Source organism: Aptenodytes patagonicus, chromosome 2 (assembly GCF_965638725.1).
Source record: "Aptenodytes patagonicus chromosome 2, bAptPat1.pri.cur, whole genome shotgun sequence".
NCBI classification, from domain to species: domain Eukaryota; kingdom Metazoa; phylum Chordata; class Aves; order Sphenisciformes; family Spheniscidae; genus Aptenodytes; species Aptenodytes patagonicus.
In genome coordinates this window covers 107397201-107502711 of record NC_134950.1, presented here as the reverse complement: position 1 = coordinate 107502711, position 105511 = coordinate 107397201, and the positions used below count along the sequence as shown (strand labels likewise).

Genomic DNA, 105511 nt, shown 5'->3' with positions numbered 1-105511 from the left:
GTATGGAAAACATTTTTCTTGGATCAAGTCTGCCACCTGCCAGATTTATTTGACACTTATAAGAATTTGTGCTACAAGAAACAATGAATTTTTTACCTATTCATCCATACCATTGCACTCAATTGTATACAGCTCTGTCATTATCTCCTGGAAACCATCCTGTTTCCATTCAGGGAAGTCTTACACTGTTTCCTTACCTTTCTCCAGACGTTTTCTAGTTCCTCTGCATTCTTTGATGGTGTATTTTTAAATTATTTAACCTACTGTTCTTTAGCACTTTAGAGCTTGCTATCATTGTGTCTGCAAAGAAAAGCTTGTCCAGTACTGGAACGCCAAGCAGAGTAACCCGTACACATCTACAGACCACTCTTGCACCAGCGGGTTTTTAGGGATTTCCTAGACTTTAACATGATATCTTCTAACCCTATCTGAAAGACTCAAAATGACCTTTGAGTCATGTCTAGTTTTTCCAAGCATGACATAGCCCAGAGAGGAGTAAACTAGTTGGAGTATTGCCAGCTGCACAATAATTGCTAATTGGTTTGTCTGTACCTTAGAATGAAAGAATGCACTGGAAAGTAGGACATATACCCAAATGCAACACACTGTGGTCCCTCTTCTGACTCCAGAACATCTTGTTGAGATTCTAACTGCACTTCTTCCCTCATTACTTCATTCATCCACATCTTCCCTACCTGAGGTCCCCCTAAGTAACAGAACTTAAGCTGTCAACCACCTCCTGGCCAGCCACCAGGAGGAAGATCAACAAGGGGAATCCCTATTACTGTGGGATCCTGTGCCCACTCCCTCCTTTTTTAATTATGGTTTAGTTGATAATTTTTATTTCATTGGTTACAAGCTTGTAGGATCAAATTGATGCTGAAAGTAAGGTGCATCAATAAAGTAACACCGGATTATACTGTCATTACTTACTGTAATTACCAGATTATACTGTTATTACTATATCTGTTATTACTCCATGAGGAACACCACATATGAAATCAGAATGAATCATTTTGAAGATCAGCATCTCAGTATTGTAGGGCTTGTATTCTGCTTTTTTGGGCCTAAAGACCAAAGGAGTTACTACTAAGTTAGCTCCAAAACTGACTTGTGCTCCTGCACTTGGCCACTGCAAGTATCATTATGTTGCTTTGGACCTTATCAGCAGTGGAAAGGAACAAAAATGGGGGCCTGCTCAGCAAAAAATTTTTACCTTTTATCCTCAGTTAGCCTATCTCACAGATTGATCATCACTGCATTTCATGATAGTGCATTCTTAGGGGCCTATACCAGCCCTGTGCAGAAATGTGAAGAACAGGGCTGAAACCCAGCATGTTCTGAACAGCTGGAGCTACAATGGCCCTTGTGAAGTAATACAGTGGCATAGTGACAGATGACCTTCCAGATGGTCATTCTCCTATTAATGGGATCCAGCTCAGCAAAGGTATCTTTGCTGACCAGAGGGAGAAATAGTATCTTAGGATATTTCTACATTGTTAAATGAAACAGCATCAGAGAAGAATTCCTGGACTAGAGGCAGAATAGCACACAGTGGCTTGGATCCAGGTAGCTGAAATCTTCCTCTTCTCCCTTCACCTTACAAAACAGAGTCAATACTGAGTATTGTTTAGAGAAATCTCCAATTTGGTGACTATATCACACACCTTTGCTCATCCTCACATCTCCTTAGCACATGGTACACACAACTCTCCCTTCAGAGGATGTTCTGTGCATAGTATGTAGACTTGCAGGCAGGCTCTGTGGAAGGGTTACTGACTCTGTGACTGCAGGAGGACTTTGGTTAGCACACACTTACACCACATGCTGCCCACCCTGGTTGTGCTACATCTTAACTTACTAATGATCCTGCTGTGCTCTGTTTGCTGCTTGTGTTCGTGCCAGGCAGACTATGAGTCTTCCCCTGACCAGTCTGCCAGCCTATCGCTTCCTTTGGGAGCAGGAGTTCTGCCAGTCTGCATCATAACAGGTCAGTGGAACTGCTGGAGAACACTAGGTCATGCAAGAGACAGATGCCAAAGAACTAAATGTTTAACAGTGGCCCAAGATGCTGTTTTGACTACCACCCTTGCCAGTCTCTTGACTGTAGGAAAGAGATTTGAGCTTTTAGAGCTCCATCCAGGCACTCACACTGATTAATTTACTCCTGAGTGATTAAAAGTCTACTTCATAGGCCTCTGGAAATCAGGTTTGTATAGCAAACACTTTCTGTGTGGTATGTAAGGAGATGTGAGGGCACAAGGTCTTCTGGAATACTGTTGAGAACTGTGCAAAGAAACAGTCCAGCAACACTGTCATCCACATTGCCGATGGCAGTGGTCCCTGAAGCAAATAATCTCCTAAACTGAACTCAGGTGTTCTCTCAGACAAAGCTAACTGGATTTCTCGTAACAGAATCTCATAATAAAATAAGAATTATGCAGTGGTAATGATCAGGCATTCAGTGCTCTGGTTTATTCCCTAGCCTGGCTTTATGTAACAGAAAGACATACTTTCAGTTATACATAACTAAAAATGAAATTTCTGGGTCATTTTCCCCAATGATCCAATACAGTTTAACTTTAGCTCCCCAGAACCTAGTATGAAATCCTCTATAGTCAGTCATTCTTTTATGATAATGGTTAAGATGGCCTGGGAAGGTTGGTGAGAGTAAATGTTCATGTTTTCTGAAGTAGGTTGTTCAATTCTATGTCTGCATTTGTCTTGTACTTAGATGCTGTCATTTCAGGTGCACTACGTTTTACTGGATGATGGGATTTTTTCATTTGTTCATTTTTTCATTCATTCAATCTATTTAACAGACTAAATAAATATTTTAGAATTTCTCCCTCAGTTTGAGGGTCAAGTGATTCAGTGATTAAATTAATTTCAACAATGAGCCTTAAGACTTACATCTCACTCCCAATTTCATTTAGAATAAAGTCAGTTCCTTGCCTTTTTCAAACAATGAAAGGGGAAATATATAATCTGCCAGTATTAAGGGATTATGTTTTTTTCCCACAGTACCAGTGCATAACTTCAGTGTTGCCTGAGATTTGTTTAGATCTTGCCTCTTTGGCAAGGGTTGGATATTCAGCAGGCATATAAATATACCACCTGAGAATCATATCTGGATCTGTTCCCTTGGATTTCTGATGTTTCAGCTAATCAGTAGTTCTGGGAAGAGAACGTAATAACATCATCTTAAACTCCCTCTGAGTTTAATTCTTCATTATTAAGTGGGCAGTATCAGATTGCACCACAGTCCAAGTGTACCTTTTATAATCGCCAGGGCCTATATTACTCTCAGCTAATTGCATATCATTTTCTCACAGTTTTACTGTGTCTGTTGAGCTATACTTTTGGGAGATCGTGTACCCAAGTTGAGGTACACTATGCTGCTTTCAGAACCTTTACATTAATTTTTTGTCTCTGACTTATTCTGAGATATTCTGAGGTCATATTTTTGAGATTGTTCCTATCAGGGTTCCCAGGGCTGTTCTTGTATATATCTTCATGCAGTTGGCCATCAGAAGAATTCTCTTTGGAAGATTTTGGAAGACTTTTCCTGAAATCTGATGTCCACTAGAGCAGATGAAAGGCACTGTAGAGAAAAGCATAATGACCATGAGATAGTGGAGTTCAGGATCCTGAGAGGAGGGAGCAAGGCAAAAAGCAGGATCACAGCACTGGACTTCAGGAGAGCAGACTGGTTAATATTCAAGGATCACCTCCTGCAAGCTCAAGAGAGTTCCGTCCCAATGAGCAGGAAGTCAGGCAAAAGTGCCAGGAGGCTTGCGTGAATGAACAAGGAGCTCCTGGCAAAATCAAACACAAAAATGAAGCATACAGAAGGTGGAAGCAGAGACAAGTAACTTGGGTGAAATACAGAAACATTGTCTGAGCATGTAGAGACAGGTTTAGGAAAGTCAAAGTCCACCTGGAATTGAACTGGTGAGGGATGTCATAGGCAACAAGAAGAGCTTCTATAAGTTTATAGGTGACAAAAGGAAGACTAGGGAACATGTGGACCCACTGGTGAATGAGGCAGGGGACTTGGTTACACAGGATATGGAAACGACTGAGGTACTGAATGCCTTTTTTGCTTCTCAATAACCCTTGATCATGGCAACTGGGAGAAGTGCCTGAAGATTGCAGGAAAGCAAATGTCACTCCTATCTTCAGAAAGGGCAAGAAGGAGGACTCGGGGAACTACAGGCTGGTCAGCTTCACCTCGATTCATGGGAACGTGATAGAGCAACTAATCTTGGAAACCACTTCAGGCACACGAATGACAAGAAAGTCATCGAGTAGTCTGCATGTATTCACCAAAGGGAAGTCATGCTTGACCCACCTGGTAAACTTGTATGATTAAATGACAGGCCTGGTAGATGAGGGGAGAGCAGTGGCTAGTGTCTACTGGGCCTTCAGTAAGGCCTTTGACACTGTCTCCCATAAGAGCCTCATAGCCCCTCAAGCTGTTGCCATAGGGGCTGGATGAGCAGACAGTGAGGTAGATTGAAAACTGGCTGAATGGCCGGGCCCTGAGGGTGGTGATGAGCGGCGCAAAGTCTAGTTGGAGGCTGGTAACTAGGAGTGTACCCTGAAGGGTGGGGGTCCATACTGGATCTGGTCCTGTTTAACATCTTCATTAGTGATCTGCATGATGGGACAGAGCGTATGCTCAGAAAGCTTTCCAATGACACAAAGTTGGGAGGAGTAGCTGATAGGCCAGAGGATCATGCTGCCATCCAGCACATCAACAGGCTGGAGAAATGGGCTGACAGGAACCTCGGGAAGTTCAGCAAGAAGTGCAAAGTCCCACACCTGGCAAGGAACAACCCCATGCACCAGTATATGCTGGGGGCCACCCAGCTGGAAAGCGGCTTGGCAGAAAAGGGCCGGGGGGTCCTGGTGGACACCACGTTGAACACGAGCCAGTGATGTACCCTTGTAGCAAAGAAGGCTACTGGTATCCTGGGCTGCGCTAGGCAAACTATTGCCAAGCGGGCTGAGGGAGGTGCTCCTTCTTCTCTGCTCAGCACTGGTGAGGCCCCCCCGGAGTACTGTGTCCAATTCTGGGCTCCTCCGTACAAGAGAGACATGGACATACTGGAGTGAGTCCAGTGAAGGGCCAGGAAGATGATTAAGGGACTGGAGCATCTCACGCATGAGGAAAGGCTGAGAGAGCTGGGACTGTTTAGCCTGGAGAAGAGAAGGCTCTGGGGGGATCTCATCGCTGTGTATAAATATCTGATGGGAGGGTGCAAAGAGGGCGGAGCCAGGCTCTTTTCAGTGGTGCCCAGTGACAGGACCAGAGGCAATGGGCACAAACTGAAACATGGGAGGTTCCCTGTGAACATCAGGAAATGCTTTTCACTGTGAGGGTGGCTGAACACTGTCACAGGTTGCCCAGAGTGGTTGTGGAGTCTCCATCCCTGGACATAGTCAAAAGCCACTGTCCTGGGCAACTGGCTCTAGGTGGCCCTGCTTGACCAGATGACCTCCAGAGCTCCCTTCCAACCTCAACCATTCTGTTTTTCTATGATCGTGTGATTCTGCGATTAGTGGAGATCATACAAAAGATAAAGTCCTATTTCTGGGTATGTTTAATACAAGAGCTTAAAGAGGAGGAAACTGCTTTTGCTGTCAACCAAGTAAAACAGTATTTAGCTACATATACCCACAGACAGAAATTTTAGATATTTTATTCTGATTTTCTCATTAGATGTAAATTCTAATGTAGAACTGTACTGAAGAAAACCAGACTGTGTATTTCATGTGTAACATGAAATACAGTTTACATTATTTTCTTACTTTTCCTAAACTAAGTCCAAATAAATTCTTGCTGTAGAACTCAATTCTGCAACTTTTTTTGTAATGCAGACAGACTTGTCTGGCAGTTGGATGTCCCACTGAGCTCTCAGAATAATTAGTAAGGGCTGTGAAAAAGGTATTTTCAGTGAGTCTCCTTTTATTACAGGAACATCCTTGCTAACCTGGGCTCTCAGTGCATATCAGTATTAGAATATTGCAGCAGCTTTGGAGCAAGCCATTCTACCATGTTGTCATTTCCTTTTCTCCTAGTCTATTTCCTGGAGAGGCTATTCTAGCTTTTTCTGCTGTGCTCTTGTATTTTCTTCCCATGTCTAAATAATGATTTGTGTCTGTCTTCCACAGAGAACCAGGCATTATCAGTGAAGATCTGAAGGGAAAATGCCTTAATTTCCTCCTGACCAAAACCTTTTCTGATAGAGCTCAAGGACCTTAGGTAAAAGGAAATCCCTTTAACCATTTGCCAGTTTCTCTAAATCACCTCTAAAGCATCTCACCTTCTCTAAAATCCACCAAAAATCTCAATCTTTTGAGGACCTTGAACTTTGAATATGAGGCTGAGAAGGTTTTCTATCCTTTAATTTAGCCTATTTTTTTCCTTTGGTTTTTAAGCTTTCCCTCTTAATACAAAATAATAACAAGTTCTGTAGTCATGATAGCCTAGTGATAGGTAGCAAGGTGAGGTAATGTCTCTTATTGGACCAGGTAAAATTTACACTGGAGTTTGATGCTGTTCTTTGAGACCTGAAGAGAGGTTTGTGTGCTCACCAGCTTGCCTGTTTTTTTTACCCCTCTGTATGAAGTCAACTAATTGTTAAAAGCTGTTTTCCCTTTATTTTTAGTCAATAGCAATTCTAATGCTTTTTTTTTCTGGCAGAAATCTCCACAGAAAATCCTGTGTAGCAGACTTGCATGCATTGCACACATATATAATGGAATAGAGGTTTAAGAGAACAGTATTTTACAAAACAAGAACAGTATATATTATTCATTATGAAGCTAATACTAGCCAGGCAAGCATTTTTACTTATACATTGGAAAACAGAAAAATGGCCATTGTCTTTTAAAGGATCTTGTAACTTTTCCCTATGTGCCCCTTTTTGCCCAAGTTATCTGCTGATCTCTGCAAGATTGGTGATACTCACTGAGACTTCCATTGAGGACTACTGCACAATCAGACAGATGCAGAAGACCTCTGTATTGCAAAATCTCTACTTTGCAATTTCATTGAAAAAAGAGGGCTGAAGCACACGGTTGTACAATAAATTCTTGCTACTTACCTCAGAAACAAAATCAAATGACAGCTGAGAAGTTTGGACCTTCAACTTTTCTGCTATGCTCCACTATTCATATTCAGCTCAAATTGTTAGCTGCTCATGTCTGAGATTTTGGGAATAGCCTGTATAATCTCCACTGAAGCCTACTGCACCTTCCTCCACAGAATGTGGGTTACCAGCACGTAAACCCTCTTCTGGGAGCATGGCTTCCCCTACTTTAGCAAGCGTGCTGTTGGAGGTGTGGGAGATCTAGTTTATGTGTACCCATGTGTTCCCCACAATCTGCTAATCTGCATGTTGGTAAGAAAACATCCCACAATGTCACATGCATACACACAAGGTGTGAGTCTCTACTTGGTGCATCCTATAGTGTCAGTCCAGATGCAGGTTAATCATGGCATCAGACAGGGAGGAAGCTTAGCAGAGGTCATGCTGTTGGTGGAACAGTTTCTGGCACTGTTAAAACTGGGTTTTAACTGACTGGTCCTTTCTACTCCAAGGTCTAGCCCCGTTATTACAAACCTTCATGATTCTTTTTATACTTCTTTATGAGATGACCCCTTCTTTGGTCCAAAAGTCTCTTGGTAATTCTCTGGTTACTGTTCAATCTGGTTGATGGTTATCTTCCTCTTTAGCCTTATCAGTTTGAGGCTAACAGCCTTTCACCTACAGTCCCATTCACCTACACCATTTCCACCCACATTCCCATCGATCAGCTGTTATTTTGCCAGCGGTGGGCTATGTGACTGCTCAAGCATGTGCAGTATATGATGTCTGTAATATCAGAATAAATATATAATTTTATTATATTTACTTAGCTCTTAATAAGTAAAAGTAGAAAATCTTTGTAATTTTAGAACTTTTTTTTTCCAGAATCTACAATGAAACTGTTAGATTATGAAATAAGTAGTTCATCTTCACACACACAAAGGAGCACAGAGGGACAATGATAGTCAGGAAACCCCTATAACCTAAGTACAGAAACTGGTGCACTCTAATCTGGCTCCTTCCAGGGCTGTCACAGGAGGACAATCAGCTCCATTGTCTGTGTGGTGAAAGCCATCAAGATGAGTCAACTGGATAGGCTCTCTGATCACCTTACAGACCAAGGAGGGTTAGTGCCTATGGGATGCTGGGCAAGAGCATCTTGGGATTCTGCAAGACATTTTATAAGATGTTTTGAAGAGGAACCAAAGACAGGGAAGGGTGGAGATCAAGGTGTTTTGGAGTTGAACAAGTGTAAGAAGATAGAGGGATAAGGGTGTTTAAGGGACTGGTTTTGTGTAAACAGATTGTTGGTCAGTATGCTCTTCTGGCCATGCCCTGCACCTGGTCACTGCAGTCTCTCCTGTCTTCTTATTAAAATCCATTTCTGTTTTCCTGGGTGAAGGGCTCTCTATTCTGTGTAAAAGTGTGTCTATGAATGTCAAAGTGCCAGCAGCTGGAGCCAGACCACAGCTCACAGAGGCCTGTGTGTCAGTGGTGCCAGCAACAGGAGAGACCAGAGTGAGTGCATATGGTGTGAGTGCAGTATGTGACACTGGCAAATATCAGTCTTCCTCTTCAAAGACTGTGATTCTAGGCATAGCTTTGTACAGCACAGCTGTTTTACCCAATAGGTATTTGCCAGTTACTCTTACTTTGTGTATATCCAGCTCAAAGAATCTCTGTACATGAGGTAAAACTTGCCCAAACCAAAGTGACTGAGTAAAGGGCTGTTACAGTGGGGAAAATAAGGGCTGATTATTCCGCTTGTTACTGCAGAAGGTAGAAAGGTAGAGAACAAGCAGCCAATAAACACAGTAGAGCAAGCATTAATGTGCTCATTGTCACCTGTGAGGCAGGGTGATCTACCAGGATCCACGTGGCAAAGAAAGCTCTAGGAATGTGATTATGATAGTAAATGTTTTATCCTCCAATGTTTTAATTCTAATCAAAGTCTATGCCTTTATTTATTTTGGATCTATAGGAAACCCCGAAGGTGGTAATAAATCTTAGGTTAAATATTTGGGATGCAGACCAACAGCACCTGCATTACCACCTTCTCTGAAGTTTACCTTTCCTAAGGAATTCTTGGTTTTCTGTCATAAACCTCAGAAATGTTGAAAATCTCTTTGGCTGGTTTGGCTCAGTATGGACTAAGTCTAGGTTGACCAAACTCTGAAGTAAGAATTGCTAGGGGAAAAAAATTATGCAGGAAAGAAAATTTCTCACTGAAATGAAGGCTAATATCCCAGTCTTAGAACTGAATCATTGTGGCCACTCCTTTGATTGCTTCATCCCAAAACCCACACTTGACTCAGTGAAGCTCACAGGTGCAAGGATGGCTTATATTCCAGGATTGGGATCTAAAGCTGTAATTTGAAAATTTAGTCACTTTTTTGGAGCCAGTGAGCAGGTAAATGTGAGCTCACAGTGAGCTGAAGAAAATTTAATTCTGAAGGAACCTCATATCTGCCTTTTTCAGGAGAACAATGAAAGCGTGGTTCCCATTCTAGCTTCTAATTGGCGTTGACAGTATAAGCTTTCAGAACAAACTGTGTTTCACAACATAGGACCTCCAGCTAGTCTGGTATGGGCAGACTTGTAACTACAGTATGATACGTTTCATGTAAGCAAAAGGTTAGTTACAGAATTTACTCCCACTAGTATTAAGAATTACTACTGTCACTGACAGGCCCAAGCAGAAATCTCATCTTTTTTTAATTCTCCTCCACTGGATAACTTGTTCACTCAAGCAAGGACTAATTAAGCCATTTCCCTGATAGACTGGAACAGAAGAAGGAAAGAGGAACATTGTCATAATTGTTTCTTGTTGAAGTGAGTGGAGTCACCCACCTTCAACACAGTGACTGGAGCTAGCCGGTCAGCTAGAATAAATTACACACAAATTGAGTTTACCACAAAGAAACACTTCTTCAGTTCTTTTTTTCCTCAGAGGAATATGAACTACTCACACTGCCCAATCACTGGGGAATGATATAAACAAACAAACAAAAATCTTTCAGAGAGTCATTAGCTTGAGCCTAAGAAATACGTTCTCATTGCATCAGGTTAAGCAACTCCCTCATATGCAATTCAGTTTTTCTAGATTACCACTATAACTGTAGCTTGGTTTTAACTTTAGCTGATCATCTTCCTGTATCGTTAATGACATACAAACACAACCAACAAATGTGTCTATTCACACATATATACACATTCTCTGTCAGCTTCACGGTAAATGTAAAAATGAATACCAGATGCCTGTACCCCATCCAAACATTTTAAGACCACCATTGTTAGAATATTATTACTTTTAAATGTATCCACATGAAATAATCAAATGCCTGACAGCTGATCATGATCATAGATCTTGATTGTCTCACATTTCTAAGATATTTCCAGAATTTTTTTTTTTTAATGTAGACAGTCTATCTCCCTTCTCCTTATGTTCAGGCAGAAGGAGAAATAGTGTCTTTCTTTGCTTAACATCATTAAAAGAGTGCAACATCCTTCTCCCAGAAAGCCAACCGTAAACGGCATCAGTCCCACACAGCTCTGTGTCCATACACTGTTATTCCTTACAGTTGTTGTTCCTGCAGCTTATTTACTGACAGAAAGTGGAGATCACCCCTTGAGAATGAGAGACATTCTGAAGATTATGACAAGTTCAAGCCATTCCTTCAGCTCCCAGCCTGCATATGGCTGTGAGGTAAAAAAGTCACCACTTTTAACAGAGATCTTAAAATTCCTCCCAAATTTTAGAAAAAAAAAAAATTTAAGCCTTTCAGTAGAAATGAATATATTTCACAAATGAAGACATGAATGGACTATACACTCTTGGTGGTGTGTGGAAAACAGACATTGACTTTGTACACGCTGTTAGCTTGGGTTGCTTCCCTGACTGTCCACACTTCCTGCTTGTTAGGTCAGTCCCAAGGTGCCTTCTGCAACAGGAACAACCAAGTCCTGCACCGAGCTCTCAGGAGAGATTCAGTGGCTACATGCTCCACAGAATACTCCAACAGGCAGTATGGCTGAGACAACTTCAGGCTCTATTCCCTGTCTTGTGATCCAGTTTTCTAGCCTTCTCCCTTCACACACACCCATTCCCATGCTTTTCTGCATGCAGCACACAGACATTGCATCAGGTGAAAATTCTCAGATGGCAGGCTTTAGTGCAGCTGTCTCTCAAAGGAAGACGATGAGAAAAAAATGGTTACATACATTATTGGGGTCTTTTTATGTTTCAAGAATGAAGAAAGCTCCAGAGGAAATGCAAAGTTTAAATGATAGATGGTTTTATGTGGTGAAGACTACTGGAAAGCAGAATTCACTATCGCCTGCAGAGTCTTGGCAACATACAAGACTCTTGCAGAACAGTTACATGATCATGCACTACCAGCACAGCTTCCTGCAGTGCTGTTTAAAGCTAATGAAAATGAAGACTACCTATCTTTAATCCTATGATCACAATCATACTTGTAGCTACCGCCTCTGGGGAATAGAGGAGCACTGTCTTTCATACAGCAAGATAAATCAATGCTTATAGGGAAAAAGGCATGTGTTCAAAATTAATGCCACACACATCAGCATAATAAACACCCTTCTATCATACATTCTGAGGGTTAGTATATGCAGAAGGCTTCATTTGGCTGGTGAAGTGATCCTAGCCCACTCTTTTCTGAGCATACCATACCATGCCACTCTGCAGTCTGGACTCTTGGCTCCTGTGTAAACCTCTAGACACCAGGGATAACAGGCATTGGAATGTTTTCCCGCGGATACCTTGATGGCCTTCTGCCAGGAAGGTAGGTTTCTTTTGGTGAGCTGAGAAAGTAGCCTTGAGAGCTGAAAGTGTGTGTATGAAAAGACGTGAATCCTGCCATTCCCCTATCATTCCAGATTCTAACATGATTTGACTTTGGTTGGTTAGCTCTAAGTTAGTTAGCCCTCAGCTAGCTCCCCAGAGATTGGATTAGATGACCCCAGAAGTCCCTTCCAACTTAACTTCTATGATTCTATGATTCTCTGTCTTATGCAGTATCAGCCAAATGTTCACTCATCCATAGCCCCACAGTTCACAGCCCATTTACACAGATAGAGTCAAATTTGATTTCTTTGAATTACATGTTGGGTGTAATACGGATACTTTCAGGATTCAAGATGAATGCATCAAAATTTCAGAACAGCAAGTAATTAAATGGTAAATGCACAGAGATGAGAAGGATCAGGTTTTGCAAATAACAGAATGCAGTAGCTCTAACAAGAGCAATGTTGGATGGTTATGTGTTCCAGACTGTTCTTGACAGAGGCATTGCAGGCCAACCAACTTGCCTGTAATGTATGGAAGTACAGGTTCTGTGTGGCACATCACCCAGCCAACCAGTGAGAAGGACCTGTTTTGTGAGGCAGAAGTGATACCACTCAGATCCATAACAGTATCAAATGGAATTCACTGAAAGCCTGCTCGCTTCCAGTCTTCCCTTTCCATAACTGTTGAGCATAGTGGGGTGTAATATTGGTAAGGAAACTTGAACCTCCCGTGTGGTTGGGATTTCAGAGTGAATTAGAATATTGAAAACTCCCTGGGCATACACAGTTTTGACTCTAAATAGGCAAAAAGCCATTGTTCACTGAGCTTCACTTTATGTCTTTGTTTGAACATGAAACCCAATTTGTAAAAGCTGAAACAAAAACTTCTCCATCCTCCTGTAAAGCACAATGTCTGGGGTGAAGGTGGGGTTTCCAGTCTTATCTGCTAAAATCATGACACACACAAATAGTGGTAGAAGACTATCTTCTGACATTGGCTATGATAGGTATGATGACATATGATGACTGCAATAGCCATTATCTTGTATTGTAGCAGGAACTGATATGAACTGATACCAGTAGATGAAGATATATCTTTTAAATATAGAGCTCCAATGCTCCAAAAATATAAGCTGAAACAAATGTAATTACCATGAAAAAATACACTCCAAGTTATAAATCAAAGAAAATGGCAAAGAAAACAAAGTGACAGTCAAACAAAATGATGCAAAGCAGCAACTTTATAATAGGTGCTGTGTGCCCCAACACCAAGCTGCTTTGACTTTCTCATAGTTTGAATGTTGTAGCTTCCAAAAACCACTCTCTTCTGTTCAAGTTGAGTCAGATCCAATGTCAAAAGCCAGTGTTTATATGCCACTCCATATTTCTGCTTGTTTTTGCTGAAATTGCTAATAACTAGCATTAAGTATTTCTCTACCTCCAGATCTGTGAGGTACAAAGCTTTGGGATGCCCCTCAGAATGTGAGGAGATCCTGAAGCAGATGTGAAGGGGAAAGAATAGAAAAGCTTTTTGTGGTGTGTTCTGTCCACCAACAATGTTTTAAAAAAATGAAAACACAGCTGGGATTTGAAGCTTAGTTATAATCTCACTGGTTTTATCAGTGATTAGAGCTCATGTGGAGTATTATCTAAAACCTCTTGGACTGTTCACTCTTTACCTTGCTTGGGTCTACTGTGCTGACCACAACTTTGTATTTGTTTGTGTTCCCAAGCAATGAACAGCACTGAATTCTCTTATCATCCATGTGCCGGTTGTGTTGTGCACACCATTTTGCAAAAGCCTGTGATCTGTTTCAGTGTCATGTACTTCTTGGCTCATTAAGAAGCCATCAAATTTGACCTATCAGAATCCTTACAAATAGCTTTCAATGCTGATTTACGAGTTTGATTTTTCCAACAGAAGTGGCTGTTCATGGCTTCTGTATGCTTTGTGTATCAACAAAGGTGAAAAGGGGTGACACTCCCCCCACCATTTATTTAATGAACTACTAGCTAATTAGCAATTGCATGGGCATACCACAAAAACAGTTCTATCTAATTTTGCCATTGCAGCATCTTATTTGCTAGCATAGGGTTCGGTCGTCTGTGCTATCTTTTTAAATCTCTTCAAATCCATACTTAGAAAATAATGTTTATTTAACTCCATTAAACATTAAATTCCATTACACTATAAATAAATTTAGAAGTTATGTTTTCACCCCATGCCTCCTATCTATTGTAGAAAGCAATGTCAGGTATGGAAACATCTTAACAGCAGGATGACAGTAGAAATGGTAATTTTCACTGGGATCACAGAGCTTTCAGGGAAAATTGATTCATCCAATACAAGACAGCTTAGATTAAGTTTCCTTGGTTTCTGTGTAGGAAATCAAGCTGGCTGGCATTAGTGACTACCAAATGTTCAACAAGCATCGCACACTAAAACAAAACGCAAAAAGTTCGCTTGAATCTTTGCATCAAAAGAATGATATTATAATGAGATGCTATATACAATCATATCTGTAAAGTTTAAATTATAGTGTTGTTATAATGACAACCTCTCTATATATATCTTGACAAAATATGGACCCTTCTGTTCTAAGGATGGAAATATTGGCTTATGAAGTCAATGGGAATTCTGTCATTGACTGCAGTGGGGCTAGAACTATACAAAAAGTAGCATAGTTGTCAGAGAGAGACTCAGGAGATCTACAACTTCTGTTGCTGTTTTTAATGATTTGCATTTTATAAATTACATGAATTACCAGCAGCACATTATTTCTCTTTTAAATTTGATTTCGAAGCAGAAATACAAACTTCTCAGAAGTCTTGTATGGAAAGTCTTCCCTAAATGTACTAAATAAAAGATTCTCTAAATCACTTGCCAAAGCAGTGTGATTCCACCAAAGTGATACAATTTATTGCCAAACTTCTCATTATGATATACTATTAAAATGTTTCTATAAAGACACATTAGCAGAACAGCTTGACTTGTTTAAAAATATATGCTGTACATTGACACCTTTTGGAAAGTACACACAAAAATCTCCAAACAGCATTCCAAAGAGTGACAATTTAAGGCACGTGATTATTTTGCAACCTATGTTACATAAATCTTTGGCTAGACCATATATTTGTAAAACATAACTTCATATATTTCAATAACTAGCTTCACAGCTCAGAGAGACAGAACTCATCTGAATGCAGACAACACTTTTTTAATATTGCTAGGTCATAGTGCAGCATAATAAACATTGTTTAAAAGAACCTTATCCATGGAGCAAAATGTATAGAAGAGACATCAAATATTTCTGCATTTCATCTTTTTACAACGAAGTAGGCCATAGTTACTTGTTCAATAAATAGCGACTGTGGAATTCCCAACTTGCCTTTCTTTGACAGAGCATATCACAAAAAAAATTTAGAGACAGAGTTTTCAGCCAGGGAAGCAAGAACTGAACTGGCCTCACCAGGGGTGAACTGATTTACCAACTGATCATTCCAATGTAATTCACACGGTAAAAAAGAAACTGATATATACAGCCAGATCCTCAGCAGCTCTAAATCTACGTTGCTGTAATGGAAATTAGTGGTGCTTGACTGATTAAAGTGTGTTGAAGAAGCAACCAAACACTTGCACCCACAGGACATGTACTGAAATGTGAAAGTACATAGAAAGACTATGAAAAAGAAAAAAGAAAGTGAGACAGGTGATGAACTCTTATAACCTGCTTCTTGTATATACCCTGGTAGGCATTGGGAGCAAGTGCCTTGGGAAAAAAAAAGGAATTATAATCCACTATATTCTAGCTAAGAGTGTGTTCTCGATATAGAAATTGGGGATATGAAGCTTTTTTTTCATCACATTTCAAATTGAGAAACTATGCCAAACAAAACCTTGCTGTAGAGGCAGTTATACTAGAAAACATATTCCAGAGGCATAAGAGCTTCAGAAATTATGCAAGCTATTCCAGGGAAAGTTCTCTTCACTATCAGAATTGTCCATTTTATCCTTCATCTGTTCAACTATGGTGACACAACATATAGACAATGCCTAAGGCCTTTGAAAATAAATGTAGAGTTAAGCCCTTTGTATATAGTGTCTTTCCATTTCTTCTGTTGTTAAAAATGGCATAATGTTCCTCGCTGTTTTGCAAAAACTCCTACAGCCCACAGACCTCTCAAAAGCATACAGGATCCTGGCTGACTTTTCACAGAGACTGCTGTATTTGTAAACACTGTGGTGTCTGTTGATCCTCTCTTGTTTAGCATAAAATCATACAAGAACATTAAAATCTTATCTCCTATGATTTTCAAAATTGCATACTGTTGTGTGTGCAACACTTATCTGGTGAAAACTCCCATCTGCTGATAACAATTTACAAATGTTTGCTTGAGATAGCCTGTACGCAAATAGACTAGGAATGCTCTAGCAAGCATGCAGAAAACACAGTCCACAGTGTGGTTCTTCCGACTGCAACACAGCAATGACATCTGTACAACAGCAATAAGAAATGAAAGTTTTATTTCAAAGCCAACACCTGATGAGCATCTTGCCAACTTTGGTGTTGGTACCTCAGCATTATGCTATGAGACTGGAGGTTAGATGTTGGCACATCACACTTTACCTGTGCTAATATTTGGGATCAGTCATGGTCCTGTTATATATCTATGCCAATGACTAAAATACTTGTTCCAGTTACAATATCTGGAACAGCATTAATATGCTCTACTTCACCAAAATAGTATGTTCATATGCACTCAGTTCACAAAAAAGTTGTATTTACATTATTGAATTATAAAATTAGCATCCCTACTGGTGATAGCCTTATGTCTCATGACCCTCATTAACAAGACTAGCTCTGGGTGATGAAGCTTTCCAATTAGGGACACTGATTTGAATCAGTGCCCAAGACGACTGCAAACAGGCAGCTGCTTGTGGGTTGATATCAAAAGAACCAGTACTCTGAATCTAGTCTCTAAAGGCATATGTTATGTATCTATCTAGGTTTGTACATGACATTTGCCGTCACATCTCTGCAATTTGCACTAGCCTAACAGGCCATTTTAGCAAAAAGGACAAAGGTAGGAAAAAAATGTGGGCACGAATTTTCACACATTGCTCCACTCTTTTTGGGTGTCTGGGTAGATCTGAAATTTGACATCTGACAGAGAATCACCTAGAACCCATTCAAAAACTGGGTAGGTAGAGTGAAACAACCGTTAATTCCTATAGATAAAGTAAAATTTACCAAATAAGCCTCCGTTGGATCCAGTCTTAAGCAATTCAGATACCTCCCTGAAGGTGACTTAACTAATTTACAAATGGTTTACGCTGATATCAAATAGAAATAAGGTACACATTAGGATGACAGAAGCAGCTAAGCACTCATCTTTCACTGATGTCACAGAACCTTTGCAACTTATACCAGTAAAGATTTCAAGCCAAAATTTCAGGACTGGAATGATCCAAGGCAAAATACAGAGAGGCCAGAGAACTATACACTGGCATGTAGTATTATACATCCATGAGGCCTCAGAGTTTTCACTTTTATCTAGTCTTCATCTGAGTTGGCTTTCACTGATGTCTCCAGCTGTCTTCAAGGTGATGTAGATCAGATTAATATGCAATAGGCATCTAGTGCAATCTTAACTACTATCATTTAACAGAAAACTGGGGACAAAAAAATAACACAGACAGGTATATACATACACTGTAGCCAAACTACCTCTGTACAATACTTTGAACCATCAACATCCTGAGTCATTGTGGCACTTAAACCATGTGGCAAAACACAGGATAGCATCTGAGAGACCATTATCCTGATCAGCTATTGAAAGTGATACATAAATTAACAAGATAATCTAACAGAGTGTTTGGAAGCAGTAAAAATGACAAATATTTACACTTCTGTCTGAGTGAGGCTATTTAAAATAGAGCAGCTTAATTAAGAATATGAAATGGGTTGCTTGTGACCACACAAACTAAAATTCTGAGCTAATTCTGAATGTTCTTCCATTCCAGTGCTACTGAGTAGAGGAAATGAAGGTGAAGGAAGGTCTTCCTGGAGTCCTTGATTAAGTTTCAAGATGCCAGGACTTTCCTCTCCCTGGAAAGTTTTCCACCAGAGTCAATATCCCACAATTACTCAGTAACACAAATATTCAAAAGCAGGAAAATATTTTTCTTTAGCTTGCACTTATAAAAGGCACTGATCCATTTCAATCAGAGTAGATTTAGCAGGCAAGAGTCTAACCATTGGCTTCTCCTACATTAATTTCATACATCATAAATATTGAATTCCATTACTGAAGCAGCAAATGTAGCCTATTTCTTTAAATGTATTTATGGCATAATGGCATCATAAATAATTTCCATGTAAAAACCAATAAGGATTTACCATTTGAAAAGATTCTTGGTTTAGCCTTCCAAAAATAATATTGATTTTTTGTAACAGTCTACATGAAAAAATAACAAGGAAGCATATTTCCCCTTCACTATGCACCCTTTCATTATGAACGAGAACTTAAAAATCTAAGTGCAGCAGAAAAGCTCCAGTGTTTCTGATATCATGGGACCCCACTCCCTTTCCATCTGAAACCATTCTAGAGCAGATCCCGTGAACCAATAGGTTGCTCTCTATTTTTACAGAAGCCCTTTGTTTAAGTTATTCTCTCTCATCTTCTTTCAAGTAAGTCCTGGCTCACAACTGTGTTTCCTCTTGTTCCAAAGAATGTGGAGGGACATGGCAAGATGCTGGAAGAGATGCTAGCTTCTGAAGCTTAGGGTGTTGCAGAGGTTTTGGCCTGTGAAAAGAACGTCGGCTTTGCACACGTCTGGCTGCAGCAGATCTGTAATTTCCTTGTACATCAAGCAACATTTTCTTCTCTTGGGGCTCCTTCATATAAGAGTCTTCCAGCCCTTCAAACATAAGTAGAGAATTGTCTTCTTGTGAATTCTCTGACTTGTAGCTAACTTCAGAACCATAACCTGAGTTTACTGTCTCTTTGTTATTCGTATCTGTACCTGCTTCCCAGAAGAGATCAGGTACATTTGGGTCACAAGAAGCTATATACTCAGAGACAGTAGAAAGAGATATATTCCCTCTGTTTTCCAATGAAGAATAGTTTTGTGTCCAAGGCATTTGAAGACAAGATGGGAAGAAGTGGAGGGGAGTCACTGAAACACTTTGGTTTTGGTTTAGTTGGTCATCTGAAGAGTATTCTGTCATTTCAACATCATGGTCCATATCACCTAGAGGGCACAATTAAATAGAAACATTTGTAAGACACACTTTATATACTAGTATGCTGTCTCTTGGGCTTTGCTTTTGGCTATTTTTATGAAAGTCTTATGAAAGTGAACGGTTTAAGATGGCTTTTTTTTGCTGGGGGACTGTACCCTGTCCCAATTCCTATCTTGGACAGCCTAAAGTGAGCTTATTAAACGTCTTATCCTTGCTGAGTATCAGGCAAAACTTAGTTCAGTGTTTGTGATGAACAACTGCCTGTTTCAGATATTTAGGAGATGGAGCCATCATCTGGTCATTAAGGTGTATCTTTACCTGGAAACATTTAGTCCTGATGCTCAGCAAGGAAATCTTTCAGAAACTTTTGAAAGAAATTGTGCTCTTTCAATCAAGTAGCAAAGAGTATTACCAGGGAGTCAATTTCTTATTGACCGGAGCCTATGATCAGTTTTCTGTATACTTTAGACTATGTAAAGAAACTTCACATTTCCACCCTTGGCTTCCAGTTTACATTGTTTTTTAAAATCTTTTATTTGAAATTTCAGTACCATTCTCCTATTAGGAGAATTTTGTTAAGGAGATAATCCAGAGGACTGTTTCAGAGAATAATCAAGATCTAAGCTTATTAGCTTGGGAAATCTAACTTCCCAAAACACTCCTTAAGAAACACAGCAGTCAAAACCCAGTTATTTTGATATCTCAAAGATACCTGCACAAGAGCTTATAAATACCAGTTCCTAATAATAAAGTAATAAATAAGTAATAAGAAAGTAATAAATATAAAAATAAATAAATAAGGAAAAGAACAAAGGTTAGCAAGAAAATGTTCAGCAAGTCATTTGCCAATATTTTATGACAATGTTCTCAGTGGGAAAAAAAAAAAGTGAAGAGAATTTCAATGTAGATAAGCGCCAAGGAAAAGTTTTCCTTTTGGAATGCTGCTCATTGTTCAAGTTTTTAATCAGGATATTGGAATTTAATTCACAGTTCTTTAATTAATCCAGTGTTTATTTTAACACATTGTTTAAAAAATAATCAAAGATGCATTAATAAGGAACTGAGTACTAGAACCAACCACAGACATACAGGCCACTCCAGTAGAGAAAGTGATGTGCTTCCTGTAATTACACTTGAACTAGCACATCTTCTGCAGGGAGAGAAGCCAGAACAGAAGAAAAATGAAACTTCCTTTTCTGTTTCTTTTCAAAAGGTTATGAAGTTCTTCTCAAATCAAAATTACCAGCAATCACTCTTATCCTGAGGTCTTTGTCTGAACAAAGTTTCATCAACTAACTACAGAAGTACTTTCAACTGACCACATTCCTTTATTTGTTGATGCACAGAGGACACTAGGTCATACATTTGTGATCATGGATTCCACAAAAGCGAATTCATGATGAAACTGACTATTGCATTTCATTGCATAATCCCCGCAGTGCCCTATGTTCTATTCAATTATGATGTCTGAACTGTGACCTGACCCACCTCATTTACAGCACTAACTGTGTTCATTGTAGAAGTGAAGGCTGCTTTTTATGGTGTGGAAAATTTCCACAAAGTGAGAATTAAAGGGCAACTGGGATATTCATTTAAACCGAGAGGCAATTTAATTTTAAGCCTCTCATACATTAGAAGCAACAAGTTATTTACTGCATGAGAAGGCTAAGCATTTCTCTGGTTTCAAAATAAGGTATGGATTAAGATAAACTCCCAGTTTAAGGATAAAGCTCTAACCAAAACTGGAATTCTGTTTTTCCACAGTCTGGCTGTTGTGTAATTATCTCTACCTGTGCAAGGGAACTCTGATGCATTCTAGTAAACATGCTTCATTTTCAAACCTTTTCTTAAGTAATTTAATGATGACATCAGCAGTGTCATTGAGTACTTGTATTGTAGTAGTGGGACCATTTTCCCTTCCTGGGCACTGGATAAATAACCTGGACAAATGTTCAGAACTGACTCAAGGCTTCTTAGCAATCGAGTCAAAAATCATATTCTAATCATGCTAAGAATGAGATACTTAGCCCAGATCATTGCTGGTCTAGCCCTGCTGCTCCTATTGTACATCCAAATGCAATAGAGTCCAATGGGTTAAATGAGTCATCTGACCTCTTATGGGCAAACCATATCCTTTGGCATCAGCAACTGGCTTGTCTTTCTGGGGCTTCAGGCTACTTTGCTTGCATCTGCAGACAGTAGTGACTGTTACTTGGAAAGACCAATCACTGTTTAAGGGGGTTGAATCAGAATTACCTGATTCCTGTTAGGGAATTCAGGTACAAATTTTATCATCTAGAACTGACTAACCAAGAAACCTGGAGCCTCTTGAAAATGGGTGCACAATATTCTGGTATTTGGAATACTATTTTCTTGGCATTTAAAGTATTCAAGCCAAAACAAGAGTAGGACCCTTATCTGCTGTAAAAATAGCAAGGCATTGGATCCCAAATAGTTGGACAGCTCTTCTGTAGAAGGAAAATAGAAAGAAGTTTTGTTATTCAAGCTGGAGGAAAATAGATGTTTAGTTGTACAAAGAAATCAGGAAAGACAGACATGCTCTGGGAGAAGAAAAATCAGAAAAGTAAGTTTACTTGTCAATAGTCAGAGTTGATAGAAAGGCTGATTAAAAATAAAGGTGATAATATCTTTTAAAATATTACATATGTGTTGATTCTGGGAGAAAAGATCTGGGTCGGTCCTCTGGGCCGTCTGCTAGCAGGAAGGAATCTATTGATTTATTGCTGAGCCGGAATGGAGTGAGCCGTCTGAAGTTGTTTGGAGAATATGGGATCTGCACTCGGGCCCTTTGTGATGGTACCACAGTATCTTCACTAGATAACCATGGTGAGAACTTCATGTAGATGCTTTGATCATCATCAGCTGAAAATACTGGGTTATCAATTCCTAAAAAAAGTTCACGAGTGACAAATACAATTAATCAAAATAATTTCTCAAACGTAGAATTTGTCATGGAACAGTGAAAAGGCTGTATCCGCATGTCTGCCAAAAGAGTACAGACACAAGTATTTTTCTTCACATGCACCATGTTACATATGAAGCATACGGTGGCATGCTGAAAATTCAAACACAAAAGTGCTAAAGAGAAATACTAAATTTTAAAACTTTATAAATCATATCATTTCATATCATATAATTTCTGTTATATATAGTGATACACTTTCAGTCTGATATTTTTGAGCCTTTCAAGGCTGGAAATCAAGTCCAATGAATGCTCCAGGAATGCTGAAAATCTGCCCTTTTCAGTGACTTCTATGAGCCTGTAAGGATCTGAGGGAGTTGTGAATTTAAGAGGAGAAATCCTGCCTGACAGAAGCAGCATGAAATTTATCACAACAAAGTGCTTCAAATACAAGTAGAAGACGGTTCCAAAGGACTAGTATTGGCTGGTCTTGTGAGGTAGGACAACTCTAAAATAACATTTTCTGTTGCTAGAAATAATTAGTGGGTTTAGGTCTGGTCTAGGTAGTCATGCTCACAACTTCTATCAGTAGCAAATTTGATGCTCTCCATCTGCTCCAAAGATGTCCAAAACTTGTTATCTGTTAACACTAACATTAAGGAAATATATTTTCTAATAGAACACATCAAATCAAACCAAAACAGAAAATACAGGCTAAATCAGCACCATTTCTAGGATTTTTTTTAACATTTGGGGGGAAAAAACCACCTCTGTAGGTAATTAATGTTTTTACCAGTAGGAGTATCTGTGAAATTTTGCTTCGTCACATTAGCCAGGAAATCAACTCCTTTGCCTAGATGCAAAGTTTCATAATCATTATTTTCTTCTGATTCAGAAAACTCCAAATCTGGAAAAAAAAGAAAGTCCAATTTGATTAGAGATCTGTATCAGTTCTGATAGAAAAAGTTATTTCATGCTGGTTTGATGCTGGCATAGTTATCAAAGATACATCTTTAACAAGGATCTAGATAAGGGCAAAATTTAATCAACAGCTGTAGCACTGAAATGCAAATGTGAATGTATATAGAGTTTGCAGCTTAGATACTAATTACATCAAGAAACTCAACACAGGTTTCCGGCTTGCGTTATTATCTGGTGCTATGATAGAGATTTCACACTCTGGCTAAGCTTTTGGCTAACAGAATTGTCTGCTTTCCTGGGACTGAAACAAACCAACCTATGACATGGCACCACTGCCGCAGCTGTGTTTTGTGTCCTAAATGCTCACATGTTGACAAATGTTGTCCCGTTACAATGATCAGTCACTGCATTTTCATCATTTGACAGAGGTCAGCATTACTATCCTGACTGATTTCAGACCTGGTGAGGTCATTGCTACTTCTACCGCAGTAGAATCAGTTTTACAACAGCTGCTAAACCACTTGTTAAGACTGTCTTCCAATGAAACTTTTTTTTTTTAAGTAGAGGATGACATCTATACGCACCATCCTTTAACAAGACAGCATTGAATGACCTACTTATAAGTATTCAGAAAGCTTTTCCCATGGAAAAAGATTCTAGAATATTACACTTATTCAGCCAGCCTGTATTGCCCCTGTCAGTCAAAGAAAAATAATGCTCAGAAAATGATTCAAAGAACATACATAAAGAAAAATATCTTTGCTTGGAGCTATTGAGAAAAGATGAATCCCTCTCTACTTCAATTCTCTTTGAGATCAAGGGGTTGCATGCATAAACAGAGGAAAGAACACAAATAAGAGTTAGTTCAGTGGCTTTTAAACCATGTTTCAGTTTTTAAGTGACACATATTATTTTATAATTACATAACAAACATATTAGTGTCCATCACATCTTGCTATGACTGACATCAATGCCAAAAGATGGCTAAAACATGAAATGAAAGAATTTGGGGCTTTACATGCAAAACCAACTTTTGCTAGGGATGCTCCCTAGGCCAGTCAGCTTCAGATTACACTTTCAAGGCTGACCTGTGTGTTAGATTTGTGCAGGAAGGGTGAATCAGTTCTAAAACTGGCCTCTGACTATGTGTTCCTTTCAAAGCTACACTCTCCTTGAGTTCTAACGTGCTTGCTTAGTCAGCTCTGATTCAGATGCTTCTAAACAAACAGACCTTAACTCAGATCAGAATGTCATCTCAACTACTGAATTTTATATGGCATGGTGTGCTGGGCAGACATATCCTGCTATGATGAAAAAGAAAAATGTTAGCAAAAGTTGCTCTGTGCAGCTTATCCAAAAGGAAGCTGAAAGTTCATCTACGTTGTAGCCGCAGCATTGCTTTTTTTTCAAAATTTAAATCTGATATTTTAAAAACGTGAGCAAAAAGGCCAATTAAAATTTGGTTTGTCATCCAGCTGCCTAGAAAAACAACTCCTAAATCATCGAGACACTGCATTTAACCATGGAGCAGATCCCCACTCTGAGTTCTGAATTATTACTAGAAGTCCTTTTTTAATACCAGCTTCACTGTTGCATATCACAACATTTTTCAGTGATGCTTTACTGACAATGTAGCTGGTAAAATGCAGTTAATGAAACTGGTCTAAGAGTCTTTTTACCTTTTTCCTTCAAAGTAAAATCTTGTACTGGATTTTCTGAAGGTATTTTTCCATTTGGTATAACACTGCTGTTTCGCTGAAAGAAAACAAATGAAGTTACCAAAAACACTACCATCATCAGATAGCAATGGCAATGACATCCTTTCAATGCATGAGTTCAGCTGCATAACCCTGAAATCTGTTGTAATCTTTGCTTGAGACTCAATATGGATGTCATTAGTTTCCCCCTACACTTGTACTCACTACAGGAAAAGAAAGGAACTTTGGCTCTTTGTACGCTGTATGTTCCCTCTTTGTTTCATGCACATTTTGTGGAACACTCTATGGTAGAGTGCTACCCTGCTACATCTACCCTGCAATATCTTCCCACAGTGTTGTAGCATGGCTCAAGGTCTATTGTTTTTCAAGTGATCAAAAATCTCTCACCCAGAAGAAGGGTCTCAAAGCATAGAGAAAAGCAGCATGTTAGAAGATGCCCCTTGAGTTATCTCATAGTTTAATCTCTTCCTGCTTAGGCCCTTTAAGTTCATGAAGTTCTATAGGACAGAGATAAATGCAGGACATAGGACCCTTCAGAGTCCTCCCTGCCCTCCCCACCCCTTAGTTTGTATAACAGGTGGCTACATCTGGGTCCTTGTGAAAGTATTTTACCCTTTTTTGGCCTCGGTCTCGCTTGTGGATTTTATTGAGCTTCTTGGAATGGTTTATTCCTAGTTTGGTACTCTTGAAAGATTCTAAGCGCTTCCTCATTGTCCTATGGAAAATCTCCTTGTCTTGTTTCTCATCTTCACTGTGCATGATCTCATGTCGACTGTACAGGTGTTTGTGCTGTGACCAGGAAGGGAAGACAATACTCATTTATTTAGAAATACAGCTGGAAGCCCTGAATCAATGCATTTAATCAGTGTCATGCAAATGTAAACAACACCATAGAAAAGAATGAAACAAAGACTAGTCTGAAGGCATTAATGAAACTCCTACTTTTCTTTCTCTTTCTTCACCATGAAACAGGTATAAGTCCAGGAATTTTAAGTACGTAATAGTGACTGTCATTCAAAGTAAGCCTCTCCCTATAAGTGTCTGAATCACTTCAGTTGATACACTCCATTTAATCCTGCTTCAGAACCTATATTAGACCCAGTTCTGCATTCCACTGGCTCCAGTGAAATCAAAGCCATTAGTTCTGTTAAAGAGGCATGTTCATAAATGAGAAAGAATATAGACAAAGAGCCTATCTTCCTCAAGGGTGCAGATTTTGCAGATGGGTTCTTTCCTTTTGAGTTTTGCTCCCAAGTTTTGGTTCCTAATGTCTCCTAGTTTTAGATTGGAAAACAGTCCAATGCTAGCCTTCCGCTCTCACCTCTTGCCTGGGTTTATACAGGTACTGTTGTAGGGTGTGATGAGCGACTGTGTCTTCTGTGTCCCGGATACTTTTCCTCCTCTGTTCTAAAGCTTGCATGTCAAGGCAAACTGGTCCAGCTTTTTCTCTCCTGAAGAAGAATACAATATACAAACAGCAGTTTTAAAAATCAGTAATTGCTGAAGAGGAAGAAAAAACAGGAAAATGTGGAACGAGAGGGAGAAATGAAGATGAAGCCTAAAAAAAAAGGAAAGGTCAAAATCAGCTAAATGAAAATGAGTGAGCAAGTATCTGATGGGAGCAGTTGGTGAACAAAAGGCACATGAAACAACTCTAATGTGGATATCTGCTTCACCTTACCAGCCTTTGTTTGTGTGTAAAATGCAACAATATAACTGTATGTATACCCATTTTATGTGGGAGAAAAGATTAACTGAACTTCAAAAAAGTAGTGAACGAAGCCCCTGTAATTTGCATTTTTCAACATTTATAACACTATTTCTATTTCCTCACATATAACGTAAAAAAACCCACAGAAAAAACACACCACAAACACACAATGTTACTTACAGTAAATAAGAGACAGAACTTTCCACAGTACTTGGGCGTGGGGTGCTGAAATCCACATTTACCATGTTGTCTGTACTTGGAGAACGTATAAATGCCAAGGAACCTCTACGTTCTCCCTGACCACAGAAAGAAACAAGACATATTATAGTTGTAAACACCTAGGGCAAAATGTGTATCAGAAAATGCAGATAATTTGTGAGGCTGCTGTATGCAAATGGCACAAGAAGCAGGGGAGAAGTTGTATTTAGGTAATGAATACAAACCATTTTTTTGGTTTTATGGTTTCTTTACATTGAGTGACATTATCCCAATGAACAAAGCTAGGAGAAACACTATTCCACTCTTGTAAATTGATTTTGAGGAGGTGAGTGATTTCTTAGGCCTCAATCTGTTTGCAAATTATATCCTTGCACTTTTGCAGTGTAACTCTTTTCTCTTCACAGACCCTTTCAGGGATGGACCTTTAACTTTGTACTACATTGCAAACCAAGTACATAGGGATATCTATGCAGACTTTTATGACTCAACACATCACTGCACTAACAGTAGTGTTTTCAAAGATACAACACTAACTTTTCTGTTCTCTACCAGTCAGGAAGCAGCAAATGTTAAGTGGTGGTAGAAGTCTACAAGCCTATCTGAAAGAGGTATGGCATGAAGAGATGAGATACTGAAGAGATGACATTTGCTTTCAGTTCTAAAACTAGTGTCACAGAAGTGAATTGCTGGAAAAGCTCAGATTCATGTCTTCACAGTTTTCCCTACTGCTTGCGTAATCTCTTGTTTAGGTGAAGGGTAGCTGTTGAGTGACATCATGGTTACATAGGCTGAACCCATCTATGGTTTTGAATCACAGCAGAGAGAAATCACATAGCAGGTCTCTACATTTCAAACTGTAATAAAGAATAGACCAAGAAAAAACATCTCCCTTGCAGAATATTGAAAGAGATTTAACTACATTTCTCCAACTTTAACTATATTGTGTCCCCTTTACATTTTTATATTCATAGAGCAAATAAAACAAATGTTTTCTTTTACTGTGGTACCCCACATACATGTTACAGTACTTTGTGTTGGATCAGATCAGTGGTATTAAGAAGTACACTCTGGCCTCTGTAGGCAGAAAACTTAAGAGAAAAAAAAGTAAATTCTGGGTCAGCATCATCCCATCCATTTTCTTAAGTGCATCTGACTTTCTTTTCAAATCAAGTTTAATGTTTCATACATACATCATACCATATTATCAGTGGAGGAATTTTAGCCAGAAGAAGTTATGAACTGTAAGTATTTTAAGTTGCGTCTATTCACTTGCTCTGGATTATTTTCATTTTGCCTGGCTTAGGCTCTCCCCTCTCAACTGTAAGGAATTTATTTAGGTTCAGACTGAATTTTCTCAAGCTCTTGTTTATTGTACAGATGCAGCATAACAGCAGAGCTGAAAAAAGAAAAATTTATAAAATAGTTTTTAAACTCCTCAGTTTCTTGCAAGTGAGAAGAGAGTGAGTAGCTGGGGGAGGCAGATCTTTAGTCCTCATCGAAGAAATGGCTTCAATTTCAATGTCAGCTTGTAATTCACAGATATTTAGCTCAAAGATATATTTCAGAAGTCAAGGAAAAGTTGTTAAAGCAGTGTATCACTGAAGCAAATATTAACGTGAGAAAGGGGGAATGACTTTAGGATTCAAAACTCATGACTAATCAGGCATATTAACATAACTAATTTCCACTGGAAGAAACCACATTGCAAATCTTTTGTAGAACCTGGAGAACTTTTAATTTCTTTGTGTATTATTATCAGATCAGTAGACATTTGCCAATAGAATTTATCTGCAAGACACAATATACACAAACTGTATTTGGACTAGGGTAGCAAAAGTCAGTTTCCTTGTGTTATGAAGGATGTTATTTGCAGATGACACCAAGCTGAGTGGTGCGGTCGACACGCCAGAGGGACGGGATGCCATCCAGAGGGACCTGGACAAGCTCGAGAAGTGGGCCTGTGTGAACCTCATGAGGTTCAACAAGGCCAAGTGCAAGGTCCTGCACATGGGCTGGGGCAACCCCCGATATTAATACAGGCTGGGGGATGAAGGGATTGAGAGCAGCCCTGCCGAGAAGGACTTGGGGGTACTGGTGGATGAGAAGCTGGACATGAGCCAGCAATGTGCACTCGCAGCCCAGAAGGCCAACCATATCCTGGGCTGCATCAAAAGAAGCGTGGCCAGCAGGTCGAGGGAGGTGATTCTGCCCCTCTACTCTGCTCTGGGGAGACCCCACCTGGAGTACTGCGTCCAGCTCTGGAGCCCTCAGCATAAGAAAGACATGGACCTGTTGGAGCGGGTCCAGAAGAGGGCCACAATAATGATCAGAAGGATGGAACACCTCTCCTATGAAGAGAGGCTGAGAGAGTTGGGGTTGTTCAGCCTAGAGAAGAGAAGGCTTTGGGGAGACCTTATTGCAGCCTATCAGTACTTAAAGGGGGCTTATAAAAAAGATGGCGGCAAACTTTTGAGCAGGGCCTGTTGCGACAGGACAAGGGGGAATGGCTTTAAACTAAAGGGGGGTAGATATAGACTAGATATAAGGAAGAAATTTTTTATGCTGAGGGTGGTGAAACACTGGCCCAGGTTGCCCAGAGAGGTGGTGGATGCCCCACCCCTGGAAACATTCAGGGTCAGGCTGGACGGGCTCTGAGCAACCTGATCTAGTTGAAAGTGTCCCTGCCCACAGCAGGGGCGTTGGACTAGATGACCTTTAGAGGTCCCTTCCAACCCAAACTATTCTATGATTTGATGATTCTGTGAACGGTACTAAGGTATAATAAAAAAGGTAACTCTCCTAAAAAAAAAAAAAATCTAACTTAATCTAGCATTACTATATGGGATTCAAGACATTATTGGGTAAAGATTCTGGGGCTAAATCTGCATGGCTTAGTGATCTAGAGAGCCATTTGCATCCATTAAAGAGAAAAAATACTGTAATGAATCTACTGAACAGATTCAGCAGTGAATCTGAACATGAGTCTCATGCTCATCAACATCAAAGTCATTGTCTAACTATCTTCCTCTCAGGTGTGACCCAGAAAACACCACAAGAAAGAAAGTTAGTTCTTGAGCTCAAATGGTCTGAAAACCGAATGGGTAATTTGCAAAATCTCAAAAGGAAGTATTTGCTGATCTTGTGAACCACTCCTCATTTTTCACACTAACATCATTTCTGAATCTCATCTTATTTTCTGAATTTGATCTTTGAAATTACATGTTTCACTGGAAGAAGTCTGCCTGGCTCATTTTCAAAAAAAGAAAAGATATTATTATTAATAGTAGTATCAGTTGTAGTAATAGTGTTTATTTTGATTAAAGAAATTAACTGGTATATCATCTAGCTGTGAAAATTAGTTCACTTGGAGATTACAGGCATAGATAGATTATCACTTCAAAGATCACTGTTTAAAATACTCCATTTAAAACCATCCTCTACACTGTATGAATACTGCACATTTGTGGTGATTTGAACTAAGGTGGCCAGTTTCATCCTGAAGAAGATCAGGAATTCTTACACATTCTGTTAACATTGCTTCAGTCTGGGAATGTTCTACTCCTGCAGAAGGCCAGTAGCTTCCTTCCGTTCTGTAACTTTAAAAATTTCTCCTGTTGCAAGTCTTAAGTTTCTCTAACTTCACAATTCTGTGATTGCGTTTGATATCTGTAATATATCAGTTTAACCTTAATTTTTGAAGTCTGGGTGTTACGATTCCATTGAATTAAAGTTACCCTTCCCAATTTTTTTTATTTTACTGTGGTCTGGCAGAATGAGATTATAGCAATCCATTGCTTTGGTCATATATCCACACCATTTGGAAGTGAGCATCTTCAAATCAGATTTGTCATCACATAGAACCACTGTTCTGCAGGAGCCAGACTCTGTTGACACATTTAGAAAGACAGTAGTTTGCCTGATCCCTTCGGAATTACAGTATTTTTTCATGCAATGAATGTAGAAACAAAGTTATTCTGTAAAATCCAACAGAAAAGACACTGACTTAAGTACAATATACTCATACTTGGGGATCAGGCATAATACTGAGAATTACAGCCACTCAAACAGGTGATACTGAGACTCAGAACACATTTAGGAAAAAATAGAAGAGCAGCAATGAAAATAGTTTTCTTTTAGACATCTCCTGAGATATATCAACTTTAGGTTATATCATAAATTAAAAAAAACCAAACAAACACAAACGATGTTATAATATGTCAACAAGTGTTCATAAGTACCTCAGCCACATAGCTAATTGCATCCTTCAAGTTGAGTTCATGGAAAACATTAAGGATCTGGTCTCTTGATTTTTGAGCAGACCTTCTCATCAGTACTTTACTGAGGAATTTCCTATCAAAATTGGACCACCTGATAATTTAAACAAACTGTGTTAATGGCAACAAGCAATTTTAGTTTCACAGCATTTTTAGTTTGGCATAAATATTTTTGTGAGCTAAGCACTTTAAAAGAAATGGTGAACATAGCAATGTGAGGGATTTGTGTTTTGAAGGTTTTCAATTAGCATGTAAAGAAAGTTAAGGAAAAGCCTGTTACAGAGTTATGCAGCTGTCACAAAGCATTTAATAGGTTCACTTACCAAACACTACTACAACAGCAAGAGTGCTATGATTATAGTATCCCATTTCGGAGTCGCTAGGACATTTTATACTCTGGGAGATCATGCTACCTTATTTTTCCACTTATGATTATGCATTGTTGTATTTAATAGCTTCATTCTAAAAGTTTAATTTTCTTTCCTCCTTTGGAAGGGAATCTGCTTTTCCCCAGCTGTATTGTAGGACAGCCAGCCTAGAAAATCAGTTCACAGCTGTGCCCTTCCAAAAGCACTTACAGAGGGCCTTATTCATGCCATTGATGTACTCTGGGGGATAGAAGTGATGTGTATTTTCTGTGATTTACACTTCCAAGCTTGTCTGATAGTAGGATATCTGCTATTTCATATTTAGGCTCCAGAAGATAAAGGCTGCTTTACTTTCATCTACCTTCCTCAAGATTTTCTCTAAAGGGCATGAGGCATCTTTGGAGACTACTATTCAAAGTGATTCTATCCATCTTGCCCAATGGCTATTTTGCGTTTATGACTTTTTATTCAGATTGTTGAAACCTTTTTGTTGTTAAACATTATTCACAGAATTGATATCTATTCCTCTTCTCTAGCCAGAACATCTGACAAGCAGTCTCTAATTCAGGCTGCCACACCTGAGCACATCAGTGAGGATGCTAGTGGCTGCCATTTCCTTTAGGAAGCAGCACTTTCATGTACATATAGTCCAAAAGAAGCAGACTTAAGGTGGTCTCATTCAAAACATATTAGTCATCAAACCACACACTCAACCATGAATCTACATTAAGCTACTCCTTCTCTTGTTACTCAGGGAGATTACTTTCTGACATCTAAGAAGTCAAACTCTAATTTGCCACTTTTAAAATATTTAGCTCCATCTTCAAGACAGTATTTCAAAACTGGGCATGTATTCCCCTGTATTATAGCCTGCTGAAATTCATTCCCAAAAAGTAAACTAAAAATTTAGACCAAAAGAAAGAGGATGTTCTATTTGGAATGCCTCATGAAAATTCTTCCCTGCATAAATGAACAGAGAGCAAAAGGAAATAAGGGAGACTGTCCCTATAACTGGGTACAGACAGGTGAGCAATTCTTCTTGAGCTCAGATACAATCTAACTCCAGTCTAAGAGTTGTATAGTTATATGAGCACAATGCTCAACCTAAGCTAATATACTCAGCTTCTCAGCAAGGGTTAGGGGAGTGCTCTGCAGAAAACTAGTACAACCACATGGCTTTTGTATTGCAGTTGACCTGTTGAGTCAGCAGGACATTAGCAGGTCAGAACCGTGACTGTCTGCACCTATGAAATGACCTAACTCCAGGGAGAGAACTGCCTAACCTTAAATAACACTGTTAAAGATAATGTTAAAGACATTAAAGATTTAATGTCCTTTTTTTCACATTTATTCATATAAATTATGGAACTCTGCCCATCACAATGGTAACTCTTCACGTGTACTTTAAAGAAAATGGTGTCTGTATCTTTCAGCTGGGTAACTTTGCTTCTCTCAAAATGAATCAACTATAAACAGAGAGGGATGGAAATGACCCGTAATTTTCATTATTGGTTTCAAACTAATAGGCTTAAACTATCCGAGTCATTTCAAAGCACCCTCTGCCATCACTTTCAGAGGTGTTGAACGCATCCTTTGTAGAAATAGTACAAACAACTAGCACAGTCGTAGTTTAGTTTTTTTAGTGCCTCCACACACAAATAATGTTCATGAAATGGAGTATTACAGAGAAGGACCAACATTAACATTTTAGGTTAAATCTTGTGCAAATGGCCTGTTCTCAAATCTTGAGAGAAGCTGATCCCTGGATGTGAACTGAGGCATTTGCAAAGGCCTAATCTGGACCGAAAAGATTCCAGTTGTAGGGGACAAAAATAAACTATTTTCACATTTGTTGTATTTCCAGTATTTTCAGTATATAACCTTTTAAACTATATTTGACATCCTTGCTGTCCCTAAACTCACAGGCTTAAAAAGTCATAAATTACAGTTAAGATTTCCTAGCAGTATTTCAGCATTCCAAGTTAGTTACTACTTACTTGTCTCTCAGATAATTATGTCCTATTTGTCCAGAAATGTCTTCTATAGCAGAAAGAATGTGATCAAAGGCCTAGGAAAGTGAAAGTGGAAATAAAAGGCATAATTAGAAAATAGCTCAATTTATGTCAGGTTAGACCACGTGACTATGCAGAATAATTTTATTGCTGCTATGCAGATTTTTTTTCCCATTTACAGAAATACTAACTACTATATGCTTTTCTTCAAAGGTCCTGAGCTTTCTAACAGTTCTTTACAAATTCACTAATTATTCTTGAATTACAAGGGTCTCAGCAAAAAGGTACTTAAGCCTCCATTTTAACATTCAATTTTGAGACTCTTTTTATCAACTCATTTTACCATCTCCATTTCTGCCCTATGAAGTACATCAGCTACTACTAGTGTCAGTGATTAAATCAGTTGAAAAATTTCCCTAGTGTTTCTTTTTAGATGTTTCAGGCATCCATACTTCCCTCACAGTAGAAGTAGGCACCATTCTTTTGATATCTAGGGCAAAATCCCATGCTGGGTATATTAGGTGGCTGCTAGAAATCCTGAGGTTTATAACTCTCGATTCAAACCAAGGCAGCTGCAGGTAGAATTTGGTCTTTTTCTGTATATGGTTGTTAACATTTTACTCTGAACATTGGTGTGATTACTGCAGCATGCTAGGTTTAGAACAACATGGGTGATATGGATTATTCCTGAATATAATACTAATTACTGCCTCAGGAGATATCTGACATGGAAGTGGAGAAAATGATACCATAAATAAGTTGCTCCCTCCTACTCCCTGAGAACAGACAATGCTCCCTCTCTCTGAAGGCTGCAATTTATACAGTTCTAGGAGCACTGTGCCTCCTGAGACAGTATCTGCTAGAATATTCTAGGAAGTGGTGAATCAGTATGTACAACTTTATAAAGTGTTAGGATTAACATTACTGCTTGGCCTGCACTACTAACTGACATGTAAAGGTATATCCCATAAATGTAGACAGACTGTATTTTTTCACCTCGGGGAAGAATACTGATTTTCAAATAGTGAAATATTTGAACAGAAATGGAAATTTAAATTGCTGGATAACAAAAGCATAATGTATTTATTCAGTAGTCTGTAAAAGAATTCCTCAGAAACAAACCCTGTCCATCACTAAGTTGTTAATTCACTTCAGGTGACCTCCAACATGAAAACAGAGAAGATTAGAAGCTCATACAAGGATGTGTTAAAATACTCAATGCAGGATAGCTGTGTAAATATGAAAAGTTTATGAATTAAAGAAGGCCATGAAAGATGTCTTATAGTCTTGCGTCCTTTAGGCTGTATTTTTATTGAAAATGTGTGTTTTCTTTTACTGAATAAAAACTTTAGAATGTTGTGTGAAAGTGAATTGGAAGAGATTATGTTTCAAAATCTTTTAAAAGGTTAAAGAAATGCAGGCACACAGCATTCACACTGAATTAAAACTATTAACATTAATCTGGAATTTCAGTATATAATTAACATCTGCACTGGGCAGCAGACTACCTTTCTATGTAATATGCAAGCTACAAAGCCTGCTTTCATATCTTTTCCATAAATAAACAATATTTAAGAAGGAAAAATAAACTTACTTCCACATGCTTTGCCCTAGCGATCTTCAATCAAACGTCCTCCTCTTTTAGATACAGAAGCATATTCCAGCTGTGCTGTTTCCCCAGTACTGTCAGCACCACTGAATTCTCAAGTGAAAGACCAGAACCTTCAGCTGAGTATCCCTTCACAGGACTCAGCCCAAAGACAACTTACACCCTACAGATAACTTTTGAAATGTTTGAAGGATTTTGCACTTGAAATTTGATTCTCCCCTCCCTTCCAAAAAGAAATTTTCTCTAATATTTTTTTCTATTAAGGCACTCTATAAAAATCGAAAAGATACCATAGTTTTGTTTAAAAATATCTTACTCTGCCATGAAGTTTCTCATTCAGTTTTGGCTCTCTGTGTTCAGTTTTCTTCACTTTGAGCCACTGTACCAAAGGCTTGATAGTCAGTCCCTAAGGATTGAAACATGATAATAAATACTTAGGAATTATCTTAGACTTTCCTCCAGCTGGTCATTGTTAAATAGAAATAGAGCGTTTTTGTATGTTATATGGTGGTTCTCATACTTCCTCAGTTGATCTCTGTCCCCTTTAGAAGATAAAATAATGCAGTACCCTCAGCTCCTGTTACAAAGGTTTGAAAAGACACCAACCAGTGGAAAAATATATCTTCTATAAGAAAAATATGGTAGTAGAAGGGTTAAAGTGTTTCCTATATCATTGAATGTGGTGTTTTCTGCACATACCAGGAGATTGTGACCACAGTTAAACTTTCTGTAATAAATTTGAGAAAAAATTCCAAGCTGGTATATACTGACATATCTCCATTTAAATTAATGTTTTTTTCATCCAGAAAGTGCTATTTTGTTTGGATGCTAGATATTTTCTTGTCCCACTGCTTACTGTTATATTTTAAAACAAGGACTTAGGCTCAGGTAGATCAGCTTAATGACTGTATTTGCCCGTAAAAAGGACTGTTCCCTATAGTTATTCACATGAGGTGAAGGATGTTTAATCAGATACTAACTTGAGCACTATTAACACCAAGCAGCTAAGACTGAACACTTTTTAGCACAGAGGAAATTATGTTTTGTCCCTTGTGGTGCCATGTGAAAACATAAAATAGGATCTTTGTTACTAAAATTACAAATTCAATTATGCTTTCAGTTCAGTGAAACAATATGCAACCTTCAGCTGAGAACAGCTTTAAGCATTCGGTACTTTTGGGGACTCCTTCTCCTTGCAAGAAGCATGCTTAAGAAGTTGAATTACCTGGAAAATAACAGTAAAAAACACAACAATGATAGTTGTGCTGACAAACAGGTTTCTGTCTTTCACTTTGTTCTTATCCAGAAGTACAACCAGAGCAAAAGCAACTGCTCCACGTAGTCCACCATATGACATCACCACCTGGTCTATTATCTCCAACTGGACCATTCTGTAGTGGTTAAGAATCCATGTCTGTAAAACTACACCTATAAAAAACAAATGCCAGCATGTCTAGAAATACCCTTATGAATGTCAATATCCCAACCGTGTGTAACAGAAACAGTACCACCAGTCTGTTTTCATAACAAATTCTCTACATCATCTGCTTCTCCCTCTGTACTGCTACACTGCCAAGGAGGGCAGGCCCATTCGGTACCTTCCGCTTTATGTTTAGCCAAAGGAATTAGATGAAGATTCTTCGGTAGGCCAGCAGTTCTTCTGGGAGTGCTGCCCTCTGGCATAGGCACTATTGGTGAAATTCTGCTATGTGCTGACCTTTGAAATTCACAGTTGAGAAAGAATAGAATTTTTAGCAATTTTTTAGTCAGTGATATGCACAGGATCTTTTAACAGAAGGAGAAACAGGTTGAAACAGTGTTGATTTAGGGAGTAAGTGTGGTACTCTTTACAAATCACTGAAAATGACATTTATGTCATTGGCTTATGGAGGTTGTGTAGTTATGCTAACACTGTCTTCAGGCCTACAGATGAGATGCTGCCTGTTGTAGGAGACCTAAATCACAACATCTCCCAGAGCTCCCACCATGCAGAAGGAAAACAACTTCACCACTCCTGAGAGTGGCACAGCATCTGTGTCCCACTGCAGCAGGCCAGGATTGTTAACCAGTGCAAAAGAGATATTTCTCTTTTTAGAGAACTTTAAACTTGTTCTAAGGCGAAAAGTGTCTTGTGTATATCACTGTAAGCAAGGCCTCTGATGGAGGGGACCTTGAAAATTAATTCATGCCACCAATCTGACTCCTCCAAGGGTATGAAAGCTGCAATTATGTAAGGCCCAATATCATCAGGTCTTTAGTAATTTATCAATGTCTAAGCTCAACTACTTTAATGGATGCATATTGTTATTGCTGAATATTTACTATTTAATTATTGATCACACTTATTATGGGATTGTTAACCACTCATTGCAGGAATACAAGTGACAAAATCAAGATACTGAAAACTTGTTTAAACACCTCACACACATCAGCAGTTACTGAGAGGTGGCTAAATGAACAATGGTTACAGACTATTTAGAAAGGAGGACATGGGGCTAGGCCCTTCATTTAGCCCAGGAATTTCTAGACAGAATAAGAATACAGAGTCTAGGAAAACTGCCAGCTAGGTATATGCGTTACCATTTATTTGAATTTAATTCAAGACAAACAGGCGAATAAACCCGTTTAATTTATTCCCACATGTAAGTACATACACTAAGCCACTATATGTGTTACTCTCTAGAAGTACTTCATTCTATGCCTTTTTTGCTTTTTTACCCCCTTTGCTCTTTCACAGAACAGTGATTAAATAGTAGAACTATACAGTTGGGCAAATTGTCATTGGTATTTTTAAATGTTTGCAAACTTATATAAGCCCAGTAAATTGACAGTAGGTAATCCCTACCTGCCACAGTCTTATTTTTTACCAGTTTTTCACCAGTCCCTGAGAATTAGTTCTTAAGCCAGAGAACCTGTGGTGTAATTATGTATGGTCTTACATCACTTTGTGTCTCAAACCTGAAGTCAACCATAAAATTAGCTCAGGACAATCTCTTTATTACCAAATTGAAAGAGATGAAGGAAAGAGATGGCTGACAGGACTCACATCTTTGTTAGGCTGCAAATTAAAGAACAAAGTCCATTTCACTGGGAGATTTTGCCAATACCATGTGCTGGGTCAACAAAGGTTAGCCACTGGGTGATTCATGTTAACTGCTGGGCTAGTCGTATCCTCACACATCAGCAAAAGTGAAATCCTACTATATTTTCAGCATATGATGAAGCTTACTGTAGAGATCTGCCCTCCTAACCCAAAACCAATCATGAATTCAACTAAAATAAATGGAATATTTTAAAAGGAACAAGTCTAGAACTCCAAATTCATTTTTTTTTTTTTTTTTTTTTTGGCAAAAGAATATGTGACTGCATCAACAATACAGTGGAAGGACAGGAAGAAGATCATCCCCTTACCAATAACTCTATACACTGAGATGAAGACCAGAGTCAACAGAATAAAAGCTGTATTCCAAGTCCAGATATTTGGATCTACAGCTGAAATTCCCAGGAACATGAAGATAATGGTTTCTGCTCCACTGGCCATCATTTTCATGGTATATCTTACAGTTGTAGAAGATTGTTCAGATATGTTAGCCTTGACATATTTCTGACAGCAGATGCCACAGAAAGTTATCCTAGAAAAAAAAAAGAAGCAATTGTTCAGAAAATATTTGTTGTAACATTTAATATTATTTCCATCTATCATCTGTCATATAGTGATAAAAACCCACCATTAATTCCTAAGAAAAAATACACTCAGGAGCCATTGTGGAGTTTAATCTAGGTAAAAAGCATATCTCAAACACTCATCCTGAGGTGACCCCAAGAGGTCTGAAGACAGCATTTCATTAGATCGTAACAGACCTTAATTCTCTTCAGATTATCATACTGCTTTACATGCGAAATTTTATATCTTGTTTACATCAGACATAATCTTAAACTAATGATCTGTTTGCAGTAAGATTTTCAGATCTTTAATATACTCACTGTAGGATCTACAAACATGACAAGCAAAACTGAGAAGAAAGGTATGCGAGGAATCAATGGATACTAAAAGAAGAACGACCACAGAGGTACTCAAGCCAAAACAGGCAAGATTTAGGCAAATTTTAGCAGGCCAGTCAAGACAGTGAGAGCAGCAAATAATGGACATTCACATAATGCCTTAGAAAAAATATTGGTTTAATTACAAGTCATAGGGAAAGATGTCAATACAAATGGACAACTGTTAGTTATTGAAGTATTATTAATCACAAAGAGGAAAGAGTAAAGTCTGTATTTTGCAAAGGAATTTCTCATGTTGCACAGCAGATACCAGAAAACTTGCATTCATTTTCAAGGCTGAATAGCAGTATTTGCAAACTATAATCTGCTGCAGTGTGAAGGTAGTAATATTCAGCATAAGCTTCATGAGTGTCATATTCTACAGCTGTCCTATGTAATTTAGGTCTTTCTTTTCAATGTTTTTAAAAACGATATTCCCTTCTGAGCCCCTTCACGGGCAGTAATAAAAAGAGACTTACGCAAGGATAGCAGAAAGAGAAAGCATCTCTGCTGTGAGGTAGGACAGGTAGGAAATGATAAACACAAATCCAGGTTCAATGATTCTCACGTGCTTGGTGAAACGACTGACCAATGACAGCAGGAATGCAAAGAAAATGCCAACCAGTGTCCCACCCAGGCTTACCACAAAGAATGACACTGAAAAACAAAACCAAACACAGCTTAAACAGTAGAAATATAATGGTTTGAACTAGTTCTTTTCTATTATATGGCCAGCAAATCAGAGAAAATTTTGGAGGACATGTCAAAAATTATTTCTAAAATGCAACAACATGAATTGCTTTTGAGCACTTGGTATATGAAAGCAACATTCTGTAGAAAAAACAAGGTTACTTTCTGTTAAGCCTCACCATTTTAGGCTTATTCAAAACCCACTACATTTCTTTGAACAATTTTTGTCCCCATGTTCTGTAAGCAAATGCTTTTCCAAAAGCATATTATAGAATATGCCCAAGTCACTCTTAAAACATTGATTCATAAGATAATGTAGTATCATGTCATGCTTGGAATGGGAAATAGTGACTAAATTTTTAGATAAATAACATTTCTTGATAGTCACTGGCAAACGTTACTTTATGGCAATCAGTGATAAAGAGTGAGAACACCCATATGCAATCTCAACTTTCCTGGAATGCAGGGAGAGCATAGGCTGAAACTCAGGACATGTTATAAAATACAAAGAAAATATGTACAACTGTCAAGTTTGGAGGTCTTAACAACTGAACTCTACATCTGTTGAGTCTCCTCAGAAGAAAACAAATCTGATTAAGTTTCCCAAATATTCAGGAATATTCACTTATTTATTTTCTTAAGACATTCATCTATGCCACAGGAGTGTGGGAATATGAATGACAAGGGAAAGGCCTGAAAAACAACAGTTACTGATAGCATAAAAATAATACTATTTTGTTTAAAAGTCTGCATATGTACATCAGTGATGTGATACGGAATTCAATTCTACGCACCTATGCCTTTGACACATTCAATCCCCGTCACATTCTCTGAACCTATTGTAACAAAAGATTCAAACACATTGTACAGCACCTGAAAAGAAAAGTAGACTAGCTTAATATTTGCTGCTGAATTAAGCCTATTAAAATAATCTCATTATGGGCCCCAACATTATGAATTCTGAAATTATGTATGACTGAGGGAAATTCTGTGTGGAGGGAGATTTTGCAGATTTTCAAATTTTTGAAAATGGAAAAAATGCAGTGGAGCAAGAAGAAACAAAAAATTTTAAAAAAACTTTCCATTTCTTATGTCAATATGAATTCTATCTATAAGAAGCATTGTTACGTCTAGATGTGTTTTCTACAGCACTTCTCACTCTAAAATCCAGGTATTTGGCAGATTTATTTAATCACCTGTATAAGATAAATAAGATACTTAATATGATGCTAATAATAAGAGATTTGATTTAAATAGGTTGAACATATGTAAAGTAAGTTGAACATAAAAGAGAATAAACTATAATAATAGAACTAAAGCTTTTAAAATAATTGACTAACAGTGATAGTGCTGAAAGTAAAGAATTCATCTTATCCATATCCCTGCCTAAGGAGGTTTGTATGAGCATTATTTTTGACACATGCCTGTCTAATCTATTCTTAATTCCTCCAGTGATAGAGGAGAATTTTACTATGGCTTGCTCAGTTTTCCTTGTTGCAGCTAAGCTTGTTAATTCTTATCATATTTACTCCAGTCATGGCATGCAGGTTAGTTTGTTCTGTAACAGTAGTCTTTTACATATTTACATTTAAAGAATGCTATATCATCCACTTTATTCTGTCCTACAGTCTTTCCTTTTTCCAGGTAAGAACTCTAGTTGTTTCAGACTTTCTCATAGGCTATGCTTTCTGACTCTTGATCATGCTTACTCTTCTCTTCTGGATTTTCTTCAACAAACAACTTTCTTTTTTTTTTGTAGAGTGAGTGTTTGTATTAATTTCACAGTAAGAAAAACTCCTTTCCTTCCGAAAGCCAGTGATGTTGATATCTGAGTCCCTCAAGGGTTTATTTTAATATTTGTTTCTGGTAATACCCCAAAAGTACTAATGAGACTGATATCTAAAGGCAATTAGGTTTCTCTGGAGGCCCTAAATGGCATGTTCAAACTCATGTGAACAGTTAGGCTGCTGCCAGTGACCTTGCAGTGCCTTACTGCCTTGGTTGCAAAAAATTAAGTTACTGAGCCTGGGGGACATGTCTTACCCTCCTTTGGAGATGTGCAGGAGCAGGAATAGGAGATGATCCAAGAAGCGAACTGAAGCTCTGTAGCAACTCAGTTGCATAGCACCTTTCTGCCATAGAACTTCCTGGTCCCTGCCCACTAGCACTATACTACAAAACTATTGACTATTTTATTCTGAGAAAAATTTTGTGTGAAAAGAAAAGGTGTTTCAATCAAAATAAAAACATCAGTAGAAATTTGGGATTGTTTTGTCTGTTAAAGTCTATTAAGTTTTCCTTTTATAGAATCATAGAATCATAGAATAGTTTGGGTTGGAAGGGACCTCTCTTTCTAAATGAAAGAAAACCCAGAAATTAACATGTTACCAAAAAACCCCAAACCAAACCAGAAACTTTCTAAAATGTCCCAAAATTTTTCCCAGATTTGCTCTTTGTTATATATCTGTTTGATAAACATCTGATTGAAGTAAAAGAGAGGGAACAGGCATAACCACTTTGGCGAGTATTCTCTCTCTCACTGCCTATATATCTGAGGTATTCATATAAATTATGGGCATAACAGAAATATGCAGAAAAGAGTATGTGCATTAAAAAACAACAGCAAAGAAAGGCTTAAAATCCCTGGAACTAATTTCAGTAAGTCGTGAAAGCCCTACTTGAACAGCAAAGGCAAATAAAATGTACACACCTGAAACTTCATTTTAAATATTTTTATGCTCATCCAACCCTGGATATTTTTATGTGACTTACAGGCTCCAAATAGCTTTCATGCTCAAACATTTAATCTTTGCAATACAGTGTTTGTAAACAAGACAGAGAACACCATGAGTTATGCTACACTAGCCCATGAGTAGATACACACAGATGATACAGTATTTCATTTAAGGGGAAAATACACTTCAGAAGAAATCCTCTAGAGTTTGGGTGACTTTGGGATATCTAATTTACTTACCACAGTTACAGCATCATTCAGAAGTGATTCTCCAAAAACAATGATGAATAGAACTTCATTGACATGGACTTCTTCAAACACTGCCAGAACAGCTACAGGATCCACAGCGGCAATTAAGCTGCCAAACAGGAGGAAGTCCAGCAGTCCAGAATTCAGGTGGCCTTCAAAAACAAAGCAAACAAAGTATAAGCAGAGACAGCTCTGTATTATCTATAGTAATGACAAACTGTGATATTATAGATAATGCAAAATCATTGAAAATAGGGATCCTAAGGCATCAACTAGAAAGCATGGCACAGAAACTACTTAACAAGTTCTGCATTGTGTCACCTTGTATCCTACAAGGTTTGTTGGATCTAGCATTGGCCCATGTGGATCAAAGTTGATTCTGGGAGCAATACAGTCCTGTTCTTATGGCAAGGCACTTGAGATAAGTATTTCCACATCTAAACTGGCTTTTTATTTGTGTGTGGTATGGTTTATCTAACAAGTAAATTATCTCAGGATAACTGAGAACTAACAAGATGGTAAGAGGAATATATCAGTACTCCTGAAGTAAATGTTCCAAAATACTTCATGCCACAGGCCAAATTTGACTCTTGGTCACTAAGAACTGCTACAGTGGGGCTTAACTGCACTCAGTGCAGTTAAACACCACTTGTGGCCTCCTTATTCAGTAGACATTCATTGATAAGTGCTGTTAAGACACTTGTTCCCAAATTATGATTAATGATGCCACTGTTAAATTGTCCGCAAGTGGACCATAAAAATAGATGGACTAAAATGTACCTCAACATGTTTGTGTTGTAGCCCCTTAGAAATTTTGGCAATGATTTCAAAAGTTTTGGAACTACGAAACTCTGGTGATAAAGTAACCCAGTATTTATTTAATTTTTTTTAATCTTCTTTTAGTTATTAAGATTATTTTGTTCAGTTATGCAAACAGACTGAGACAAGCACCACTATCATTTTAAAAGTAACAGAAAAAGGAAAGCCACAAAGATCGCTTTGCTCAGCTTCCTAAATATCTTGCAAAATTTACCCTCTTCATGCAATCAAGAGTGGTATCCCAGTCATTTTTTCTGGGCAACAGATTTTTGAAAGAGAGGAGAAGGAGAGAGAACAGGAAAATACCCTTTGTGTTCATTAATGGATGGAGGAGGAAGCAAGGTTCATTAAGAGGTGATGAGGAAGAGCAAAGAAGGAATATGTTGAGAGTTCTTTTATTAGAACACAATGCAGAGGTCCATGCCCAAAATTAATAGACAGTTGTATCAGGCATGATTTCTACAGGTGAGGGAGAAATGCACCTGATTAAATGATTTGGAAGCATGAGTCAGACAATGACAGTCAGTAGCCATAGCCAAAGGATCAATATTGTCTGTAAGGTACTTCCAGAACAACATGGCCACTCCTCTAGCAAGAACTCTTACAAGATAATTTTTCAAATCCAGAATATTTAGTGCTTGGAAGGTAATTGAAACAGAAACTAGATTCCAAATACTTTTGATACAAAATGGCATGGGCATATTTACTCAAGAGAAGGACAGGCACATGGGCAGCCAGAGACAGGAGTAGACGACACTCTGTTGTATGTGACAATGGCCAATAATCTGGGGGAGCTGCAGAAGTACATATTCTCTTAGCTGCTGTCTGCCAATCAGAGCATCTACAATGTTTTCCATACAGTCTATAGGGACCTTGGTAAGGCCCTGAAAACAGAAATTCATAGTTTGCACAGACAGATAACTACTCTATACTTTAAAAAAGAGGAATAGTCTTGTTCACTCTTGGACATATTGGGCTGTGAATGAGGACTGAATCTATCCATTTTAGTGTGAGAGAGGGGTTGAAGCAGTGAGCTGAAGTCTGTGCCAAAAATTCTGAGAACAGCCTTGAACCTGAATTTAAGTAATGGTTCCATCAAATGTTGGCCTTCTCTGCCATGCTTAAGGAAGGAACAAGCCCAATGACAACAACTGTCAGATATCAGGGTACAATAGAACGTAAGCTTTTAAAATAAATTGGCTCACTGAGATTGCTTATCTTTTTTATATGTTACCAATTATAATCATTGGTACATTCTTTGAAGACTGCAAAGCTAGTGAGCAAATATTTATGGAAAGGTTAGGACACATCTATAATTCCTATAAAGCAATGTCAAGAGGCATGGCGTTTCTAAATCAGACTTTTATTTAGACTAATAATGCAGGTTATTTCCAAGTGGCACATGACCATTGCTTCCTCCAGCTCACCAGAGTCTGGAGTGACTAGTTGCCAGCAGTGACACCTAGGCAAAGTAAGTTGCTGGGCCCAGTTTAAGACTTCTACACACACTCAGCATGTTATCGCTATGACCTAGATTGTATAGGAAAAACTTTTCTAAGCATTAGTCACAACCACAATTATTCCACAGAGAAGTGCTGCATGTGTTAGTTCTCCAGTAGATGGTGAACAGTTAGGTGCAATCAGCCAGGAAGATTTAGGATTAGATACTTCTTCCTATTCTGTGAAAGCAGACTGGTATGGCTGTTAGTTAATAGTTAAGGTGCTGATCTTTTAATTTCACTTCTAAAGAAGGATTTCTTTGTTATTATCACCTTCTCTCTTTTTCTTCTGCAAATTATAATATCTATAAGATTATTGAATGCAAACAAAGAGCTGCTTTTATGTTTATTTATGTAGGAAATCTATGTAATCCAATTTGGATTATGCACTCTCATATTGATGGACAGTACTACAGGCCCATTCAGTGGTAAAGTTGGAAGCAATTTGTTTTTAGTTCATAGTCTGTAGCAGATATACATTCCTACATTTTAATGATATTGCTTCTAGCATTATTCTTTCCAATTGTAGAGAAAGTGGGGTAGAAACAAAAATATGCCATAGAATTTCAACCAGAGGCTGCTATGAACTCTTCTAGAAATTGAGTAACTCAGCATTCTCCTACCTTCAGCAAGTAAATAACAACAGCAAGGCTTTTCACAAAGTGTGGTGCTTAGATATTGCTGACATCTTTGAGGTCAACACAATGTATTTAATGGATTAGTAAGTATGTGTCCTGTAGATATTTTAAAGTCCTACTTAGCTTTGCTGGAGAATGACATAGTTTGAATCAGGGACAGGATTTTCTGGCCTTTTCCATAGCTGAAATTAGAACTCTAGTAGGTTATAATATGTCTTGGTGGTAAAGACAGGTCCCCACAGTATACCAATTAACACTCATTCTAAACATTTAAATATGCCAGGCATGTCAGTTTATTGTTTGCCTTTGTTAACATCCCTATTTTTAGCTTGTAGAGCTTTAGCTGTGACCTGTGGTAGGGGCTGATTCTCCTGTTTAACTGTAAGCTCAGAGTTCTAGTATATACTATCACTGAAAGATTTGCATGATGAAGCAGAACATGTAGCTATCAAATCCAGCTTTTACAGTTAGTCGTGAATTGTTTACGGATTGGGAGGAGAGCAAGAGATAAATGGATTTTTCACTTAAAATAAAATTTTTAGGAAAACACTTGACTTTTCCATTTCACATGTCATAACGAGGTCAATGCTTTTCCTTTAATGGTTTTTATCAACATATTTTTAAAAGTAATTATCATTCATTATATTTCCCAGAGCAGGATGTTAATAATGTATTTTTGGTAATATTTTTTAAATTGTTCCAAACAGCTTGGATATTTAAAGAAAGAAATCCCTTTGTCATCTTTTTTGTTCCTGAAAACCTGTATTTAACTATAAATGTGAAATTGTGGGTGCAATATATTGTGCCTACAGGCTGAAAGCACATAAAACATCTTACCTATCTATAAAAATCAATAGCATCTGCATCTGAGCTGTCACCTTTGTATCTTCTAAAGAAGATTGTTACTTATAAACTGTGAGATATAGTAAGGTAAATATCTAAAATGTAAGCTAAATCTATCATAGATGTCTATATTACAAACATCTGCAGTAACATAAGATGAGCCTCATATGAATGAGTCTGGTCTAGTTCTTCCAGACTGGGATTTTCAAATAAGGACAACACAGGTTTCCCTTAAAATGGATGGAACAGATATCCCAATCTTATGTCCAGTTTCAGAGAACCCAGCCCCAAATTCTGCTGCTTCCCTGTGCTGGACAACGGGAGCAGTTTTTGAGGCTGGAAAACTCTACTATCTTATCTTCTGTAATAATCAGCTAACAGTTTAATTCTTCATGGCAAAAACGTTCTCTGCAATATCTGCAACTTCTGACATTTGAGGCACTTTTTTTATCTGGACTGAAAAGGAAGTCTGTGGTAAATTGCTCTGAGTTGATTTTACACCACTGTGGTTGGAGAACAGCCCCATGACTAGCTGTTGAGCCTTTCGTACAACACAATATACCCCTTGCTGTCTCGGAGCCACTCACTCAGTCCAGGATCTCAGCACTGGTTGCCAAGAACAGATGGGCAGAGTGCACAGGCACAGCAGCACACTATATCTGTACTGCTCTCAGCAGCACTCAGATGTGCCCTGTAAGTACTTTCTAGAACTCACTAACCTAAGAGAATTTTGTCGTAGAAGGGCTCTTGAGCTTCTTCAGTACAGACACTAAGAAAGCATAGATAGGATGCCTGTTTCAAAACACATGCAATCCACATACAATGTGAATTATTGTTCTTCAGGTAGCAGTACATAGCTTATGTGCATGCCACACCTGCTGAGAAGATTAAGAACTGCTGTTCTGTGCCTCTTCTAGCAGCCCCATGCCCTTATCTTGTAGTATAATTAAGACAGGGTGCATCTTACATGTGCTACTTGACTCTGTAAGTCTTCAGTTACAATTTCCAGCCTCAGAAGACAGAGATGTGTCATGCATACATACCCACTCAGCAACCATTGCTTACTTAATATTAAAGCTGACTGAAGAAAGACAGTTCCATTTTACAGTAACTTTGAAGGTTTCTATAACAGCAGAAAGAAACAAGCCCTTCAGAGTGTATTTTTGTCCAGATGTCCATTAGCAGGATGAATCCTGAGCTTTATCCTGAGAGTGTACGCACATGTTTAGAGCAGGGAAATATGAGACACACAGGTTCAAGTCTCTTTTGTGCTTGCTTCAGAGAAGATTTCTCAGATCATTCTTAAATTTAGTAAAAATATTACAAATTGCTCCCATTAAAATTGGATTTTTCTGCTGGAAAGAGCTAAGTTGTAAAGTATCACCCCATCTAACAGCTAGCATACAGTAACATTCACAATTGTGCCTTCACAGATCAAACTTACCCATTATTCCTGTCTGATAGACACCATAGAGAGATAAACCGGTTGTGGCAGCATTCCAGACTGTCCCAATGACAGCATACAAAAGGATGGAACCAAGATTTCCAAAGAACAATCTATTCGGCATAAAATATCCAGCATCCAAAACAATTGGGGGCAGCAGATAGAAGAAAAATACAGTTGGTGTAAGCGAAAAGGAGGCAATGTGATCTGCTGCCAATACAATGCCACCAAGGAAGAGACCAAGAACAATCAGCAGAGCACTCTCTGGAACCACCCGAGTGACTTTGTGGGACAAGTGGAAAACTGCAAGAAAAGAGGAAAACAGTTTGTTAGAATTGGAATGGAGAAACAATTTGAGCAACAACTGTTGTTACCTGGCAATTTTGACTTCACACAAACTTCCTGCTTTCATTGTTATTAGACCCAAAAGCATGCATGGAATGCATGGGACACAGACAGTGTCAGAACCCAGCCACTTTTAAAATAAAATAAAAGGTTGGTTTTCAGATTTTATCCAGCATATTTCAACTTACATGAAACCAATATTCCATGACATTTATTTCCTTTATTGGATTATCTTCTCCATACAAGATCTGTTTAGGGAAAGACGGTGTTCTGTGCAAAGCACTAAGTGCAAGACTGAAAAGAAACAGTAGAAGTGCTGGACGTGTATGACTTCATGGTTTATTTCTGTGTCTAAAAATACACATCTGACCTCCCAACATTTGTCTTTAAAACTGATCAGTGTACTAGCAGGTTTACTGGAGGATGGGAGAAGAATGCTGAAAGAATAACTAGTTTCAAGACAACTCTTTTTAAATTTATGAAGAATATTATATGACAATGTAGCCTGCAGCAGGAGCAGAATGGAGCTGATATCATGGGAGATCCGTTTTGGGCCTTTTCCTCAAAATCTCCCTAGTAAGGATTTCAGTTAATTCAGAGGATTTCTGGAGCAACAGGGGCTTTAGTGGTGCCTTTCTCATATATAGATATATTTGTGGGAAATGATTCTGCAACAGGCTACTTTCTTTTGTATAAACAGTGTCATAAAATCTGTATCTTACAGTAGTATGTCAAATCCATTAATAAAGATGAACAGTATATGGTATCTATTATAGAAAAACATGTAATGGTATGGTGTGGTAAGACTATTAAACTAGCCAATAATTAGAGGGAGAGAAAATTACAGAGTGCCATGAGCGAATCTAAAGAGACAGAAAGATGGCAAGGCCAAGACAGAAAAAACAGACTATTCAAGATGACAGAAACACAAGTAAGACTGCAGATATATGTGGCAACATATATTTATAGTGCACTTGTTAGGTATCAGATAAAAGAAAAAAAATGCAGAGAGCAGAACAGAGAGAAGTTAAGTCTACAAAGAAAGATGGAACATGAAAAAGGAGGAGGTGGCAAAGGTGTTAGATAATAAGGAAGCACAGGTGTGCTAATTGACTTTCTTGGGATTTCTGTGAGCTTTTCCTTCAGTTTATCTTAAATATTGATGTGTCCCAGATGGTCTGAGCCCTGGCACTTTGTGATACTGACCCAATAAATGGGATTTTACTTATATAGCTTTGTGCTGAAAATGTGACTTTCACTTTAGGAAGAAAATTCCACTAAAAGCCAAGTTTGTCCTGGTTTGAGCATCAGCCTAGAACTGTGTTGAAGCTTTTACAATGCTAATGCAAGTTAGCTCAAAACTAGTTTGGACAAGAAGCCATCATTAAGAATTCCAGCCTTTTAAGGTATAGTAGAATAATCTTTCCCATGACTATGCAGAGATCTTAGACCAGGTTACTTTACTGAAAGACCATTGTTTTTTCTCCCAGCCAAGTATTTGTCCTAGTCAAACATTTACTAGTTACCTTTTAGAGTGTTTTAAGGGCCCCATTCCTGAACTGTCTGTCTTCGTCTTGGCTGCATCTACATGGGCAATGTTAGAAGCATCACCCATCATTATAGTAGTCCCACAATAAGATGGTTCCTACTAGTTGTATAACCTCCATGGCCTCATCAGAGTAGGAAAAATGACAACAGCCTGCCTATACCAACAATGAGCATGAATGCAATATTCCTAAGTGCATGTAGACAAGACTTGTAAACTAAACCATTTAGAACATAGCTTCAGAGTGGGAGTAATACAACAGCAATCACACATGAAAGCAAACTGCATTCAGTGAAGTTGGCTAAATCATGCCAGTTTTCCATATCATCTGTGTCATGTAATCAATAGCTGAATAACACTTCACAGAAACAACCACTGTGGGTTTTCCCAGTTAGTTTCCTCTCTTTATAATAAAATCCCCTGGGCTTGCATTAAAAAAAAGAAAAAAATAAATAAAGAAAAACAAAATAGCCACTATTCCATGTGTATAAACTGTAGCATTTAACTTCTCCAAAGTCTTTCCTACTGGTCATTCTTGATTTCTTGAATTTCCAGTCAGTGAATTATCAACTAATTTATCACCTCACAGAGTAGGGATTATCTCCTTATCCCTGAAAATGAATGTTGCTGAGCTAGTCTTACTAACCCAAGTCTGTTTTTCCTACTCTTATGTTTGCAGATAAGGCATGACTACAAGAAGTTAAAGTTAAAAATTTAAAATAAACCTGTGAAGACTTTTCAGAACTAGACATTTGGAAAAAACCCAATGTCCAGCTAAAAATTCATATTCTGTAGAATTCTCACCTTTACAACCAAAACCAGTTTCTCCCAGTAAGTGCTGGGAAGCCAACCTGATTTTGGTTGTAACACTGTCTCCTCCTAGAAGTCGCATGTTCCCAGTGAATCAGCTACATCATATCTGTCTGTGTTCCCTTTAACTCCAATTGACTGATTATCTATCAGCAATAAATTCTTCTACTCTGTTAGTTTAGGAATGCAGGCTGTGGACAGGAAAGTTATTGCATGAAACAAGGCTCTAGAGAAGTCTCCTCTTTTTTGCATTTGGCCCAAGCAAAACCTGAACACTAGACTGTATTTGTTTTAAGGTAACTGCCTGGCTAACTCTGCAGGCAGATAGTATGCAATATGATTAACAGAATCCTAGTGTCTATAAACATAGAAATATGTAAAAGGAAAATACCACAACTGATGAAATTCAATGAAATAGCTTTAGAGTAAGATGTAATTGGAACTTAGACCGATGTTTGAGTTCATATTTGCACTTACAGTGATTGATTTTTTTTTCTGGTTATGTGCATAAAATATATTCAATCAAGATTGTGCATTATGAGTAGTTATTACATTTATAGAAATTGATAGAGATAGATTAATTCCAAATTCACTCCTTAATGTTTTTTTAACAATTCATTATCCTGAAGTTATGTCCCTAACACATTGTGAGTGTTTTACAAACTGACATAATGATAGCACATTCATTCCATAAAGTTTGCATTTACTTGCTTAGGAGAGATCCAGAAATAGTCCCACAAACTTAATTATGTCCCCATGACAAAGTAGAAGAATTGGAATCTTTAATTACATCTAAATGTCTAGCGTGACTAGGTATTTCACCTGACTGAGGAGTAAAATACAATCCAGCAATAATGGACAAGGAGTTTAGTTTGATTCTGTTGTGAAAGAAATTACAAATATCAGGAAGGATAGCATGCAGTGCTGCTCAGATAAATTACTCTGTGAGGGACCTGGAGATGAAATTAAGTCTATTTTCACTGCTGTTAATAATGAAAAGTACATGAATATATTTTAATGAGCAGAGGGAAGGAGCAAAGACAGAAAAATTTGGAGCCAGTCCATGCCATAAAAGAAGTAACAGTGCACAGAGCAATCCTGTGATCTATAAATTTTAACATTTATCATTTAGAATTCATCTACATAAGTCTAGGCACAGTATTAGTGAAAAACTTAAACATATACCTTCCATCCAGTACATGCTAAACCTGGCTTGAAAGTGGGTTGGACTGGCTAGTGGGTAAACTGTGTTTAAATTCAAGCTGAGCATCACTGAATTAGAAGCTTTCTACAAAGTTAAGAAACAATTACATAGTATAAACTTCCTGTGAAATTTTTTTCTGACACTTCCTTTGAGATCCAAGAAAAGGGATTGTGACATTTAATGTATTTGATGAGAAAGACAAAACAAATTAGCAATCTATGATTTGATGGCTGGAACCAGTTTCTTTTGACTCAAAGAAAGAAATATACTTTAAGAAGTAAGTTATTTTTTATCACCTTTTAAAAACACAGTAACTTAGATTAAATCCTTCAGTGGAATTTACAGCATTCAGTGAAATATCTGTTGCTTTCTTAGGCCATCTGAGACTGCTTTGCAAGAAGTGATTCAACAGAATAACCTTTTTCTCATTCACTAAATGAAATGAAGACAGAAAGGACTGGTTAAATAGCAAGAATAATAAATAAAAGAATAATAAAGAAGAGATAATGTACAATTCATGCTCAAGTCACTTAATATTTGTAGACACACAAAAAAAGTTTTCTGAAGTAGGGTTTTCCCATATTTCTTTCCAAATTATCTCTAACAGCACCTGTTTTTAATGAATACTGATTTTTGATTATCAAGCAAAACATTTCAATGACTTGGTTCTAGAATTCTGTGCTTTTTTTTCAGCACAGATTTGCCACCTTTTGAAAATACAGTGCTGCAAAAATAAAAATCTGAAACTACCTATTTAATATACTGTTAAATTTCAGGATTTATATGGTCATTTCAACACTATCTCAAGTGACTAATGACATTTCCATTAACTTTGTTAGTGTAAAATCAAGGCCCTGAAAACACTGAAATATTTTTTTCAGATAATATCACTGTCCCAGTGAATCACAAAACCTACTGCATGTGCAGAGTATGCAACATGTCATCCAGAAAAATCAAGATCTGACTTATAATAATGCTAGTAATTCTCTGCTGAAGTTTCTTTTTCCTGTATCTTTCAGTAAAATCCAAGGAATCATAAAATAATTTAGATTAATAAAAGATTTTGAACCTCTTTTTTCAGACTTATAATTTCCATAGTTCCCATGAAAGCATAGATATGAATTTGCAAACATTTCTCAGCTCCTCCTACCACTGCCAGTGACAGGTGTGGGGTCTACCATATGCATTTTTGCTAGTGGATCAAATATGCACTGATAGTATGCTATTAGTCTATTTTTCAGTTTTCACTTTTTATTTTCACTTATAAAGATGAAGTTATCATATTAAATCAAGCCATGATTGCTCCTAATTTGAGATCCAAGACCTCATTCTCTGTAACTGGTGAGAACCCTTGCCATTGACCAAAGCGAGAGCAAAATGCTTCAAACTTTTCTTCATGATTCTTTACATTTACTTTACAGAGATGCAAATAATATTATCTCCAAGGCAGTATATAATCAGGTTCCTGTAATGGCACAACATAGAAGCTACTTAAGAGAAGGCATAAATAAATTCTACAAAAGAATATTCTGCCCAAAGGGAAATCTTTCTTCTAAACATCTTCAGCAGTTGGACTCTGACTGGCAAGCATGAAAGTTTTGTTTCTTATCTTATCTACGTGTTCATGTTCTCCTTAGCGTTATAGAGGGAGAATTTTATTTTAAAACTGTTTAGTTTATGCTTTCTGCAGTTTTTTTCAGTAGTGTCTTCTGCAGATATATGTTATTGCTTTAAAAAAAAAAAAATCATAAATCTGAAATATATTCCAATAGCACACATGGAAAAATCTGCTTTACCTTGCCTGTATAATAGCTCAAAGTATAATCAAATACCACTTTGTGAACTAAATTGATCAAATATAGCTAGGCAGTAATGCAGTCCAAAAGCCTCTGGAAAGTCCCAATCCATTCCTATTATGTTGGTCTACCTGACTAGGGAATGGCCACACTGTCTAAAATATGATATGGAGCGTACATTTTCAAGAAGGGATCATTTTGCTTCCACCATCCCTAAAAGGCATGAATCCCTGGCCACTCTCTTGCTCCTTATCTCCATGCATTAGTTGCAGCCAGTTAGTGGATCACAGCTCAGACTAACCAGCTGCATCTGCCTTATCAAGAAAGAAACAGCAGTGCTGTAGAAATGCATGATATGGCCTATGCAAGCGCCGGGGCAGAGATTGTAGCATTCATGGTGTAAGAATTGTGTATAGATGCTGGGGCAGAGAGAACTGTGTATTTTCTATAATTTTCCCCGTTTTTATCTGCAAACTTCTTTAAAAGGTCATTTTAGATTCTTAGCATTTCACAATTTTTTCTCATTAAGCTACATATGTAAGAGATCCAGATACCCTGACCTCCCCAACATCTAAAAAGAAGCTGAACAATCACTGTTTTAAAATTACTTCTAACTCTTGGTTTATTAAGTCTCATATAATCTTTGATCTGTATTGGCTGCCTGTAGTGTTCACTGTGGTCCTCTCATGATTCTCGATTCTTGGTGAAGTAAGGAGGGGGGCCAGCAAAACCACAACCATGGACTTCCGGAGGGCAGACTTTGGCCTGTTCAGGACGCTGGTTGAGAGAGTCCCTTGGGAGACGGTCCTGAAGGGCAAAGGGGTCCAGGAAGGCTGGACGATCTTCAAGAAGGAAGTCTTAAAGGCACAGGAGCAGGCTGTCCCTGTACACCGTAAGAAGAATGGGCGGGGAAGACGACCGGCCTGGCTGAATGGGGAGCTCTTGCTGGGACTCAGGAAAAAAAGGAGAGTTTACCGCTTGTGGAAGAAGGGGCAGGCGACTCAAGAAGAGTACAGGGATCTCGTTAGGTCATGCAGAGAAGAAATGAGAAAGGCAAAAGCCCAGCTAGAACACAATCTGGCCGCTGTCGTTAAAGACAACAAAAAAAAGTTTTTACAAATATATTCATGACAAGAAGAGAGCCAAGGAGAATCTCCATCCTTTATTGGATGCGAGGGGGAACATTGCCACCAAGGATGAGGAAAAGGCTGAGGTACTTAATGCTTTCTTTGCCTCAGTCTTTAATAGTCAGACCAGTTATCCTCAGGGTATCCAGCCCCCTGAGCTGGAAGACAGGGACGGCGAGCAGGATGAACCCCCCATAATCCAAGAGGAAGCAGTCAACGACCTGCTATGCCACCTGGACGCTCACAAGTCTATGGGGCCGGATGGGATCCACCCGAGAGTGCTGAGGGAGCTGGCAGAGGAGCTTGCCAAGCCACTCTCCATCATTTATCAGCAGTCCTGGTTAACGGGGGAGGTCCCGCATGACTGGAGGCTTGCCAATGTGATGCCCATCTACAAGAAGGGCCGGAAGGAGGATCCGGGGAACTACAGGCCTGTCAGCCTGACCTCGGTGCCGGAGAAGATTATGGAGCGGTTCATCTTGAGGGCGCTCACAAGGCATGTGCGGGACAACCAGGGGATCAGGCCCAGTCAGCACGGGTTCATGAGAGGCAGGTCCTGCTTGACCAACCTGATCTCCTTCTATGACCAGGTGACCCGCCTAGTGGATGAGGGAAAGGCTGTGGATGTGGTCTACCTGGATTTCAGTAAAGCCTTTGACACTGTCTCCCACAGCATTCTCCTAGAGAAGCTGGTGGCTCACGGCTTAGACAGGTGTACTCTGCGCTGGGTCAAAAACTGGCTGGACGGCCGGGCCCAGAGAGTTGTGGTGAATGGAGTTACATCCAGTTGGCGGCTGGTCACGAGCGGTGTTCCCCAGGGCTCAGTACTGGGGCCGGTCTTGTTCAATATCTTTATCAATGATCTGGATGAGGGGATCGAGTGCACCCTCAGTAAGTTTGCAGATGACACCAAGTTGGGTGGGAGTGTTGATCTGCTTGAGGGTAGGAAGGCTCTGCAGAGGGACCTGGACAGGCTGGATCGATGGGCCCAGGCCAACTGTCTGAGATTCCACAAGGCCAAGTGCCGGGTCCTGCACTTTGGCCACAACAACCCCATGCAGCGCTACAGGCTTGGGGAAGAGTGGCTGGAAAGCTGCCCAGCAGAGAAGGACCTGGGGGTGTTGGTCAACAGCCGGCTGAACATGAGCCGGCAGTGTGCCCAGGCGGCCAAGAAGGCCAATGGCATCCTGGCCTGTATCAGAAATAGTGTGGCCAGCAGGAGCAGGGAAGTGATTGTGCCCCTGTACTCGGCCCTGGTGAGGCCTCACCTCGAATACTGTGTTCAGTTTTGGGCCCCTCACTACAAGAAGGACATCGAGGTGCTGGAGCGTGTCCAGAGAAGTGCAATGAAGCTGGTGAGGGGTCTGGAGAACAAGTCTTATGAGGAGCGGCTGAGGGAACTGGGACTGTTTAGTCTGGAAAAGAGGAGGCTGAAGGGAGACCTTATTGTGCTCTACAACTACCTGAAAGGAGGTTGTAGCGAGGTGGGTGTCAGTCTCTTCTCCCAAGTAACTAGCGATAGGATGAGACGAACTGGCCTCAAGTTGCGCCAGGGGAGGTTCAGATTGGACATGAGGAAAAATGTCTTTACTGAAAGAGTGGTTAAACATTGGACCCGGCTGCCCAGGGAAGTGGTGGAGTCCCCATCCCTGGAAGTATTTAAAAGACATGTAGATGAGGCGCTTAGGGACATGGTTTAGTGGGCACGGTGGTGTTGGGTTGACGGTTGGACTCGATGATCTTAGAGGTCTTTTCCAACCTTAATGATTCTATGATTCTATGATTCTATGATACTGAGGGCAGTGTATGTCAGTTCCATTCTGCACATCACCTAGTCCAGACTAATAGTGAATGTTTCTTAAACAATGGACAGTACAAACTCCTTAGGAAACTTCACTGTTGCAATTGTTTAGAAAATTATTTAACAATAATGACAATTAGTGTTTCTTTTTTTTCCTTTTTTCTTTTTTCTTCTTTTTTTTTTTTTAATGAAAGGTAGCTCTCTTCCACTCTTCAGTCACCTTGTCTTCTGTTTGATGGGCAACTTTCTTTATACTTCTACAGCTTTAATCTTAAATTTCTCCAGAGGTTTTGCTACTTTTCCTTAAGTATTTGGTGTTAATTGCTATCTATTTCATATATTTGCTCAAGAGCATGCTCTTCTGATAAGTCCACTTTCTACTTACTCCACTCTTCTACTAAGAGAAGGTTTTTGATCCAATTTCCTTTGTAATGAAGTTTCCTGTATTTATATTTCTCTTTTGTTATGGCTCCCTTTACTTCTCAACAGTCCTGCCCACCTACTATTTCTCTAATAAACTTCCTGCACTTGCTATACTTGATTTCTTTATACTCATATGTCTTTCATTTTCTGCTCTATCTTTGTAACTCTCATTATTTTCACGTGATGTGCCAGTTTTGCATCCCTGTGCATTGACCTCAGTTGTACTGTATCTCTTTTTTAAGATCTCCCTCATGACTTGACTACATAAGATTTCTACCCTTGCCACATTACCAAACGCAGCATTTCTTGCCTGCATACCCGTAGGCATACCTTCCAACTAATTACAGTTGCTTATGTAGCCTGCACAGAGGATCTAGGAATTTTAATTATGACCACAAGAACTAGAAAAGCTATTTGGTTGTATAGCCAGGCACTCCATTATCACACCACCACATTTAATGATCCTCATTTCAGAGGATTTTTGCTCCAGCTGAGCCTATGTGAAGGCACACCAGCAGCCCTCATCGCATAGTTAGAGACTTCATTCTGATTTCTAGCCTGAAGGTGTTCACAGCTATTTTATATCCGTTTTCCTTTGTGACAGTGATATCAATTTTCTTAAATAGTTCTTTTTCCCTAATGTTAAATCCTTTACTTCTATTATATAAGCACAGAGAGAAACATATTCTCTTTTTGTTTCTTGTCTTTGGTTTGTTAAACTAAACCACTTATTTTTCGGTCTTCACTTCAGCTCTCTCTGTCTATTTCAATCTGAGTTCACCTTTGTGGACTCAAAGTCATCAGAAATATAGACTGCGTTCTGCATGAGTCACAGGAGAAGCAGGTCCAACAGCATTAATAATTTCCTATCACAATCTATAGTTCAGCTACATCCTGGATTCATTATCACATTGGTGACTCACAGTCATCCTGTATTCACTTCATACAGATGTGTACCTCTCTTCTCCTTCTCATTTACAACCTCATGTAGAAATTCTTGTCATTGGTCCCTGAGTGAAACTGCCCTTGGTATTACTGTATTTCATCCCTTCCCCTAGTCCTCAAGTTTATATGTTTTTTCTAGTACAACAGCCAGATCTACATGAATACGGGTAATGCCTAGTGAAATGTGTCATCAGAAACCTTCAGTAGGATACCTCACCTCTTTGTGTAGTGGTAATTTAAAAAAACAAAACAAACAAAAAAAAACCCTGCATAAGACCAGTCCAAAAACTAAACTCTAGTGACTTCCACAAATAACCTTCTTATAGTTTCATACTTTATCTTGTCCTTTCCTTACCCACCTGTTAACTGTTCTACCCCCTGTCTTATTAACAGATGAATTTAGGCCTAAATCAAGGGGAAAAAAAAATCTTCCATTGAGTTCTAAGAGTGGTTCAGTTGAAGAAAGGATTTAAAGCATTAGCGAACTGCTTTTCTAGTCTGTCCAGGAAATGTTTGAGCAGACTCAACATGGCTGAAGCTGATCATTATTACTTGTATTTGCCTTTCTAATCTTTATCAACAAAGTGCGCTCAGGTTTTTTTTTCCTGGTCAGAAGACTGATAGCATATTTTATAGACCTTTAGAGTCTGTTCTGTGGACCTTGCAACAATGGTATTCTGCAAGTCTTATGAATTGATTTTGCCATTTTGAATTGTTTATATCTAAGTGGTACAAAACCCTTAAAGAAAAAGCTTTTACTAATTTCTTCTAAACAATATTACTTAGACAAATCTTAAATTATTTTATTAATCAGTACCTTATGCTTTTACCAAATTGAGCAAAAATTGAAAGATTTATTGAAAAAAACTCAGATATTTTATATCTCAGAGATATTTTATATCTGAACAAACTCAGAGATATAATATACGTGTATTGTGTAACAAGCAGTAAAAGCCATTTTTTGTATAGGTCCTTGGGTACTGTCTTAAAATATACTACATGACCAAGACTATTAATACTATTCATATTTAATCTTGGACATATTTTTCCTAAGCAAGACACAAATTCCTTCATATTTAACTTGTTTAGGTGAACTGGTTTGAGTTTGGTTTTATCCAGCTCAAGAAAGCTTTCTTTATTTTTCACATATGTAATGATCACCATTTACAAAGTGTACAGCATTGTAATGAGCTCATTAAACAGGAGATTTTAGGTCGCTGTTCTTTGTAGGTGAACAATTAACAAAATATGTTAGCAATTAAAAATGCAATCAACATACAGGTCAAGGTTCCCAGTTGATAGGTCATAACATAACAAGATAGCCCCAAGTGAAATTCAAAGAAGTGTGTGAGTAAGCAACTATTACCTCTATAAGCACTTAGAACATAATGAAGTTTAAACAGTCAGGTACATTTTATCATAGTTATGCCAAATAGTTCTTTTTTGAAGGAGCAGTCCCACTGCAGTGCAAGTGTGGTAGCATTTGGCCCTTATGGAACTGAACGGCACTGAAAGAAAAATGGGAACAGTCAAAAATAATATTTTAAAATGAGAGCAAAGTACACATTAGAAACACCTTGAAGTATAGTAGAGGATATAAAGCAGGACAGCAAAAGTATCATAAAACTGCTTCATTTCCTATGCAAAGCTATTAGAATTAAGTTTGAAAGACAATCTTCTTGCTCAAGTTAATATTCCTCACAGACTGAACTCAGGGGTTACTATTAGTTTTCTGCGTTTAGAATGCTGTCAGTACATGATATTCCATACTGAATACAAATATAAAGAAGCACCGCTGAAGGTTATTACATACTAGAGCTACTCTCTATACAAAACAATCAAAAAAGTAAGTTCCTGTCATAACCTCTTCCAATTACATGTTAAAGAGGCAGCAATAACTGTAAGTAGAATTAGCAGTAATTTTCTGATCACTAAGGTAGTTTAGACTAATATGATCGCCTGAGGTCTAAAAATCTGGCTGATTTTACAGCATAAATTAAAAAAGCATTTTGGAGAATGAAAACAAGATAGAATTTGCTTTCTATTAATGGTATACATTGCAACTGCTCCAGCTTTAAAATTATCTTCAAAAATTCACTGAAATTTATTGATAGTGAAAGCAATTTTTTATTTTTAAAATACCAAACTATTTTCCAGTAACATGGGGAGAACTGAGTTAAATAAAGAAATGCCAAGAAATGCTGAGTTAACTCATTTCACACTATGAATTGTAGAAATTTTTTTCCTTTTGACCTTCACTTTAATATGATAAATGAATTAAAACAAAGGTCTCCCTTTGGGAATGTTTTGGCTTTTGCTCATACAGATAAAGAACTGCAAAGAAATGGATTACTAGTAATATATGGAAACGGTTGTTCTGGTGTCATGATAAATTGCATAAAGGATTACCAAAGCCTGAACACAAAACAGAACCAGTTCTTCTTCTTGGTTCAGGTCCACTGTACAAAGAAGAAGAAAAAATAATTTAATGAATCCCAATAGTAGGTTGAAACTCTGAAAATTTCCTTATACTATCGGGTTTTCCTGTTCTTCCCCAGTACTGCTTCTTGCAGGACACAGTAACTGCCTGTTAAGAAGGGCATGAGGGACATAGTTAAAGCCTAAGGGCTAGGGGGAATAGCTATGAAGGCTGCTCCAAGTCATGGGGTAGGAAAGCACTTTTTTTCAAGCCTTGGTATACTGCCTTGCTTCCTGCCCCCTACATTCCACCCTGGCAAGATTTTAATTAGCACAACTGGAATAGCATGAGATTACAGTGAAAGTATTCCTGATTACAGTGGTAAATTAAATAATCAGGAATTATTCAAATTTAGCAGTGATGCCCACAGACAGAAAAAAAAAATCACAAATATCAAATAGCTCTTGCTCAAAACTGAAAACGAACTTAATTTGAGAGAAGTTAAGAAAACATACCTGGCTAGTTTCCACTGAAAGTGAATACTACTGTGCACCCTGCAAGGCTTCAAAATTTTGCCAGAGTCTTATGCTGGAGGAAAGGCTCCAGCTGCTTGATAAGAGAAGAGTTTCGTGATGGATTACAACTCTTTTACGTAATTTCAGAAACTCAAGTATGTTGTTTACGTGTACTAGGAATTTGGTAATCTCAGATTTTTCTAGATGAGATTATTTTAACTAATAAGTTAGAAACACTTTTAAGAGTGTTTTAAGAGAAACACTCCCTATTGCCATAAGGTGTCCAGAATGACAACAGATAAAGGATAGTCTTTTCCTAAGATTTTTACAGGGCTATGGAATCTCCTCAGTGAAGGATTTGGGATTCCGAAGCTTTGTCAGGAAATGGAGAAGCAAGTAGAAACTTTTTTCTATAAGAACAGTGGTGAAATCACTTGTCACTCACCTGTTTCTCCATATACAATTCCCTTTGTGGAGTTTTACTTAATGACAGAATGGCTCTTTTAACATCAGTAGTGCTAGTCAGAAAGAAGATGGTAAGGAACTGGGCAAGGTGATATGTGGGAAAGAAATAGGCAAGGATTCTCATGTTACAATACTTGCACACTACTCCGTCTATTTGTTCCACAGAAGGTTAAGAAAGCACCACCTTTACCAATCAAGCCTGGGAGTTTCTGACTTAGGCAATAGAGAGCAGATGATGTTACATGCTTCCTTACTGAATGCACTCATTCCTGCCCATAAAGAAAGCAATTTTGCTCAGAAATCCAGGTACGTGGTTTATTTTTCCACAGATTTAAGAAAAGCAAAGTGGAGCTTAATTTATATCACTCTAACTTTTTCTTGCAAATGGCTCTGAGATACCGCTATCATTCAATGTGCTTTAACATGGCTTTTGATTTTTGTCCTTACAGCTTTTCTGATTAAGTAATACGTTAACTCTCATACCTTCATTATCTCATTTGAGGGGTGAAATACACAATAACACCACCAGGAAGAACAGTAGTTTAAGTACTGTCCTTATACTGCAGAATGTAGTACATAGAAAATAGGTTTGATGTTTTGAAATGGGGTAGGAAGGTGATGATGAGACAGCTGGTTTTTCAGTTATGCATTTGTGTTTTGTAGTGCATACACAGGGAAAATGAGAAAGGTTAGCATACAAAAGTAAGTTCACAAGGAGATTAGTTTAAACTGATTTTCTACAGTGAAGAAAGAAAAAGGAGGGAAAAAAACCCAACTGGCTAAAGCTGCATTTGAAGTAGCTTACAACTCAAACCTTTTAGTTACTGAAGATGACTGCTTGTTTCAAGAAAAAAGGAGGGTAGAAACCAGACACAAATCTCTTCCTAACTAAAAAACAACATCTAAGAATGTCACACACATAGACTAAACATGATACACAATACAAAGTCATATCAACATAGGATTCTTTGCTTTATATAGGAAAATGTCCTTTATATAGTCAGATCCCTTCCGACATGGGATAACAATTTTGCATATATTCCTAAAAACATCTGTGCAAAAATTCATTTTTGGGGAGCAGCAAGAATTCAGTATGAATCAAATGGTACACCTAGTATATGCACAGTAGTGCCTCTTTTTGTCTTCTATTATGACATATATATGAGCTAAACTTCAGTAGAATCATAGAATAGTTTGGGTTGGAAGGGACTTCTAAAGGTCATCTAGTCCAACCCCCCTGCAATGAGCAGGGACATCTTCAACTAGATCAGGTTGCTCAGAGCCCCGTCCAACCTGACCTTGAATGTTTCCAGGGGTGGGGCGTCCACCACGTCTCTGGGCAACCTGGGCCAGTGTTTCACCACCCTCAGCGTCAAAAATTTCTTCCTTATATCTAGTCTAAATCTACCCTCTTTTAGTTTGAAACCATTATGCCTTGTCCTATTGCAACAGGCCCTGCTAGAAAGTTTGTCCCCATCTTTCTTATTAGCCCCCTTTATATATTGAAAGGCCTCAATAAGGCATCCCCAAAGCCTTCTCTTCTCTAGGCTGAAGAAGCCCAACTCTCTCAGCCTTTCTTCATAGGAGAGGTGTTCCATCCTTCTGATCATTATTGTGGCCCTCTTCTGGACCCGCCCCGACAGGTCCATGTCTTTCTTACGCTGAGGGCTCCAGAGCTGGACGCAGTACTCCAGGTGGGGTCTCCCCAGAGCAGAGTAGAGGGGCAGAATCACCTCCCTCGACCTGCTGGCCACGCTTCTTTTGATGCAGCCCAGGATATGGTTGGCTTTCTGGGCTGCAGGTGCACATTGCCGGGTCATGTGCAGTAAAGGGAGTTAAATTATTTACACACAGATAAATCATAAGTGAGAGAAAGCTTATAACCGAAAAAAAAATTATATATGTGGACTTAATTCTAAAAGGATTAGTATAGTATCTTCATATACGTGTAAGTGCCAGGATAGGTTCTGGAAAAAAATGCTGGAGTGGAGAAGCATCAACCTGACAGAAAGACCTAGCTGAACTGACACTGCTTTATACCAACTATAAAATAAAAAATGCAGGTAGGTTAGTCCTGCTTTTGTTCTAAAACAGAAAGTGTTATGAACAGCCAAACTTCATCATTTTCTGCTAATATTGTTTTTTCTATTAATCTCTTGAAATCCTGTTCCTGAATATACTGCTAGTCCTGATAGGGAGGAAAAAAAAAGATGAACAAATATCAAGACAGAAGCTAAGTTTCAGCTGAATTTTCCTTAAATCTATGGATTATCCACTTTCTGCCATGTTCACTAGCATCTAAATAATCATATTATATATAGGATATATTTTAATATTTTCATTTCAGTTATGAGTGTTTACTTTGTCAGCAACTGAAACTGCTTGATGATTTATCTGTACTTCCATCATATTCTTAACTGATAAGCAGTTCCCAAAGTATGGGATTTTTTACCAGGCTTCTTTCAACCCCAGGTACAGATACTGTGTTTTAGGCACTACAGCACAAACATGACTGTTGGCTGTAGTACTACTTCACTTGACTATAATCATAAAACATTTATCAGATGAGGGCATATAGACAAGATTCTACTGACTTTCAACACATCGGGATCCTCCATCTTGTGACAGAAAACACATGCTACACCAGACAGTCAGAGGAAAATATAGCTACAGACCATTCATCCTTACTTTTGGGTAGGTCTTTCCTGACATAAGAGCTTCAGTACCCACACACAAGCTGAGTTTCCACCTACAGTGGCAGGTTTATCTTGGACTGGTTTTAATCTTTACTTCTAAATCACAGTAAACAGAAGGAAATGTCATACTTCCTCCTGCTGCTTTTACATCCTCATACTTTCAAACACCAAACAGCATTATTCAAGTGAACATGCCTTGAAAACTATTTTTTTTAGTAAGGTCAACTACGTTGTATTCCTTCAGAAATGCTGAAGAATTAAGATGCTTTACTGAGTGCTCAGAAAGAATAGTTTTGTCTTAAAGCAAAGTTTTAGCTTTTCACTTAATTAACATTTTCTTCAGTACAAGTATTCAAGACGTGAAAACAAGATTTACTTCTGTTTACTGAAATGCTAAGGAGCATAAGGTTGCAAATAAGATTAATGTATTATGTACTGATGAATTGCTGCTTCCCTTAACTCCATGATAAATGTGACAGCCCTTTTTTTAGACTCATGTGAAGTGTAATAACCTCATCCTCAGATCAGAAAATGTCTGAAAATTGATTGAATTAACTTGTGGGGTGGGAGGGGGAAGGTGAATTACAAAGCATTTATCTTTCACTGACTTCAATGCCATATCTATCACACTGTGAAGAAAAAAAAAGTGTAGTTTCTGAACTTGCTATGTTCTTTATTTCTAATAAAAATTTTGGAAGAGTGCAGACCTTTTTTCTAAATATTATCAAGAGGAAAATAACAAAACCAGCCTTCTCTTTCCAGACACTTTTACTGCATAAGCAATGTAAGTTTTCACCACTACAGGATACAAGTTTCAGGCTCTGTTATGGATGCTGCACAACCACTTAGATAACTGGCCTGAGTGAGTTACCACCTTCCTTGTTTTACAACCTATCTTTTGTTCTTGTCTTGAATCATAAGACTTTGCTGCATGAGAGACTGTGGGACACAGAAGTAAAAAGAAAAAAAATAGGTAAATATTAAAATAGAAAAGCACTTCAAACTCTGCAACTGTGGATAGCTGCACCATACTTTTTTTTTAAAATCTGTTAGGTATAATCATGTACAGATCAGCAACAATGCAGCAACTGGCAGATATATAATCCACCTTTAAAAAACCCAGATAAAATGAAGATTATTGGGAGCAGATAGAAAGGTGGCTCCCTGATTTGAAGGAATACTTAGCATAACATTGAAAAGAACAAAGTGATGCTGACTATTAATCTTGTCTAGAAAATGCCTTGTTAGTGGGGAAAAAACTAAGCCTTGCTATGCATGTTCTTCTTACACCTCTAAATGGTAACATCCTCTAAGATACACTGTACTCCACAGGACAACATGTAGAGCCACTGGATGAGTCCCCCTGAGGACAGATTGCCCAAGAGAAAAAGCTATCCTCTTGAAGCTCTGTAGAGCAAAGTCTTATATTCCTAATTCGTGGTAAGAGATTATGACTAATGGACATATTGATAGAATCTGTCAGGCTGTAGTTTATGACAAGATCCTTTCAATGAATGGAAGATATGTTAACAGAAAACCTCTGACAATAGTCTAATATTTATCTTCTTTATGATAACAAAACAACAGAAATTAAAAAAATAAGAAATGAATTAATACATTTTTGTTAGACACTGAATGTAAATATGTACATACTTTCTGCTCTTTTTCTTTTTCCCTCACAATCTAATTACATCATTTTTATGCAACATACATAATCGCACTCTCATCTGTAGCTTCCATCCTGCGCTTTCTCTCACAGTACTTTCTATCCTACTTTTTTCATTATTGATCAGTACACTCAATCAACACAAAACTGTCCATTTCTTTTTTTAAATGTAGACTATCTTACTCAGCTTGTTACACTAGCAAGATTGTGCATGCAACTTAAATTAGTTGTTCGCCTATAAAAATATCTATGATTGCTTTTCCACATGACATCTATGGTAGCAAGTATTAAAGAAACATGAGAATAAATACAGTATTTATACAATATTTCTACTTAGAAAAAGAATACACTATCCTCCACTAATGACCATCCATGGCAACTAATCTAAACAAATAACTGAGCTCAAAATATCTTCATCTATGCTCCAATAATGTACCTTGACAAAATACCAGTTCAATAGTCAAAATGTCTTCCTGTCCAGAGTCAGAGCTTGCACAGCCTTTTGTGAAGTGAAATGATGATAGGAGACAAATGAGTATCATCTAAGGAAGCGATATGAGACTGCTATGGCCACAACTATCATGGACTCAGAAATTTCCTGGTCCTTCCTGTAGAAGAGGAAAGAACTGTAATGATGGAATATCTACCCACATAGTTTTGCCTGAGGGGTTTTTTTTGGTTGGTTGGTTGGGTTGGGTTGTTTACTTTTTTGTTTGTTCGGGTTTTTTGGGGGGTTCTTTTTTTAGGGGAACAAAGGCAGTCTTCTTGAGAAAAATCCCATTAGAATTGGGGAAACTGAGATAGGATTCCAAAGTACTGGTGCTGCAATTCAGGTAAGTGGAAGACCCAGAAGTAATACCTACCTAGTACAGAGGAGGACTACAGAAGTGTGCTTTCTGGCATACAGTTGTGGGCAGAAAAGAGATTTGTAGGAAGCAGACCTATTATCCTGTTCTGCAGGAAGCAGGGAACACTACAGCCACCACCTCCAGGTTTACACATGTTCCTGCTGAATCAGCTAGCTACTGCTTGAGCTTGGTACTACCAGTTAATAGATCTTCCTGCACATTCCCATCAAGTAATACTGTTCATTAGAATATCAGTTCATCCTGGAGAATGGTTTGTCTAAAATAAGAGATGGAACTCATACTGTATCAGCTAAAAGAAGGCAGGAGAGTGGGTGACATATGAGTGAAAACCATTTAGATCAGAACATTGAAGCCATTCTGATCAGAAAGCACACAGGGTTAGAGGAGAGATGAACTTTATGCTGGTACCTTGTCATTCCTTTCTTTAATTCATGACGGCATGACCAACATGGCTACCATGTGGCACCCATGTATTCTCCTCTCCTCTGTATATTAGCATGCGATTTTGCTCCAGTTAATCAAAGTATACTGATTCCATCAAAACAACATGCGGAAGTGTTGTTTCTTTGACCAGGTAGGATGTGGATAAAGTTCCATCCATGTATGAACACTGCTAATCCAAAGACCAGGATCTGCAGGTCTGCCTGATAGAGCAACTCATTCTGGAAACCCTTTCCAGGCACATGAAGGACAAGAAATTCCTCAGGAGAAGTCAGCATGGCTTCACGAAGAGGAAGTCATGCTTGACCCACCTGGTAAACTTGTATGATTAAATGACAGGCCTGGTAGATGAGGGGAGAGCAGTGGCTAGTGTCTACTGGGCCTTCAGTAAGGCCTCTGACACTGTCTCCCATAAGAGCCTCATAGCCCCTCAAGCTGTTGCCATAGGGGCTGGATGAGCAGACAGCGAGGTAGATTGAAAACTGGCTGAATGGCCGGGCCCTGAGGGTGGTGATGAGCGGCGCAAAGTCTAGTTGGAGGCTGGTAACTAGGAGTGTACCCTGAAGGGTGGGGGTCCATACTGGATCTGGTCCTGTTTAACATCTTCATTAGTGATCTGCATGATGGGACAGAGTGTATGCTCAGAAAGCTTTCCAATGACACAAAGTTGGGAGGAGTAGCTGATAGGCCAGAGGATCATGCTGCCATCCAGCACATCAACAGGCTGGAGAAATGGGCTGACAGGAACCTCGGGAAGTTCAGCAAGAAGTGCAAAGTCCCACACCTGGCAAGGAACAACCCCATGCACCAGTATATGCTGGGGGCCACCCAGCTGGAAAGCGGCTTGGCAGAAAAGGGCCGGGGGGTCCTGGTGGACACCACGTTGAACACGAGCCAGCGATGTACCCTTGTAGCAAAGGCGGCTACTGGTATCCTGGGCTGCGCTAGGCAAACTATTGCCAAGCGGGCTGAGGGAGGTGCTCCTTCTTCTCTGCTCAGCACTGGTGAGGCCCCCCCGGAGTACTGTGTCCAATTCTGGGCTCCTCCGTACAAGAGAGACATGGACATACTGGAGTGAGTCCAGTGAAGGGCCAGGAAGATGATTAAGGGACTGGAGCATCTCACGCATGAGGAAAGGCTGAGAGAGCTGGGACTGTTTAGCCTGGAGAAGAGAAGGCTCTGGGGGGATCTCATCGCTGTGTATAAATATCTGACGGGAGGGTGCAAAGAGGGCGGAGCCAGGCTCTTTTCAGTGGTGCCCAGTGACAGGACCAGAGGCCATGGGCACAAACTGAAACATGGGAGGTTCCCTGTGAACATCAGGAAATGCTTTTCACTGTGAGGGTGGCTGAACACTGTCACAGGTTGCCCAGAGTGGTTGTGGAGTCTCCATCCCTGGACATAGTCAAAAGGTGTCCGCACATGATCCTGGGCAACCAGTTGTAGGCTGCCCTGGTTGAGCAGGGAAGTTGGACCAGATGATCTCCAGAGGTCCCTTCCAACCTCAACCATTCTGTGATTCTATGATTCTGTGAACTCTATAGGAGACCCAGTGTCCAGCAAAATACCAAACTGATGCCTGTGTTACAGGACACTATGCGTGTATTCCTGTGTTCTTTCTCCCTAGTGATCAGCTTCAGCGACAGTTACATCACAGGAGCAGTGTATCACTGACTTAAGCCTTAAACACAGTCACTTATCACTGACTGACCCAATTTGAAAGCTTACTTTTCCCCAGTTCAGTACTGTCCCAAAGTCATCCCCAGAACTAAGTAGGATGGAATAGCTGAGGACCAGAGCTATTTCAGTGGAAAATCTGGCAACTTAATTCAAACCAAGTCCTATAGCAGTTTAAACTCCAGACTATGCCTCGGAACAGAAGAGCAAGCATTCAAACGCTGTTTAATTCACTCTGGCATGAATATTGTAACCACTTAAACCACTAAATAACATTTATTAAATGAATTTGTTAAGCATATGTCTAAGCTGTCAAGGCCTGAAAATCTACATCTGGATATTCATCAGTACTGCTATTCCACTGGAGTAGGATTGTAATAACTCCATACTACAACTATATTTAGTTTTATGTATGATCACATAACAACTATACCTCCAGTACCATCATTAGTACTGATGTACTTACATTAACATAAAGCCATCTTATATCAACCTATGTCATCTAGTCCCTGGAATACTATTATACCACCAAACCAATGTAACAATATTCATTTTAATAAAGGAGTTAGAATGTTTTAACTATGACAAAACAATTAACATAAAATCAGTTTTGTGTTTAGACAAGTCCCTCCATCAGTTTACAATCTGTTTGCACCTGGGAGATTGTCATTATGAACTCTTACTGGCTCAAGACCTTTACAGGTTTCTGAATATTTAGTATTTTCCTCAAAGCCCAACTTTCAGAAGTGAATGAATCCATAAAGCTTCCACTTTCTGCTTTTTTTTTCCACTTTTAAAAAACTGTAATTGAAGCAGAGAAAATCATAAGTAAATGTTTTTGAAAATCAGTGTACAATCTACTTGGAGATTTTATTTCTTGGTGTCTGACTACTGCTATTTTAACATTTGGGGCTGACAAAAGGCCAAGGCGTTTTTTCTTTCAATAGATAAAAGCAGAACTCCTCACCCAGGCACATAATAGTGAATCCAGAATGACTTCTTCTACTTTCAATTATTGGAAGGAGAAAACTCTCCAGATCCATCTACTTAAAACCCCTGCTTTTGCACAGGCCTTTCAGAATATGTTCAAGTTTTCTTCTTCCATGAATAAACATTAAATTAATGCCTTAATTAAAAGTGTTTCCACTTGAGATCTTGCTCTTCCTTGTCAGCCTGTAGTTTCAGTATTTATGACTTTACAGTGCCTTACATAGCAGCCAATTGGGTATCAAGTCACTCCTTTCATAGGGGTGAATAGTCTGTAAGCTGTTTTACAAAAGTAATCAAAATATTACAACACAGCAGATCAGCCGCACTCTGCAGTTTACCAAGACTGCTTTAATGGTCTGTAATTTTAAATGGGTGCCACTTGTTAGCAAGTTGAAGAATAATTAGTCCCCAGTTCTTTGGGATATTAGTTTAATTGCACTACTACAGAGAGATGAGAAAAATCAGAGAAATTTCTTGAAAGAGCAAAAAGAATATTCAGATAAGAAATATTCTTCTGTGACTTTGGACTCAACACTTCATCCTGGAATAGAATGAGCCATACAGAAGGCACAGAAGAACTCAGTAATCCATTACCCATTACTTCAGAGCAATTAAAACATGGTAAATAGGGGGAAAAGAAGTTTTGTATTTGAATTCAAAAGATTTAAGGAAACTGGTGGTGAGACTCTCTGACTTTTGATAGACTTCTGGTGGTATGAGTCAAAACAACTGGAAAAGCAACTTTCTTACTGACAGGTCAAAGTAATAATTCAGGATTTCAAATACCAGCTTCCCTGCAAAGCGTCTCTAACACAAAGCTCCACAAAAACAAAGGGGACCTCACAAAACCTTTCACTTGAAGAACCTGTGTACACCTGAAAGGGTTTGCTGCTTGCACTTATTACTTGCAGGCCTGTGGTCTGCTCGTTACCACATGAGATTTACAGTCACTTTGGGGGTTTGTAGATCACTCTTAGTAATAAGTGGCTTTAGCTCTGAAGACAGTAAATCAATGGTCTCAACAATCCTAAAACTACAGTATTAAAAGGATTCCATTGTTCTACAGAGAACGCTGAGCACTTTGCACACAGGTGCCTGAAAGTAATTGATGGCAGAGATCCTTTCTTAGGTATGCATGCCTGAACTGTATTCAATTCAGGGCCATTCTCAAAATGCCATTGTTTTCTTATGTAATTCACACAAGTTGCCATTGTACATTTGCTATTCGTCAGGGGATGTAATCTGAATCTTGTCGAATTATACTGTCCTGATATCTTCTTCCCTACTCTAAATAATTAAGACTTGAGACTTGCAAGGCTTGGAGGGGGAGGGGAGAGAAGAGAGTTGTGTGTTTCAGGGAGGCAGGAAGGACATGAAAAGGGTGAGTAAGGTCCAGGAGTAAAATGGAAATAAAATGTGGAAATATGCATCCATTTACAGATCATAAATTTAATAAAGACATGGCTTACACAGTTGTTCCTAGGACTGGAAATGCTAAGCTATTATTCTATGTTGGAAATGTTCTTTTCAGCTGCTTAAAATGTTGCATACAAAAGGTAATTCCTTAGAAGGCAGAGATTTTACAGTACTTAACATTCCTAGCTCACAGGTATTCTAAACAGCACTTTGCAAGAGGAAATAGAGCATCTTACTAAACTGAAGACACCCAACATAGTTGCCAGCACAAATTTATAGCATTTCTATGTAATTGTTTTTAAGATAGATAATAAAAGGCTATATCCAGGAAGAAAATGCATATGCCTCCCTTATAAGTATGCCAACCTGTTCTAGCTTCTACTGAGTTCACAATAAAAGTAAAAGATATACTTTTTTCCTTGTTGTCTTGTTCAGGATATGGGGGAAGGTAGCCCCAGACTTCCCAGTCACAATGCAAAGTCCTTTTTCATATTATCACTTGCTAATGAAAGCAGCTTTTAACAAGCACTACAATCATGACAAGGCTGGTAGTTTAAGCTTTGCAGGGTCTGGTAGTGTCCTCACCATTTGAGTCTCTGACTCCATTTTCAGTTAAATACTTCCAATAAAGTTCTGCTAAGCATCCTTCAACATTTCTTCCTAAAGATGTTATTTACTGAAGAATTGCCAACAAAAGAGCTATTCTCACATTTTTTGCTTTTATTAGAGAAAGTGATTTAGGGTATTGTTTTAAGTAATTGACACTTTTCACTAGTGCTAAAATGCCAGGAGAAGAAACTTGGGAGTCAAATGGGCTTTTGTTTTGACAGTTTGCTTTGGAGGGAGGGGTATTGATTTCTTCAAAGAAAATATTGCCCCAGGAGTCTAAATTGGATGGGTTGTTAGACCTGCATTTCACAGTTCCTTCCCTAGCCCATCCCTAACATGCTTAAAATTCTCCATAGCAATTGTTTGTGTTAACAAAATATTCTGAAGAGCTCCTTTCTCAGAGTAGTTTGAGACAATATGAAAGGGCCTCGGCACGCAGAAACAAGAGCATTTGTAGGAACCCATATCTCTGTAAGCTTAGAGATACAGTGTACTTTACAGCTCATGTCCTCCTGGGGTCTCAAGAGCTGATGGACTCAACAAGTCCATCTGACACAGTATCTTTTAGAGATATCACTAGGCTAGCCTTCTCCTAAGTGTTTGTTCGTTGTTATTGAATCACTTCTTCCCCCTCCTCCAAAGCATTGTGGCATTCCTGAAGTCGGATTTACCAGCTGCCCTGGATTCAAATTTCACTCCCACTTTTAAATTTCTAATATAAAAGCCTTTAGAATTTGTGTGCAACTACACAGACATTAAAAAAAAAAAGCTTTTGTGACGTTCTTAGACTCAGCATAAACTATACCAACAAAAACAGTTGGCAAGAGGTTTGACTTGCAGATAATGAAAAGGCTATGTACCCTTCCTCATTCCTGTTCATAGTCACTCACTCTCCCACCATTTCTTACAGTTGCTTATCTGCTCCACATTGAGCAAGTTCAGGGGGCTAAACAGACAGAAAGTCTGCTTTTTAGGGTTTTTCTATTTTATTTTGGGACAAGGAATTAACTATCCTTCTGAAAAATGTAATAGTACACAAAAGGATTTAAACCACAAGTAGGAATTTTACAAGTTCCCCAGCATAACCTCTAATGGAAAGATAAATATAAACACAATCTCTCTCTATCTCCTAGGATTTTGAACGAGTATAGAAGCATGCAGTGGATATCCCCCAAGTAAAAAGCTTTTTTTTTTTTTTTTTTGCAATAGACATGGCCTCAGAAATATCCTCAGAAAAAATTGTATACGTTATTCAGAGTTTAAACTATTTCTTTTCTTGCCCATTTTTAGCTCCTGAGCTGATTATTCCTTTCCTTCTCCTTGTTTCCAAAGTTGTTTTCTGATCTCACTCCTACTTCTGGCTTTTTCTGTAGCAGACTTTCCTGCCACTGTTTGTATCTTCTACGCGTCTGTTTATTAAAAGGTTAGTTTCAAGATGTGATCTATTAAAGACATATAAAGAAGGAGGAGAGCACATGACGAAGTGAACTTAGAAAGCACGTGCAAGGGTGGTCAGTGTGCATGTGTCTTTAATCTTAAATCAGAACTATACTGTGCAACTATGTTGATTAAAAATGTTACACCCTTTATCAACATAGTTACAGTAGGAAATGCCCTAGTCTATAACTATATATACATACATCTATGTATTTGTATTTTTTTTTTTCATTCGTATTGCTTGTTTCATCTAGACAACTGAGGTACCAGGAAGTGGACACCTGAAATCCACTAGGATGGATCTCAGCTGTACCTCATGTACCTTCTTCACATAGATAAGATGTTTTTCTGGCTTAGCTTTACACATGTAAGTAGTTTATTGGCCTTATCCCATAAGGATACTCATTTGTAGTGATAAGAGAGCCTATCAAAAGAGGAAATAAAGATCATTAGCCAAAGTGGAACACTGTGTACCTTAGAATGAAGAGTTGGAACATTTCAAATGAAGAGGGTCAAATCAGATCAATTATAGTATGTAAAACAGTACACTGAGATGCATCAAAAGTGTCATAGTAGACACAAATTAATTTATTTCCAATAGTGCATGAAAGCCAACTGTATGAAAACTCTTCTTCCACAGTTTCATTTGTAGCAATAATTAGACTTGCCCAAGAGACATAAGTATTCGTCACATGAAAAAAAAAAAAAAAAATAGCAGCTTCCTTCCCACAAAACCAAAACACTAGGCACTTCTTCATGTATCTGGGATACGTACAAGATTTCACATACAATAGTTTATGTTGCAGAACACCTTGTCAGCACCAATATACATTCTGAATGTACACAACATGAACATCAAGTCCCAGAAAATCCACAAGAATCTCCTATTAAATACCTGTTTCCCCAAACTATATAACATTATGAACTGAAACTTTTTTTTTTTTTGGGGGGGGGGACACAACCACAAAAAACAAAAACCACAACAAAAAAACCAAACAAAACAAAAAAACCATAAAACTCTAAAGTTATTCTAAAGGAAGAGAAGGCAAAGTAGTCTCATATACTTTTCATCCCCAGCTACAAATTGCAATTCCTAGAACACCCTTTGCTGACCTAATTGCCTGTCATCCACCAGTAAAATAGCTCTCCCAACCTCTGTAGCCATGAAGAAGTGAGCTTGTATGTATAAGAACAGCTCCTCCCCTGCTGAAAAACCCACAGCAAAACCAGCATTTTGACTCCACTACCTTTGCCCTCCTTCAGGTAGTAAAGCAAGAGACACAAGGGCAGATGTTCTATATTTTCTTCCTCAGTTCTTTTCTGTCTGCTTTTTGAATGTATAAAACTTCTTTGATCCAGCATAGCATTTTTTGCTATTCAAAATCTTATGATAGATTTCTGGTCTACTTTCCAGAACCCTTGACACACCAAGGCAGACAGAAGGCTGACAAGCTGGTTTTTTGAGTTCCCTTTCTTATTGACCTATATGAACACCTTCATGCTTTCTTCATTAATAAGCTGTTGAACGGTGAGTTTACATTTCTGCTTTTCTGTATTTTATTTATGACTGGTGGGAAAAGCAGGAGCATTCATAGGCTCTCAGTGGAATACAGCAGTTGTCCATTGCTTCTTCAGAGACAATGTCCAGAGAAGTATAGGATTGCAATTACAAATGTGAAGAGAGAAAAGAAGGAAGCTTGAGAGTTTTGGGGAAGAAAAATGATGGAGTTGATGATAGGATACTATCTACTAGTAAGTGACATGCTCTGTGCAGCTGTGAAGGAAGTGCAAAGAATTAAAAAAACAGAACCAGCAACATTCAGCTCCTGAACTCCAAGGACAGTTAGTGCTTTATCAAGAGTTTATACTGAGGACTTCATGGTAAAATGGCTCATCTTAACCCAAGATCATCTTAATCCAGGCCATTGCAATTTAAATATAGGACAATCTAACTGTCCTGTTAGCTTCATTGGGTTTCTGGCACAGCACTGATATGGTTGCGTAGCACTAATATTACTCTGTACAACTATGGCACATGTACAAAACAACAAAGCCTTAATAACACAGAAGGCAAATACTTATTTAGAAGAGTATCTCAAAAAGAAGGTTCAAATGAGCAACCTGTGTATTAGTTTAGTTAGCACAATTTTATAGGGACTCAACATTGTCACTGTTTTTTCTTCTATCTGGTTTCCCCAGCTTTCTACTTGATATAACCCACCAATAAAAGTCAATTCAAACAAAACTGTATTTTTATGTAATCTAGGTAATGCAGCAATCATCTGAACACAAACTATTTGCAAGGTGTAGTCCAACACTGATTCAGATAAAGATAGTTATATATTTATGGTTAAGCAAGTGAAACCCAAGATGCAGGTATCACTGAAAAATGCTTTACAATATCACCTCTACATAACTTACTCCTCATTTTTAAAATGTTTTCTTTGGATTTGGAGACAGCATTTTCCACCCAAGTCTTACTGTGTTTAGCTACTGTGCTAGACAGAATATACCTAAGTACACCTTTTTACAGCTTCCATTCTCTGTGACATGCAAAATCCATGGAATGTGATTCTGGTATCCCAAATTAGTATTAACAGTAGAAGTACAGAAAAGTATTAGCAGGATTATCAGCTGATCATACCTTCTGAGTTGAGACTGATTTTAGAGACGATTTATTGAAAATTGAAAATGACATTTTCAATGTCAGCCAAACTGGTGGTCTGTTTTTAGATCCAAAGGTAAAAGGACTTAAAATAATAGCATCAAGCAAATAAAATACATTCCAATTAAATAGTGACTCTTCTAGTTCAGCAGTGTTATTAATATAAGACTGCTTTTGGAAAAGTCACAAAGTTCAGAACACAAGAGTTAAAGCATTCATATAAATTCACTTAAACTACACTGAAGTTAGACTAAGTCCTTGCTTTTCACTGATTCCAATTTCTTGAAGAAAATTCTGTGCGCTCTAAAGCTTGTATTTTTTCAGCTGCATCAGATGGTCTGGTAATGCGTATTACCTTTCTCTATAAGCTATGCTCTTTCACTAATTCAGCAATGCTCTGCAAAGCAGAGAACGCTAAGTTCATAAGTGTAGTTTGCAGTGTTTATTTTTGATGGTGCTAGCTAATATAGCTACCAATCATAATCAGGAGAATAGCATATTGTAAACTGGAATAGGTATTGTATAAGCAATAAGGCCTGATTTCTGTTTCACTTCTGTAAAAAGTTTTTCCCGGGAGCAACAGTAATGCAAAGTTTCAAGGAACTGCAAGAGTTTGCAAGGAGTCAGATGCAGAAGCCACAGCCCTAGGCGCTGAAAATGAACTAGGTAACCCACTGGGCCAGGTGAAGACCACAGTGCTAAGCACCGTGTAGGGCACTATTATGAAATAAGGACAGAGTACAGTAAACCCCCTGAAAACGGGTCAGTGGACTTAGGATAAGCTTTCTTCATTTACGTTGGGTGGGAGAAGGAGAAGGGGGGAGGGAAAGGGAGAGGACATGTATTAATATATAACTCCGGACTCACCAATTTTGGCCAAGCTGGCCACAAGTATCCAGAGTGTAATGATATAAGGGTCCTTGACGTGATCCCATTTGAAAGAGACGATGGCAAAGCTTTGAGGCTGGCTGCTATTTATAGGGCTTCCCGAGCTTCTCTGTCCCAGCGCCGCTGGGAGAGCCATCAGCCCCAGGAGGAACCCCACTCCAGATACCTGCCTCATCTCCAAGCCACAAAACAAAATCCCTCTTCCCCTTCCCGGAGAAATCCCGCCTCTTCGGAGGTCCTTGGGGGCGAGGTCCTTGTCCCTTCGCAGAGGCGCGACCGAAGATTGCGGACCGCGGGACACCGGTGCGTTCAGCAAGCCGCGGGGCCGGGGGGGGGGGGGGGGGCGAGTGGGTCCTATCCTGCCACCGTCGGCACGGCTGCACCGGCTGGTTCAGGTGCCGCTTTGCACGGGGTGGCCAAGGAGGGTTCAGGGGCTCTGTGCATAGGCAGATGCTTCGAGCTGGGGTCCTGCTGCTTGCCCGCACCTGCCTTTATCAGGCTGTTCCCGAACGGCCGGAGGCGGAGCTTTCCTGCCGCTCCCGCGGAGGCTGCAGTGCGGAGACAGCGATGCCCTGACTGAGCGCCTTTCGGGATCGGCAGGGGAGCTCCGTTCCGCCGCGGGGATGACGGCAGGCTGCGTGTTGTGTCCACCGTCCCGGCTCGGCTCTGGGCACATGGGGGTTGGAAAGAAGTGGCCTTGAGCTTCTGGCGCTAGGGGCCAAGGCTGGGGCGCTCCCGCGGGCATGTCCAAGGTGGACCCCGGGATCCGTGCTCAGGTCGGAGCAGGATAAGCAGGAGATCCGCAAGTCTCCCTTTGGGTGCTTGGGACGCGCAGCCCAATGGGTCAGCCTCCCTCCCTCAGACCCACTATCCTAGCTGGTTGCCACAGAGGAAATATGCACTCCTTTCTGCTTTTCAGCTTCAAATCGCGTTAGGATCTAGCTCGCCGAAGATACAGCAGATTTCTCAATCCAGCTTTTTCTTCTGTCCACCAGAGAGCACCTCTTCCCGCGGTGCTCGGGGAAATGACACCAGCAGGCAATGTTTGCCTTTCCACTTAGATCTGCTTGCAGCTGTTTGTCAAGATGTGCTATATTAAAAACGCCACCTGGCTTCTTTTCCTCTTCTTTTTTTTTTATGGTTACAACGTGAAACCTTGTAGAAGGTTCCCACTTTCCCCCTAAAGCCTTCTTTCTTGCTGATAACATTTGCCTGATATCCTGGACGGTCCATGTTATGGGTTGTAGGCAGGTGGACCCATGATAATCATCACCCTGCAGTAAAAAGGCAGCAAAGCAGCATGTTCCCAGCAAACAGAGCTGAGTGCACCTTTCCACACACCACAGCAGCAGCAGCTCCTGTCCAGTGGTGTGTGCTCTGAAGCAATCTGGCTGGCCACATGTACAGCCCACTGCTTCTGTGACTTTCTGTGGAAAAATACTACCTTTTTGTTTTACTTACATGACAGTCGGTTTTATCAAGAGTTCAAAAATGAACATAATAAAGCTCTCCTTTAAAATGTTTGGAAGATGAAGAAATTATTTTGATTATTTCAAACACTTGGGAGAAAAGCTAAGTACTTTTTCAAAGTCTGAGTGACCTGCACAGGCACTCTATAAATCAATTAACTGGTTAATTAAAACAATAAATTTGCATTGGAATGTCATTGTTGTAAAGGGTATCTATCATTATCACATAATAATCTTATTTAGCTAAGGAATTCAAGGAGCAAAGTTCTCTTGAGTTAATGCACTGAAGATTCAGTTATTATTACCTCAAAGCAAGTGCAGGCCTTGCATTAGACTCTCTCTTCAAACAATGAAACATCTTGGGTTTTTTTTATTTATTTGCCCTGCTTCTTCATTACTTAAGGGAACGGAAATTATGCAGGAATTTTTTAAACTAGGAGCCAATCTGAAGATGGAATGGGCAACTCTTTTTAGGAAGCATGACAGACAACAAAATATTTTCTTTACATCTAGGAAATGTAGAAAAAGACCTGAAGAATATTTCTATATTATTTTTATCTTTTTTGGAGTATGACTTGGGCACCCAAATGTCCTTTAGAATTTGCTCCCAAGTTTTTTAAAGGTTCTACAGATGACTCTGACCAATGTGAGAGTAACATTTTTGTGCATTGCCATTATAGAGAGAGAACTACAGTTGGAAGTAAAATAAATAAATAAAATAAATAAATAAATAAAAGTTGTTAATGTCGGTTCCATTTGCTGATATTCGGACAACAATGGACTTTAGCAGAGACAAGGTGTCAGCACTGTTTTTATTATCACAACTTATTCCACGTACCATCACATCACAATTAAACATTTCAGCTGCAGCTGATAAAAGAGCACCACGACTGCCACAGTGTCCCATCTTACATATGTGATTCTTCCCAAATCTAGTTCCACAAAATGATAACTGGGTTAGAAATGAACCTTACTGTTGAAAGTGTTGAAGCTAACCATGTTTTTAGGACAAATGTGTCATAGATCAAGAATACCTGCAGCTGTGCTAGAAAAATGAGAAAGCCTTCTCCAGTGGATCTTTTCTACCGATAAGCAAAGGCTTACACTTCACTTGGAGGAGCTGCAGCCAAGATCGTGCCTCTGATTGCCCTTAGGTAATGTTCTAGTCATGACAATAGTGACGACAGCAACCAAGTTACATGACAATTCTGAGTTTACTGGTGGAGGTAAACCAGTATTAGCAAACAAAAAATGTTGGAAGTACCACCTTAGCACAGACAAGCTAATGTTAATATTCTCCTCAGTTGAAAGTATAATGCCCAGCAGCCTACCTTAAAGGGATATTGTGAGAATTTTAGATTTTGTAAAGATTTTTTAAGGCCTTGGTTCAAAGTGCTACAAAAGTACATAATTGTCACAAAATCTTCTCAAAACAAGGTTTACAACACTGTTAAAATGCCAGCACTGTGTTTTTGTTTAACAATAACAAATTAATGGTTCAAGGTGTATTTGTGACATTTGTCCTATCATCCCACTGCTTATGGAATTTTTTTAAGTAGGTTGGATATCAAATGACTGTACATATCAGGGAATTCTTGTGCAATTCATTAATATGTTAGAACGAGACAGAGAGAACAGAGGAACGAACTGGCAATCATGAATCTCCTGTAAGTACATGAATACATGCTAAACCAACAGTCCACTGAATATACTTGAACTCATGTACAGAATATATAGTTGTACAAGAATACATTTGCATTTGTGTATTTATTAATAGATTCCATTTTCTCGAAAGTTCGTTATGGAAGTCCTTATGTAGTTTCCTATGACCTCATTCTGTATCAGTAACAAAAAGCATTAGCTTGAGTACTGTGTTTGTAATAAAGATATCATATCACACAACAGCTGGTATTTCCTGACTCTCCAAAAAGATCGCACAAGGAAGATTTCTACTTACTGTAAAATAATGGCTTTGTGTCCTGAGTGATTTTTTTTTTTTTTTATTGCAACTGAAAGAACTCCAACATTGTCACTTCTGGAAATGTTGTGTAAGTAATTGCTTAGAGAAAAGAATTAGTAGTATCTTATACACCCTTCACATGATCTGTGTCCTGTAAAGATTACTTCCTGGGGATTTTTTTAAAGCTGAGGTAAAAGACAATTTCAGTTAAAAAAAAAAAAAAACAGATAAACTGAAATCTTTAAAATTATATCAGTTTTCTCTAGAAAGCACATACAGTATTTCAGTTGTACTAACTTAGAGGTAGAAGTTACAATTAACTTTCAATATTAGCAACATTTCAACAAATGTGTTTAAGCTGAGGTGAAATTAAGCAGCACATTCCTGTGGAACCCAGAACTTCCTTAAAGGAGAATAAATAAATCTAAGTAGTAAAGAATTGGTAAATGAACTGTGAAAAATCTCTCGATGCAACATAAACAATCATAAATCACTTATTATCATTCCTGTCTTTCCTCACGGAATGCACTCTATTTATATTAATGTCTATTAAATACATAAGCAGGTTAAGGTAAGATTTTGAAAGGAATATAGTTCCAGTGTATATTTTTATGCCATAATTCCAACTGTATAGATAGTTAAATAGAACGGTAATTGTTGTGAATGGCATTGTACCAGTATAACTGTATGATTTGGTGAAAATTAATGTGGTTTGTATGCAGATGAATGCAGAACCGTATGAATTTATAGTGAATTTACTTGATTCAACAGCTGACATTTTGCTAACTTCTCTCGAAGTGAAATGAGTGCAGCCGTGCAAGTTTGTGCTGCAAGGAGTTGGACAAATATTGCTGGATTGAGTAATGTTGCAGAGCATTATGTTACAGCATGATGAATATGAACCTCTGAAATTGCTTTGAGAAGCAATTTATTACTTCAGCCCACACACATTACTACCAGTTTAAGTGAACAAAATGAAGACTAAGGGGAGGATAAATGAATCAGAGAGGTAGGTGAAAATGGATTTGGCTGGGAAGTAGGATGGCAGAGGAAACGAGCTGGATTTTTCACGACTCGTTTCAAGACATGACTGAATTTACGGACAGTAAGTGGAGGGTTTTTTTACCAGATCTCTCATTTTTAGCCTCACATCTTTTTGAAAATGGCAGACATTTCAGGCAGATTGTGAGATTTTTCTGTTTTGTTGTTATTATTGTTTTTAATGAACCCCCACATTTATATTAGATTAGCAGCTAATCTAGTAGGAGTGGGAGGGTACAAGTAACAAACATTAACCCCACCTATAATGACCTCAGTTAAGGATGGCCCCCTCCGTAAGGGATTATATCTGTATGAGGTCTCAGTGTAATGAGCAGTGAAAAGGGAATGGGACAGGGAAAGAAGTTGTTACATAGTACCAGATACATAATACATTTTATCATATTATGTTCAGAAAAAAATGCACTTTTATAAAATGCCATGTGTATTAAAAGTCCTCCTTCTTTAAGTTCCAATTTCAATCAAAATTCTTCTATTGTGTATTAGGAGTCTTCTGGGCTTGCTACTAGTCAAAGATGACCACAGAGATTTTAATCTGTGACAGCCTGCATCTTCCACACTTTCCCTCTTGTACTGTTTGCATTCCCATGTTTTTGGCATCCCACTCCTATTCTATTTCTCTGTACTCCTGGTCTCTGCCCTCTGCCCATGTCTTCTGTCAATACTCACCAAAAATCCCGAATACTGAGACCTAAGGAACACTCAAAATGCTGTATGTTTCATCCCGGTAGTTAAGCTTCCACATGACTCTCTCTCTCTATCCCTTCAAATTCAGCTTTGTCATTTTTCACCATGTATCCTTCTTCCAGATACTCACAGCAGCCTGACCAGCACAAACGCGTATACTAGACTCAAGACACAAGTCACTACTAGTTTTCCTAGTCATAAGGGAGATTGTATTTGCTGATCTTTAAAAATCAATTGTCATTTTGCTCTATGTTAAAAAGGCTGGGGGAAGACTGTGTCAGAAACCGTAACTACAGATTTCAGAGATCAAGTGGGTAAAAAAAAGGAAATAAAAGTGTATCTCTCTGAACTGTTTCCACGTGCAAGTATTCAGCTTTCTGTAGCTTAACCTGAGAGGGAAAGCAAAACAAACAGCTGAATTGCTTAGGGGAAAACCAAATGACCCTTAAATAACAAAGGCAGCTAAATAGAATAGTTACAATTTCTAGCACGATAACTTTACATTTATTTCTTGGTTTTGTATCTAGGCTCAGATGCTTCTTGATCTTAATTTTTGGCTGACCTATGGAAAGGGAATCTTTCCTTTTTCTGATTCTCCATATATGATGCCTCTCTGAAATCTATGGTTCATGCCTCCCCTGCCCAGCTTAACATGTGCATGTTCACATTAAAAAGTCCAGTCGGTTTCACCTAGAGTAGCTACAGAATTCAATATGTCCCCCACAGAGCTCCCCTTTCGGCAGACACGTAGGACTTGTTCAAAAACATCTGTGATATCTGCAGGTTGAGACTCTCCCCAAACTGAACAAGAGTGTCTCCTGTTCTCCCTGCCCTTCATAAATTACACGCCGAGGTCTGCGTAGCTGGCAGCAGCCACTGTCATGTAGTGATTCACACTTGTTTCTATTGGTAGGCCATGGGGTGGATGTGGATGGTTTATGAAAACTCAGCAACACGAGTAAATTTAATTACCTGTTGCAATCCGAAGCTTATTCCAGCAGAGGGAGTGACCCTGCAGTCTGCCCGAGCTTGAGGGCACCCAGTAACCTGTGGGACGGGGCTTTCCAGAACTTCTTGGATCTGATGCTTGTTTAAAGGTGCTCCTAGCTTCAGGTTGTCTCCTAACGTCAAAACACCCAATCTAAACCTCTCCTCTGTCATTACACGTAAAGGAGCTTTCCTCTGAAATATTTTTAGAAGGCAGCTGAGATTTTGTGAGAGCAAAATTTTGCTTTTTTTCCTCTTTTTTTCTTTACCTAAATTGTTATAAAGAAAACGGTGAACCTTGGCTGATGTGCAACAATAATCATGTAATTATTAACAGTTACTTTGAACTTAAATCAGGTAAACCAAAGAGTCAAATAATTAAATTAATTATGATACAAACAAAATCCGCCAACACAATTTATGGCTTAAGGTATGGATTATGGCGATTTGATCAACAAAAAAGACATAAATAATAGTCAGTACTTCCTTGTTGATGCATAGTTTAAAACCTGCAGATATTTAAGAATGATGCATTAGAAGCGGTGGGGAGTTTGGTTGAATAATTCCAGTTTATTAAAATCAAAACATTTAACCAGAACATACATATTTTTATGAATCTTTCTTTAGGAAGTTTTCACATGATCAGAATATTATTCCTGGTCCAAGCCACAGAGGAAGGAAAAACTTCAGAGCCGACGATAATATCAATAATTTGCCTAATTCAGTGCAAACACATAATCTTGAATCTCATATATTTCAGGTGAATGCCTTGATATTGATCATGACTCAGAAGAAATTAAGATGGTCCTGATTTAATTTTGTTCTGCACTGAAGCAAAAACAATTGTTGAAACTTCAATTTTTGAGAAAAAAATTGAAAACTTTTCAACCAGTTTGAGCTTTTGAAAACATTTATTATACTAGTACACAAATCTTTGCACTAACTGTGCTAGAAGTTACAATCAATTTTAAGAAGTTTGCATGTGGTATTTCAAATGTCAATTTAAAAGGAATGCAGTACATGTTTTGTAGTCAATTGGACAGTAGTGGAGTGGAATGGGAAGAGATGGTCCTTTGCTGCTGGTGTAAAAAGTGACAGAGATTCTTTGAAGTAGAAGGGCTCTCTACTTTGAATTGAGGGAGTCTGAACTGGATTGCTGCTTATCTCACTGAAGTTGAAGTTCCAAAGGCCACGAGGTGCAGCATATTCATGGCGTGCACTTCCACATTACCAAAACAGCAGCCATAAACTAACTGACTAAGATCAGTAAATGAATGTGTAAACAGGAAAAGGGATATTTTCTAAATATGCAAAATAATTTTACACTATCGTATTTAATAACTAACTGCATCAATCCGCTTTGACAAATTTCTGGCATCTGGAAGCCTTGATCAGAGTTATTATTACTGAATTTTCAAGAATTCTTTTTAGAATCAAATAAAATATTGAAAAAAAGTAACTTCATCATGATAACTTTAAAGTGAAAACAAGAAAGAAACTTATTAGAACATTACTCTCATGAAGCTGTACAAATAAAATTATGCCGTGGATCCAGGTTTTGTCAGACTAATGTATTTTAATCTGCTGTTTCCTACAAAGTCACACTTTTGGAAATACAGAAAAATAAGCCGCACAGTTGCAGAGAAGTTATTAATTTTATCTGCTACATGAAATAAGAATCCACACAGTAAACAAGTCATTTGGAAAACCTTACTAAATTTTAACTGCTGTAGCCACATTGGAGGCACTGTTCAATGTGATGACACAGGGACACACCACATCTTTAGGAGCTGCTGGAGAATTTGTGTCTGGGATTAAGGATTCAATCCTATCACTTGCCCCCTGGCTGCACATTCTTACTGTTTTTCTTCTATTTCCTTGCTGGACCTTTTGATAAGCCATTTCTGCTTTCAGTCCACTGCAGTCCTGAAGTGAGGTGATAATAAAATCAGAGGTACTTGTTCTGAAAGGTCCTCACCAGCCTAATCTCAGTTCAGGACATCATCAAGCTTTATGTACTGTACCCTAGTCTTAAAAAGTGAAGAAAAATGCATGGAAATGCAGATAATACTGAGAGAGATACAGGAAGATGAGACTATGAGGGCTGTCCTGGTCACTAAATCCAGTCTCCTGGGATTACAGGCATCACATGGTTTATTTCCTGCATACATTTACCACATATTGTCTTGAAAATGTTATCACAAATACTTTCTGCTGGTTAGGAATATTCATATAATTTCTAGCCTAAATTTCATCAGAAAGTTCACAACCTATTTATTCTTGTGTCAGCATTGTCCTTTACCATTGATTCTTCTTCTGATCTTTTTCATCCTATAAAAGTAATCATACTCTCTTTCAGCATTTCTTTTAATGTAAACCAGGTTAACCTAGGCTAGTCTGCATTTATACGACAGGCTCTCCTTTCCCTAACCACCTGAGCAGTCCTCCTTTGGAAAGAAGCTTGAAATAATCCTTCTTGAACAGAGCTCACCAGGACACACAAGTGAGGACACACTAAGCCTTGTAGGCTGACACCAGTACTTCCTCATCACCTCTGAAACATAAGTGGTTGTGGAGTCTCCATTCTTGGAGATATTCAAAAGCCATCTGGACGTGGTCCTGGGCAACAGGCTGTAGGTCGCCCTGGTTGAGCAGGGGAGTTGGACAGATGACCTCCAGAGGTCCCTTCCAACCCCACCAACCTCAACCATTCTGTGAGTCTGTGATCTCAGAATGGGAGTACCTCACAGCTCGTATTTGTTTCTGCTTCTTCACTAATGCAGCTTGCCACTTACCTTGTGCTGGCTTTAACAGTCAACAGAACCATCCCTGATGTCATTCTCATAGCCCAGCAAAAAATACCAGAAGTTTTCTACTGAGTTAGTAAGCTGAACTGGTCCACTGAAGGTCCAATAAGCTCCACAGCTTGGGCAAGGGAAGAAATCAGGGCCACTTGTCCCAGAGCAGGGAAAAGAGGAACAGGTAGACACAAGCCAAAGCGTAAAAATCTTTCCCTTGCCCTAAAAATGGTGAGCAGTTTAATTGAATTTAAATATAAGCAAATAACCCAGGATGCTTTTACTCCATTGTGTTCTGTAATATTCCATATTTTCTATCATCTTCTACACAAGAAAATTATTTTTTTAATATTAAAAAAAATTTCTTTTATTAAAAAAATATAAGGCTGTCATTTAATTCATTGAAAGCCCAGTTTTCTTGAAATGAAGAAGTTTACTATTGATTTTTTGCCAAAAAGTGTTCCTCTCAGGACTCTATTTGATAATGACTCATAAACAGTAGGTGCACTGTAAATTTAAAAAAAAATGAAATTTTTTTGGCAGTCCATATATTGGGTCAGGCAATAAAGTCTTAATTTCTCCTAAAGCAGTTTGCATCACCTTGCATTGTCATGTTCTGTGCTAGTGGCCTTGCAACAACTGCCCTTATCCCACTCCTCCATGTCAGATCAGGGGTGAAAATAACCACGGCCGTGATGAAGTAACAAAACAAAACACTGAAAGAAAAGATTTTGCCAAGGAAGCTCACAAATTACAAACATATTCCCCAAAGTTTTCCCTGCAAGAGTGTTTTTTATGATGCCACACTTGGGAAATCAATATCACACCTGGGCATCAACAAAATTCTACTTTTCCCTGTGTCCCTTACCTCATAAATATCTTGCTTCACCTTTTCCTTCTGTGACCCCTAGAGTTACTAGGTGCTTAGCAAAGCAAGCATCAAACATTATAGGGATTAATACAGGGTAGGAAACAGTGCATAATTAAACTTTTCATTTTTACTTCTGCTTATTACTTGCACTTCATTTAACTTTTACTGTGAAAAGAGGAATCACTGAGAAGTACAGCTAATACTTTCCTTATTGAGATTCAGTAAAATTATTTTTACCACTCTTTCTGAAAACATGATCTCAACATTCCACATGCTTTACTTTTTTCTTCTCTTAAACAAATTGAAAACTTCCTTAATCTACTTTTACATGTCCAGTTTTACTTTCTTTTTTAACTAAATGTTGCCTAAATTTTGTTCTAGAGAGAGACAGAGAGAATGTGACTTCAACAGTGCAGTATTCTGTATCTGAAAGAAACCACACAAGCTACAAGTTATTACTTCTCTATTTCCTTGTACACCAACTATGGCAGTCCATATATTGGGTCAGGCAATAAAGTCTTAATTTCTCCTAAAGCAGTTTGCATCACCTTGCATTGTCATGTTCTGTGCTAGTGGCCTTGCAACAACTGCCCTTATCCCACTCCTCCATGTCAGATCAGGGGTGAAAATAACCACGGCCGTGATGAAGTAACAAGTACCTTCTAAAGCAAGCAAGTAAGCAAGCATACCAGACACAGGCTATATAATCCACTATAAACTGGTGTCCAGTACAGATGTGAATACAAGCTACGTATTACAGTTCTCATTCTTCAGTTAAATCAGAGATCTTCTTGAACCTCAAGGATGACATTTTTATGATTCAAAGGAAAGAATTTGGCTTTCCGGCCCTACTTGCACAGAGCTCTCAAATTGCTGAGAGAAAGGATAATGTCACAATGTGTATGTTGTGTCACTTTGAGAGAGTAATTATATATAACATCAGTGGCATTAAAAAGCAGACATAAAAATGTAAACAGTGTGAGAGAAAAACATATCTGTGTTGTATATTAAATGATCTAATTGCATTAATTAATTAATTTAGATCTAGGTACTGCGTAAGGGTATTGCATCCTTGAATACTATAGGCTGATCACCAGATTTAAGGATGAATCAAATTGCTTGTCATATCATGTCCTTATTTATACTGGTATTTATAATCTTTAGATAAGATTGAATATTCTTGATTATCAATGGTGATAGATCTACAAGAAATATTAATAAACATCTCTGTTTCTCATTTTTCTCTTGAGCAAATGTCTTTTCTTTCTCGCCCATAATAAATTATGGCAGATTAAAATTAAATTTTGCTCTCTTTACATGTAAATAGGTGTATCATAATTTAGCTGATATTAATATGAGATGCTATTCATAAAATCATATTTACTTTTCAGTTATATCAATGGGAGTATGTTTATAATGGTTTCTAGGCTGTGAGAGAGAGGAAAGAGGAAGAGGCCCAAAAGTATTTCAGTGGAAGTAAGCCATTGAAATTCTTTTGATATTCTCTAGACTATAATCAACAGAGAAAGAAGTCAATCCCAGTTAGCTACTTCCAAGGCACCTTCAAAACCTGCAGGCTGCTCAAAATTGTAATAGGAATTGGAAACCAAAATTCAAACAAAACTCCAGCAATAAATACACGGTTTCCTTCCAGGAAAAAATACCAGAGGCATACTTATCCTGTTCTTGAACTCCTTACTAGGCATCAGGTATTTACCACTGTCAGAGAACTAGGTGACTGGTTTGAATCAGGGTGACCTTTCTTATATTCTTATGATCATTTCACACTGAGCTCTAGCAGTGGTGCTCATCAGTAACATTAACGTGAAACTTCATGACCTAGAAAATAATCTAACAAAGGAAAAAGAAGCCAAACAGTGTCAGTTTCTCATTATAGGGGAGGTTTCTGAAAGGTCAAAAAGTTTCTGAAATAGAATGCAGTAGTGTATGAACAATACAGATTAAAAAAAAAACTAAAATCATCAGCAGGGGTTGAGTTTACACAATATATGGAATGATTAGGCTCTATATAAGCAAAAGACATTTTCATAAAATAGGTAAGCATTTAAGCCTGGAGAGTTCTTAAAAAATAAAAAGGCAGAATTTAGATTTACAGAACAGAGCATTCAGTGATTTTATTATTTACTTGAAATAATGTGGCACCCATGAGCGGTGACTAACCTCTTTGTTGTTCCCACCTCTAACTTCTAGGATTGTAATTATGGACTGAGTGATTTTTCTTCTCTTCATGGGTTTTGAATTTATTACCTTACAATTTCACAGAATATTTCCTTGTTCCTGTTATGTGATAGGAAGAACAAAAGGTTCCGCCTTATTTCCTGTGTTATTTTACAATGTACAATTAACATATGCCCTCTTACTCATTTTCCTCTTAAACCATACAATTCTTTCCACTTGTTCTTTAGATTCTTTTCTTATGCTTCCCACCCTCCTCAGTGTTGCCTCATTCTGAACTATCACTTTGGTGTTTCAGATTTGGATACAGGTTAATTTAACTTTACATTATATACCTCACTGAAGCTAGGATGATACTCACTTCAGCATTCTGTATTCAATGGAAAGACACAGGCTGTCCATAGGGAAACTCAGGACATTCCAAAAGAAAAATTACCTTCTGGAGGTGCCTGTTTATGCTTTGTATATTGAAAGTAGGGTTAAAGGGGTCTACTTTCATAACTTAGCTATCTCAATGATACTCTTACAATTAAGCAAGAAGAATGTGGACTGAAGATACAGACAAGTGAACAAAATATTCTAAATAAGACTGTAATTTCAACTTGTGTCATTTTCTCATTCTTTTCAATATATCATCTCTTTTTCTTTTCCTTTTTTTTTTTTTTTAATTCTAACATCCTTATTACTGCTACATGCTTGCCAGTGTTGTTTGTTTGGGGTGGTTTTTTTTTTTTAGTTGACAAAAATTATTTACATACAACCTGTCCTGAAGATGATAGGATTTACTTAGAATTTTATGAGTGGTAGTTCAGACCCCCCTCTCCCCAGCCAAATACTTTGCTTTAATCAACACTGACTTTCATCATTGCTAAGTCAGTTCCTCTGAAGTTCCTCACAATTTTTTCTTTCCCTGACTAGTTTCTGTAACATAATATCACTTGCATATTTTTAAGTTTATTAAATTGGAAGTTATTACAATTTAAGTTTAAATACATTTGAAATTAAAGCATCTTTAACCAGGGAGTGGTATACACAGTTACATCTCTTAAGGAGGGAGATTAAGGCTTGATTTCTACCGATTCAAAAGTTTTCTATCAATTGCTACCAAGAACATGATATCAGCTGAAAACTTGTTTTCAGAAGCACTATTTGCAAAGGCTAAAATCTCTTTGCAATTTCACAGTTATATAAAAATGACTCGTATTTCTTTTGAACTGATGAGAGTATGATCTTATTTTAGATCAAATAAGACATTGCTTTAGTTTGCAAACTGAACTATAATCCTCAGTAAACTCTAATCTTGGCAATGTAACAAATGCAACAACAACAAAGCCACTTCTACATGTTGTTCTTCCTTACAGCTATGAGTAACTTCCCATATATCAAACACAAAGCTTAATATAATCTCAGTCATTCTTGTCCCTCTTGGGGGTCTTTGTAAATTGTATTGCTTTAGGAAATCGAATACAGTGACTACCCCACCAAAGAGGAGTGGGGAATACACACTTAGCAAAAAGATCTGTTTTACTTGTAGGATTTTTTTTTTTTTTTGCCTCCTGCATGTTATCATTTAGAAGTCATATTGTTATCTGGCATATTTGAAATGTTTTAGCAGAAAGCACAAGATTCCATTCAAAAGAAAAAACTACTAAAGACCTTGACATTACTGTTATGTCTTTTTCCCCAGAAAACTTGCTTTATTGCACTTGATTTTGTATTGAAAATATATGTACATTCCAACATGACCGTTAAAATACTTTCTATAGAAAATATGTTTTTAAAGCAGATTGATAGCTCATGGCAGAAAAGCAAATGGTTATTCTGCGCCTGGGATTCTGGGAAGGCAGACAGCAGTATTTTTACTTGTGGAATTAGGTAATCTTTTGCCTGGGATCATAAAGGTATCTAGAAATTAGGGCTTTTTTTTCTTTTTTTTTTTTTTTTAATTGGCATTGAATACACTTGAGAGAGGGCTTTTCTGTGGTTCTATTTTTTTTAACATAGAGTATAGCTATACGTGGGAAGATTCTGTAAGGACTACAGAACAAATGAAATATTGACATAACGAAATTGAAAACTGAGAAAAGAAAAAAGAATTATTTTAATCCAACTGTTAAGAAATGTTTGCTTTTGCTTTCAGTTATTTAATTCCAATAGCTAAAGAAAATTAAAAACAAAACCAACAGAACAAGGGAAAGGTCCAACATTTTAAAATCATACATGAAGGAATGAGTATAAGTTACATGAATTCTTTGAAATCGCCAAGTGGGCTACATGAAATCAATTGGTTTAGCATAGTTAAGGAAATAACCTCAAAAGCTCAGCCAAAATGAGAGTTTTTAAGGAAAGATACCTTATTTTATAAATATGACCTAGAGGTTACTGTACAAACATTATGTTGTTTGGAGAAACAAAATTACATTATTACCATAGGATGCACATCATTGAGCAACGTCTTATATTTGTTTATGTGTCTGCACTTTGGCATGTTCATGGCAAATGATTTGCATATAAGATCTTGAGTATAAGGAACAGACTTATTGGCTCATTTAATTGAATCTGTCACAGAATTACTGGGAGTGATGGAAGACATTTTCTAGGTTCCCTGATGCAATATAGCATCACAACACCCAGCTACTAGCTTAGAATCATAAAGGTTGGAAAAGACCTCTAAGATCATCAAGTCCAACCATCAACCCAACACCACCATGCCCACTAAACCATGTCCCTAAGCGCCTCATCTACATGTCTTTTAAATACTTCCAGGGATGGGGACTCAACCGCTTCCCTGGGCGGCCTCTTCCAATGTTTAACCACTCTTTCACTAAAGAAATTTTTCCTCATGTCCAATCTGAACCTCCCCTGGCGCAACTTGAGGCCATTTCCTCTCGTCCTATCGCTAGTGACTTGGGAGAAGAGACTGACACCCACCTCGCTACAACCTCCTTTCAGGTAGTTGTAGAGAGCGATAAGGTCTCCCCTCAGCCTCCTTTTCTCCAGGCTAAACAACCCCAGTTCCCTCAGCTGCTCCTCATAAGACTTGTTCTCCAGACCCCTCACCAGCTTCATTGCACTTCTCTGGACACGCTCCAGCACCTCGACGTCCTTCTTGTAGTGAGGGGCCCAAAACTGAACACAGTATTCAAGGTGAGGCCTCACCAGGGCCGAGTACAGGGGCACAATCACTTCCCTGCTCCTGCTGGCCACACTATTTCTGATACAGGCCAGGATGCCATTGGCCTTCTTGGCCGCCTGGGCACACTGCCGGCTCATGTTCAGCCGGCTGTTGACCAACACCCCCAGGTCCTTCTCTGCTGGGCAGCTTTCCAGCCACTCTTCCCCAAGCCTGTAGCGCTGCATGGGGTTGTTGTGGCCGAAGTGCAGGACCTGGCACTTGGCCTTGTTGAATCTCATACAGTTGGCCTGGGCCCATCGATCCAGCCTATCCAGGTCCCTCTGCGGAGCCTTCCTACCCTCAAGCAGATCAACACTCCCACCCAACTTGGTGTCGTCTGCAAACTTACTGAGGGTGCACTTGATCCCCTCATCCAGATCATTGATAAAGATATTGAACAAGACTGGCCCCAAAACTGAGCCCTGGGGAACACTGCTCATGACCGGCCGCCAACTGGATTGAACTCCATTCACAACTCTCTGGGCCCGGCCGTCCAGCCAGTTTCTTACCCAGAAAAGAGTACACCTGTCTAAGCCGTGAGCTGCCAGCTTCTCTAGGAGAATGCTGTGGGAGACGGTGTCAAAGGCCTTACTGAAGTCCAGGTAGACCACATCCACAGCCTTTCCCTCATCCACTAGGCCGGTCACCTGGTCATAGAAGGAGATCAGGTTGGTCACCTGATCCTAACCAGAGTTAGGACCTCTGCTTGACCTCAAGCTTGAAGTCTCCATTTTATATTACATGGTCACAACTTTCGTACATGCAAAACACTGTTTGCAGTGGGCATATTACCTGTCTGATTATTTCATTAGCCACATTCTATATTACTGTCATTAGTATAATTTCAAGCCCAGATCTTTATAATTCACAACAATTTTTAACCCATTCTGATAAGGATTTTCCTAAATTCATAACAATTTAGTGATCATCCTAATCCAAAACTATAAGTGTGAGCTTAGTTCAGAAGCCTAATTTGATCTTCAAGTAGATAACCCCTTCTGGCCAGATACTCTGGTATCCATACTGATTTGTAAAAGGATTTTCTTTAGGACTTAAGGGCTGCCATCACTGTCTAGAGCAATAATGCCAAACTGCACCTTCATAACGTTTATAATGTGCTATGTTCAAACTCAGAAGTGCTACTTTTTTCTCAGCCTGACTGCTTTTTGTGGCCTGATAAAGCTTATGAAATTCAACTGCAGGAAGCACACTTGTGGCTTATATTTTTATTTTCTACTGGCTTCTGAAAGGATGTACTTAGAGCAGTGCAAATATTATTTTTTTTTTTCATTCAGTGGCTACATCACTAGAATCAAAGCAAAAAAAATTGGTTTGGGTGAAATCACAATAAAAGATCATACAAAATTTTTTAAAAGAAAAACACAGTAATTTCTGATAAACCTGAAATCCTTCACTCTAGAAAAACACTGACCTTAAAAATTTATTTTCCAAGTTACTTAGCCTCAGTTTTTTGCACACAGTAAAACAAATGTAAAATGAAAATTACTGTTCAAAAAAAAAAATTTAATTCTGAATCATTCAAAATCAGTAGTTCAGACATTTTAATATTTTCATCACTCACCAATTTTTTTCAAGTAAAACATTTTCTAGTAAAGTTCAGTCCTCTTGGAATTATGGTTATTATTGAATTTGCTTTAAAAATAATTCATGTTGTATTTAACTATAAATAACAAAGATGGAAATGATCATCATATGCAAAGTAATCATTGTCTTTACTCTCTGAGTTGATTTATTATTAGTGCTGAAATAATTTGCCCTAAAAAAGAATTTGAAAGCACAACTAATTGTTTTCTTTTTTTTTTTCCTGCCATGGGTGTTGGCTTTTCAGTACTGATTTATTAATAAGGTAGATTCTGATACAAAGTAATACCTGACTGGGACCCAAATTCCATTTCTGTTTTCACTAGTTTGTTTGTTTGTAAACAATGGGTGAGTGGGATAAATTAGTCTGATGCTGATTGCTCTGTACTGAGTTCATTTTTGGTGATCATAATTGATTAAGAATCAAACTGTTCCAGCATCGTTCCACTGGGTACAGTAGAAAACAAGGTTTTCCTATTATTAAATGTAATATACAGAACAATAAACAAAATGACACTGATCAATAGGAACAGAAATATTTGGAAAACAAACTTACATTGTATTAATTCAGAATGTTAATCCCATAACACACATCCCATAATTCTTCCAATTTACAATACGTCTGTATTCAAGTGCAACTCATTATTCTGGTACAGTAACATAGGAAGAAAGAAGTGAGCTAAGGTTTAGCATATCAGAGACTGAGCTAATTTCAAAATGTTGGTGTCTAGACTATGTGTACTAAAACGCAGTCCGTGCTGAAGGAGGTGTGAAGTACAAGGAGTTGTCAAGTTCACTGAAAAGCAGGGTTTGCTTACTCTTGTTTACATTTGGTCTGAAAAGTTCAGACATTTTATTTAGCTAGTTGTATTTTCAGAACCTGAAATTCTAAGAAAAGTGCCCCAGGTGCCCTGCAGGGAATTTAAAGTTCATGTACCTATCAGTATTATTCTAACAAATTATTAATCAGAATTGACAGGAATAACAATTTCTCTGGGCAACTGCAGCAACCTGGGTGGGAATCAACACCTGTCCTCAGGGTAGACCCAATCTGCATGCTGCCCAGAAGCCACAGACCCGTGAAACCTATACTGACGCTTCAGGATCCCCAGTGTGGAGAGGGAGATTAGAATCCCAGGACTTTCAGTGGCAAAGAAACAAAAAAGTATTGATGTTCTGAATCAAGAAATCAATATTTTCTGACAAATTTTTGTTTCACTGAAACATTTGTTACTAACTGTACTGTGAAGAGGATGTACCAGGGAGTCAGAAATCATAGAATCATAGAATAGTTTGGGTTGGAAGGGACCTCTAGAGGTCATCTAGTCCAAGGCCCCTGCTGTGGACAGGGACACTTTCAACTAGATCAGATTGCTCAGAGCCCCGTCCAATCTGACCTTGAATGTTTCCAGGGATGGGGCATCCACCACCTCTCTGGGCAACGTGTTTCACCACCCTCAGCATAAAAAATTTCTTCCTTATATCTAGTCTATATCTACCCCCCTTTAGTTTAAAGCCATTCCCCCTTGTCCTGTCGCAACAGGCCCTGCTAAACAGTTTGTCGCCATCTTTTTTATAAGCCCCCTTTAAGTACTGATAGACTGCAATAAGGTCTCCCCAAAGCCTTCTCTTCTCTAGGCTGAACAACCCCAACTCTCTCAGCCTTTCCTCATAGGAGAGGTGTTCCATCCCCCAATCATTTTCGTGGCCCTCTTCTGGACCTGCCCCAACAGGTCCTTGTGCTGAGGGCTCCAGAGCTGGACGCAGTACTCCAGGTGGGGTCTCCCCAGAGCAGAGTAGAGGGGCAGAATCACCTCCCTCGACCTGCTGGCCACGCTTCTTTTGATGCAGCCCAGGATATGGTTGGCCTTCTGGGCTGCGAGCACACATTGCTGGCTCATGTCCAGCTTCTCATCCACCAGTACCCCCAAGTCCTTCTCGGCAGGGCTGCTCTCAATCCCTTCATCCCCCAGCCTGTATTGATACCGGGGGTTGCCCCGACCTAGGTGCAGGACCTTGCACTTGGCCTTGTTGAACCTCATGAGGTTCACACAGGCCCACTTCTCGAGCTTGTCCAGGTCCCTCTGGATAGCATCCCATCCCTCTGGCATGTCAACCATACCACTCAGCTTGGTATCATCTGCAAACTTGCTGAGGGTGCACTCGATCCCACTGTCTGTATCATTGATGAAGATATTAAACAGTATCGGTCCCAATACAGACCCCTGTGGGACGCCACTCGTCACCAGCCTTCACAATATCTGTAAAATTTCCCTGAGAGATCCCAGGAAATGCATGCTATGGCAGCATGCTTCTCTGCTGCTATGGAAAAGAGAACACTGCATGTTCCTCTCTACTAAGGATAGTGGGGATGTAAGCTTATTCTTCTTTTGCATCTCCTCAAACACTGAACAACCATAGGGCATCACCTATGAATGGTGACTCTGAGATATGGATGCAGACATTATCACAACGTCATTATTTAACAATGAAATAACTACACAGTATGTATAGTAAGAGCTGGCAAGCCATCCTAAGGTCTTACTGGCACTTCTGGTTTTGTCAGCCTGGATTTATGTGGCTAACTGAATATAATTATTCTTAATTTCTCACTTCCCAAGTTTTAGGGAAAGTTCTTCGCATGAATGGCCCCAGCTTTCACTGTCAAGGTGTAACCACAGGATGCTCATTTACAGAGCTTCTAATAATGAGAGAAGATATGAAAGAGGGAAAGTCAGAGACCCTGTTTTTAGGTATTAAGGGAAGCCACGGTATAAGCAATGTGAGTAATGAAGAAAATTGGAAACAGCCAAGATGAAAAACAGGAACATGGTGAGCACAGGGCAAAAGAAGAGCATAGTGAGACTGAATGAGTTATTTTTATGTGGAACAGCAAGGAAATGCCCTGAAATACAGAGAGATGTGTGTAGTAAGCTGGGCCTAGGGCCATGGTTCTGGCATACACTTCATGTCTTGATGCCTCTTCATAATTTTATCATACTGGGAACCAGTGCTCTTCTTTCTCAGATCTATACTGATTCTTATATCTGAAATGCATCTTTTGTCTCACAGTAAGTCAGTGATGGTAGATTCTGTAATGCTAGAGGCTGAAGCTAAGAACAGAGGCAGGCATAACAGGAAGAAATCTCTTTTGCTAATCCTTCCCTTTCGCTGTAAGATTTGTGATAGTGTTGTCCAGTTATTACAGTTCTACAGCGGAAGGAGCACATAACATTATCAGACTTTGATGGGGGAGAGAAGTAGTAAAAATCCACCAAAAAAGAGAATTTTGGTTTTCTCATGCAAGTAAAAGAGGAGGGGCATATCTTTGCAGATTTGATGAATCATGCCATCACAGCAAACTCTCTTAAGATTCAAGAAATCATACTTTCTTTTTAAGGTGAAAGCAAGATTCCTTAAGATAAAACTAGTATTCTACTAGTAGGAAAACTAGTATACTACTACCAGTATTCTACTGCAAGGAAAGTCTGCTTCAAAAGTCAATACATACAGCTTTGATTCTTTCTTATTTATATTAATTTTAACTTACTGTAACTCCATTAGTTTCAAGAGGGTAAATCTTCATGCTGTTTTATGCTATAGGAAAATGGCTTCTTACTGAATTTTCCAGTCCTTGATTTCTTATCAGCTATTACACCATTGCCATCCTGTCTTTCTCCTCTATTTTACATCCACAGTTCTGGAGTGACACTGCAGAACTTCTGCTTCCCCCATGATATACACTGATAAGGAATTTGCATCTGTGTCAGAAGCTGGAATTGAATTGCTTTTGTTTGCAGTAGGCAATTAGGCTCTGCTGAGTGCCTTCTACAGCTGTGGTTCACATGTAGGGTGGCTCAGGAGCCCATTAAGAGCAGCTATTAATGAAAGCAAGATAATTCAGCTGTCCCATTAGCACACTTCATTGAATTTTGTGAAGAGTTTACTTTTATTTTGGATTTCTCAGCTGGTTTAGTCATAGCCATGAGGACTTGTCTTTAATAGACTTTGTTGTTCAAACTCCTTTTAGGTGCCATTCCCAGAATAGTTCAAATTGCATACCTGAGTATCACAGCTGTCCCACAATCTGGTCTTGTCAGGTAGACATTTTTGAACAGAAAAAATAACATGAGTAAAGCATTTCTAGACAAGAACATTCCTGTTTTCTTGAACAACAGGACAGCATCAATAATAAAAGGATCAAGGCAACAAAAGGAAGAATTTTATATGATCATTAAAAATGTAAACTGAAAACTGCAATGACAACAATAATATTAGAAAATTAATATTATCTTTCCTTCTATTATTCATTGATCAAATAAAAAGGGGTCTTACAGCATAAACAATACTAAGTACAGATACATGCTTTTCACTGTTCACCTATTCTTTTCAGTCTACTGGCTTTTCATTTTAAAACTATCTTAAATTTCCTGAGGCAAAGCCTGTAATACATTTTTGCTTTTCCAGAGAGAAACTTTCTTGCTCCTGAAACTGATGCCGTCCTACTCATTTGAGGGTATAGTCAAGTCAGAATTTTGAACCATAACAATAGATAAAGAAATTACTGCCACTGAAGAAAGGGGGGTGCATACGTGGTCTGCTACAACAGAAATTAAAGAACACTAAGAATGATGCACTGAAACCCTTTTCAGTGATAATATTTCCCCCCTGTTTCTTTAACACAGTAAGAACTCAGATGACCACAATCTAAGTCAATATATCTTTTAACATAACTTTAGATGGATATTATGGAAATATTCTAATTGGACTGAGATTTTGACTGAAATAACTTCAGATGAAGTCATTTGGCTCCGATAAGCCTAGATGACTTAAAGCACATTGATCTTGGTGTTCATGTACACACAAAGCTTCACCTTAAAGTAATAGTGTAAAAGTGTCTTCACATATGTATGTATACTGGGGGAATCTGCAGCTAGGAGGGAGAAGCATTTTCTCAAACTGTAGAACAGATACACAGGAATACCAGTGAGTGCTTTTCCTATACATTTGCAAAAAGAAAAAGGAAAAAAAAGGTTACTGTCAGACAGACAAGACACATAACTGCTTGCTTTGGAACACCATGTAACAGCCAGCTCAGTTTCAGGCTGTGGTTTCTGAGTCTGCTTGTGTCACTTGGAAAAATCTGCCGATGATGTTCTGCATCTCACTAGGATCAGTTTCCCACCCTGAGCCTTCACCTAGCACTGCTCCAGGGCTGCTGCTGCCGCTTTCTGGCTTCCAAGGCCAAACAAACAAGATCAGCTAACGCCATTCAGAATTCCCACTGTGTCCCTGCACCGTGCTCCTCAACACATCTGCTTCCAGCAATGTTTGGTGCAGATAGCAGAACTGCACTCTGTGGTGCAAGAGGAGAGTCTATTTATTTGGGCCCTGTGCTATATTTCACCTCTAGTGCCCATGTGTCTTACTCCTGTGAATCACTCATTAACAAGCAAGTGGGAATCACTTGTACGGAACATATATGGTTGTCTTTATACTATGTCCAGGAGGAAAAATACTTCAGTGCATTATTTCTACAGGAACAAAAATACACAGAAACCAGACAAAACACATAACTGCATTTCTTAAAGTTAGTACCCAGACCCCTGAATAAAGATTGGCAGATGCAAGGTGTTCTTTCAGTACGTCTTTGTTGTTAAACCACATTTAACTGTTATGAAGGTTCTTGTGGAGTGGGTCACTTTTAAAAAATTACTCACACTTCATAGACACATAAACACTCTTCCCTGTGACAGGATTGTTAACAGACAATTAACAGTTTCTTTTCGTGTGGTCTTCTGCTGGCATTTTAGCAAATCTGCACAAGCTGGTACAAGGTACACTTATTTGTCATTCACTCTCACATTTTTATATTTGTGGACAGACTTCCTATAAAAAGCATTTGCCAAATGGGGGTACTTAGTTGTTTAATAATTATTTTGACATCAAAGTGAGACAGACCAGAAAAAATGGAGGTATTAGTAACCGTAGCCAAGACAAAAGAATAGGAAATTGCTCTCCAGCTGCTGTAATAGACTAGTGCACGGATATTAACCCATTAGGAACACATCTATCTTCTTGCATTATAACCTACCACTGTGCATAATTGTTTAACACTTCGTTACCTTCTGTATTTCAGGACATGGGAATATTGATATTTCTGATGAACCAGGGAGTTCTATTGGCCACAGCCTATCATTAACCAGGGAGACCAAAGGGCCATTTCGTGACCTTTGGCTCTTACCTGGGAATCTCTCTGAATAAACTAACTAAAGTAATATGCATGTGTGGAGGCTTAATAACCACTTTCAGGAAGCTCTGGGCTGCTCATTTCAGTATTAATCATATCTATTTTTATCCTGTAAATTCCTTAATTGTTAATACAAGAAGATATGAGGTTATCTGAAATCCTCTCCACTCTACTTCCTCAAGAAAAAGACAGCGTGCCCTGAAGTTTAACAACTTAGCCTGGTGGAGATATGCAAACTGAAAAATATAGGGTATTCCACCAGGTGTTGGCCTTCACACTACTGCCTCCAGTGACCGTCAACTCAGGACGTCCAGCAAATTGTTAATGATACTGCAGATAATAAGATGTAGGAATTCCTAATGACTGCCCCAAGCCTTCCAGTAGCCTTGAAATACAGAATTAGCAGGATGAAATGAGTGCTGAAGCAAGTGAGAAGCCTATACGTGCTTCCTAGTTTAAGGTAGACATATTTTGCACTGTAAAATTCATATAATGTGGAAATGCACCACAGAAGCCTTGTAGAAAATGATGGCAAACAAGTAATATTTACTGAATACCCTAAGTAACAAATAGTACTGGTAGAATGTATTCACATTATTTTAGAGCTTTATTTGGCCACATATAGAGTCAATTAAACACTCCTAGAAGCATTTCCCACATATGTGATGTAGTAAGTAACAGCACTATATAATGGCCCTGAGATATACTACTACATGCAAATTAGCAGCCAAGTTCAAATCTGAGAGAATATCGGAAAAGTCTCCATACAAAAATACATTTAGCCTCCACAACCACATACATACAGGAAGCAGAGGAGGATCGAAAGACCATCGCCCAAATCATGAATGCTTTAATGAATATACAATCCCTTAGAGAATAAGTCTTATAAACAGAAAAGTTTTCTGCAGCCCATTCTAGTCATTATCATTTTGCATTGGTTATCTGCCTCACTGAGATTCAAAGCTCAGCCCACCTCTGGGAAAGCAAAAGCAGCAACAAAGATATGCAGTGAAACTAAATGTTGTCTGCATCTTTATGAAACTAGAGCCCCAGAAGCCTCAACATTTCACCCACAACCAAGTACAATGATGCAAAACTGATTCAGGAATATCTGAATACTGGTCAGCCTTTGCCTAGCACCACTACAACAGAGGACAGGGCCTCCATTGATACACTCTCCCTGACTCAGTATCTTGGCTGACTGCATACAGTTAAGGCCAGAAATAAAAGCCTGAATCTGCTTCCAAAACCTAGACTATACCTTTGGGCACAGCCCTAAGCAAAGGTTGGTGTTTAACCTTCATTATGGGAGTGGAAGTCACAGGAGGCACTATGTCCCAGAGACACACCTCAGGGGCAAAACATATACATCATTTCCTCATTGCTTCAAGGGGGTAATAATTTACTACTCAATCAGCAGTGTTGGCCATCATCTTGGAGCATGTCTGATGTAAGCCTTAGACTATTTCTCTGCCATGTTTTCTGTCTGCCTCCATGCTCTGAGATGGTTGTAGATGTTGACATGGTAGGTAGCCTGCACAGAGAAAGGAAAGAAAGTATGTATGAGAGGGTCTTTCTTCCTCAATTCCTTTTGTAAGTGCCTAGTCCAGATAAGCCACTGGAGAACTGAATCTCCAACTGAATTTATGTAGAAATTCTGGCCTCCACAAGACCTGGCACTTTTCTTTTGGTGCTTAGTTCAGCTTTTGTATATGAATTAGATTTACTGCTTCTTTCTAATTCATTTTTTACCTAGTTTTAGGCAAAGGAATAGAAGGCAGTATTTATTGATGGAAAGAAAAGCACACTTATTTTGCTCTTTTTAATTATTTCATACAAATAACCTTCAAAGCAAGACTTTATATGCTGGACTTTATTTTAATTATATATAACATAGTTAAAATAGCTTGTACAATCCTAGGAAAAGATAATTATTGAAAAATAAGAGAAAGGTTATAAAAACATATGAAATAGTTTGAATAGTTTGAATAGTTTGAATCCTGAAAGTCTCGCTTTAACTAAGACTTTTTCCAACCTTAGCCACACATAGCATCTAGAAATTTGCTTTCCCTATAGTTTTTGTTTGTTTGCTTCCTTGCTTGCTTTTCACTTTGAAAGTAACCAACACATAAAAATTCTCCTGGACAAGAAATGCAATGAAGAAAAAATTGCTTCAATTTTATCAGAAAGGCAGTATATGTGCTACACATTCTTTTTCTATTAAACCTGAAGTACTTTGCCTTCATTGTATTTTTTAATTTGCAATAGCCTACATGCATTGCTATCTTCAAGGTAAAGGATTAAACTTATTTGAAGGAGTGAAAGCAGAACTATGATTTCTATCCTGTGCTCCTGGACCAGATTGGACAAAGTTTTAGAGCAATAAGCCTTACAGTTAAACAACTATTTCCTATTTCCTTGAAGAAAAAGCTGACTTTAGGCTCCCTTGCAATCACATTTTTGCTGATTGACAGGGTCAAACTAAGCTAAAGAACTGGTTTCTCTGGCTTGTTCCTATTACAACAAGTTTTGTTGGAACTCAACATCTGCCACTAGTTTCAGACTTTCTCACTCTCCTGAACTGCCCTCTATACTAATTCTGATCTCAGTTCCTTTACAGACTTGTAGAATGTGTTCCTGGGGAAAATTCGTCCCAAATAAAATGGGATCCAAAATTCTCATTGCTTCTAGGTTTCACCCCAGCACAGGTTATATTTAAGGAACATATTTAAGCCCCAACTAGTTTCTGAAATTTTTGAATACTGATCTTGTCCCATCTAGGTGTAGCTCCCTTCAAGATGCAAGATGTTGACTCATTATTACAATTGTACATAAGGCTTTAGGCCTTCCTTGCTCTTTTTACTGATCCTTTTTGTTCTTTTTCTGATCTTACACAGTCCTTTGATGCTTGAAAATAGCTGATGAGCTAAATAACGAAGTGTGGGCATGAAATCTAAAGTACAATGTGGCAGGATGTGTTAAAGCTTTGACCTAACAATACATGGAAAAATACACGGTCTGATATTATAATTTAATTTCCTTCTAAATCTGTAAAAGGAATAGCAGAAGGGAACTAATTGGTATGAATAAAAGCTGACATTGTTTTGTTTTATACATATATGTATATGCATATATTTGTACCAATACAAAATATATTTTAGACCGATTGAAACTGCTGCCTTACCTGTCATACAGACTTCATGGCAACTGGATAACTTGTACAATTATGGCATTACAATAGTTAAGAAAGTTAACAGTAACCAATAGGTGAGGACAGGCTTTATAATTAGGTAATTTAGACCCTTTTGATTATTGTTGTATTTTTCTGTAGACTGTTGATCTCCATTGACAAAAATTGAGGAAGGACACCTTTTGTTATTTATTTTCAAGAGTTTACCAACTCAGCTGAAGTGGGAGAACTTATGAGCCTGGGCATTCTCAGGGTAGGACCATTATTGACAAATGCACCTTCAGTCGAACCAGTTCTGAAACCTTTGAATTTCTAAAGCAAAACACAGGGACATGACCCCTTTCAGAATGCAAAATGTACATAATACATTACCATTGTTATTCATGCGCAATATCTTAATTATGCTTGTATCAGTGACCAGAAAAAGTGCAAAACACTCTGTATTTTGGTTTCAAATTCCCTTCAGGTATAAATCTAGCTACCAAAAGCACAGCTGGATGAGTGGGATGTTCTTCCATTTAATTCTCTTCCTATAAGCACCTAAATCCTTTCCCTATACCAGACCTGGTGCGTGACAGGAAGCAATACATTAGACTTTGCCTGATCTGATAGCACACAATGGACTGGTAACCTTAAAAACAAGATTCTTTCATTAGGCAAATCATCAGATCACTGTTCAAACTCCAAAAAGACAGCATTTCCTTTATTGATTTGCCATCTTGAGATGAGCAGACATCAAAATCCAACCTATTATTGTACTGTTTTAATGCTTCTCTCTTATAGAGGTGTATAAGGAAAAATACATTGTCAGGCAATAATCACTTTACTTGTTTTTTTTTAAGTTTAGATACCTGAAGTATATACTTTTGAATAATAAGTAAAATTCAACATTGAGTGTTCTGAATTGACAGAATTTAGTGCTTTGGGAAGTACATATAGATATATTTATACTGTAAAAAATGGTTTTGACTAGAAGAGGTTAAGACAGAGGGAGAAAAAACCTGAATAAAATTATAAATACCAGTTTGCATTTTATGCTGAACATACGTATTAGGTTGTCTGCAACAATTAACATGCTGTATTACTGACAGTTGTCACACTGCAGGGAAGCTTGATGCCTCCATGAAGGACTATGCTTGAGAAGCAATGGGATGGCAAATTAAAGTGGTAATAAAGGAAGCAATGTCTTGCAGGCAAGAGAGCTTTGCCTAATATAAGATACTGAGAATCTGGGCTCACACAGAAAGTGAAATCAGACTAGGATAAGGTGCATCTCTAACATCTAAGTGTTTTAAAGATAAGATGACTTTAAAAAATTCTTTGCTAAATTTCTCTTTCTGACTTTCCAGCCATGTTGTCCCTAAAGTGATTAACCTAGAAGCTTGGGAATTTGACCTGTAATTCCACTGATGGAAACAGCAGTGCTATATATAGTCCTATCTGGTTATCTGTCCTATCAGGACACAAGTATCACACCAGTCCACAGTGGGACTTGGTCAGGCTCAAACAGATCTCTCCAGCACATTGCAACATAAATTTACTGTATTACTCTGTAACATCTGCCTACTCTTCCCCATTTGCTAGTGATTTTTCTAAAGTGAGGCCAAATGTCCCAGTGTTCTTCTTGGCTCATCTGTCACTGTCTGTTTGGATTTCTCAAATGTACAGGAAAACGTACTCTGTAAATTAAACTTTATTTTATGAGCTCATTAGGAAAGAAAACTAACAAACATGACAAACAAGGGCTCAATCCCCTTTGTACAGACTAGTCTAATATGAATTCACTAACTCATCACTTAATTCATGAGGTTTCTAACTCACAATTTTTCTAATTCATAACTTGCAGCTCATAACTTGCAACTCGTGCACCTATGAACAAAATCATTACCTAGCTGATGGTGAGAGTGCTCATCCTTTCCCCTCCGTCATGGTGTGGGCATCTCTCATATCCCACTGGGAAGTATGAAAACCTCAGGAGTCCAGCTGCTGCTGGATACACCTCAAAAACTTTTTGGGTAAGCTGATGTATCTATACCTTCCAGCTTGGAAGTTTGGTCTATTTCCATCCATTTTTAGTGAATTCTGAAGAAACTTGCTAATGCAAGGATTATGGCTGCAGGAGACCACAAACTGTAGGTGATAGTGGCTGCATAATGACCATTTCTGGCCACTGTATCCTGCCTATGATGTGTTGCCCTTGCTTTGACCTAATGGTTCAGCTCCCAGCATACACCAGGCCTTAGCATGAGCTGGCTTAGCCAAAAATCTGAGTAGGACTTGAGTGAACAGTCATACTCAGACAGAATTTTCTGATCGTTATTTTGCTGGCAATGGTAGGGTAGGGCTACTCAAAGAAAGGTCTACATGCTTCTCAACTTCAGACCTGCAAAGGATTTGTGAACAACAAAATTTAAAAAACCGTAAGTTCTGGAGATAACTTTTAGAAATGGAACTTCAGCAGATATTCTTCCTCTTTTCTGACAAACTGTATTTACTCTTTAGCATATTCAAGCATATTCTGTACTATCTTGATTGAATTTTGAACTGAAATTGTTTGAGAGCAAAGAATTTGTCATCTTAAATTTGTCTAACAATTTTGACACTTATTTTAGGTTTCTTTAGAAACAGGGTTTAGCAATATGTAGCCTA

The 105511-nt window shown here is 38.5% G+C and overlaps 2 protein-coding genes across 2 annotated transcripts; both read right to left on the bottom strand.

The window, feature by feature from the left end:
* Positions 1–18277: 18277 nt before the first annotated feature.
* LOC143156762 (uncharacterized) lies at positions 18278–21887 on the bottom strand. The gene is made up of 2 exons (XM_076330701.1): positions 21820–21887; positions 18278–19164 (listed from the first exon to the last, which is right to left on the bottom strand). The coding sequence occupies exon 2, from the start codon at positions 19157–19159 to the stop codon at positions 18614–18616; it is 546 nt and encodes a 181-aa protein (XP_076186816.1). The 5' UTR covers positions 19160–19164; positions 21820–21887; the 3' UTR covers positions 18278–18613.
* On the bottom strand, positions 21816–76905 carry SLC9A3 (solute carrier family 9 member A3). The gene is made up of 16 exons (XM_076330700.1): positions 76598–76905; positions 47869–48171; positions 42617–42777; positions 40437–40515; positions 39432–39609; positions 38323–38543; positions 36137–36339; positions 35228–35317; positions 33288–33358; positions 30887–31016; positions 26610–26725; positions 26040–26169; positions 25331–25507; positions 24680–24755; positions 22873–22986; positions 21816–22063 (listed from the first exon to the last, which is right to left on the bottom strand). Exons 1-16 carry the CDS (start codon positions 76791–76793, stop codon positions 21816–21818), a joined length of 2493 nt encoding a protein of 830 aa, XP_076186815.1. The 5' UTR covers positions 76794–76905.
* Positions 76906–105511: the final 28606 nt, after the last annotated feature.

Bases quoted from the DNA above. Each gene is read 5' to 3' on its own strand.
- LOC143156762 (XM_076330701.1), bottom strand. From the start codon at position 19,159: ATGGACCATGATGTTGAAATGACAGAATACTCTTCAGATGACCAACTA.
- SLC9A3 (XM_076330700.1), bottom strand. From the start codon at position 76,793: ATGAGGCAGGTATCTGGAGTGGGGTTCCTCCTGGGGCTGATGGCTCTC. The intron at 48,172-76,597 runs GTGAGTCCGGAG...CTTTTCTTGCAG, and splicing joins GGCCAGCTTGGCCAAAATTG to TTTTCCACTTGTCCCACAAA. The intron at 40,516-42,616 runs GTAAGTAAATTA...TTTTCTTTTCAG, and splicing joins TGAATGATGCTGTAACTGTG to GTGCTGTACAATGTGTTTGA.